General features: G+C 33.9%; 1 protein-coding gene across 3 annotated transcripts; it reads right to left on the bottom strand.

Annotated features, from left to right (window-relative positions):
- Positions 1-11,215: 11,215 nt before the first annotated feature.
- On the bottom strand, positions 11,216-125,581 carry PHF20L1 (PHD finger protein 20 like 1). 3 transcript variants are annotated; one of them, XM_044669213.1, is made up of 21 exons: positions 125,343-125,581; positions 122,774-122,892; positions 95,395-95,566; positions 95,166-95,250; positions 92,917-93,005; positions 92,597-92,674; positions 82,884-83,091; positions 81,802-81,927; positions 74,709-74,794; positions 70,884-71,136; positions 68,192-68,377; positions 67,780-67,983; positions 59,292-59,348; positions 57,555-57,662; positions 42,945-43,109; positions 34,185-34,366; positions 29,587-29,686; positions 27,336-27,531; positions 21,252-21,615; positions 13,481-13,643; positions 11,216-12,029 (listed from the first exon to the last, which is right to left on the bottom strand). In XM_044669213.1, exons 2-21 carry the CDS (start codon positions 122,854-122,856, stop codon positions 11,887-11,889), a joined length of 3,048 nt encoding a protein of 1,015 aa, XP_044525148.1. In that variant the 5' UTR covers positions 122,857-122,892; positions 125,343-125,581; the 3' UTR covers positions 11,216-11,886. The 3 variants fall into 3 exon arrangements, with proteins under 3 accessions (XP_044525148.1, XP_044525151.1, XP_044525156.1); XM_044669216.1 differs by lacking the exon at positions 92,597-92,674; XM_044669221.1 differs by lacking the exons at positions 11,216-12,029; positions 13,481-13,643; positions 21,252-21,615; ... (8 more) ...; positions 70,884-71,136; positions 92,597-92,674 and having other exon boundaries at positions 74,703-74,794.
- Positions 125,582-130,195: the final 4,614 nt, after the last annotated feature.

Genomic DNA, 130,195 nt, shown 5'->3' with positions numbered 1-130,195 from the left:
GAGAGAGAGGGGGAGAGAGAGAGAGAGAGAGAGAGAGAGAGAGAGAGAGAGAGAGAGAGAGAGAGAGAGAGTCAGAGACAGAGCAGAGAGATCTGTATCTTTTGGAGAAGAGACTTTGGGAATCCTACAGCAAATTATTCCCAGCTATCCAGGCAAGTTCCTTTACCAGAAAATGTAGTGAGAAGTTGTAGTGAGAAGTAAAAATCTGATGGCCTAAATAAAAAAATTTAAAAAATTAAAAAAATTCCATACTCAGATAGTTAAGTAGTCAGAAATAATAATACACCACTTGCATTTTTCTAATGGTTGAGGATCCTGAAATTATTCATTTAAATTATTAATTCTTATGTTAGAAATAGAGATGAACAGGTGGTATATGAAGTCCCCAATAGCATAACAAAAAGGTGTCACAATGAGAAATACTTTAAAATTTGACTTTTCATAAGTGCCTATTAAGTTCTGTACCTACTGATTTCCTTCAAAAACAGAATAACGGAAGGTATCTTCCTGCAATTTTTGAAGCCGGAAGTTCTTCATTTTGGGGAGGTGTATTAAATTCCTCTGTCAGTCCAGTGAAGTCCATGGATCCCTTGTCAAAATAATGTTCTCAAAGACATAAAATAAAATGTAGAGAATTCCCAAAGAAACCAATTACATTGAAATCCAGTTATCAAAATACTTTTTAAAAACAAGTTCCTGGACTCTAGCTTAAGAACCCCAAGTGTGAGGCTGGGATAGAATAGTACTTCTACTGTATGGGAATTCAGATTTCTCAAGAGGTAAAACCGTGTTCATACATTCACTGTGGGAGGCAGTAATTCTCAAACTTTGCCCTTGACTCTTTGAGAAGGACTCCTGTGCCAATATCGGCACACTATTGAACCAGATATACAATGAGTGCCACAGATTCAAAGATCTCACTGCTCCAATGCACTTGCTAACCCCCAAAGGGTATAAGATTAAAACAACATAATTGGACAGCCTGGCTGACTCAAGAGTTCTTTAACATGCCCCACAGAACTCCAGACTCTTGACCACATAGAAATGTACCACCCCAAAGATTTGGAAGACAAACAATGGGATTCATGTGTATGTGATGGAAAGAGCCTCTCATTATGAAAACCACTGTTTCAAGATGATTCAGCACATTTCTGGTGACACCCTCCCTAAATTCCTCTCTCAGAATTTCACATCTCAAATGACAGAATGGCAAGAGACCCAGAGGCCATCTTGTCCAACCTGGATAAGAATTTCCTCCACAGAGAGCCAGACAACTCATTACCCAGTCTTTGCTTGAATACCACTAGGGATGGGGAACTCATCTTCATCTAAGGCAGAAGTATCTCCAGGATTTGAGGCTTTCTTAAAAACAATAGCAAGGCCATTCCTGATTTTCAAAGTTATTAAGAGTACTCTTGGGGCAGCTAGGTGGCTCATTGGACACTGTGGGCAAGTCACTTGACCCCAGTTGCCTGGCCCTTACTGCTCTTCTGCTTTGGAACCAATATTTTCTAAGACAAAAGATAAGGTGTTTGTTTTGTTTTGTTTTGTTTTTTTGAAAGAACAGTCCTTTTCCTCTGAAAATTATACTTTTAACTATTTTATATGTTCTTATCTGTGTACATCCCATAGCTTTCTAGTAGATTATGATTCTTTTTGGAGGACAGGACCAGTTTTGTCTTTTTTTTTTTTACATCATCATCTTTGAGCATTGAGTTTTTTACATAGTATTGTGATCAGAAAAGACTAGTAGTTCTGGCGTGAGGGCTTCCAAACACCTTTTTCAAGGTTGCTCACTCACTTTGGTGGTCTACCTGCCATCCAACTGTCACCTGTAATTCCAAGAAGCTATAGAATGAGCAGCAGCACCCCCATAAAACCAAGCTGAGAGTAATGGACAGTCTTTGAACCCATCAGTGAGTTGAGTGGAGGGGGGTGTCTACTAGAAGCACGTGAAGACTTTCTTGGCAGAATGGGCAGATAAGAAGAATTTGTTCCAATGGGCCATGAAGGCAGGTATTGTGGAACATGGAGAGCTTATTCAGACATCAAGGATGCTAAGATCATCTAGTGCATCCCAGGCCAGCCCCAGTCATTCTGACTTCTGTCCTGCCTCTGGACTTTAATGAACCTAGAAGGGAGAATAAGATCAATACCTTTGCACAACTCTGCCTCACTTAAATCCAATTTTTTTACAAGTCCAAAAGCATCATCCATACCTTATTGCTCAGATTTCTTCTGTATGTACCCTGGTGGTTTCAGTCATTTTTTCCCCCTCCAACTTCTTTTCTTTCATATATACAACAGGTACCAAGTCAAAATGGAGTAGTTCAGCCCAGCTTAATTCAAATCAGTTAAAACTCCCCAGTGCCTATTCTGTGCTCAGGAGCTGAGTCATGGAGACAGAGACAACTCCACTCTGCATGTGCTACTCTGCCAGGTTTCAAGTCCATGTACCAACATACCCCTCCACTTTCTTATATCTTTTTAGGTGTTGTCTCCCTCCATCAGACTGGAAGGTCAAGGACTGTCTTTTGTTTTTGTTCATTTCATCTCCAGCACTTAGCAGAATGCCTGGTAGATGCTTAATAAATGTTAATGTTGGATTGGATTAAACTCTTGATCTCGAGGAATTTCCATTTGCATGGAATAGGAGAATTTACAACATATATACTGTCCTCATTTCATGGATTGGATGTAAAAGTCTTATATAAAATAATCCCATATGAAATTTTCAATGTGATTTGTACAAAATGCATATATTAGGAACTTTGCTAATTCTGTTATCTAATGAGAAGTTATCTCATATTTCCAATATATATGATGGATAAAATGAATGCCTGCTATAAATTTGATAAGTATCTGTACTGGAGCTAATATTTAAGTCATAAATTCTTTTTTAACCCTAGACTCTTGGGTTTGGATTATAACTTTAAAGGAATTATGTAAATTGTTGAAACTTTCTATTTGGAAATGCAATGGATAATACTGTTTTTACTGTGAAATTGCTTGAGATCTTAGAGGTCTCTGTCCGGATGTTGTCTAATTGGGCATACTTTAAAAGTAATAATAATACTTAGTGGTGTGATGTTCATTCTGAAATATGATTCATGAAACCAAGTAGAAGGAGGTGAGAAAAGTGCAGGATCAGAATATGGAGAAAACAAGTTGTTAAGGGACTTTATTCAAAGCCCATTTGAAAGTGAAGGAGCTTTTAATTAAAACCTGATGGTGTAAATATAAGGCCTAATATCTAAGCAAGTAAAAATGTGAGGAATGGATTATGAAAGAAAGTGGTAATCTGTTTGTATTAACAGTGTAAGCACTACATTTGAGGATAAAAAAATTTGAATGTCTTACAAATGCTAATAAATTTTGATCTATCATTAGTTTGTAAACCCCTGCCACTACTAAGTCTGCATTCCAAAGAGATCAAAGGAAAAGGAAAAGAATCTAAATGTACAAACATTTTTATATCAGTACTTTTTGTGATGACAAAGAATTGGAATTTGAGGATGTTTATTGATTAGAGATGGCTGAACAAGTAGTGGCCTATGATCGTGCTATAATAAATGAAGAGGAGGTGGTTAAGAAAAAACATGGTAAGATCTAGATGAACTGATGACCTAGAAGAACTAGAGGAATCCCAGAGAGCCAACTAATAAACTTTGTGTGTAAATTGAAGTATAATTTTCTGTCTTAATTTTTAAAAAATATTTTTGCAATATGGCTAATCTGGGATATGTTTTGTATAATTTCACAAGTAAAATTAATATCATTTTGCTTGCCTTCTCATTGGGTGAGGAAGGTGTTGGACTTAAGAATAGAATTTAGGATTCACTTTAAAGAGACAAGAATGTTAAATGATAAATATTTAAAAAATTTAAAAAATTTATTGTGAGATTCAACTGAGCTATGTCTTTCTAAGAGCAAAGATGAAACTAAAAAGCATAACACGGCATCTATGTGTCTTTTTTTCTGTAATCATCTATTTCTTTTATTAATGATGTTTAAAAACACAACATTCTAATCCTAATTCAATTCATTAAAAGCCTATTTTCCAGGCACTATACTAAATGCTGAGGATAAAGACAATACCAAAACAGTCCTTGCTCTCAAAAAGCAGAGGTCTTCACATTTTAACACTTTGGTTCCCAGCATACTATATGACACTTAATTTCAAGTGGAGAATCACTTCATGTACAAGTACATACCAAAGAAAATCATGGTGGAGGCAATACAATCTTGAAAGCACTGAAGGATCATTTTACAAGATATCTGGGGGAGAGGAAGATATTTAAAGGATGGAAAAGATCATGGAAACCACACACATATAAATATATGTATTTATATATTATTTTGATCTGCACATTGATTTCCTTAGCACAGGGCACTTTCAATGTGGAACTTTTCTCCATTGATTTAGATTACTAATTCATTTAAACTATATTTAAGAAGTTCCCTGACTACAAGAAGAAAAAAAAAGATATATTTTAAAAGCAAATGCTTTCCCGATTGTCCTCTATGGTTACTCATTTTGGCATACCATGTTGTTGTTGTTCAGTCATAGCTTGACTTTTCATGAGCCCATGGACCATCGCTATCCATGGGGTTTTCTTGGCAAGGATACTGGAGCAGTTTGCCATTTTTTTTTCTACAATGGATTCAATGGATCCTTTTGTCAGGCAATCATAAGTGACTTTCCCAAAGTCTCACAGTTAGGAAGTGTTTGAGGTCATATCTGAACTCAGGTTTATCTGACTCTAGTCCCAGCCCTTGATCCTTTGAGTCCCCTAGTTGTCTCCTATTATTAGCTGACCACAGTCTTCAGAAAATCAAAATTGGGTATGATTTGAAAAACAACAGAGAAATGCTGTGGGTTCAAATAGACTGCAACATATTCTTAAGGATTACTTACTCCCTAGGAGTGACAAAAGGGACATTGTTGAAGGCACGATGGGAAAACGTGGACTGGCCATGCAGCCATAGCAAGGAATAATAAGTGACACTTTATATATCTTCAAGTGCTATTTAAGTGGTGGTTATTATACCTTCATTGAATACTGCCTGTAGGAATTCTTTCCAGGCTTCAAAGCATGGTTCCATCGAAACTGTGTTATTGGAAATTTTATGGTCTTTGAACTACATGTCCCATGAACCCACTGACTTCCTGTCATTACGTGATGACGTAGACAGGAGGATAAAATTAAGGGGCTGGTGTTCCTCTTCCTCTTTGCTTCCTGTTTAAGCATGGTGGCGGCAAGGAATGGTGGGCTTTTTGATCAGCCTAAGCTAGCATGGCACATGGCTTTATTTTCTAGAGATATATAAATCTTATAAAAACTATGATATTTTTAAAGTTATCTTTATCTGTTCATTTTAATTTTTACAACTTGGCAACCACCAAAATTGGAGAAAGAATTCTCATTTTTAAGATAGCCTAGGTAAGAGAAATTTAGCAAAGCTGATAGCTCCAGCTACTGTTTTCTGCTACTTCTGTTCCTGATCCTTCAACCACCAGATGCCCACACCCTGGAATCTGAGCTGTAGCTGCTGATGCTGCCAATCCCAGATTCTGGCCCTTCCTGATGCCCCTGCCACTGCTGATTAAAGTTGATCTATGGAGGCTGGACAGTATAACCCCCCTTCTTTTTCATTGTGAACAGCTAAGAGTTTGCTCACTGCTTGCCTTGGAAGCTTGGCTATGTTTCCTCTTAGACTATAATTAGCCTCCTAAAGGGGTTTTTACCTGAAGAGAATTTCTCACTCTAACTCCCTGTCCATGTGACTTAGATAGCACATGGCTCCTAGTGTTTTACCCCAAAGGGGAAGGAGAAAGAAGGTTATTCTTCCAAACAGGAAGTAAAATTGTGAGCATGGCTTACTCTATGGAAGAGCAGTGCATTACTTACTTCAAACAGCTACGCATTTTCTTCCTACCATTCCTGAGTGCACTGGTCCTTGTGATTATCTTGCCTGAGATTCAGGGGAGAAAGTCATCTCCCTACAACCCACTGCCATTTGGGCCTGCCCAGACTGTAAAATATATCCAATTTGGGATTCCTTTACACTATGCTCAGTGCAGAATTCTCCCTCACTAAGATGAAATTCGTAGCTGTGACAAACAAAATTCATATGGATGATAAATACTGGGGAAGGGAATGAATCTTAAAGATATATGGGAGTTTGCTTATTAACTATTTTGAGTTTTGTTTCCCCTCCACAATACTGAAGTCTATTGGAATTGGTAAAAAGGGTTTTGACTGCACTGCTGCTTGTACCCTGACACTGCTTATATTATTGTATTTGCTGATTTAAGGTTTAAATTTTTTTAAAGTTTATCTGTATTAATCTAATTAATATGTTACTCTGAAGCATTTTAATCTACTGTGTTTTGAGCTATTAGATAAATTCTGTTACATGATATTATTTATACCTCCCCATGCTTGTACTAGAGCAAATATCATTGTTGAAGTTTATAATCAACTTACACAAACCCTTTTATGAGATCACATGTTGCCTTAATAGCTTTTTATTCTATTTTAACAATTGTATACAACTTTTAGAAAATTTAATGATTTAAGAATTTAAAGTAATTTTAAGGAGTCTTTAGAAACCATTTTAGATATCTAGTATCATTTGCCTGCCTCTGAAGGCAGAGGATTTGTAATAAGAAATAAGGGTCCACTGGTATTTGAAGAGATGTGCTATGGCACTATTTTATTTTATTTCCCCACTTCCACATTTGTAAAAATGTAATGGATGAGAAATCTGAAGTGATTTTTCACTATTTAGTCCTCTGCTCTACATGAAATGGGTGGGACATTTTGGAGACAGGTCTGTAAACTGTTATTGGCCCAAACAGAGGGAGTGAGATGCCCAAGAGGCTTAGTTACCTTGTAATGGGTTATAATCTCATCCAGGAGGTGTGAAGGATTTTCTCTGAAGTATAGTAGCTTTGAAATGACTTTTTAATATTTGTAACTCTTCAATTTACTCTACTCCACCAGAATGATCTAAATTCTTGCTGATATTTTAAATCCCAAAAGTTTTTTTCATCAGCTTTGTGTTTTTTTCTGGGCTCCCTGCCACATTTGGATGATAGCAGTAATAGATTTTGTTAAAAATACCTCAGCCAAGGTTGAAAGATTTGCTACATCTGTATAACTTGTGACAAGTGTCCATCAGTTCATAGATTTTTTAAATATCACACAGCAAATGGCTATAGAGAAAGTAATGTGAATCTTATATAATGATGGGTTTGTTTGCTATTGTCATTAAATGTGTTGTAATTTTGGGGAATTTTGGTACTTCTTTGAATGTGTATTATCTACTATATTATTGTTTTAATAAAACTGTTATTTTGTGAAAATCATTTGCACTCACACAGTGGATCATGGCCAAATTTAAAAAGCAAACGGATCTCATTGTTTGGATGAGAAACCTTTCACTGATTCTAAGCTATTTATTTTTGATTTTCTAAAACATTCTTTTTATTATGCTTGTCCCTTGTATGTGCAATACAGTTTTGAGTTTCTTTTTTCTCTCATTTTTGTACTTGACTTGAAACATATTATCAATATTAATCTTTTTTTATTTTACAGTAAAAAGTTTAATATAAATATATATTTGCTATATTAATGCACACCCAAAAATTTTAGACTATGGAAACCTGTCATTTATTGATAAACGTTATGGGACTATGATTAATGATTATGTCTGATTCTAGGAGAAGGGAACAAAAGAGCCACTATACAGTGCAAAGAAACACAAGGTCAAGGAGAACAACCAATCCTGCTGGGATTGATGAGAATCTGCACAGTGCTTGGGAGCACAAGGTCAAAAAAGACCAAGCTAATTCAGTTAGGATTGATGAACTTCAACACCCATACTAAAGGACTTGAACCTAGTATTTGGGGTTCAAGATTGCGGCTGTTCTGACATATGTTAGAGGAAAGCCTTCCCTGAGCTTCATCCTAGTCAAGTACCTATCATCCTGGCTCCCCCTATCACCAAGTGAAGGTAAATCAGACCAGGGAATGACACTTCCTTTTCACACAGTAATCTAGTCCTTTTTCTCACTTATAATGGGCAGACGTTCTGTAGTCCTGGCTTCTGAATGGGTAAGTGCATAATTACATAAATCAATTTAATTGGGCCCTGATTGAAGGACCTGTTATGTTTATTTTTCCTTTCCTTACTTTTTTGCACATAAGACTATGACATTTTGTATTTCATTCCACAAGTTATTTTTTCTCTTTTATTTGGATTTTTTTATGTTTTTGGATTTCTTTTACCAATTGATTCATACACCTCCATAACTCAGCCATGTATGCTTAGCTGATCTGAGTGTTTGTTACTATCTTCCTCAGGGGGGGAATGTGTTATTCTCCTTAGGGAGGTATGTATTATCCTATAATGCAAAGTTTAATTAATTTCAGGATAAGAAACTTGCTACCTCCCCAAATCCAGAAAGTGAACTGGTCTGAAAAGGCACCATGAAGATGTCTGCAGAAACTTGCATGACATCAAGAAGATCCAGAATGATCTTTGGGGTGCAGCTGAAGTGTGGGTGGTTGAATGTATTTGTTTCAAATGTATACTCTTATGCCAAAGGAGACTGCCCCCTAATTGGCTTTTTGTCATGCACCTAGTAATCATTGGATCATTGATTTTTGTTCTTTACTCTTTTTATCCCCAAATTACTGTAAATTAAAAGTTGGTTTGGTTTACAAGAGCCTTTTTGGAGAGACCAGTCTTCCTTGGCTCTCAGGGAGGAATGTGTTATTGGAAATTTTGGGGTCTTTGAACTACATTTCCTATGAACCCACTGGCTTCCTGTCTTTATGATGATGCAGAAAGAAGGATAAAATTGAGGGGCTAGCATTCCTCTTCCTCTTTGCTTCCTATTTTAGCACAGTGGTGGCAGGGAACGCCAGGCTTTTTGAACAGCCTAAGCTAGCATGGCATGAGGCCTTATTTTCTAGAGATTACTAATAAATCTTATAAAAACCATATTTTAAAAGTTATCATATATTAATTCTTACAAAACCCTTTCTATTGTCTTCCTAGATACCCATCACAAAGGGAATCCTCTCCTGATCTCTCATTACTAACTACTTGTACCTCTTATTACATAATTTTATACTATTGCTATATGGATAGCTTAATTCACCAACATACTACATTAGAAGTCTCTTCAGAAGAAATGTCATATATCATTTACCTGTTTTTTTCCATAAACACTTAACTTACTGCCTCACATATTGCAGGCACTCAATAAATGTTTGTTCAGTGAATGGTTTTACAGACTGACTCACAGATAAATTTCAAAAGCCCAACTTGGAATTTTGAAAATTTTCAGCAAAAAAATGTTCTTACTTATAAATGGGATTTTTGTTTCCCTAATTGCTAGGCCAGATGGCTACATAACTGTGGTAGGATTTTAACTTGCAGGTGAAGATGAGCATCACTATTTGTATAAGAGTCTTGTGTCTATGTGTGAGGAAAGAATTGGGAAGAGGATAATCACACTTTGGGTTTCATTGGAGAAAGGGGAAGATTTAATTTGAAAGACAATTAGGTCTTCTCAGCTGTCCAGGGCAACCAGTATTGATTTGATAATGCAGTAAAATGCATGTTATCAGCAATATAGCCCCTGAAGGAAGAAGATGGGAGCCATTACTTTTTAAACACAAACTATTAGTCTTAAAATGCTAATACTAGCAATTTACTCCAGACATAGAAGATAGGCACTAATATGTTACTTTAATAGAAACACTTTTTTTTTTCCAGCAGTTACCTGGCAATGCCATCTCTGATAAAGCTATTAATTACTCAGTTAACAGCTTTATGACAAAGTTAATGCATCATACTGAAACACATATTCTATGATTGATTATCTTTGGCACATTTTTCAAACTGAAGAATCTCAAAAGGCAACAAAAACATTTTGTGACTGTCTGCACATCATTTTAGTCACCTTTTTACATCAGAATATGAGAGCAAAACGAAAAGTGGAAAATAGAGAATATGTGGAATAGTTTTAATAAAGAGTTTTACATACAGTACCTTACATATAGAACAGTGTGTTTGCAAATTTAAATATATTTTGAATGTACAGTGGTGTGTACTCTTTTCAAAGGTAAATTCAAGTTGACCATCTATCGGTTCTAAAATGCATTTATACAGATCACTAGAACTGATAAACAGTAGTGAGGCATGAAATGTTCAAGTATCTTAATAGCATTAGTTAAACAGCCTCCCCTTAACAGTCTTTTAAATTTTTTTTTTTACAAATTTCAAAACCTGTACATACATTTTTAATTTTTAGAAACTTTCTGTTAAAAGGCAACATTTAATGTTAACCATCAATTCTTATAGTCTATGGTAATAAAACTAGACATGTGTAGATATAAATATGTATATGTTATGTACATATGCATGTGAGTGTATGTTTAAAAACAAGCATACACAGGTACACATACATGTATATGTAGCACTGGGTGCAGCAAACAATGTGTATGAGCACTGGCACACAGTGGACCTAGGCTCAAAATCCAGCAAGAGCTAAATGACAACTAAGTTGCCTTTGGTTTCTGAAGTTTGTCCATTCATGACCAAAACTTAAAAGATTTTAAATAAAAATAACCTTCAACAACCAAGTTGCCCCATATTTAATCTAGCAGTTTAGTAAACCACAGCCACAAACTGGTTTAATGCTCTCATTGTTCCTCATCCCAGCTGAGGTCATTCAGTTTTTGTTTCTAAGGATTAACACCAAGCACACTGACTCAGGACCAAAACAATAGTTTGAACCCTGAATACTGCAACAGAAATAGGTGTGAATGCACGTATGTAGGCATGTACATACTCATATGCTCATATACACATGTGAACACAATGAAATGTGCACACATATGCATGTTTCCATGCACGTGTATATATGTATACATATATAAAGCATAGATGTGTGTGAGTGTGTGTGTGTGTGTGTGTGTGTGTGTGTGTGTGTGTGTGTGTGTGTGTGCGAATGCAGAAGCATTTTGGATGGACTGCAAGCACTGTCAGATTTTAGGGAAACAAAATTTCCAAGTCTTAAATTCTCATTCCAGTGGTATCATCATTATTTGGCACATTTTACCACTATAGGCCTCTCACTTTTTTTAAAGAATGACTACAATGAGGATTTCCTTTTTTTTTTTTTTTTTAAATATATCATTTGGAAAAATAAGTACTCCACAATTTCTTGACATTTCCCTAGCACCACCCCTCTATATCCTGCCCAGAAGTAAAGCTTGTGTGGTCTTAACTGATTGTGATTCGTCACTCAGGAAAACAGTTCATGATCCTGTATGAATTTATAGACCCAAAGCATTTGTGTCACTGAATAAATCACATATTACACACAGTTCTTTTTAGATCTGTGTTATATTAGAAATCCAGTAGAACTCTTTATAGAATTCTGATTTTTTTTCTAGAATTCTGTTGTGGGTAAAATGTTGGTTTGTAAATTTGTATCTTTCTACTAAAACCTTAGAAAAATATTTTTATCGATATCTTGAGGTTCAGGCAAATGAATTCTGAAAGATCCAGTTGACTAGTTTTACTTTGTATTGATCATATTCCCATATCATCAATCCTCAGGACGTATAATTACCATTTGAAGGTTTCGCACAGGAAATACTTTGATAATTTTAGATATTGACCTTTTTGAGTGGACTAGTAACCATTTTTCTCTCTGAGGCTCCATTATATTAATATTATAAATTCTAGTTAGAAAACTTAGTAAAAAGTTACTAAGCTTTCAACTATTCATTGTCAGTCTGGCAGATAATATATTTTGCTGTACACAATCATGTTCTTTTCCTTATTTCTTCCTTTTTGTCATACAGAACAAAGAGTTGCTATTTGCTGTACTTTTCCCATATCAATCAGAAGCTGTTTTATGTGGCGCTTAAGCTGTGGTAATCTTGTAAGAGGATCTGGTGGTTCCAACTCTCCTGTGAAGTCAAGCCAGCTTTCCAGAACTAAAGGAAGAAGAAAAAAGGAAAACTAAATGACACCGGGAAGAATTCATCAGAGAATTGAAATGTTAGGTCAGTTAGTTACATAGCTAACACCCTTGTAGTAAAGATAGGTTTACTATTTTTCAAATGGTGCCCAGCCCTAAATGAATGCAATTTCCCTTGGTATCTTAGTATTTGAAAAAAGTCACATAAGCATCTTAACTTTTTCCTTTGTTACAGCTGAAATGGAAAATCACCACCCTCCTCAACACCTTTCATGAATTTGAAAACTTGCATTATATTTAATTAATGTAGTATCAAGGCAAATCCTTTAATCTCCTCACCCCTCAAAAAATTTCATAATGGAAGAAAGGTGAACTTAAAAATGTCCTAAGAGTCTTCTTTAGCTGCTTTACTTATGATCTCTTTTCTAAACTATTAAAAAATGAATAAAAATCCATGTTCTCATTAATAGCAGTTTGTCCAAAAAAATTCACGTTTTCTCCAAAGTTAAATAGATTAAGGGTTACATTGAAAAATAAATGGAAAATCCCTCATAGAATCAGATCACAGCTGTTATATTGGGAATATCTTTAATCTTCTCTAACTTATTATAAAATCCAGTTTAGTACTGTCTGTCTCCACGCTTTTAGTTACACTACCTTAAAGTCTCCTTTGTGAGTGAATATAATTATAGTAAAGCAAGGGAAAAATAGCAGAGGTGACTTTTTGAAATGCCAGAAGTATACTTTTCCAAACATAGTAACACCACCTACAGGGTGTTGCATTACAAGTAAAGCATTGTAGAAAGAATACTGAATTAGGAATCACAATATTCCAATTCTATTCAAAGCTCTATTTCCTTATCTACAAAACATGGTTAATTAATAATAACTGTCTTGTGGGTTGTGTAAGGATCAAATAAAATGCATGTTAAAGTGCCTGAGAAACTAAAAAGAGCCATTAAAATGTCATGGGTTAGTATTATCACTATATTATTTCTTAGCTATAATAAGACCCTTCCTCCATTCATTTCCCTGTAATAGTAGTTGCAACATTACTGCAATAAAAAGAAAAAAAACAAAATATCCTTTTGTTATTTATTTCTGGTATAGTTCTCTTCTTTCTAAAAATAAACCATTGATAATAATAATACAAAGATGAAAGCTCTTATAGACAAAAAATGTAAAATATTTGCAAATGCTAACTTTTGAAAGATATTAATAAAAACAATGATAAAAGTTGTGATGTTTCATCATTATATTCAGACCTGTAAGATTCATCCTGCTAAAAGAACTGCTATTTTGGTTCAAATCAATAAAGACTACCTACTATGTACAATGTGTGACAATGGTGCTTATAAAAGAAATCATGCAAAAATCTACTCTCTGATGACATTGAAAAATAACTACTTAGTAATAACACAAATAACTGGAGAAAAATTTGTTGTATTTAGATTTTTCTCAAATTACCATCAACTTCTTTTTCAATCAGATCCATCCTGCTGGTGACTTCATTTTGGACATTCTCTATGTGTGTGAGAAGGTTGAGCTGCCACTGAAGATGAGAGTCTCCTTTTTCTTCTGTATTTCTTTTTTCATTATAGACGAATAATGTATTCCCTTCTGCTGAATTCTTTTCCACAGGATCATTAAGAAGAAATAAAAATGACTTTTTTAAAAATAGCTTCCATTTTATTATTTTAATTCTAGCTCTGATTCAAATACCTAACATGTCATTCTAAGTCACAAAAATACCTCAGCAATGTGCATTTTAGTGCATTTTAATGCATATCTTGAAACTATTGGGCATCGTGGTCTCTGTACAAAAATTGGAGAAGAAATTCAACTCATTTTAAGTAACACTGCAATATAGAGAGGAAAAAAAAAACTACCCTACCAAAATGTTTTCTCAAGCCTGGCCTCCCAAACTTGATAAAAAAAAAATGGTAGTTAAATTACAGCTTCATTTTAGAAGCTGAAAGAAACACTAAATCTTCCCTATTCACTTGGTATAAGCACTCATTATGTTCCAATGGATGAATACATGACTTGAGAATTCGTTGAGAAAATTACTAAATAAAAGATACATATTAAATTAGCCAGCTTTTATCTACTTATAGTTTAAGCAGTTTTTCTTTTTTGATTTTACTTTGCTATATGAAGTATCACTTAAATCAGACTAATTAATCTTCCTCAAAAGTTTCACTAATTTTTTCTTCCCTCCAAGTTATGCAGCATGATCACCATAATGGTCTAAAATATAGGCCACACACCCTCTACAAAAATAGGAGATTTCTTTCAAAGGAAAGGAGAGTGAGATACAGAGAATGAGAGATATATAGAAAGACAGAGAGATAAGACACTAGCCCTGAATAGAATGAGCTCAAATAGAATATATATATGGCAAAAAATGCTATAATTTGAGGTTATACTCTCACCACTAATACTCTAATCTAAAGCTTCATTATGTTGTGAGCATGACATGATCTCAAAGACTGGGTACAGTATAAACTTTTCTCTGTCCCACACTGAGCTGAAATGGCTTAGAGTTGAGGCTCAACAATGTCTCCTATTGACCGAAGACCACACAAGCTAAGTTCATACTCATTACCAAAATGTTACCTACCTCCCAATTTGCAAAACCATTAAAAAAAAAGTATAAAGCCATTCAAATTTGCAGTGGAGGTGGCATCCACCCTGATGAAATCATAGATCATGGGAAGCACGAATTTATTATGTAAGCTAGATTGTAGGAAGTGCCCCATATTTGAACCAATATCATAACAAACAGCACAAGAAATAATATGAAGTTGAAATACCTGGAGTGGAAGTGTGCCATGGTAGAGTGTAGATAGTATTTAACTAAGAGTCAGAAGATCTGGCTTCTAAAATTTTCTTGACTATGGTAAATCATATAAGCAATCACTTCAGTTTACTCATTTATAAAATGTGGATGAGAATACTTATATTGGATCCCTCATGGACAGTATGTGCACTGCCTATCACATATGGTGGTTGTGAGAAACAAAATAATATGAAAGCACTCTGAAAAGCATAAATCACATAATAATCAAGTATTATTATTATTTGCTAAAAACTCATTCAAAATATTTTGAGAAACTCTGATTAAATGTAGGTTTATTATTTTGTAATACAAGGTATTCCAAGTTGTGGTACAGTTCTGATCTTTAGTTAACTTATTAAAGCTTAGAATAGCACTAAAACTTTTCAAACTTAAGACATGTGTCTGTGTGTCTAAGATCAAACTAGATTGTAAGGTTCTCAAAGCTAAGATAGTTATCAGACATTTGATATTCCCCCATTCCCATAGTGTCTAGCCACAGAAAGCATTCTTTAACAAATTTTCTGAATTAAATGACTAATTCTAGTTATAATTTACATTTCTCATTAATTCAGACAAACATTCTTCCTCAGCAGGTAAGACTATAAAACTATTTGGGCAATGTGAATGAATATAAAGAATACAAAGAGGAGAAAAATTATTATGCTCTTCCTCCCTTTCCCAAGACAATATAAGCTCCATTAGAACAGAGAGAGGTTTTTAATTTTTTCTCTCTATCTCCAGCACCAGGAAGCATTCTGAGAGCTAGGAATAAGGAAGAATTAGACCTCTGAACTCTTCTCACATCAGGACCAAGCCACAAATCCCCTAGCTTCTTAGCCCCTCTAAGCCTCTCTAGGACCATAAAAACTGCTGGAGGGAATTCCCTAACCAAGGGTTCCTTAAATTAATGAAATCTCAGGCTTTGGGGGGGGGGGGGGAGGAGAGAGAGACTCATCCCCTTGCATAATGTATTAACCAATGTACATCATAAACAGATGCCTTATATGCTATATTAAACTTTACTATTAAATATCATATGTTTATACAAATAAAATCAGAATTATGAAATCCTTTCTGAATTTGTGAAAACCCTGAAGTGTAAGATATTATACTGTAGATACCACAAGTGTAAGATATCAAGACATTTAGGTGGCATAATTTAGAGTGTAGCACTTAGAGACAGGAAGATATGAGTCTGAATTCTATCTTAGACAACTACAGCACTGACCGACACAGGACAAGTCATTTGGCTTCTCATGATTTCTTCACCTTTAAAATAGGGATAATAATTGTAGCTATTTCACAGAGTTGTTGTGAAGATGAAATGAGACAAGATAAAAGTCAGGTATCACCACTAGAAGTTTGCATGTGTTTGACATTACTAAAAGGCACTTTATACGATTCACTATTCTAGAAATAATGACTCTTCACCTATTCATTGTCAAAAGGATGAGGAGACACCATTTATTAAAAGTAATCAAAACTGAAGGAAATTTTTCTTTTTTTTTAAAGTCAGTGAAAAAAATGCATCAATTTATTTAAATCTGATTGACATACAATTTGCCTAGCATGGTAATCTTATGGAGTAGATCTTCGAAGGCTGTTTATGAATTGAATCTTTCTATCTGTTGTATAAAGAGTAACTGCTACATCTACAGTTCTAAGTATTACTAGTTTTAGAAAAAGGAAGATTTGAGCACCACCTTCTGTCTAAAATAGTCAACTAGATTACATGCCCATATTAGCAAGATGCCTCCACATACATGGCAATCCTTTGTAAGCTTCATGTACAAAATGTTCAACTTGGTGGTAAATGCAAGTGACTGTAGTTTTTTGAAGACGAGGGGTGGGAGGATCGGTGCTAGTGGGCCTATGTCTATCTGCTCAAGTAAACCTTGTTCATTTGTATTCTGAAGTCTCCATTGATTCAAACAGTACAATTCAGAATTTGTACTACTTTACATAGATATGTCATGCCCTAATTATGTAGTCAAGATACTATACAAGCTGTATTTCCTTCTTGTGTTTATTTTAAGAATTTCCCACTGACTCCTTCCTGACTGCCTAAAAACATGCTTAGATTTCTCTTATCCTTAAACAATCTTCTCTTAAAATTGTCATCCTATCATGTATCTCTCATCCCTTTCTTTTTAAACTACTAAAAAAGTTTTCTAAATATATTTTCATTTTCTTACTACTTTACTTTTCAAGACCTTGTAGCTTGGATTCTCTCTAAGAAAAACTGCCTTCCAAGAAAATCATTAAAAGGGAACTGCTAGATGATTAAGTGGATAGAGCATCATGCCTAGAGACCATTAGGTCCTGGGTTCAAATCTAGCCTCAAATGATTCCCCACTGTGTGACACAGGGCAAGTCACTTAATGCTGTTTGCCTCAGATTCCCCATCTGTAAAATGAGCTGGAGAAGGCAAACCACTCCAGTATCATTGCCAAGAAAACCCTAAACTGCAAAGTTTAGACCAATCCTTGCTATTCTTTTTTTTTTTTAAACTTTCACCTTTCATCTTAAAATTAATGCTGTATATTAGTTCCAAGACAAAGGAGTGGTACAAGCTAGGCAATAGGGATTAAGTGACTTGCTAAGGGTCACACAGCCAGGAAGGGTCTGAGGACAGATTGAAACACAGAACCTCCCATCTCCAAGCCTGGCTCTCTATCCACTGGGCAATCTGGCCACCCCCTAACTTTTGCTGTTCTTTTGGAAAATATAGAGAGATAATAGTACTTATTCTATGGCTCGGGAAGCATTTGAGTGGCCAGATCCAAAGAAGAAATTAATAGACTGATATTAACTAGAAAAGAGGTATCTACTGGACAGCCTCAAAGATCTGTGTTTGGCACTGTGTTATTTAATAATTTCATCAGTGCCTTGGGAAAAACTAGAGATGAAAAGCTTATTAATTTGCAGATGACACAAAACTAAAAGTGATGAATAGAACACATGATGAAATAGTCAACACCCAAAAAGATCTTGACACAAGTAAAAATGTTGGACTGACCCTAATAAGACAAAAACTTAATAGGAATTATTATTAAGTCTTACCTATGGGTTCAAAAAATCATCTGCATCGGAGAGAGCTGGGTGGTTTAGTGGATTGAGAGCCAGACCTAGAGATGGGAAGTCCTGGGTTCAAATCTGACCTCAGGCACTTCCCAGCTGTGTGACCCTGAGCAAGTTACTTAACCCCCACTGTCTATCCGTTACCACTCTTCTCTCTGGCAACTAACACATAGTGTTGATTCTAATATGGAAGGTAAAGGTTTAAAAAAAAATCAACTACACCTACTAGATAAAAGAAGTACTGCCTTGTGTTAATTTTCAAACACCATATTTTAGGAGGGCATTGGTACAACTGGAAAGAAATCTAAGGAAGTCACAAGATTATAGATCTAAATCCAGAAGGGACTTTAGAAGCTATCTAGTCCAACCTTCTCACTTTACATATTAGAAATCTGAGGTCTAAGGAACTAACAGCAAGTGCAGAAGGACACTTTAGTAGTGAACATGCAAGTCAGGATTAGAACCCCAGTCCTCTGGCTCCAGAGGCTCTTTCTACTGAACCAGGATGCTCCTTTATACTAGGATAGGGAAGGGCTTCAGTATCACACTAGATGGGAATGAGTTGAAGCAATTACAGATGATAGTCTCCAGAAAAGAAGTTAGTGCAGATAAGATAGCTGTCTTAACATTTTTAAATGACTATCACATAGAAATGGGATTAGATTTATTCTACTTGGCCCTAGAAAGAACAAGAAGTTGGAAGTTGCAGAAAATTGCAGAGCTGATGAAAGGAAAAATTTCCTTATAATTACTGTGATCCAGATCCTAAAGTAGATACTAATTCACTTGATTTTTTAAAGGCTAAATAATCACTAATCCAGGAAAAAGTATATATTCTTGTTTGTATATAGACTGGGTTATGTGGTCTGCAAAATCACTTCTTTTAGTATATACCAAAACCTATGTCTTCACTTCTCATTAACTGTCAGCAATTCCCTACCTCAGCAGCATCTACCTACCACCTCACATTAACTTAGTTTGAGATTTCAAGAAAGAGAAAGGCAGCCACATCTACTTCTAATGTAACAACAGTGATTATTAATAACTTACATATTAGGAGTAGAAAACCAGCAAATCTATTTTACCTGATGAAATATTTCTTATGCCCCAAGGAACAAAAACATATAATTCTGTTTACTTCCATCCTTGCGGGCCTGGTTTGGTCTGATTCAAGGAAAATAAGCTATACACACAAACCACAACCCAGAACCCTCCCTGCCCAACCTAAGAAACAATTTGGGGTGGCCTGAAGTGGGGAAAGTCTGTGCCGGTATATACTGAGTATATACAGAGGGAGCCAGAGCTTGTCATGAATTCTAGGGGAAGCAGACATTAAGCAGCTTTAAATTCATGGATCATGAGGAGCTATGACAAAGATAAACACAGATCTTGGTACTATTTCTTTGGTTATCAGGGCTTATCTTCATAGATTCATCATATATTCTAGGCATTTCTATCAAAGTTTTTTCTCTTCTAGGGGAACTACTTTGCATCACTGTTTATTAATATTTACCTACCTATTGCCATGAACCTATTTTTCAACCAATCCATCCTATCAACATCTATCTACTTATCTGTTAACATCTACCTACCTAACAAACATCAACTGGTACCTACCTCTCTCTATCAATACATTTATTTAAATCTGGCTAATGATTGTTTTCTATCTATAATTGTCTTTTGCCAATACCACTGATTGATAGAATAGCAACATTAAGGTTTTGGAAAAGGCTCAAACTATGCCCTAGAGCAATGATGGACAAACTACGGCCTGCAGGCCATATGCGGTCCCCTGAAATGTTCTATCCAGCCTCGTGACATTATTCCTAATCTGAAAAATACAAGAGTAGGATACAATACAATGAAATTTCAAAAGAGTTGCCTTAGAAACAGACTGACAGATGAGCATTTCCTTTCCTTTGGCCCCCTCTTTAAAAAGTTTGCCCATCATTGCTCTAGGCAATTATAAGTAGTCTGAAATAATAACAAAAAGTATATTATTTCAATGAATATAAACATTTTTGTTTCTAATCATCAAAGGCCTTATTTTAAGAGCAAGGTGATTTCTTTTTTTTGTAAGTAAAATCATAAAGTACTAAAGTTTGGGGCTTTAAATTATGACTTTTATTTCACTTACCATAAGAATCTTAATATTAAACCTAACATATAAATATGAGTTGCAGACTGGCATTCCAGATTTGCCTATTCTTTATAAGGTTATACTACACCAACCTCTGCCAAAAACATCTAAATGTATCTTTATAGTAAAATCCCACTATAAAATTATGAATTCTCACTACAATAATGGTCAGTCATTTGCTATTCCATCAAATTTTTCTGGAAAACCAACTGTCCCTAGTAAAACTGACAAATTATTTCTGAGGCTAAAAAGACAAAAATAAAAAGTCTCTGCCCCAAAGGACTTTACCTTCTATTAATCATTAGATGTCAGAAGTATCTGATAAAGTCAGATGATACAGTTTCAAATCCAAGTTCTACCACCTGGTATGAAACCTTGGGTGAGTTATTTAAATTCTGACAAGTCTCAAGTTTCTTATCTATAAAATGAGGAGGTTAGACTAGATGGTCTCTCTCTAACATCTCTTTCAGCTCTACATCTACATTCCTATGATTAAGCCATCATCCTTGTTCTGATTGCTGATTAGGCTTAATAATGTCTGAATTTCTATAAATCCAACTTACAGGATATGAAAGAAAGGCCTACTCTGTTAAATTATACCACCAAAGTGATTTTGCGACATTAATACAGGATAAGCAAGTGTCACCTATCATCTCAGAACCCTTGCTGTATAGCTATTTGGCCAATCATCCATTGCTAAATTTGCTTCTACATAATTAATTTATCTCTTTAACATTTCCAAGGAAATCAATAAAGTTTGTTAGGTAGGGCATTCTTATAGTAGGTACCTCAGTATTTGCATGAAAAGAATTCTCATACAAAAATAATACAATTAGTGTTCTCCTCCTGGTAAGATGTTCAAGAATTGGTATGCTATTATAAATTTAATGTGCAATGTACCTTTAAAGGAAACTAATGAAACTCTATGTAAAAAATACAATTGAGTGGTTCTTTCAGATTTCCAGGATCAGAACCAATATTTTTCCTTACTATTCTTCTAATCAAATTACCATCAATTTAATTTTGGTAAGTAAATTCTATTCTGTATATTCTCTACGTGTATAAGAGAGCCATGTAAAGATAATCCAAATTTCTCCATTTCATTAAGTTCGAATTCTCATAGAATTTTTCTAATGTTGATTTTTTCAAAGTCATAGTTAAATGAAAAAAATTACCTGTTCACTCATACCATCTTCTTTTATGGAAAATTGTAAACAGTTTTTATCTTCTGTGTGAAAGTCCTGTTCCTCTTCAAAACTACTAACGTCTTCATCATCAGAGCTCACAGGATCAGATGATTTACAATCCTGAACAAAATTTTGTGGTTTCTGGTAGCTGTGCTCACTTGTAATATATGTTCCTTCCATTTTTCTTGGCAAGCTAGGAGTCTCTTTATGATTCTGAGCAGGACATGTCCGTTCTTCTAGATTAACAGTGTCTTGCACTGTCATTTTTTTCTCTATCCCAACAGCTATTTGATCTTGGTCTTTCCGCTTTCCTGAACAGGCCCAGAGATGAAGGTCAGGATGATGCTTATTCCTTGAAAGAAGGTAGGAAGAGAAACTGTGATATTAGAATAATGGGCTTTTTAAGTGTGGTCTGAAGATTCCTAGGGGTCTCTGAGACCTTTACAGAGGATTTATGAGATCTAAACTATTTTTAAAATAATACTAAGATGTTTTCATTTCTAATATGATAAATATTGATAGATATTACCCACATAAGAAACAACTCATTAGGAACCTCAAAATTTTTTAAGAATGTAAAGAGACCAAAAAGTTTGTGAACCACTGTATTGAGAAATTTTGATTAATTTTAAGATAATTTTCTCTACCTGTAATCCATTAAAATATTATAATGAAATTTATAATTGTATTGCATTAGTTATTCATCATTGGATTAATGAAATTGGCAAGGGCTTCTTTTATGTACCTAACACATTCTCAGTCGGCCTGATCACAAACTGAGCCAAAGTTAAGGCTTCCATCATTAGGAGAGGGAGAGGCCTCAGGAATTGAAAGAGAGAGAATGTACAACTAGAGTTTGCCTTTTTATCTATGGTTCAGTAGTGATGGCACTTCTCTAACCATGTGTCTTCATTAAAATCCATTCATCAATCTATTTGCTGTAATAGCAGAATCTAGAAAATATTCTGTTGGGCATCAGGTTTTCAATTTAATTTCAATTTCAGTCTAATTTATCTAACAATTGTTAAGTCCCTACTACTACTGGGCACTATTCTAGGCAGTGGGTAAAAACAACAAACAAACAAAAAGAACTCTTAAGGAATGTACATTTCACTGGAGAAATACAATATATGCAGAAGTAAATACAAATTATATACAAACAAATTTCAAAACATAATTTCAAGAGGGAAAGTCATTCACTAAATTAGTAGTTAAGTTTCTACCATGTACCAGGCATTGTGGTTAAGTACTAGGGATACCAAAAAAGCCACAAAACAAAAGCAATTTCCTGTTTTCAAGGAACTCACAGGTGAAGGAAGGAGACAACATATAACTATGTAGAATCAAGATATATGCAGGATAAACTGAGAGAAGTCTCAGAGGGAAGGCTCTATGATTAAGAAGGACTATGCAAGACTTCTGGCAGAAGATGGGACTTTAGCTGAGACTTGAAGGAAGCCAGGGAAGTCTGGAGGCAGAGATGAGGAGGAAGAGTTCCAGGCATAGGGGACAGTCAGAGAAAATGCTCAGAGCTGGGAGAAAGAATGCCTTCTTTAAGGAGGCCAGGGTTACTGATCACAGAGTAGAGAGGGAGGGGAAGTATCATGTAAGAAAACTGGAAAGGTAGGCAAGAGTCATATTATGAAGGTCTTTTAAAAACCAAGTCGTAGATTTTATATTTGATCCTGAAAGTAACAGGGAACACCAGAGTTGAGGAAATTAAGAAAGGATTTGTAAAGGAAGTGTCAACTGAGCTATGCCTTGAAGGAAGACCAGGACTCAATGGAGCATTGGTCTATGTCTAATTTCTGCCATACTGTTTTCCAGTTTTCCCAGCAGTTTTTGTCAAATAGTGAGTTCTTCCAAAAAGCCTGAATCTTTGAGTTTCTCAAACTCTAGGTTACTATGGTCATTTACCATTGCATGCTGAAGTGTCTCATCTATTACACTGGTCCTCCACTTAGTTTCTTAGCCAGTACCAGATCATTTTGATAGCTGCTACTTTATAATACAATTTGAGACCTGGTACAGTTAGATATTCTAGGTCTTTGGTTCTTCTAATGAAGCTTGGGATTCTGTGATGTGGAGGTGAAAAGAGAATGGGTTGGACCACTTGGACAAAAGGAGAGGCAGGAGAAAGAACTTCTTGTATCTCTTAAGAGCTCTCATGTCAATTTGGTTGAAGTGTATAACATATAAAGGGAAATAATATGAAATAAGACCACAAAATTAGGCTGGAATAGATTATAGAATACAGAAAGTTTTCAATAACATGATGTGAGAAGTTTATATTTTATTCAAGAGGCCATTACATATTTTGCGTATATGTAAGTGGAATGAAATTATTAAATCTGTTTGAGGGCCTGAACTAGTGCAGATATTTTAGGTCTAAAGAAGGAAGCAGATATGAAAGATTTTATGGAAATAGAAGAAAATTAGATTTGTCATCTAATTAGATATAGTGGTCAAGGGAGACAGAAGATTCAAGGTTGACGCTAAGATTATTTAATGGAAGATTTTGAGGCCAATTTCCAGTTCATAAGAGAAGGAGGAGTCAATTTTATCACAGCTGGGCTTTCTGGAGAAAGAAGACAATAAAACAATTTTACTTATTTTCTGATTTTGATATAATAATTAATTGAAATAACTTTTCTTTAATGATAAATTACTTCTGAAGTTATTCCCTTAACAACTTCCTTTTGATCTCTACTGAATTTTATCATAGTCTGGAACAACATTGAAAATATTATTTAAAAGGCAGCTATCTGGTTACAGACATCCTTTAATGCAGGAATAATCCACAAAAATCTCAGAAATGGAAAGGATCACTAATGATGTTAGTGAGAATATGAATATAGAAGATGACATGACAGTGAGAAAGAAACTAAATTAAAGGCAACAAGAAAAGCAATATAATCCCTACTTTTCTATTTTATATTAAGGTATTTGTCAAAGGATCTTTGTTCAGGTCAGGGCATAAAAAAAGCAGAAAGATAAAGGATCGAGGGGATAAAATAAAACAATCATAAACTTAAGTGAATGAGACACTAAGGAAGAAAAGAACTGAATGTATTTATCCTGGGGGAAAAAAAAAGAGTTAAGTTGAAATTAACTAATAGATGATAGATTCAAAAGGAAACTAAGATGGAGGTGGTGGTAGTAAGCAACTTAGATAAAATAGAATAAAAGGAAACAGTATTAACAAACAATAAAAAGAAATTTAGGTTAGGCATTAGTAAGAACTTTCTTACTGGTATGGGATTCAAACACTAGAATGTGTTGTTTTAAGGAATCCAAGAATTTTTTAAAAGGCTGTCCCTCTAGAATGATACAGAAGCTAAAAGGGATACATATAAAATTCTACACTTGAGATTTTCTATGTTAAAAAGAGGTGACCATTTTGGTGGACTGTAAGTTTTCTGAGAAACAGAATGACAGTGGACAGATAATCACCCTCACTGACCCAAAGCTCTCAGTGCTCAAGGAAATTATTTAGGAAAAATAGTCACAGTAAAGTCTCACATCGGTAGAGAGTTTCCTCATTAGGAATTTCTCGTAACAATTAAATTAAAGGCCTAGTCCAAAAATAAAGTTCAGTATAAACACTGTGACATGACAGTCTTAAAAAAAAAAAGAATGAAATCCTACATTGCAACAACGAAGGAACGGTTCTGAGAATGAGTCAGTTAATCATCTAATAGTAATTTCTCTTTATCAGACCCTACCTAGAATATCAATTAGTATTTGGTAGGTGCTTACTAAAGGTCTCCCATGGGCTACTGTACTAAGTTCTAGGGAAACAAAGACAAAAAGAGAGAGAAAACCTATGAGCAACATCTGGAAGTTACAAGGATGTATGAAGTTTAAAGCAAGGTAGATTTCAGAGACTGGCATAAAGAAAACCTTTCCAACAATTAGAACTGTCTAATCATGGAATAGATTACCTCTCAGGATACTGTGGTTTTTAAACCAAAAATCAAAAGATTTAAGTTCATATCTCAGCTCTTATATTTACAACTTTATAAACATGGGCAAATCACTTAATGTCTTTAAATCTCTAATCTCTAAATCAGTTTTAACACTGATAAAAAAGGGGGAATAATAAAATCTGCATTACCTACCCAATGGGGAGATTACCAGTAAACATTTATCAAATTAATAAATATTTTTCAAGCACAAGGTATTGTGCCAAGCCAGGAAACAAGGATGAGGAAGGAGAGCATTCTAGGCATGGGGGACACCCAGAGAAAATGCCCAGAGCCAAAGGATGGTGTATCTTGTTCATGGAATAGCCACATCAGTATCACTGTATCAAATAGTAAAGGGCTGGGAGTAAGGTGTGAGTAGAAGGCAAAAGTAGGAGGGAGTGAGGTTATTAAGGTCTTTGAACTCCAGAGGATTTTGTATCTGATCCTAGAGGTGACAGGGGAGTTGCTAGAGTCTATTGTGGGGGAGGGAGGAGAAGGGAAGTGTGACCTGGTTAGAACTATAATTTAGGAAAATTACTTCAGTGGCTAGAAGGAGGAGTCCTCGGAAATCTAGAAAGGGATGAAAAGGTTTGGAAGGGTTACTGTGGAGAGTGTGGGATATTGAATTGATGAGAAAGTTATAATAAGATTGCCTAGCAGCAGTGAGGGCCCAGTTGTGGTTGGTAACATTAATTTGCAATGGATGCAATCAGAAGAATTGCATGATTTAATATCTTTTTATTCAGCAGCAAGTGCAATGAAGCAAAGTGGATAGCAGATGAGAACCAAGGTTGAGGCTTTGGTAATATGAAAAAGGGCTTAGGGGCTCAAGGGAACAGGACAGCCAAGAGCTCAAGTGGTCAGGATAGGGGGAAAATAGTAGCATGATCACTAAAGAGAGAGCCTTGGAGAGAAGTGAGAGGTCAAGGGACTGAAGTCTCAGTATGGACAAAAAATAGGGCTTAATAAGGGAAAGCAGAGGGAGAAACTGAAAATCAACTTAGTCAGGTAAGGAAATTTTGGAAATCTTGAGTATATAAGTGATGCAATTGTGAATGATGGCAAGAAAAAGGGTATGAATATATTTGTGTGTGGTTAAGGTAAGGTGGAGGAATAGACAGGAAGTGAAAAAGGTATTATATAAATGTATGAGCTATTGACCAAATTAGATATCAAGGTATACTTATTTACATATGTATTCCCTTTTAATTGGGCCATTTCATTTTTCCTCTTAGTTTCTTTTGACAATCAAAGGTAGCACGGCTTAATGGATAGAGTGCTATGACTGAAGTCAGGAAGGCCTTGGCTCAAATCCCTCCTCTGACCCTGGGATAATCACATAATCTCTATGTGCCCAAGCAACTTTGTCTAGGACTCAATATATGGTTTGTGATTTGTGCTGGTGGAGGGAATTTCTACAGTAGTTTACCAGACTGACAAAATCAGATTTTTCCTGTATTCATCAAAGTAAAGTGCTATTTACTTTGTATTTTCCTCATAGAATGCATAAATTACTTATAACATTGACTTAGGAAGAGAGGAGAGAGGAATGAGGGGATAAGGTTTCTTAGCCTAGCACTTGAACAATCTACCACTTTCAGAGAATTTCTGAAGGAGAAGAATGTCCAAAAATACAGAACAACAGTTGTATAGGTAACTTTGCTACTTCTGTAATGTCTAATGGCATGTGAGATAAAATGGACAACTGGAGACCCAAAGAAACCTAGTTACCTTACTCAGTATTTTGTTATTCTAAGCCAGTGATGGGCAAACTACAGCCCAAGGGCCAGAGGGCGGGGCCCTGAAATGTTCTATCCAGTAGGATACAATACAATGAAACTTTGGAAGAGTTGTCTTAGAAACAGACTGACAGATGAGCATTTCCTTTCCTTCGGCCCCCTCTTTAAAAAAGTTTGCCCATGAGTGTTCTAAGCTATTACAAGGTAATGCTAACCTGCACTTCAAAAAATTATTCGGTACCATTCAAACCCTCTTATATCAGAATGTATAACAAAAAAAAAGGGCATTACTTCATATATTTTTCATTTTTCTTTGGTTCAAATCAGTATTAAAATCTGATCCTTTTCTATGAATTTCCACTTACTTTAGAATACCAATTTTTAGTTGTAACCCATGGAGCACTTCTGTTACACCATATACATCAGCAAGTAGATGATGTGTTGAAACTATCTTTTTGGCATTGAGATGAGAGTAATTTTCCTTTAAAAATGATAATCCACACATTCGTCCATTGTTCAACCATTCCTTATCATAAAGGTATTTTGCACTCCATCTCTGACCTGTAAATAATGAAATCATCCATGTTACAAATGACTAACTTAGATTACCTTTCAAATCTTCCACTGCCACTAGTGCTTGTACATGAAAGTAGCTTCAAAGGGGTAGAATTCTGACACCTTGAAAGCAAGTTCCCTTTTTGAGAAATTACAGCAGGTTACATAAGAATATAGTTATTACCAACAGTCAATGAACTTGGATCCAGTGTCTGCTTCTAAATGCCATTATTTATCTGCCAACAAAACCTTTGAATGAGAGAAGTCACATTGATTTACTTTTTTCTCATTTCTCTGATTTAAAAACTGTCACACAGTTCTAGCTTAAAATTCTATAGCCTTACATTTCTGAGTGATAATTCTGATATACACTGTGTGCACTGCTTTTGTTGCTTATTCTTTTCAAATAAGAAAAAGGACAGTATTCTATAGCTTAGCAGGTAGGACTACCCCTAATCAAAGAGTCATAGCATGTTGTAATGAAAAAAAAGCATAGGACAGGCCAATAATAAATTAGGATTCCACCCTAGGTCTGCTATGTGGTACTGAATAAGTGAGTCTATTTCTTTTTGGCCTCACTTGAGTTATCTATAAAATATGGAGTTGTACTACAGTGCTAAAGTCCCTTACAACTTTAAAATTCTTTAATTTTATGTTTCTGCATCTACCTATTACTTGTAGTTGTCCAGAAATAGGTGTAGTATGTCTTTGAATAGCTCCAGTAACTGTAAGGTAAGCTCCAAATAAGTAGGAAATAATGCCTGTATGGGTTCAGTTCAAGTGTATTAGCACAATGGGCATCTTCCTAGTTGTTGAGACACTAAAAACATGGGTATAAAACACTGAATCATGAAACTGCATAGGATGAAATACACGGAAATGGGAACAGAGAGGGCTCTTTTTTCATTCCATAACCATTGATACAAATCTATTTTTCCAGTATATTGATAATTATATTGTTACATTTACATTTATTTTATTATTTAAGCATCATAAAATAAAGAAAACAGTTTTGAAAGCACTTTAAAAACCATAAATTTATAAATGTAAAGTATTATTATTTAGCATAAAATAACATGACAAAAGAAATATTAAAATATTTTATAAGAATTTATAGTTAAGAAATTTTGTATTAATATTTATATCATAGAATTACATATTGAACATTTAGTTACAAATAGTGAATATGTACATTTGCTCAAATACTGTTGCTTCTACCAAGGTAATTTTGAAATATTTTATCCATAAAATTCACCCTAAGCCACCCTACTTTAACATCTTTCAGAACAGTACTTTTTCTCCAGCTATGCTAAGGAAATCCTATCCATATACTTATTGGAGGAGAATGAAAATGGGAATTAGAAAAATGATTGTTGAGCAAATCAGGGACCATGACAGCAAATTAAAAGGAGTGTACCTAAGAGAACAGTGTCTCATCATCATGGCAGGCCTCTTTCCTAAAGTTTCTAAGTAGGCAGAATTCATTGGCACTTAGGGGGTGGAATAGGGAGATACTGTAGACACTAAAAATTATCGTCTTCTAGGAGAGGCTGGGCAAGGAGAATTAGACATGGAATTGCATGGCAGAGGTGTGGAAAGCCTGGATTTTAGGCTGAGAGATATTGACAGAGTTAGTGCAAAATTCTGATGATGTAGGAGAGAAGCAATGTGGCTTAAAGATTAGCCTTCATTACTGGCCTAACAGCTTAACATCTGTTCCCCAAAGCCCCTCTGCAGCTCAGAGAGCAAGTGGGGAAACAACTTCTCCTTTGCCATTGTCAATGTCAAAGTCTACAGGAGAAGCTCTGGGGAAAAGATGGAGGAGAAGAATCTGCTATTATCATGATAACAATTATGTAGTCTCAGTACTCTATAAAGACCTAATTTAACCTTTTGCAAGTAAGAATTTTGACTGTATGGGAAGGAGTTACCTGTTTTTAACATAGCTCCTACTGAATTAATTTTATTGTTCTGCAAACATTATATCTTCACAAAATCAGTTAATGAAATCTGGTAGGTTATATCTGTATTAAAAAACAAACAAAACAACAAAATTCCTACCTGGTGGATCTCTGCAAATATAACAGATATACTGCTCAGGGATGCTATCCTCCAGCAGCCCCATACAAACACTGTGCTGCCAACACAGACACTCTTCACACTGTCGGGAAAAAAAAAAAAGGTATTTGTAGCTACAGACCACTCTTTGGAAATAAACAGACAAAAAATTATTCTCTTCCACTTAGGGTGGAAGGTTCAGGTTCTACCGCTCCAAGAATTCAATTTATTCTTCATGTAGCCAAAACAAAACATGACTTAAGGTTCATTTTAGTTTTGAAAGAGTTGCCTACTTGACAATTTTTCTATGTAAAAGTTATGTAAGTGGTTTATTAAATATTAGCTCAACTAAAAAATAAATCTTTTTTTTTTCCATTTAAATCACATTGACTTTTTAGGATTCATTCCTTAACTGAAGCTTTTTTTAAATATACATATTAGAAACGAAAAATAAGTATTCAGTAGAACACTGAAGTACCATCTGTGCAAAAACTTTGATTAATCTGTGATTTCCTTCATGTGGCTATAATGTGGAAGGGATTCTTTTGAAGCATAAAGGTATAGTAGATAAGCCACTGAAATCTTTTGAATTCTGAAATTCTGCCAATTACCACATTTATCTCATGAAGAAAAGAAAATCTGTGAGGGATCTTTCCATTTGGCAATTGGTTCTTTATGTTTCCTAGTTATCTATATTTATAGGAAAAAAGTAAAAACACTGATGTGGTTCACTTTCTTCTATTATGTATAAATTTATTTGTTACTTATCAAAAACATCGTATTTAGCAGCTTAAATATTTAATGTTTGTAGTGGTCTGAAAACTGTCATTCTTAGTACCTTCTACTATTTTTTCTAAGATTCCACTGCCATCACTTGTATAAGTAGAGGGGGAGCCTCAAAGGTGTCATGGCCATTTTCTATTTTTATCTGTTTTATGGATCACTGTGGCCAATTAATTAATCACCTAATAGCCACATGGCAGAAGTTGATAATTTTTATATTTAGTTAATAAGACTGCTTTGAATTTTTTCCCTCCGAAAATGTTTTAATTTTCTTATTTGAGAAACTAAAGTAAGGTAACTAAAACCAGATATATCTATTATTGAAAAGTGGGGGGGGGAAGGGAATAATTCTTTTTTTTTTTAATTATGTTTGTACTTTACCTTTTTAAAAAGACTTTCTACTATCTCTCTGTCTCTCTGTCTCTCTCTTTCTCTCTCTATCTCTCCTATACCCCGCCCCCAAGCCTCAGTGGAAAAAAGAAAATCACTTCAACAAATATGAGTAGTCAAGAAAAAGATATTTCTACTGTGGCCATATCCAAAAATCCACATCTCACTCCACATATCTAATCAATTGCCTCTCTGTCAGCCTATGGGATATACTCCAAATTACTGGTCTTTGAAATCATGGCTGATCACTGCATTAAACAGAGTTCTAGTCTTTCAAAACAGTTTGTTTTTATAATTTTTAGTTAAAATATAGTAATATATAATTTGTTCTCCTACTTCTCTGCTCACTTTACTCTGTAAATGTGGTTCAAATGACACCCACTCCTCCCACTCTTTTCCTATTTGTAAATATCTACTTGTATCTTTTTGTATATATATACTTATACTCTTTAATTATGTGAATTAAGTTTTTATATTAAGTTACTAAATGTCTTCATTTCTCCTCTTTTCTTTCTTAGTATAATCTTTTTCCCCCCCTCTCTCTTTCCTTTATTTACCAATTATGTTGAGAAATGTTTTGTTGAGTTTTGCCCAATGAAGGATAAAAGTATCTACTTATCACATGATAATGTGAGCAAATAGTCAAGAGAAAGGTTCTTCACAGAAATTTATCTGCCTTACCAAACTTTGAAAAGTATGGAATTAATTTTAGCATTAGACTCCCAGAGTATATTAGAGTTGGAAGGGATTACAAAAGCCATTCAGTTTAACCAATATCTTAAAAAAAGAAAGAAAGAAAGAACATCCTCTATTCCAAACCTAACAAGGGATTATTCACTTGAAAAACTTCACCAAAGGCAAACACACTATCCTTTAAAGCAGTTTGTTCCTCTTTTGGGTAACTCTAATTGGTATGATTTCCCCCTCCTCATATCATAGCCAGTATGTGATATTTTTTCCTACTTCTACACACTGCATATGATCCTGGCCTTTGGGTTCAAGTCTAACAAATCTAATCTCTCTTCTACATAAAAGTCTTTCAAATATAGCTATTATGTTCTCACCAAGTCTTCACCTAATTTTCATATGGCATGATCTAGATGCCTTCCATTTTCCTGTGTGCTCTCCTTTTTATGCTTTCTAAAGACACTTCCTACAATGTGGCCTCTAGAACCCTACACTCTAGATCTTGACAGAATATAAAAAGACTAACATCTAATCCTAGACATGCTTTTTAACCCTGCTTTGGAAGTCTGATTTGTGGAATCCAGGCATAAGCCTTTGTATTTATCTTTTTTTAATTCACTATATTAAGATTCAGTCAATATTCTATTTTACCAAGATCTTTATGGATCCTGTCTCTATCACCTAATATGTTGGATATCTCTTCCTAGCCTTATGCCATCAAAAAACTTGACCTTATGCCTGTAAGCAAGTCAAAATTAAAGATGTTTAATAGGATAGGGTCAAGTACAGATTGAATACAAACTGAGTCAAGTACAGTTGAACCTCACAACAAGTTGATATTAAAATGCTTATTTTACAGATGAAGAGGCACGTTTAGGAAAGTTAACTTACTCACCCATGATCAAATTGCTAGTAAGTTTTAGAGGTGTAATGGTTAGAAAGGGCGGGTGCCAAAAATTTTGATTAACCCTTAAGGCACAAGACTGTTAATAGCTAGATTTATTAGTAAGAAAAAGAAAATGAGAAATATAGAAAGGAGGTGCAGAATTTCCTAGCCTAATAATACAGAGCAGCATCCCACAAGGTATTTTTCTATAGATAGCACAGAACCACAAATGAATTTGGCCATTTAATCAGTACTTAGTTCATGTAACTATACTATTATCTAGCCCACATCTCTTTATCTTAACCATGAGAATAGCAAGAAGAAGCTTTGTCAAAAATTTTACTAAAACCAACCAATAAGATAAATGATGTCTTCCACAATTCCCCTGATCTAGCAAGTAACCTTGTCAAATTGTATCACAGAATTTTGCCAGGAATTCAAGCTTATTGGTTCAGAATTTTTGATTCCATTCTCTTCCCATTTTTACATAGCAGGTTATTATTCTTTTCCAATCTGTCATGTCTCTCTGATTCCCCATGATCTTTCAAAGATAGTGACAATAGCTCATCAATCACATCTGTCAGGTCTATAAATATTTGAAGATACAATTCCTTTGGTCTGGTAACTTGACCTCATCAAATGCAGCTAGGATCTTTCTTACTATTGTGTTCTTTTCTTAATCACGAACTCCCAATTAGTCATTCTTGTTCTATTCTTTCTGGTCCCAAAGATCATTCTCCTTTGCAGAGAAAATAGAAGCAAATTAAGTACTAAACATTTATGTCTAGCCTCTGTCCCATGTTATTTAGTATCATGTCATTCACCTTGGGCAGTTATCACATCCTTTTTTTGATCCTCTTTTCCCTAAACTATATCTTTTTTAAAGGCCTTTGTGATATCCTTAGCTCTTTAGCACTTGAGAGCAATTTTACAGGAATAGGGCATGCTGTTGTATTTACCTTCAGTGTAACCTTCCATAAAAATGTAGATTTAAAATGCTAACTAATAACAAAAGCAACAACTGACTTCTATGTAGGCCTTCAAAGTCAGCAAACTGCTGCATGCACATTCTCAGTTGAACCTCACAACAAGTTGATATTAAAATTATTTTACAGATAAAGAGGCACGTTTAGAAAAGTTGACTTACTCATCCATGATCAAATTGCTAGTAAGTTTTAGAGGTGTAATGGTTAGAAAGGGTGGGTGCCAAAAATTTTAATTAACCCTTAAGGCATAAGACTGTTAGTAGCTAGATGTATTAGTAAGAAAAAGAAAATAAGAGAGAAATATAGAAAGGAGGTAAAGAATTTCCTAGCCTAGTAATTGAGAGCCTAACAACTCAGTGTCTGTCTCCAAATCTCAGACTCAGAAAATAGCACCCCCCTGCTTCTTGCTGGGTCTCACTTTATATGCCAATCCCTTCACCCACCCCCCACCCCACCTCCAACCAATTTCCTGGTTGCTGATTGACCCAGATTCAAAACAAATGGAAAGAAAATCTAAATCCCTGACTGATCAAATCAAAATACAAATTCCCTTCTCACCTAGACAATATTTGAACTTAGGTCTTTCTGCCTTCAAGTTTGGCTCTCTATTTATTACCCCATACTGTGGGACTGTGGCTATGAAATAAGGGACTTTTCTACTTACCTGATGGAAGAAATTTCTTTGATTTCTATTGTTTTTCTTTTGTATAATAATTAATTGGAAATATATACATACATACACATATGTACACACACATACATATATACATACACAAAATAGTAGTTAGCAAAAGATGACTGCAATAAACTTGTAAACAAACATCTGAAAGAATATTCAGGATTTTAAAAATATATAATCAACTGATTACCTGAATCATAAAGCCATTCTCCTCATCCATTTCACAAATACATCTGACAATTTCATTAAGGGCATCATCTTCATCTTGAGACTCTTCAAAATTGGTAGAATCAAAGTCCTGATTGTACTCATCCCCACTTAGAAGCAAACTTTCAGTTGAAGAGTCATCCAAGAACTCAACATCTGATAAGTCTAAAAAACATAGGAAAGGTCTATGAGCATATTTTCCATTTTTATAGAAGTGTTCTTTCCAGGAACACCTAAATATTTCACAGAATAATGGTTTTAAGGGAATATGGAAGAATAGAAAGTGAATAAACTAATAAATATATAAGTATGTAAGGAAAACAATGAGAGAGAAAGGAGCACATAGGAAGTATCTGATCACATTGGTTATGAATGGTTTGATTTTCTTTACCAGGGCTTCAGATACCAAAATGATGGTACTGCTACAAAATGACCATCTATTTCTATAAAAGACTAATTATATTCAAAACAATAATGTAAGAAGAAATAGATCCATTTTCTGGAGTTGACAGTATGAAAGATGACAGCCAGAAAGAAGAACTTGATTTTTCACTTCTATCTTTTCTAGCAAGAACCATAATTTTCAAAAGGTTAACTGTAAAATAAAGATTATTAAGAAGGATATGAAACCTGAGACAGCTGAAATAAGGAGTACTAACATGCTTTAGGTAGATTCAAATATCCAGAATTATTTCCCAGAATATCAAAATAATTTACAGATGTAATCAAAGAACCCAAAAATGGGAAAGGTATAAAAACAGGAAATGAACAAGTGTTGCCATGATTGATTTTCAAAAGTCTATGTATGTTTTTAGAATGATGGTTTCATCCCTTAGAGAAGGATGTGGCATATATACCAGAGGCCAGCATTGTATCAGTGAAAACTAATATCATTTCTTTTTTTTTTCTTTTCTTTTTTTTTTTTGTTAGGATTATTAGGCTGGTGGTCCTTTAAGTCCTACTCTAATGTCTCGTTGTGGAAATGATCTAGTGTTTTAGAAAACTAGGCTGGCAGAGCACAAGGTCTTATAAAGCCTATTTAGAAAGGACTGAAGAATGAGCCTAGTGACAGACTATTGAAGGATCAGTCTATCTACAATGAGAGAGTCTCACCACCAGTTTAACTACAAATAAACAAACTTTGGCAGTAGTAATTCCTAAAAACCAGGTACTAAGTTATAGAAGAGCAGGTGGAGGGGATAATCACACTGAAGTAATCACAGAGCTTTAGAATTACTAAATTGGCAAATTCTGAATTCTGGATGTTTTAGGATTACCATTATAATGCTAGTGGTAACCCTAAGGCATACAGAATTCAGCAAGGATTTTTTTTTGACAAAATATTTCACAATATTTTTGTGGAAAAAAAAAGTGAAAGATGAGCTGGATATCAGTGTTTTAGCTAAACAACAACCTAAAGAATACTAAGTAATCATTCTGATAGAAACCTTGAAGGGAGAAAAGGAATCTCTGGTGTTGTTCAATAGAACGCTTTACTAATTTGTTCAATATTCTTATTTGTAACTTTTAGACTTTGAAAATATCAATCTTGAGGGCATGAGCATGAGATAACTAAAAAATTGGATAAAACACTACCCATTCAAAAAGGCTGCTCTGTCAATGAAGACGCCCAAGTCTTTTTTTCAAAAAATTACTATTAAGATAAGTCTCCATTCTTGTGCAACTGACTTAATGAAGCATATGGTTCCACAGTACTGCTGTGCCATCAGAGCCTATCTGGTTTGTTGTGTTCAGTTCTTGGGTTTACAATTTTAATGCTGACCTTAACAAACTGAAACATATCAAAGAGGATGGCAATGAAGCTCAAAACCATGTCACAAGAGGATCAAAAAAGAATGGGATTAGGGGGCAGCTGGGTAGCTCAGTGGATTGAGAGCCAGGCCTAGAGACAGGAGGTCCTAGGTTCAAATCCGGCCTCAGACACTTCCCAGCTGTGTGACCCTGGGCAAGTCACTTGACCCCCATTGCCTACCCTTACCAATCTTCCACCTATAAGTCAATATACAGAAATTAAGGGTTTAAAAAAAATTAAAAAAAAAAAAGAATGGGATTGTTTACCTTAAAGAAGAAATTAATTGGGGAAGGGACAAGAACACACACTCACATAGCTACACAATATACATCATTATATTTTATGCCTTTTACTTCTAATTTACTATATTACCTGATATAATCACTAAAGCACTGATTTCCTCTATATAAGAACAGACTTTTGAAATTGGAATTAGATTTCTGTCTTTCTAGAGAGCAATGGATGGAGACAAATTTCATAGCAATTATAGGTGTAGAGTTAGAAGAACCTTTGGAGATTACTGAATATAGTCTTCTCATTTTGAAGATGAAGAAAAAGATAGCCTGGTTAAGTGACTTGCCCAGGGTCACACAACTAGTGATTGAAGTGGGGTACAAACCCAAGTCTTCCAACTCCAAATCAAACACAAATCAGAACTCTAACAATCAGTTATCTATAATGGAAATGTGCTGACTGATATAGCATATTGATTCCTTATTGCTAGAAGGTTATATGTTAGAGGGAATTACTATGTGGAATGGAGTGTTAGGCCCTTAAAATGCAATATTTCTAATTTTTAAAAAAAGTCATTTCCTTAAAAATTGCCTAATATTATTTTCTCTAAACAAGAAAGGATACCCCTCCCTCCTCCTTCTCTTCTTTATTTAGGGACTGGATCTGTTATTTCACTGGTATAGGGAACTTCATATTCTCTCCAAGTTATGATCACAGAGAGTTGTCTATCTCTGAGAGTTAAGTGATTTGTTTAGGGGTCATAGAGCCAGTATGTGTCAGAGGGGAAGACCTGAAGAAGGGCTTCCTGGTTTCAAGACTGGCTTTTAATCCACAAAATCATACCACTTCTCGTTGTTTTCATATAACATAGCATTGCTATCTCCCCTTTATCTTTCTGTGGAGTTTAACTCACTTTCTTTCCATGATATAGTCCTTCAAATTAGGATTTACCCAAGGTATAAATAAAATTCTCATCCCATCATTAAGAAGATAAAATGGAAATTGAAGTGAAACTAATCAACAGTCATGTTGCCAACATTTCAAATATATCACTTTCTTTATCTACAATATCCTAAGGTCATAATTTTTGTTTTCGTGGTCTCAATTTTTTATAGTATTTCATATTTCATTTTAGGAAGCTGAAAGTTATGTATTTTAAGAATTAACACATGCTTTACTTTGTGCCTCTGTTGATCCTTTTAAAAAAATTAGTACATAATTGAGATATTTGGAGAAAACAAAATGACGGTAACTTACCAAAATACTAAACTAAAGGCATATACATTTATAAAATTACAGATAAATGTAACTTTAAAACAGCGAAATGTATTAACAGCTAATAGCATGACTAGTTTGAGTTTCTGACAGAACACCAATAAGTCCTTATTTGATCGGCAAAAACTTGGAATCAATACATATAATCACCAATTTATACACTTTGTAAACTGTTTAGAATTAAGAATGTGCTTTTCCATAAAAACAGTATTATACCTACTAACAAAGTTCCAAAGGCTAATCCACAAAAGTACCATACTTTTATACTACAGAACCATTTGATCCACCCTAGGACAGATCTTCTCATCCTTCTTTCCTTTCTATTGTTGGAAACAGGACTCTGCTCCCTGTCAATGTCTGTAGTTCCTGTGCCCTGGTACAACAGGATTGAGGGACTGAGGTGATAAATAGAAACTCAAAAATGTAAGGTCTAGATCAGCACTGCCACTGTGTTGGGAATAATCTGGGAATTGTTTATTCTTTGGCTAAACTATCTCTTTCCACTCTGGTTCGTGGGCAGAAGACAAAAGTTCAGTTTCTCCCCTAAATAGAGATGTGAAACAAATCCTGAAAGTAATATTGTCAAATAATAAAGGACAAAAAGCTTCCTCCTATAATCCAGTACATTTTTGTTTTTCTCATTCATCTATACAAAAGATGGCTCAATGCACATAGATACTTTTATCTTTGGTAATACAAAGGAATGTAGAAAGAGTTATGGGGAAAACAAGAAAGTCAAGTGCTTTCCCAAAAAAAACTGTGAGGGTAGGAGAAGAAGCCCTAAGAGTAGAGGAGGGAAGGGGCAGGGAAGATGGGACAGACAGGCCTTGGGGATTATCACTTGAGCAAAAGTGCCAATAAAGGGGGTAATAAGGGAGGATCTATTTACCAGTCTTACCCCCCCTCAATGGGCACTGATAGCAGAGATCAGGGAATTGCTACAACAATCACAGCAAAAAAGGAGTAAGAAAAGAAAGAAATCAAAACAATGGGAAAAGAAAGAAAAGTGGCCACTGAGCTGCTCTGAGTTGCTGAGCTACCAAGCTCAGTATTACTATGTGCCATTCTAGATAAAGGATTGAAATAAATCTGCTATACTTAAGTCATAAACTTCCTCTGATTTATGTACCCTTATTACCTGCACTGGCCAGGCTAAATACACAGGTTATTTTAAAATAGATCATGGTTAGGCTATGAATCATCACTGCATACAAAAAAACATTTATTGGGGGCAGCTGGGTAGCTCAGTGGAGTGAGAGCCAGGCCTAGAGACAGGAGGTCCTAGGTTCAAACCCGGCCTCAGCCACTTCCCAGCTGTGTGACCCTGGGAAAGTCACTTGACCCCCATTGCCCACCCTTACCAATCTTCCACCTATGAGACAATACACCGAAGTACAAGGGTTAAAAAAAAAAAAAACATTTATTACATAACATTAAAGGGAAGAATATTAAAACAGAGTCAATAGTCAATAATGAATTGTTTGTTTCTCATCTCCCTTTAAAACATATTTTGGGTAATATTTCCCCCAAGAGGGTTGAAAGAACCAACAATCTTAACAATTATATGTGATTTTAAAATTACTGTCAGGAATATCAATTGGGACCTCCAAACTAAATTTTTTTGAAGTAATGTGGCATATAAAGAAGAGTACTGAATTTGGAGTCGATTCTTTGGTATCATTGAGCCTTGTAATCTCAAAAGAGTTGCAACTTCTCTGGGTCTGTTTGTTCACCAAAATTAATTGGATCATCTGATTGTGAATGTCCCTTCCATCTATAAAACCATTGATGGTATAAAATTACATAATATTGTGAATTCTACTAGATAAGCAAACTACACCCTAGGTTGTAAGCTAGGCAAGAATTAAGTCTGACTTAGCTACTATCAGTTTGCATGTACCCCTTATGCACAACTATATAATCTATAATGTCTCTGAAAGCCAACTTTCATGGGTTATCATAGGACTCTTCTTCTTTCCTATCTCCTATTGCTTGGAATTTCTTTTCCCTCTTCCTTTCCTTATCATGTTTCCTTGACACTATAGAACCCTTTGTTACTAGGAACCTCAACTCTGAAATTTGGTCTCACTTATCACTTATCATGGCAATGTAAAAATCCTATATTACAATACCAATATTGGTTCAAGACACTTCTGTGGCAAGATTTCTGGTAGCAAAGAGTAAGATGCCTCAATAACTTAAAAAAAAAAAAAAACCTAGACTCAATGCATTTCTTATCATTCCCCCTTCCTACCAAGAGTATCCACTTCATTTTTTGTAGACAATAAATAGCTCAAGAGAAGCATCAAGTATGGTGAGGCTTCTGTGCACTATAATTATCTAGGCCTTGCTTTTTTCCAAAGACTAAATGAAAAAAAATATGGGCAATAAAACCTTTTAAACAGTCTAGTTTGTCATTATTAATAGTAAAAAACAAAAAACTTGACAAGACTTCAAAGACCTATATTCTTGTTCCATGGGCATAGGAGAGGGTAACCATGAGAATATTCTATTTATTGAGCTAAGGAAGGAATCATTAGAAAATACCTTGAACTGAAGTGTTTGATAAAAGTTCATTAAATTAAACTGAATTGATCAGAAGCAAGTAGAGGCAGTGGAACAAGAAAGCAGGTCAACTTCTGGGGTTTTAAGAAAAAAGGTAGCAGTATATCAACATGCACTATGGATGCCTTGGTCCTTCCTTAGTTCATCACCAACTTATCTCTGGAACTTCCAACCCTACCTTCACCTCTCCAAGTCACTCATAGGGAAGCACAGTGTGGTTCTCACCACATCACACTCCTTTGCTAAATAAATTCCCAGTAGCTCTCTATTATTTCGTGTATCAAATATAACATCTTCTGTTTGACTTTTAAAGGCCTTTATAACTTGGATCCTGCCTACTTTTCCAGTCCTTTTCCATTCTACTCCTTTCCACATATTATGCCACCCAATGATGCTGGTCTTCCAGCTATTCCTTGAACTGCATCTCCCAACCAACTTCATGCATTTTCACAGAAGGCATTCAGGCGTAGAATTCTCCTCTTCATCTTTTCCTCAAGTCTTAGCTCTAAAACCTACCTTCTACAAGAAGTCTTTCCCAATGTTAGTACCTTCTCTCTAAGATCATCTCTAATATTTTAAGTATATATTATACTAGTACATAGTTGTGTTTATCCTCTGTTAGACTGTGAGTTCCTTGAAAGCAGGGACTGTTTTATGCATTTTGTTTCCTTGGTGCTTAGCATACTGCCTGGCATACAGTGAGCATTAATAAACGTTTACTAACTTGACTTCTGGTAAATGTTATAATTCCTTTACCCATGAAAACCTTGGTACATGTAATGATTGGGTTGTATAGAATGATTAATAAAATGTTATCATTTGGCTATAATAGGGATTAAAATGGATTTTTTTGGACAGTGAACATAATCACTACATCTATCATTGAGTTTCAATTGAGAATCATTTTGAGTTCCAAAATGTCAACTTAAAAATGAAATTCTGTACTCTGACCCATTTTTAAGTAGGTTCAGGACTGCCTGTAATCTAAATGACACAGTAGCCTGGAAGTTTTAAAATATTTACCTTAACTCAGATAGTGATTTACTTGTCTATGAGACAGAATTGTGGTGAGCTAATGAATGCAGCATAAGTTGAGTTTCCTGCATTTTAACTTATTTGTTAATAATAATTTTGAGTGATTCATTTGATAATAAATAAAATAATAAAAGTATAACCTTTCCAACTTTTTTCAAATCCCTGAGGCCTGACTGCCTGGAAGTATAATTATAACCCAATAGCCTAAAAGATCTCCAAAAATTCTGTACCCAGGAAAGAGTTTACTCATACTGCAGAATATGCCCTATATGAGATAATGGAAATATGTAATAATCTGAATTAACTATATTAATTTATATGATTTAGACAAGATACCTACTTCTATGTTTTCTGATTCTTTTCTTTTATTCATTCAACAAATATTTATTGAGCACCTACTAGGAAGCACTAATTTTAGAATGATACATGGAATACTGTGTTCAGTTGGTTCACATTGCAATAATGACATTTCTATAGCACTTTAAAGTTGGCAAAGTGCTTTACACTTATGTAACATCATTTGATTCTCATAATAAACATGAATCAGGTGCTATTATTATCATCCCTATTTTACAGATAAGGAAACTGAAGTTGAAAGCAGTTAAATGACTTGCGGAGGGTTATAAAACTAATAAACGATGAGACAGGATCTAAACTCAGCACTGACTACAAGTCCAGTGCTCTGTCCACTGCACCACCTAGCCACCAGACAAGTTGAAGGCTATGTTGAAACAAAGAATAACTGAAGGAACATGAAACATATGGCCTGGAGAAAAGATTATAGAAGGGTAAAATTAAAGGACTCCATGTGAATGAGATAAGAATTTTTTTCTACGTGATACCAAAAGGCAAAACAAGAGCCAATGGCTGGCAGTTGAAGTGAGGCTGACTTCAATTCAATGAAAGTTAGAATTTCCAAACATTTGGAACTGCCCTAAAGTGAAATGGACTGCCTGAAGAAGTAGCAAATTCCCTGACAACTGGCAGGCATTCAAGCAGAGGTTAACATTTCTGAGGCTCCTGTAGAGGAGATGCAAGGTTTAGATATGAGCTGAGATAGACTACATTTCTGAGTTCAAGTTTTAGAGTCTCCTAATCTTTTCTCCTCTGAATTTGAAATTCTGGTAATTATTTTAGGCTTTCCTGACTCTTGTTTTGTATCTGATTTGATCACATATCCATATTATGTCACAACAAAACATCAACAGTTTTAGAGCCCATGGTCAGGTTTCTATATACTTCATAACATCAAAAAAAGCTAGTTTTATCAGTGTGGGTACAACTTCTATTCACCAGGGATTAAAATCCTTTCATACTTTATACTAGAGTCATGATGAAAAGCTCTGGCCAAAAAGAATTATCACCATTAGAAGTTGGTCAGCCTTCAAAGTGAGGGTCTTTCTATAAATTTAATTAAGCTTTTCCTCAGACAACAGTATGAAAGAATTTTACAGACTTAATCTATTTTGGAATCCAGGATCACAATCTTGCCATAATGAGGTGCTGAAATAGGGACCTTAGTGGAGATTATTATATGCATTATAAAATTTGAAAATAAATTTTATTCCAATTAGTACAAATTAAATTATGCAGACAACAATTCCTTTGCAAACCTTGAAGTACTAATATAAATGTGACCTATTATTGTCATATAATTAGATCCTCACTTCTTAAATTATGTGCTTTACACACAATAGGAACTCAGAAAATATTTGCTGAATTCATTAAATGAATAGACTCTTATTTATTTTAGTCCCAATTCTACATATAGTAATTTTAAAGCTTTAAAATAAAAAGCAGCCTACAATTAAATGAACATACTTTCTCCACTAAGATCAACAGATAAAATAGCTCTTGGATATTGATATGACGTATTTTTCTCCGTGAACATGCTTCGCAGAGCCAGAGAACTCCCAGAGGACCGAGTGAGTGGAGAGGAGCACCTTTCCAAAAATTCTAGAGAACTGTCTTCATAGTCTGAATAGTCTGCAACATAAGACATCAAAAAATAATTTAATAAACTCTCAGGCAACCGAGAAGAGTCATCATAATGATGTTATGAAGTAGGTGCTCAAGTCATTGTCACATACAATCGAAATATAATCATTGTGTAATTTTCTCTAGTTAATGATGAGCAATCAGATCATCACTTACCAAATGATCAGGCATGAAATAAGGGCTTCTGAAGCATTCTGTCCAAAGATATAATAAATTTTAATAGGGATCCAAATTTCTTGTCATTAGCAACTGCCTTTAAGCAAAGCAGACTAAGAGGATATGTGGCTCCAGACCACCTAGAAATTTACTCTAAGGAATGCTACTATTAATTTCTCCATAATTTGGGGTTAGATCAGAGAATATTCTAATAGAATGAAGAAAATGGAAACCATTAACTGTTTAGTACTCATGAAAAAAAGTTCTGTATCATGAAATTTTTGGTAATTAGGGTAAATGCCACTAGAGTAACTAGCAAGTTGTCTAGGAACAAAAAATGACCTGAGCTCAGAGAAATCTCTGTCTTAAAGGAACTCATATTCTAATTGGGGGAATAATATGCAAACAATTACATGCACACAAGAAACATATAGTGTAAATAGGAGGTAATCTCAGAGGAAAGGCATAAGCAGAGCAAAGTCTTTTTGAAGGAGGTGGAATTTGAGCTGTCTTGAAGGAAGTCAAGGAATCCAGGAAGCAAAGGGGAGGGGAAGAGGGGGAAGAACATTTCAAACACAGGGGACAATTGGCAAAAACTGAGAAGACAGAGTGTTGTATGCTAAGAATCAGAAGATCAGTGTTTCTAGATTGTACAATATGTAGAGGGGAATAAAATGTAAGACTAAAAACAAAGTGAAAGGCTTAAAAAGCCAAAAGCATGGTATTATATTTGATCCTAGAAGCAATAAAGTGGAATTTATTGAGCAAGGTAGTGATATAGTCTGCACTTTAAATAGATAACTTTTACAACTAAGAAGAGAATAAACTGGAATGTAAAAAGACTTAAGGCAAGGAAAGCAAACAGTAAATTACTCTACTATCCAAAGCATGAGGTAATATGATAGGGTGGTGGCTATTTGAGTGGAGAGGTGAGGAAAATAAGAGATGTTGTTAAGTTAGGACACTTAATTACTGACTGGATACGAGGTGAGAGTGAGAAGTTGCAATTCGGAGTGACTAGAATGATGGTGGTACCCTCAATAGTAATAAGGCAGTTAGGAAGAGAGAAATATTTGAGGGGAAATATGAGTTCAATTTTGAATATGTTAAGTTTAAACTGTCTGTAAGAAATCCAGCCCAAGTTTTCCAGTAGGTAGTTAGAGATGAGAGTCCAGAAGTAAGCAGGAAGTAAGGACTAGATAAACAGATATGAGAATCTGTTATAGAGATGATAACTGAGTTCATGGGAACTAATAAGATCACCAATTAAAAGTGAAAAGAGAGAATTCAGGAGAAATAGTTTTAATGGGTGACTTGGATAAAGACCCAGCAAAGAAAACTGAGAAGCAGTTAGATGGGTAGGAAAACCAGGAATGTGCAGTATCATGAAAATCTGGAGAGGAAAGAATATCCAGGAAAAGAGGGTGATCAACAGTGTCAGACTACAGAGACAAGGAAGGATGAGGACTGAGAAAAGATCATTAAATATGCAAGTAAAAGGCCACTGGTAACTTTGAAAAGAGTAGTTTCTGTTAAAGGATGAGGTTAGAAGTAAGGCTGTAGAGCATTTAGAGGTGAGAGGAAAAGAAGCAAAAGCAGGGTTTAAAGGCAATCTCCTCAAGGAGTTTCAACAAAAACAGGAGAAGAGTTATAGGATGATAGCAAATGGGGTTAGACCAAGTGAAGGATTTTTAGGAACAAAGGAAACATGGGGGCAGCTGGGTAGCTCAGTAGACTGAGAGCCAGGTGTAGAGACAGGAGGTTCTAGGTTCAAATCTGGCCTCAGACACTTCCTAGCTGTGTGACCCTGGGCAAGTCACTTAACCCCCATTGCTTAGCCCTTACCATTCTTCTGCCTTGGAATCAACCAATACATAGTATTGATTCTAAGGTGGAAGAAAAAAAAAAAAGAATAGCGGAAACATGAGTGTTTATAGATATAGCAGGGAAACAGCCAGTAGACAGGAGAGACTGAAGATTATTGTGAGTGAGATGATATAGGGAGCAATCTGCTCTAGAAATGGGTTAGAATGGGATAAAAGGTATATAGAGTAAAACTTTCCTCTATAAGAAGGGTCACTCTTTATGTAAGGAGGGTGAAAGAGAAGAAATATTGGAAGAAATCTGAATAATCTGAAATGAGGAGGAGGGGAGAAGAGGCAACCCTCAGAAAATGGTTGTAATATTTTGAGGAAATAAAAGGCAAGTTCCCCAGGAGAAAGAGTAGAGGTGGATGGCAGGTAGTGCCACAGGAAACTTGAAGGGGAATGAAAAAAATCTGGAAAAGCTGCTATAGTCAGTGGGAGAGTGAATCAATAAGGGAGGTATAAAACAACTGCCTTGCTTTAATGAGCAATCAGTTGAGATTATGTAACATAAATTTGAAATCAATAGTTTTAATATGGTTTCATGACTTTTTTTCAGCTCCACACAGGAGTACCAAAATAGAAGCAAAAGCCAAAGGTGGGAATAACATAAATTTGTAGCTTGGTCAGGGCATTTTGGGGGATATGATAATAGGGCAAGGAATTCAAGTAAAGAAGACAGTATTGAGTAGAATTAGTTCAACAGGGGGTTAAAATGGGGGAGGAGTGTGTATATTCAAACTGAGATACCCATGGGGCAAACAGATATAGATATCCAGCAAGCAGCTAGGATTGGAACTGATGATAAATGATAGCTAAATATACAGATTTGGAATCATCTTTATAGAAATTAGTATGGGAGCTAATGAGATCACAAAGAGAGAAAAGGAAATAAAATGAAAAAAAAACGGGGTTCCAGGAAGAGGTGACATGGTATAATGGATGGGTCACTGGACTTAGAAGTCAGGAAGATCAGGGTTCAAATCCCAGCTCAGATACTTGGTAACTGTGTGACCAACAAAAAGTCCTCTAATTTCATGTCTCAATTTCCTCAATTGTAAAATAAATGGGGGTGGACTTGATGTCCTCTAAAATCTCTTACAACTATTAAGTCTATGATCTAATTGTACTTTAACAAATCCTTGGAGGACTTCTATATGTACGCATAGGAAAATAGATCCCAATCCAGCAAAGGAAACTGACAAGTGGTCAGACAAGAAGGACAACCAAGAAAGAGGAATGTCAGGGATGATGAGGAAAGAAGGAACATTTAGGATCACTCCTGCCATCCATTGCTTCCAAGCCTACACCAATTTTGCTGAACATATGTGGAAATAATAATGCAATCATTCTGGCTGGGTTCACTAAGATTTATAATACTGGGCCCTCAATGTTGCCAGGAAATCCTTTTATTCCTCACAATTTAACTCACTATTCCACTAAACATAGTAGCACTTCCAAATCTTTTTCATCCCACTTCAAACCCGAGTCTCTGCCCCACACCTTCCATTATCTCAGCTGAGAACCTCACCTTTTAGTAAAAAAACTGAGGTCATTTGCATAGGACTCTCTCTTTCACCTCCTCCTCATCATTCCATCCCCTCAATCTTCTCATATTTCTCCTGCCTTTTGGGGCTAAAGTCCTTGAGAAGGACTTTTATAATTGGTGCCTCCACTACTTCTTCTTCTTCTGACTCTTTTCTTAACTCTATACAGTCTGGTTTGTGAACTCATTATTCAACCAAAACTTCTTCCTTGGAAAGTTACAATGATTTCTTAACTGTCAAGTTGAAGTGTTTTTTTTTTTTTTTTTCAATTCTAATCCTTCATTAACTCTCTGCAGCCTGTGACACACAGTTGATCTCTTTCCTGATACTCTCTTTTCTTTGGGTTTTCATGTTTCTCAAAACTACTTATCCAGGCCTAACCTCCTTGTTAACCTCCAAAGTACCTATTAGACATCTTAACTTAGCAGTCCTGTAAAAATCATAAGCTGAATATGTCTACAATTGAACTCATCATTTTTCTGCCTAAACTTTTCCCCCATCCAAACCATCCTCCCAGTCCCCAAGTGTGCAACCTAAGTGTACCTTCAGCTTCTTGCTATCTCTTAACCCACATACTCATTTTTTTTTTGTTGAGGAATGTTGATTTTCAATTTGTAATATCTCTCACATATGCTCCTCTTCTCTGATACTGCCATCCCACCCTAGACTACTGTAATATGCTGCTATTTGGTCTGCCAGTCATAAGTCTCTCCCCACTCCAGACTATCCTCCATTAAGCCATATAAAAGTGACTTTGTTAACGCAGCCTCATCCTCTCTCCCCAACCTATAAGCTTTCTGTGGCTCCCTATGACTTCCAGTAGTAAACAGAAATCCTTTGGTTGGCATTCAAAGCACCTTATAATATTTACCCTGAACCCTCTGATCTTTCCAGTCTTCTTACAACTTATAGTACCCTTTCCCTCAAGTATTCTTCTACTGACATTAGTATTTCCCTACCAGTGACACTATTATCTCTCTTTCAGTGATACTAGCCTCCTTGCTATTCTTAATATAAGACATTCTATCTCCTATTTTGGGGTAATTTAACTGGCTGTACCCACTGCCTGGAATGCTCTGGATCCTCATTTCTACCTCCTGCTTCCTTTAAGTCCCAGCTAAAATTTCACTTTCCACAGAAACCCTTTCCTAATTGCTTTTAATTCCAGTGCCTTCTCTCTGTTGATTATTCCTATTCATCATGGATAAGTTGTTTTTTTTTTTTTTTAAAATACATAGCTTTTTTCATCCTGTATCTCCCATTAGATCAAGTTCCTTGAGAAAAAATACTATCTTTTTACCTTTCTTTTTGTCCACAGTACTGAAAATAGTGTCTGGCAATAGTAGGCATTTAATAAGCATTTACTGATTGAGAAAGAGACTCATGGTGACAAATGCTATAGTGAAATTGAAGATAATGAAGACTGAAAAAAATCTCATCAAAGAGAGCATTTAAAAAAATCAATAATAACCTTTAAGAAAGCACTTTAGGATGGAGAGTCAAAAGTCAAACTACAAGAGATAATCAGATAATCCAACAGTCAATTAATCAATCAAGAAATATTTATAAATTGCCCTCTAGTACCAATCAGAGGTAGTTGCTAGGGATACAAGTACAAAGAATAGAGCAATTCCTATTAGCACTGTGATTTGAATTCATTAGAGAGTCAAGTACATATAAAAATGTATACACAGCACAAATATAAAATTAATAAATACATGTATACACATAAAGTAGTCAAATACAAAGTAGTTTGGTAGAGATGACACTAGCAGTTCAGGGGCTCAGGAAATACAAAAGATGATGCCTGAGCTGTACATGAAGCACAGATTAAAGTGAGGTAAGGCTGAGGTAAGGAAGGAATGCTTTCCAAGTATAGGGAACAGACAGTGCTTTAAAGAGAATGGATAGGAGATGGATTGCTGTCTGAGGAACACAGAGAAGAACTGTTTGACTAGAGTGAAGAGTATTAGAAGAAGTAATGTCCAGTGAGGCTGGAAAGATGGGCTTAAGCTCAAGTGGGGTTCAGAAGCTAAAGGAAAATGCATATTTTATTCTAAAAGCAATGGAAAGCCACTAGAGGGTTTTGAATATTCTATTACTTGTCAACAATTAGGAGTCTTGGAAAAATCTAAGGAAGGAATAATGAGGACCTGAACTAAGCTGGCAGCTCTATGAATGTAGATAAGAGCTCATTTGAGTGAGAAGATATCACTGTAGAAATGGTAAGATTTTGCATTTGGATGCAGGGAGTGTGAGAGCGGATCAGTTTTAGAAATACAGAATTTCAGCATTATCCAGTTTGAAATGTCTTAATAGGTAACTGGTGATGAGGGGAAAAAATAGATTTAGAAATATAGATCAGAAAAATGAACTGCATAAAGATAATAAACACATGGAAGTTTATGAGGTTGCAAAGAGAGAGAATATAGACCTAAAAGAGAAGAGGTCTAAGTATAGAACATTAGGTAACACCCATAATTTGGAGGCATGATGTTTTTGATAAGCTAGCAAAGGAGGCCTGGTTAGACAGGTAGGAAGAATAGCATTAAGAAAACCCAGAAAATAGACTATCCACAAGGCAATGAAAAGTGGCAAATGAAGCAGAGGAACATTAGAACTGAGAAAAGACAATCAGTTTTAACAATTAAGAGATCACTGGTTGCATTTACAACAAAGAAGGCTTCTGAATGGGAGGCAGACTGTCCAGCATATCTACTCAAGCATACCCTGAAATTCAGATAAGATTGAATATTTAAATATTTAATAACTAAAAAACTAAAAAAAGTAATTTTTTCCACCCCAGTACTATATGAAAAGTACACTGCTATACACACCAGTACTGCTCAAAAGCCTTTGAGGGGAAATAAAGAAAACCCCAGCAGTGAGTGCCAGAGCAACCAGAGATGAGACAGGTAGAGCCCACAAAGCTATTTTGAAAGGCTACAACAGTCAAGGGATCCCTTGAGAAAGTACAAAGGTGGTCAGAAAGCAGAAGTGGGCAACCTTGAAAGTAACTACTGACTATGGAGGTATAAAATAGCATAGAGCTGCAGTGCCTAGATTAGGAAAATCCAGGCCAATGGACTCAGAAGTTCATAACACTAAGCCCTTAAGACTCAAAACTCTGAACTTCAAAGATTCAGGAGGACCTAGAAAGGCTAGAGGAACCAAGAAAGGTAAATTTATTTTAACTGAAAGGAGTTGTATAATGATACAGTATTAACATTCTAGGATAGAGAGAACAAACAAGTGTGTCTTGAAAATTTTAATGCCTTCACTTAAAAAAGAAAACTTGAGGTCCTGAAGGTAGAATCGTTTTGTTGTGAGAATTAAAATATGCTTTTGAGACATAGAATAAGGAAGACTAAGGCAGTCATAAGAACAGTTTTTGATTGTGTTAGTTAAGTCAGAAGGACCTGCTATTCCCGTTGACCTTTTTGTTTCTTTTAAAAATATTTCTATTTCTATATAGAGCACACTGAGGGCTGTATGGTTAAAGTCTAAATATGATGGCCAACTGTCACTAATGGGTAAAAATGTTTTTAAAATATTAATAGGTCTTTATGTTTTTAACCTATTTATTACCCTTTTATCTTCATTCTGAATGCTCTCTGGCTGATACGGTTTGAATAAGTCTCTTGCCAAGCATTCTATAAAGCAGAGTATCAAACTTGTAGCCCACAAAATAAAAATGCAACCTGAAATAGATAATGTTAATTTGTGGTTTTCTAAGACAGTATATAGCCAGCAGGAATCCACTTCTATTTAAGTTTGACGCTACTGTTGTAAACTATTTTTGCTTCCATTGTTTTTTGCAGTTTTAAGAAGAAAGTACTGTTTATATTCTTTTGGCTTTAAACTAATTTTATATGATAAAACTAAAGACCGCATTTATATTTAAAATCCTCGATGCCACTGGCTGTTCTGTCTCTCTATTTGGCAAAATTCTGGTGTTTTGCTAGCTAAGGAGTTTCTAGGTTCCTCGGGGTGATTGAATCCTGTTGCTTTAAATTCCCTTAAGAAACAGGGATAACCTGTTCTTTCATCTATTTCAAAAATTTCAGAATTCATAGTTTAAATAGGTCAGTTGGAGACTTTTAATTTCATATTGCATTCACACATATTTATTATTCTAGTTATGTATTGTTCAGAAAATGATTTTATCTAAATATCTCTTATACATATACAAGTACTTCTGTCTGAGAAAGAAGCTTTAGAGTAACAATTGGGTCCAAAATTTAATAAGAATAATAAAAAAAAAAGAACACACTAAATTTGAACAATGAAGGCCTTTTAAGAAAGCTAATCTTCTCCTGTAAACGAAGTTTCATATTTTAAACCAATATATTCTCATGAGTTGGGTTGCAAGAGCCAGCCATGTATGGTCCATGTGCTCTACTGGTATCCTTGCAAAATCAAGAAAAGGCAAGAAGACCTCTGGCACATTAGGTAGCCTTCCCTTTGTGGAAGCTATAGGAAGATATGGGCAAAAGAAGCAAAAGTAGTGGACTTTGGAGGTGAGCAGGATGGATAGCAGTGATCTACATTAGTGGATGGACATTCTTAATACTGAGATTTTAGTACTCTTAGGTGAATCATGAAAAACAACAATCTCTGAAATATTAATATTGTGGCACACACAAAAGGCAAATGAAAGGATATATGATAGATATAAATAAGTTGCACAACATATGGCATAAAATGTCATCAAAGAGAAGCAGGATCAGAAGAGAGTTGGTCATACAGCAAAAGTGAAAGATAAAAACATGGCTAGCTTGTATACTCCTTTAGTATTTGTTATGTCAAGAGGTCTAGAGCATCACCTCCAGCATGTTAAGTGGAGGATTTATGGGAGAACATGCCAGAGTTACATAAGATGAGAAGTTATGTGGGCTCATTTGTTCATTTTGTTTGTTCCTTCCTCCCATCATTTAAACTTTCTTTTTAATATTTATTTTCTTTTTTAAAGATTCAATTATCTTATTTTCAGGTTAAAATTCTCTCCCTCTCACCTCCCCTTCAATCATTATTTTCAATCCATCAGCCAAGATCCATCCTATTCCACACCCCAACTCCCACCCTAGGTGAGAAAGGAAAAAAAAATACAAACATGTCTAGTCAAACAAAACAAATCCCCACACTGGCCATGTCCAAAAAAAGATGCTCCAATCTTCATGCACTATGAGTCTATCACCTCTCTAGCTGGAAGTGGAGAACATGCTTCATCATGAATCCTCTGGAATTGTGGTGGGTCATTGTACTGATCAGAGTTCCTTAGTCTTTCAAAGTTGTTTATCATTACAGATTATTAGTACTGTATAATTTATCCTCCTGGTTCTCTTTACTTTGCATCAGTTCAAATAAGTCTTCAGAGATTTCTCTAAAACCATCATGATCATTTCTTGTAGCAGAATAGTATTCCATCACATTCATACTCCATAACTTGTTCAGTAATTTCCCAAATGATGGGCACCTTCCTCAGTTTCCAATTCTTTGTCTCCACAAAAAGAACTATTATAAATATTTTTGTACTTATTGGTCCTCTTTCTCTGATCTCTTTGTGTAAGTTTTGGTAGTGTTATTGTTGGATCAAAGTGTATCAGTTGGTTTTAATTTGTACCTCTGGAGGAAATAATTTCATCAACAAGATCATTGTGAATATTAAATATGAAATAAGAATATAGTGAAGTTATTTTAGTAAGGGGAGAATATTAACATATGAAACAACGAAAGAATACATCAATTTATCAAGGATCTTTGTTCTGGTCAAGTATTTGTGATTTCAAGGATGTGAGAACTCTTCAATCAATGAAGACTACAATGAAAATTGCAGTTATTCCTGAGGCTCAGCAAGATTAAGTCATTTGATCCATGGTAACAGAGTTAACATAGGAAGCTTGGTGTTGTAATGGGCAGAGTATTGAATTTGGAATTAGGAAGATATGAGTTCTAATCCCGCCTCAGACACTTACTTGATGTATAACCCTGAGTTATTTAACCTCTCTGCTTCAGTTTCTTTACTTATAAAATTGAGAAAATAATAGCACCTGCCTCATAGGGTTATTGATAGGATTAAATGAGATAACATGTAAAGGACTTTGGAAACTTTAAAATGCTATATAAATGCTAGCTCTTTTGAGGGCAGATAGGTAGCACAGGGGATAGTGTGGAACTTGGCATCAGTAAGACCAGAGTTCAAGTTCAGCCTCAGACACTTACTAGCTGTATCATCTGGGTAAGTCACTAAACATTTCTTTGATGCAGTTCCCTTATCTTCAGAATGTGGATACTACCTCAAAGGGTTGTAGAAAGGATCAAATGACATAACATATAAAGCACTCTGCAAACCTTAAATTGTTCTATAAACATGAGCTGTTATTATATAAGTATTAGAGAAAGAATCTGAAGTCAAGTCTTTCTTATTCCAAGTGTACTAGTCTATCTATTATATATTATGATGCATCTCCAAGGTGATATAAAAAGGAGTCAATTAATAGAAGGAAATAAGAAAATGAGAAAAGAGAACCCTAAAATATATGTTTCTACTAATAAATAAGTGTCTTTAAGGATAAAAAGAGGGAAATCTGAGTATAAAATATAGAACAAAAAAAATGCAAGAAATTACTTTCTTATGAGATGCAAATTTACTTCACTAAGAGTACATTTTAAACTTATGTGTTGAAACAAGTCATAGCTACATTACAACACTAAAGCCAAAGGAAGTGAGTCAGTTTATATCAATATCCAACCAATGAATATCGTGTTCTTTCTTGGGAAAAAATCTGAAAACTCTCTGACCAATTCTTCAATCTCACGTGAATTTTGGAAAACCATCATAAATGGAAACATATTATGGTCCCACAAAATGAAAAAAATTATAAATATCTCTACATAGTATTTTCACTAAATTTCTACTCCAAATCCTTATTTTGCTTTGGAAGAACCTGTCTTTGAGAATTCTCTATAGTTATAGCAACGAAACACAAGCTTTGGAAGGTCCTACAAGGCTAAAAAGTTTAGGTCTTGATCTGTGTTTTGAGGACCTGTCTAGCTAATTGCTCTAGCAATGCCTCTAGCCAGCTGAGCTGGATGGTTCAGTGAAAAGAGCACTAGACCTAGAATCAGGAAGACTCGAGTTCAAATGTGAGCTTAGACATTAACTAGAGATGAGACCCTTGGCAAGTCACTTAATTCCAATTTGCCTTAATCCACTAAAGCAAGAAAATGGCAAATCACTCCAGTATCTCTGCATAGATAACTCATGGATAGTAAAGGCTTGCTAAGGTCCATGGAGTAACAGAAAGTTAGACAGGACTGAACAACAACTAGCTAACTGCACAAAGGTACCTCATCAAGAATTTGATTAATAGGTGGTTTCTTTTGAAATGGTGAAGTAGAAAGTAAATACTTCTCTTTTATAACTTGTTGTATCTTAGGAATCAAAGTAGTTTTCTACTGTTGTGTGATGGTAATATTTATTTCAAGTAAATTATTGCTTCATTAAAGATATTAAATAGGAGTTAATAAAGCAAAGGAAAAGCATATAATGCCTAATTCCTTCCTGGAAAGAACTTACACACTAGAAAAATATGGCTTATTTTATAATCTGTACATTTGAAAGTAAAGTCCTATTTGTTATTTTACTGTGAAGACAATTTATCTGTACATTTGAAAGTCAGGTCCTTTTTGTTATTTTACCAAAAACAGGACCAGAGACTAATGTAGAGATATCAGAAATGCTATGAAGAGAAGTAGAGACAATATCATAGCGACGTTAAGAGAAAAAAAAAAGTTTTGTATTTTTCTTTACATATTTCAGTTATCTAAATACCCTAAAATATGATTACATCCTCAAATTCTGTGCTATTCTCTCATGAACCTCTAAACCTTTTTTTAAATAGAGTTTCACTGATTGGTTTCATGTTAATAATCCCTGAATCTCTACTCTTCAAGGTGTAGAACCACACTTCCAGTTATTTAAATATTTGCTAGCACCTCAAATTCAACATATCCAAAGCCAAACTCATCTCTCAAACTCTGATTTCCTAATTTTTTTTTTTATTAATGACATTATTCTTTCATTCAGACTAGCTTGAAAACTCAGACTACTTTCTCTTACTTTATCCCACATTCAATTAGCTGCAAAGTCTTTTGATTCTCCTTCTACAAGTTTTTCTTATATCTGACTTCTACTTCTAGACTGATTCAGGTTCTTATTACCATTTGTTCTGGATTATTAGAATAGTCTTGAAACTTACTTCCCTCTAGTCTCCAATCTATTTTATCTACAATTCCCATAGTAATGTTTTCAATTCATAGTTCTGATCACATTGCTTTCCCACCTGAAAAAAAAATATACACCAATGGCAACTTACTGTCTATTAAATAAAGTTCAAATGTCTTAGTCTAACATGGTCTGGGTCCATTCTATTTCTCTATTCTCATTCTACTCTCCTTTAAGAACCTGCAACTTGGACCAAAATGAATTATTCATTATTCCTAAAATTGACCTCCTTTTCCTGTCCTTGTGCTCTTATACATGCTATACTTCAAGCCTGGATTCATTCACATTTCCTCCTTTCCCCATTTAGGTCTGCCTGCTGAAATTTCCATCCCCTTCAAAGGTAAGCTCAGTCAACACAAGTTATTAAGCACTTACTATATGTCAAGATACTACCATTTACTGCCTGTTGTTAGTAGTATTAATAATAGTAATAACAGACTACTTCACAAACCTATGAATTGATCACAGAGGATCATTTCCCACCTCCAGGATAAAAATAGTGTCTTCTTCCTTGATGTTTCACAGCATTCAATGTCTATACTATGCACTTTTTATATTCTATTATCTATTAAGTTACTTGGATTACTTCCTTATAATCTTTATTTGACTGGTTTTTCTTTGAGTAACAGACAATATCTTTTCATCTTGAAATCTTGGTATCCAGCACAGGTATCTCAGAAAGTGTAGGTGCTTTGTACTATTTGCTAAAACCTTTAGATTATTAGGAACTTCATATGTTAAAAATATTTTTTAAATTAATATTTACTGAGAAATTTTAAAGTATCATTTGAAAGTTTTCATTTCAAGATCACTCTTATACATTTATCATCTGGGAAGGTCACTTCTAAGGTGACTAAGAAAAGAAAAGAAAGGTAATGGATCAGAACTGCTTCAGTTTAATAATTACAAAGGCTCTTAGTAATAACCACAAAACACAATTTTAACACTTAGAATATTTATAAAAAGTATGTCCATATATTCCATATTTATTGTTATTAGTACCTTGTTAAATAACTCAAAATTTCATTTATAGTTCTTTTCAGAAGAAGGGTTATGAATACAAAGATGCTATCCTTTGTCACTTAATTGAAAGGGGTGACCCAAAATTGTTCACAATTCTTTAGCATAAGTTCCTTTCTGAGCAGGTCAATAATATCAGTACTCATCTCCTTTCTTATTTGTCAACACCAGTCTCTCTAAGGAATGTCCTATCCCAAGTAACACATTAAACAAATGTAGGCAACTACTACAAACAAAAGAGTATGGGAGATATAAAAATGAATGTAACCATCTCTATCCTCAAAAAAATCACAATCTGCTAAGGGAAATAAGCCATGTACCCAAATAACCACAATAATAAAAGACGATACTCTGAGTACCAAAGACAGAGGGCTATAAGGGTTCAGAGAAAGAAGTCACTTTTGATGTATTGAGAGATCAGAGAAATCTTCCTAGAGCATTTAAAGGGGGCTTGAAGTATGCTGAGGATTCCAAAAAACATCAATTACATTTTATTTATAAATGGTCTTTGGTAATTTGTTCTTTCCAAATTTCTATCATTTTCCTCCCCTTTAAGACACTAAAATTTAAGAAAGCATTTTTCTAAACTAATTTGGCATCAGAACACTTTTGGGCTCAAAATATATGGACAAAATCCATAAAATAGTATTGTAGGCTACTTGGGGAGACTGCCCCGGTCAAAAAGCCATGGAAATGTTGAAGGGAAACAGAAAAACATCAAGCCTATATTCAAAATGAGAAAATTGACATGTAATACGATACCTTCACACGTTCATATTTAAAATTTTAGAAAGGATAATGTTATCAGAACTGAAAATTTCTCACAGAACTTCTACTCACACTGTAAATCCCACCAGGTTTCCATAGAATGCATATTTTTAAATACTAGTAGATACTTTGTGTTTTCTTGGGAACATTGGAAAATAAGTCATTTGGCAACTACATGACAGAGGATGTACAAATTGACTTCTTTCTGCTGTGGAAACATGTCTAAGTAAAGCCTCCATAACCCTATGTTAGTTTAAGAATAACTACAATAGGGATACTCAGACCATGTACTTAAGCTCCAACTATTTTTGTATAAGCAACTTGAACAACCTGAAGAACTTCAAAAATCTTATTTCTGTATTATCATACACTAATCTAAATAGTGTAAAGTAGTTGTGTGAATTTTAATTACTGATGAATCTAACAGTTTCTCCAATGTGTCATTGATCTAGAATCTTTACGAGATAATGAAAGGATTAGAAAAAAGAAGTAACAAAGGAAGAATGCAGCCACCTCAGAGAGAATGCAGCCACCCCAAAGGGCTCCTTTCCAGTCAGTCTCCTTGAAGGTATTCTTCTTTGGATGTTTGGGAGCCCTCGATAGAGAAAGGACCAAGAGAAATTTCCAAATGACTTTAATGACGCTGTAGGTGAGACGACTGATTTTCAAATGAGTTAAATAAATGAAAATATATGTATCAGATGTTTACCTTTAAAACAACAGGAATTTAAAAATGTGATACATTAGGAAATTACTAGATTTTTTTTAATGCCCATTTTATATAACTTACCATGCTGCTTGGATTTCTTTTTTTTCTTTTTCTTCTTTTTTTGTTTTGGCCTGAAATGATCTTTATCTCTTTTCTCCTTTCTCTCTTTATCCTTTTCTTTCTTCTTACCTGAATGATATAATAGAACATTTTAATAGTCATCAGTCCCAGAAATTTTCCTTTATGATTAATCTAAATGTAGCTTATAAGTTTAAATCAGCTATTCCAGTCACCTGCCCAGAAAAGAAGAATTAAATTAATATGTTGGTGCCATAAGTCTAGACCTCTTAATTAACTTATTGAAATATAAGAGGGGATCTTCATTAGCAATACTGAGAATTACCAACTCCTAAAACCTTGAAGTCAACAAAGATATTAGTGTAAATCTTTGAGAATAATAACTTGATATCAAGATAAATTAAGACTCCCAATTTAAGAGAACATATTGAGTAGGCTCCATATTTCTAAATTTAATTTTGAATTAGAAAATTCTTAAAAAGATATTCTTTGAAAACCCAACATAATATATCAACACAAAGGGTTAGCATTTCTCTTTTTAAGAAAAACAAAATTAGGTCACTTTCTAGACAATCTTTGAACATTTTCTAGAACAAGGGAAAAATATACATTCCCCTTAATGACTTTCATAGGAAATTAACAGGATTCTTCTGATACAATATACTAAATCTAATTGATTTATGAGAATTATGACTAATGAGAATGCTTAAAGAGAAAGATGTTCTGGTAAGATTCTGCTCAGTTTTTCTACATGAAAGCGATTTTTTAAATTTGCAACTGAGTTGTCACTGGTTTTTAGCTTATATTTAAGTTCAAAATAGCCAGCAACCTTCATTCAGAGGTTATCTACTTTGCATTTTATTTAGTTGCCTTCTCATTTTATATTTGATTCCCTGTTTTGGGCTTATTGTATTTTCTATTACAAAGCAAAAAAAAAAAAAAAAAAGGTAGAAAAAGATGTTAGATCTCAAAGCAGTCAACTCTTATCTGAAAAAATTTAGTGTAGGCAAAGGCTAGGGGAAGTGACTAAAATGAGGTTTTGGAAATATCTGTGGATCTCATTATCTCTACTCTTTCAGCCACCCGAAATTCCAGTGCTATTAATATAGCAGTATCTTTCATAGTTCACAATCATAGTTAAACCTGGAAATGACTGTGTTTTATCTGCAGAAAAAGCTTTAGATTTGTTATTTAATAAGTACATATACAATATTTATTTAAAAACAAATACTATATTTGGAGTAGAAGTTATTCTTTTTCTCTAAAACACTGAGCTACTTGCTTTTCCTTCTAATTTCATTTTTCTTTCCATCTCTATGCACATCATTAGAAGTAAAAGCTAAAGTACTCTTAGCTCCCAATCTTAACTATCTCTAATACTTCATGGGGAGTATCGAAATGCCATTTTATTACCTCAAATGTCCTCAAAAATGAACAGGTTTGGTTAAGTATAAGAGGTGCATGGAGAAGATTCATATTGACATACTACATGATTAGTTGATACCACCTTTTATAAATTGTTCAATGATATCTACTCATTTCCAATGTTGGAGGCCCATATCCAGATAGATAAAATTCCCCATCCCCACTGTTTAAACTTTTTTTTCTCTTTAAAAAATACTAAAACAGATGAGAACTTACACCTAAAAGAGCATAACACGTAAAAAGTAAGGGGCAGGCTATGCTCTCCCTTTCTCTCAAGCTTTAGCCTTTTGCTTAAATATTATTTTCTGTTCATACCAAATGTCGTTGAACTTTTCTCTTCCAATTTCACTTTTTTTTCTGTTTTCAATACTCCTGTGGGTTTGGGGTAGGGGGGAAAAACAACATACAAGTTTAGAGGGACAGAATAATGTAGAGTTCTTTCTTCGTAATGTTTCACAGTATTATCAACAGAGAACTTTTAAAAAGTGCTACCTTATTTTACTGGCATAAGCACTAACAACCAATACCTTTTCAGTTTACTCAAAAACAAATATGGGTATGCTTTAAAAATTAGAGAATTATTAAGCTTTACCAAAAGGATTCATCATAGAATTCCTTTAAACAGAAAATTCCCCTACCAAATTTAAAATTGTTCAATTTAGTGGCATGATTACATACAGAGATGCTTTTAGGGGTTGAAAGAAAAAGACACAAGGAGAATGTGAAGGAAGGAGGGAGAAAGAGAAGTAATGAAGGAAGGAAAGGAGAGAGAAGGAAAGAGAGAAAGGGAGTAGAGAGAGGAGACAGACAACAAGTGAAAGAGAGAGAGCGCAAGTGAACACTGAGACATATTGTCCTTAGGAATTTGGTTCGGGAAACGTAAGATATTTAAATTTATTATTATTTAATGTTTGAGTATGAAATGCATATTGCCTTTTATAACAGATTGAGTATGGATGCTCAGATCATCCAAACTAAGTATTAACTTTAGTTTTAATAATTATTAATAGTATTATTATACTTATATTATAATATTGTTATATTACTATATTATAATTATTGTTATAACATTGTTATATATTATGGTATTATTGTATTATAATATTATTATAATGATTATATTTATAATAATAATAGTATTAACAATTATACATATTTTTAAAATCCATTTCAAAACTAAATGAAAATTTAGTCTGTAAACACCTAAAACAAATCTGAATTTTCAATCTCTGTTATGAATGTTTCACTATGTGCCAATTTTTCTTAAGACAGAACTATTCAACAAATAAACTATTTCTGGATTACTTTTCAGACATAAAAGCTGTTAAAACTATTATTGGGGCCTTGAGAGATGAAGTGACTTGTCCAATATCACAAAGCAAAGTAATGGCATAGGAGAGAGGTCTCTCAAACCACAATTCAAGGATGTTCTTACCATGACATCTATTCATACTACCTCTTTAAAAAAAAATACAAATGACAAAAAAATTCACTTTCAAGTGCCAAAATTACTATCATTCTTGAATCCTGAGCTTTCATTTATTTCAAGTGTATTCTGGTCCCATTTAATGGCAAATACTGAACAATTAGAGACATCTATGGCATAGTGAACACAGCACAACTTAGAACTAGGAAGAACTGGTTTTAAATCCAAGTTATTTTATAGCTCCTCAGTCCCCTCAGTCAACTTCCTTATAATGTGAGTTTGAGCAGAGGCAGATTTGCACTGGCAGTGCAGTTTCTTCACTAGGTGTTCCCTTTACCATTGAAATCTGAAAACAAATGCTATTTCCTCCACCTCTCACCCAAAAAGAAACAGAACCTCAATTACCTAAAACACATTTAACCAAGTGTCTTATGACTTTTTTTGTAGTAATATATGGCCCAAATCTAAAATGTATTTTAAAAAATTATTATATGTTGAGATGAATAACTTTATCAATATGCATTCAGAGCTGCAAAGAAAAATAATTACAAGTTTTAGAGCCCTAAAAGGGAATTTAAAGATCTTTTCAGACTGTCACTTTTAAATCAAATTTGCACAGTCATACAAGTAGTGAGCAAAGGAAGAATTTGAATCCAGCTTCTCCCGAGATCCCTCATTTACTCTTCCTTTTTTTTTTTTTTTTTTAAAAACCCTTACCTTCCATCTTGGAGTCAATACTGTGTATTGGCACCAAGGCAGAAGAGTAGTAAGGGCTAGGCAATGGGGGTTAAGTGACTTGCCCAGAGTCACACAGCTGGGAAGTGTCTGAGGCCAAATTTGAACCTAGGACCTCCCATCTCTAGGCCTGGCTCTCAATCCACTGAGCCACCTAGCTGCCCCACTCCCCTCTTATTTACTCTAAGCTCACTACTCACTTCATACAACTGCTTAGAAATCTTGCTGAGATTGAACCCAGAATTTTTTAATTGTATATTAAGACAGTTGTTTATAAGATAAATATGTCTAAAAGTATATTATTTTTAAAAACTCATGATTTAAAAGCAATGGGTATATAACTTCACATACTTAGAAAGCATAAAACGTGATGTTTCTTTAATCTTACCTCGAACTTCATTAGCTATGCTAAAAATAGAAGTAACACAAAAACAGAGTAAGACCAAATTAATTGTCCAAAAATGGTTAAGAATTTAAGGGAAAATGAGTTCAGGTAATCTAATCTCTGGGAAAAATATACATGGGAAATCAAAGCAAAGACAAATTATCTGTCAAGACTCCCTACTAAGATGAGAAAATAACAAACAAATTGCTGCAGCCTCTGCCTCTCCCTTCCTTTCCTTCCCATAAGGTTTACTTCAGTACCTCAAGGATACAGGAAGACTTCCTTCATGTGGGGGCTCACTACACTGACACTGATAACAGCCCCTCTGTAGCTTATGTTATCTACAAGAGTTGCTGTAGTCAAAAATTTCAGTAACCTGTAGATATCCTGGTGATTGAATATTTGAACTTTATTAGCCTAGTCTTTGGCGCATCATTATAATATAAATATTTAGAACTTATTTTGCAGTCTGTGGAGATTGAATATAAAAAAGGTAAAGAAGAATGTTACTAATTCTTTTTTTAACTTTAAACTGCCTTTTGAAAACTTCAGATTATAAGACTCCTTGTTGTTTAGGACAACCATATTCATGGGCAGAATTTAATATGACTGGTTACTTTTTGGTTTCCTAGTCATCATCACTTAACAAACATCTATTAATCACTTATTATATGCCATATACTGTGTGGGCATAATAGTGTAAAGTTTTAAGTTGATGTTATACTTTTGGATAAGACAGTACTGGGTTAAATTTCTTTATTTGGCCTAGGCTAACCTTATGAGAAAGTGTTCTGTTTTATGAAATGCTTTGAATAGCAGAAGACTTGGTAATTTAAGTCTACATCAGTTGAGGAGACTACAGGGTGGTAGGACAGATTCTGATTTTTTTCTTTTATTATTTAACAAGGTTATTAAAATGAAGTTCTATGAGGTTTCCTGTTTTAATGAAAAGAAACAACATTAAGGAATAAGAGGAAAGAAATAAGTACTTGAAATCCCTGTGCTAAGCACTTTACAACTGTTATCTTATTTGAGCCTCAAGCAACACCTCTAAAAGGCAGGTACTATCATTATTCCCATTTTATAGTTGAGTAAACTGAGGCAAACAGTTTGCATGATATGCCATTTGAGTCTAGATTTGAACTTAGGTCTTGCCAATTCCAGGTCCAGCATTCTATCCACTATGCCAGTGATGAGCAAACTTTTTAAAGAGGGGGCCAAAGGAAAGGAAATGCTTATCTGTCAGTCTGTTTCTAAGGCAACTCTTTTGAAATTTCATTTTATCCTACTCATTGTAATCCTCAGATTAGGAAACATGTGGAGCTGCTGGATAGAACATTTCAGGGGGCCGCATCTGGCCCACGGGCCTTAGTTTGCCCATCACTGTACTATGCCATCTAGCTGTCTCAGCTTCTTCAAAAACAATGCTTTAGTTAAAGACATGAAATCTTTTAATATCAGATACATAGTAGCCTACCTAGGCTGTAAGAACAATTTCTGCCCCCAAGATCTTTGGTGCTGCACTATTCTATTTTAGTTCTGGAAGGGCTAAAATTCACAGGCTTCATAAAATTATCAGTCTCTCTCTTTGGGGAGTTTCACTGAGAAGATTCCTAAGGCACTAATTAATTAAAGCAATGACTTTATGATTTTGGTCAACAAACATTTAGAGTGATCAATTCACTAAAAATGAAAAATACCTCAAAAGCAGCTGAACATTTTTAATCTATCAATATCCTATGACCTCAGAAATTTCCTAATCAAAGACATTTAAAATAGTCTAATAAAAGTAAAATGAGTCAACATTTCCTTATCAACTGCAATATTCTGAAACTGAATAAAGGTAACTAGTTTCTGACATTTCAATAACAATTTCTATTTGAAATGAAGTAATAAAAGACCTGAAAAGAAATTATTCATATTAAGAAATATACTATGATTCTATGATATGAAAAACAAAAGCTTTTCAAACAACATTATTAATTTTATCTTTACAACAGTTACTAATAATAGATGGCTATTTCCAACAGGATTATTTGAAATTTTTAAATATTAATTTCATTAATATAAATTAAAAAGTTTATCTCTGGAAAAAAATTTCAGGTTTTAACCAAAGTATATAGCTGATAATTAATCAACCACCTACTTTCTAATACCCAGTAGAGAAAGAAGCATATATTACTGTATCCATTTTGTAAGTAGAAAAGGAAACAAGTTAATTAATATATAAGGTCATAAAGTTAATAAAAGAAAGAGTTATAACTAGTATTTAGGAGACATGCCTATTATTTCAAGACCTGTATTAATTCACAAAGAACTCAAGAGGAGAGTTAGAAACCCATGAAAACTGGTTACAGAAGAACACATAAAAAAATGACCTTTATGCAGTAGTAAAATTAACAAAGTGTTTTACATGCATTATCTCACTTTGATCCTCACAATAACCTTTGTTAAACCCATTTTGGAGAAAACCATAGATTAAAATTTCACCCAGGTGACTGCCTTTTCCACAATGGGCCAAAAGACCATATGCCAAACCTTACCTAGTCATTTTGCCACAAAAGGAAATTAGGTGAGAAAAGTGGGTGGACTAGTACATATCCATCACCACTACTAAAAAGAAAAATTTCCAAAGAAGTATCTATAAAAGGATTTCACTTTTTTTTTTCTCCTATCTCAATTGTTATAGAAAGATATATGATACCTAAATAGGGGACAAATAAGGGGGAAACAATAAAGCCATAATCAATAACAAAATGAGGTACAGTATAAGATTTTTTTTAAACCCTTACCTTCCATCTTGGAGTCAATACTGAGTATTGGCACCAAGGCGGAAGAGTGGTAAGGGCTAGGCAATGGGGGTCAAGTGACTTGCCCAGGGTCACACAGCTGGGAAGTGTCTGAGGCCAGATTTGAACCTAGGACCTCCCGTCTCTAGGCCTGGCTCTCAATCCACTGAGCTACTTGGCTACCCCTTGTAGCATAAGATTTTAACAGTTAAGAAAAAAGTATCCTCCTTTTAGAGAAATGTTTTCAAATGATTTTTAAACCAGAAATATCTGTTATAAAACTTTTATTTTTATTTTTTAATCAATTGAGAAAGTATACCATATATTTAATTTTAAGATTTTGCACAGTATTCTAGGATATCAAGCCCAAACTGGTTTCAGTTTTTAAGTATACAAGTCGTATTATTGGCATTTGTAAGGACATAATTTGAAAAAGTTAAAGAAAATTTAAGTTTACTTTCCTAGAACTTTACTAGGTATTTTGAAATAGCAGCTGGGCTGATACCCAGATAATAAGTAATTCTAACACAATTATATTTTAAAAAAGGAGTGGGGGAGAATGGTGAATCATAAAGTTAAGATTTATAATCAATAATACGAACATATACTACTGAACAAAAGTTAACAGATACAATTGCATTACCTATTTATTTATAGCTTTATTATTTGTTTTATTACAATATAAAATTCTTTGAGAAGAAAGTATAAAGTAAAAGAAAAAGCCTTAGAATCAGGTCAACCTAGGATCAAGCCTTGGCTCTGACACCCTGGGCAAGTAATTAAGCTTTTAGTGAGCCAGGCAGCTTTCTAAGCCTCTAAGTCAGGGGTCGGCAACGTATGGCTCTCAAGCCATATCTGGCTCTTTTGAAGGCCAGATATGGCTCTTTCTGCAGGAGCCATGAAGTTAATTTTTTTTCAGGCGCTGTTACAGGAGCTCGCACTGTCAGCACTGTACGGCTCTCATGAAATTATATTTTAAAAAATGTGGCTTTTATGGCTCTCATGGCCAAGAAGGTTGCCGACCCCTGCTCTAAGTTATTGATGAGCTTCTCCATTGGAGGAAATTTCCATTTTGGGAGATCTCATGAACTCATAGGTCTGAGTTAAAAAAGAAAAAAGTTATTAAGTGAAAATAAATCCTAAAAGTGTTAATATTAACACTTTAAGGCAAATTATAATTTTATTACATTTAAAATATTAAATGCTATTAAATTTAAAATGTAATCCTAGAAGAGACATATTTTACATATTAGAAAATTAAAGGTGGGGGAAGTTAAGTGACTTGGTAGAATATATCTGGATGGGATCTGAACATGGGTCTTATGGCTTGAAACCATGTCTAACATGCCACATTCCTTCCAAGTAGAAGTCTTCAAAATTTTAATATATTTTATGAATTTAGGAAACTTCCTGACAAAATTTTTTGAGTAGGGAGGGAACAGAGTATTATTTAATTTCTAAAAAGAAAAGATGCAGTGGTAATTTAATGCACAAATTAACTTTTACAGATGAAAGTGAAATTTAAGCAAATTTAATGTTAACAATAACGTTAAAACTAATTTCAAATTAACAAAAGAGATACTGAGGGAAATGGATAAGATGCCCTTTATAATGTCTATTATTATTTTTTTCTTTAAACTTTACCTTCTGTCTTAAAATTAATTCTAAGGCAGAAGAGTAGCAAGGGCTAGGCAATGGCGTTTAAGTGACTTGCCCGAACTCACTCAGTTAAGAAATATCTGAGGCCAGTTTTAAACGTAGGACTTTCCATCTCTAAGACTGTCTCTCAATCCATGGAGCTACCTAATTGCCCTCAATATCTATTATCATTAAAGCTGATTATCAGGAACATGGCTTTATGACATTTCTTTTCAGTTTTTATAGATGAAAGAAAAGTTCAGGTATATGCTTTCCCTAAAACAGGTAACAGAGTGAATAATTTTAGAGAATTTATTATATTAAAGTTCCCTCAAATACTCATGTCTAAAAACCAAGAAACTACTTTTTTATTTGTTATTGAACTGACTGAATATAGTCAGAAACTGCCTATCCAATTTCACACCAATCATTTATTGGCATTACACTACTTTAACCTGATTTAATTGCTTTATTCCTAGCAGATGAAGTTACTTTGAGTAATAAGAGTTCCAAATTTCAAACCATGGTTAATACTAATATACAAAAGAATAGTGAGCAATATCCAAAAGACTTTAAAAATATAAAAAACTTCTAATATAACTCACAATTTTAAATTAGACTAAGTATTTTTATATGATGAACTAGAAAAAAATCATCTTCGTTTAATTTTATATCCCCACATTATTAAGACAACTACATTTAAGATTTTTTTAAGTTTTCATGACCTTGATAAAATGTAAAATGTTTTAAAAATATAGTTGATCATTCTAAATCCACATTATGTACATTTGAATCAATGCTTCTTAAAAGCTCACCTATGCTAAAAAATGCTTTTCATGATTTAAAATTCCTAAAAATTAAAATAGTAATTTTTCTCCTGATTTAAAAATAAATTAAAAATATTTTTTCTAATTTATGACTGCTGTAGAGACCAATTATCTAATGTTTATTATGGAATAAACTTAAAAATATTTTTGTTTAAAAAAAAACCTAATCATCTGGGATAAAGGGAAAGGAATTGAAGTCTCAATGGGTAACATGATTTGAATTACTGATATTTCACTTAAACTTGAGTTTGGCCCTCAATGATTTGCTAAAATTTGAAATTCTCAATAATTTATTTACATCTTCAATCTAAAGTTTCAACTCCTTTACAAACAAGGATTAGCTTTATTTAATAGGAACACAAAGCAGACAGGAAGTAGATTGTTATAGAAAGTAAGGCTCATGCTCAGGAATATCAAGTTTAGACAATAAAGAAGCCTTACAAAAAACAACTTTTAAGAGACAAAGGGACCCTATCTCCCCTTAAAAAATAACTTCTAAGTTTTACATAAATATGAATACATAATGAATTGTTTTGTAAAATGAACTGGTTTTGGGGGCAGGGGGATGACTTGCATTTGCCCCTGAAATAAGGAACACTGATAAAAATGTTTTAAATAAAATGTTACCTGTCTCAAAATTGTTAAAAATTAGATAACAAAATGCATCATTCTTCTGATAGCAAGAACCATAATAATGGAGCTGCACTGATGAATTTTTTTTTTAAATCATACACAGTTGCTGCATCTTCCAATATGGTTTACTCTGAGCAGAAGTTATGGCATTTGGAAATTGGCCTTGTGGAAATAACTACTTGAAGGATAAATGAAAATCCAGAAAGACCCCAGAAAATTCAAGGGGGAGAGGGGGAAGTGGGAGAAATCCCATGTTATTCCACAAATACAAACCTATTATTATTTTAAAGTCAACAATTCAAAACTGATAATGCAGTTTTCTACACCCTATAACTATAAACCTAACTATTTATAAACTGAATCTTTTTACCTGACACTGTTGAAGCTACTCTTCCATCAGTTACTGCTTTGGAAGAATGATATGAAATCATCTGTATATCTTCCTTTTCTGTACTGGGGTACTCATTAAAAGAGGATTCTGTGGTTACGGGTGCTGTAACCTCCGAACTACGGCTTAAGTCAAGAGGGAGAGAGGGTCCAAGCTTCTCAAGTGACACATGAGCAACATCAGGTACTACATAAAAGAAAGAATGTAATAAAATATTAATAGAGAAAAACCGATCCAATGAATATCAATTTGGATTAAAGTGTTATACAAGTAAGTGTTTATGAGTCCAAAAGATGTCAGTAGAAAAAAGCAGAAATGTCTTAGTTTTCAACTCTTTATGATTCAGATTTTTTTCTTTGTTGTCTGTGTTCTATATTAAATTAGAATACATTACCCTCAGGTACTGATGGCTCTTGATTTTGAGAACTGATGGAGAACACTTTTCCATCAGTGATTGGAGAGGGAGAAGAAACCTTTTCTACAGAATCATCAGGCAACGGCAAAGTGGCTAAACGTTGTGATCTTCTTCTCCGCTCACTATGTTTGGAAGGTCTAGGGGGATTCACAGGTTGTGATGGACCTAAAAAAAGATCTTTCAATGTTCATGAAGCAGAGATATGCCAGGCTCATCTTATAATATTTTAGTGACTAAAGAAGGGATATGCTTGAAAAGTATGCTCAAATTCTATCTGATGTTCCAAAAGCCACAGGAACTGGAACCCTCCAAATGAGAATGATTTAAGGGTAAAATTTGAACCCTCATTGGCAAAAAGTAAATTAACAAGTACTCATTTCTAAAATGTAGTATTATCAAGAGTTTAAACCATTGGGGGTTGTCTATTTCAAGTAATATGAATACACTGACTTGAGTGTATCTTCTTTATTCACAAAGAAGATTAATATAGTTAACTCAGTATCAAGAGTTAGCTGAGTGAATATCTACATTCCCCACTTTGGGGAAAATAGTTCCTTTGTATTAGAAGAATTTTAAAAAAATATTCAATATGACAAAAAGAATAATATTTATAATTTCTGGTTAAGAAAAGTAATAATAAGATATTAAAATACTTTGTGCTTTGCTTTAGTTATCAATTTAAAGCTAATGCAAATTAGCTTTAAAGAACTACTCTTCCACTTTTTACATTAATTTTTGTGAACATTTTGGGTCTGATTTATTTAAAAATGACAAAGTACAATTGATTAAGCATCTATTCAAGATACAAGGCATACAAATATACACCATCTTTCATGTTTTGTAAATGTGATTTGGTAATCTCTGCAACTTTCCTATTCAAGTATAATACAATTTTAATAAAAATTTCTTTATTCCCTTTATCTTAAACTGGCTCTTTTGGGTGTATAAACAGGTTTGTCTATTTAGAAAAGATAGGATCATATAAACTTACAATATTAATAGTGTGAGTTATAAGGGAGGTGTAAAAAGTGTTTAAAATGTTGGAGCTATGGCTGCTTTAAAAGTACTCTCTTGTACTCCAACAATGCCCCACCACAAATTCAAATTTAAAAAACATTATTTATTAGGTACCTACTATATGCAAGGCATTGTACAAGGCATAGTGCATCATGGCAATCAATTTATAAATCAAATTGCAGATATAAAATTAAATTACTACAATATTATGTAGTTAGAAGTCCAAGATATGAATAATCCTCAAAAGAAAAATACTTACCAATGTTATGTGACATTGTAGTGGATACTGGTGATATTGTTTTTATGAGAAATGTCACAAAATGAAGAATATGTAGAAAACAGTTGAATTCTTGGCCCATTCTCACCCCCCCTCTCTTTCTACCCATTCACCCTCCAAAAAAAAAAAAGTCACTGACCCAAATGTGACTTTAAAAAAAAAATTATACATATTAAGTTTTTAAATACCCCTTTTTAAAACTATTTGGCAACTGTGAATGGAAGAAAAGATAAATATCTGTTTAACACAGTAGACCTCTTAAAATCTAAATTTTACAATTATGAGATATGTAAGACATGGGGTATTTCAAAGAGACATGTCATTTTCATTTAGTAATTATGATTACTAATCAGTCTGTGAGCAAAAGGCAAAAATATTTTTCATAGTGTTGCTCAGGTAGTATTATAATTATTTTGCCTAGAAAATATGTGGATCTTAAAATTTTTAAGAAAACACATGAAATCCATTAGGGGCACAATTGCTCTTGATTTTAAAAACTATGCTATAAAGCAGAGGTGTCAAACCACATGTGGCCTGCAAAACTCCAGAGCACAGCCCCAACAAGATCAAAATATAACTGAGAAAGGTTTAACAAAGTAAATATAAAACATAGATAATGTTAATCTGTGGTTTTCTATGGCCCAAAAGGATCCATTTTTGACACCATCACCCTAAGATACTCTTTTTAAAAATCCTGTTCTAACTCATTAAAGGATTGGGAATAGCCCACTAATATGTTTTTTCAATTCTATCCAGGAGGCTCCTTCCTTTTTTCTACCAGTGAGGTAAGTGGAAGTTCATGGATACAGAAAAAATAGCATAGAGTTTTTTGATGCTTTTTTCTTTTTATTTTGGAGGGCAAAGGAGAACTAAAGAAGGTGTGTGTATGTGTGTGTGTATGTGTGGGGTGTGTGTGTGTGGGGTGTGTGTGTGTGTATCTGTCTGTCTTGTCTTGTCTGTCTTTTGGTGGGGAAGAGGCTGTTGTACATTAATACATCCAAGGTAAAATTTCTGGATAAAATATAAAAAAAGATTCACCATAAACTTCACTGATGAGTCTGTCTCTGTCTCTGTCTCTCATTTAAATGAATCAGGCATTTCAGAATGTTTACATTATTAGCTGTGGAGATTCAAATTAGAATGAAATTTGTGTCACTGAATGACATGATTTCTCAACCAACATAATAGTCTCTGTACCATAAATAAGTCAGAAACATAAGCAGTTTTACATCTAAAATAAATTTAAAACTTCTCTATCATTCCCCTTAAGACTGAATTTTTTTAAGAGCAACCTCATAAAAAGCAATATTAAAAACTACAATCAAAATTATGTTGCTTATAGGATAAGTAACTATTTTTTAAAAAATCTGTGCTCACTAGTTTTATTAATCACTGAAGAAGGAAGCTGAGATACAATCGTCAAATCCTCGACTTGTATTAACTCTGGGGAAAGTGGCGATTTAGGGGGTTTTATACACCCAGAAGAATCTCCAGATTCATGTTTGCATTTCTTGCTGCGAGCCTTCCCTGAAGACAAAGTTGAGGATAACAGTGCAGGTTTCTGAGTGTTGGCAGAACTGCTAATGTCAGCTTCATTTTTTTTCTGACTTTGAGGTTTAGGTGAAATCTCCTGAATAAATAATAAAAAATTGATATTTTTATTTCGTTTTCTTCACTGTTGTTCTTGTTTTCTACTTTGATTGTTAAGCAACTTTAGTATCCAAAAAAAACATTGTTAAGCAACACATAACATCTCTCTAGTACAAATGAAAAACCAAAAAGAACCCCACAATTTTTTTTTAAGTTGAAAAGGCCGTCTTTAAAGGGACACTGTCAATTCTGGATCTACATTTTTTCCCATCAAATTACTATTTTGTATAATACCCTCAAAATTTTAAAATGTTACCCTATAGTTCAATGAGATTTTTCTTTTAAATTTGGTAAAATCTTTCTATTCACTTGTATAAGTGTAACTACTAATGCTCTTGAGAATATGATTAAATAGTAGGATTTATTTTTGTTTCATTGCAAAAATAGTGAATTTTGATTTTTAATTAGAGGAAGTATCATTGCAAAAATCACGTAATCTAGGCTGAATTTTGGTGTCTGAAGTGTCTGACAGGTTCCCTTTAAGGAAAGATCTCAACACAGAAAACGATGACCAAATTAATAGACTGAGCACACTATCTTTAACCCATTTTAGTGTTGGAAGCCAGTTTCACAAGCAAAAGGCATTATGAAATCAGAGCTACCAGCAATGTAGAGTTAATAGACTAAAAAAAAAAAAGACAAAAAAAAAAAACCAAACAAACACACAAAAAAGGATATAAAATGTAAGTTTAAAATTTCGTATCTGAAAATAAAATACATCACATTTTGTAGAACACAGTTTTCCCCTTCACCCTACTATATGTTTGTGGTAAATAAAAACAAATGGTTTCTGATTTTTCAGAGATAGTATTTAATTATATTTTGTCTGCAAAATGTCCTCCATGCTGGATAATCTGCATCCATGTTGAAATAGTATAGACCCTATAGGATCTGGGTGGACTCTATTTTGTATTAGAATGGATTTACTATTTTTAGATGTCTGATGTGCCTATATTTCTATTGTGATTTATAATTATAGTGCTATGCATTTATTTACTTTTTTTTTTTTTTTACCAGCACAGGCTTCTGTAACAGCCCAACTATTAGGATTATGAACCACAGCTTCTTCCCAATCGGTCTCTCACTCCCATGACTAGTTGTAAGGGATGATCATCAGGTCTGCAGACCTCGGAACTTTGGAAGGTCACGATTTGAGGATAGAATAATTTTCCTTTTCTAGTGAAACACAAGAGCTCCAAGTTTCAGTGTAAATATATGAAGGCAAGTATTCTATGTATTAAGAGGGGCATCTTTGAATGTTCTAATGGCATGCTGGATATAACACATTAAAAGTCCGTTGTAAAGTGTCCCACTCAGTTGTCACCAATTTTATCATTGATTCAGGTCATTATAGATGTGAGTTATAAGTGCAAGCTAGTCATTTAAATGAATAGTCCATAAATTGGAAAGAATCCCTATGCTGATTATAGAAGGCATTGTCAGAAAATTAATTAGAGCCATAGCTTGTAAATAAACAATTTTATTGTTCATCTTCACATATGTGAAAGACATTACTACAGCATCCAGTACTCTCAAGTTACAAAGTTATTTAAAACAAGATTTAAAAACTTAAATTAATATTTTGATAAGGTGCTTAAGCTCTAACAAGGACAAATTAACATTATAAAACCTTACTGAATTATTATTCATCTAATGCAGATTTTGTTCAAAAGTAAATATAACATGACATATCCCTAGTACAGTTAAATAAATTATAATATCTGTAACTAATAATTTGCGGTTTAGGGTTCAAGACAATGGATTGTAAAAAAAATTAATATAAATAAGATAGAATTCATTAAAACACTATTTTTCAGCTGTTGGCCTATGAATCTCTACTGCAACTTGATTCACATAATTTGAAGAACTCTTCATTACACCTTAGCCACTTATACAAGAGAGGTAGCTGATAATGCCTATTTACTTTAGGCCTATCAGCTATTTTGATAAAAAATTCATATTTAAGGATTTTATAACTCGGCTATTTTAATTTCCACTAAGGGTGGCACTTGGGATAAAAGTTATGAGCTTAGCTATGAAACATTTTCCCATTTAAATCAGTCTGGATAAGGAAAGGGGGAAAATAGCTTGACCACTTTTTTTAGATGCTTTTAAAGAAACTAATCTAACTTATATTTTTGTTAAATTAAGTGAGCATCCTTGTTACAAAACTTGCAAGGCCTCCCAGATTACTTTGTAAACAATAAAAATGTAAACAGCCGAGTTAGTCTAAAAGCCACTTTATGTAGCTCATCTATGGAATGTGCACTGCTTTCAGCACTATTATCTTAAACATAAACAGTGTAGGTAATCTGTACAATCACATTCACCTCAATAGGGTTCTGCATAATAAAAGATTGACATTGTAATGAATCCTCCAGAAATGTTTTACTAACCATGTCCCTGATTTATTGCATACTGAGAATAGTATAAACAGTGATAAAAAATACACAGTAATTTAAAATCTGGGATGTTAAATATCATAACACAGTAAAAATATCACACAAAATTTGGTTGATATACTGACATCAGAACGGCAAAGAATTGACCGTTGTGGTAGATATAGAAAATTAGGAAGAGACCATAAAATAACAATCAGTTTGAAAGACCACTGATTCAATACGGTATCAACGGAGGCACCAAAACAATGCAACCTCATCAAATTATGTTTAAAAACCCTGAAAAACCCAATAGGATATCAATTTAAGTTGGGTTGTGTTTTAAAGTATGTATCTAATAAGGGAAATTGCTACTCCTTTTAAAATTTTCCTTATTAAGTTACTAATAAAGAAAATTAAATGAATACAAATAAGCTATATTAAAATTACATTAAGGCTCAGATTTTAAAACAGCAGAACCAAGGAAATTCAGAGTTATGGCTATTACTGTGTCCTGGTAATCATACTGTGCCTAGGAAATTAAGCCCTTAAGAGTATGTAAAAGCATGCACAGTTCATTATGTACAGGAATTGTGGGAGTTTGAAGGAAACCAAGGCAAAATCTAGCAACCTTAATTTTAAAATTCTCAATGGGGCAGCGTTAAGTCAAAACCTTAATACTATCTTAACTTTTTTTCTGTATTTACTAAAATATACATCCTAGCAAAATTGTATGGCTCATTGAACAGTTCATAAAACATACACAGTCTAACATCAATTCTTACAATAGAAAAGAAACTTCTTACAAAAGAAGTTTTATTAGTTGTCCACAACCCTGTTTTAATTCACAAATTAAAAGTATTTGTGTAAGGGTCCTTTTCTAAGCCGGTGAGAAGTATGGTTCCAGCTATAAAGTTATACCCTGGGACGCCTGACTCCTGGGCCTTCAATTCTTTGGAGACAGTGATTTTTAAAGTCAGTCTAATGACAATTGAAATTACTTATGGAGTTTACTTTCATACCCTGGGTAAGGCAGAGAAAAAAAATGTCTTCAAACAATGTTTCCTATTCCTGTTTCTGAACGAAAGGGCAATTTCAATTACGTGGACACTATTATCTCCATGCCTCACTCCAGTGGGAACCTGGCAAAAAATCAAAGGCTACCATTTCATACCTGCTCCAGCATTGGAGCCGTTTCGCTGCAGCAGTCTTCTTTTTTTTCAGCACCGTCCACCCCAACAGCTTTGGATGCCAAAAGACCTTAAGAAAAATTGCACAGAAATGGCTTATCAGAAAAGTGTTAACTTTCATCCAATTTAATTTATTTTAAAGTACAAAAACTGTCTTTTCCTTTTCCCAAACTTTATGCCAGGTATGAAGAAGTAGATTTTGACAGCTTTGAAGCGGGAACAATCTAAAAGGTTTAATTATCACCACCAGAGACCTTTGACAGTTGGTCAGGAGAAATATTGTAGAAAGAACTTGAAGAATTATATGCTATTTGCTCTAGTTTTTTTCTCCTTTTTTGTCCCTTTGATCAAACCTTCTACACATGAAAAAAAATGTTCTTTAAGAAAATTTTCTAAATGTCCAGAAACAATGGAGAATTTCCCACCCAGAATTTTTGGTTTTGTAATCTCATCACAAGCTGTATAAAAACAAAACAAAATGAAGAACTGACAGCAATAGGATCAAACTCAATCACATAACTAAGAAATGCTATGGCGTTTTGAAGATCACCAATAGCTGCATTATTAAGTTAATGGGGGGGGGTCCCTTGAAATATGCATATAAAGTTAGCAGCCTTTCTATTTGGCAGAAAACGGGTCTTGATTCTCCAATTTACTTTGTTTATCTAGACATAGCCCTTTTCCTACCCTCCCTTTGTATGTATTGCCTAATACAATTCTAACTTCCCACATATATTTTACTTCTTCCAAGATGAATCCAACTCTCTTATTTTACATTTAAGTAAATTGAGGAACAAAGTAGCTGAATGACTTGCCCAGGATCACACAGATGATGGTAAGAGTCAGGGCTTCCTTATTCCGAGTCTAGTAGTTAAACACTAACATCACACCAATTCTCTATATCCTTTCCAGAAGCCTTCAATCTTTACCAACTTATAAATGGCAACTAAGATCTACAACTCATTATTATCATTTCTAAATCAAATGATAAAAACTATATAAAGATATGATACTTTTCACCCTATGCATGCCACCAGTTTTCATCTCTGGATCCAAATTGTGCCATCTAAGAGAAGACCCTGAAGTTTTACTAAACATTAAAAACCTGTCTTTAATTGCTAATTGAAAGTATAGTTCAAAGTCTTTTTTTGAGGCAGACACTTTTTGTGCTGTCTAGTGCCATCAAAGAATAGCCTAGATACTGGCTAAAACCATACTGCATCTGTAAATATTATCAAAAGTTTGGGTTACAGTTTCAGAATTATAACCCTTTCTAAGAAATACAAAGGAAACCATTGAAAACAGAAAAATAACTCCAGCCATGCAACAATTACTGCCGTCATTCTTCAGAACTGAGTAGCTAGAAATATTCACAATATGCTATAAAGAAGATATACCAGAAACAAAACATGGATTAGATAATTGAACAATATTTGGTTCTTTTATATAAATGTCACTTTTATTCCCAATGACTATGCTATCAAAGTTACATTTCAAGTATCAGCTCTCAGAAAAATCAAATAGTATCAAGCATTAGCTTGATCTCAATGGCACTAAAAAATGCTAGAGATAGCAATATCTAGCTGAATGTCTAGCAACTTGCAGCTACAACAAACTTAGAAGGCTCAAGAAAACAGAATTCTTAAACAGCAATGGCTCTCTGAAATGAAAATATTATTTGACACACCATCCTTTTCATTTAATACTAAAAATATTCTATAGAAAAATCTATTTAATTTTATTATGCCTAAGATTGTGTTTTAAGTAACCTATTTAATTTTTTTTATGTTTTGCAATTAGTTTTAAAACTACACTGTGCAATAGACATTTTTCATCTCAAATCCAATCCTAATGTTATATTTTTGATATCTCTAGTATGTCATACTATCATCACTCACTTTTATTTCACTATTTGGTATTAATGAAAATCAATAAATAATTGAAAATTAATCATAAATATTTAAACTATGTAAGCAAATCCTAAGAAATTCCAAAATAAAAAACCAATATGTACTGCAACAGTTTTCAATGGAAATCTAGATAATTTCTATGATACAATGTGAAGTTACATCATTCAGATACAGTAACACTTAAAAGAGTGATTTCATTTAATGATCTGTGAAGGAAAAATAAAATCACATAATACAAAGAAAAATCAGGTAATTTATTCAAAAGCTGCTTAAAAATTAAACATTATCAACCTTTGGTGTCTGAAGTTAACTGTAGCTAGAAACCCCTATATCTCAACAATTTCATTTTTAGAGTACATGACACTACATATTCCAGGATAAGTTCACATAAACTGGGTGACAAAAGAAGAATCAGAAAATAAATGGATACTTAAAGAAAGAACAGTTACTACTTTTGCATTGAAAAATATTTCAAGGTCTATCTGTGGCTCTTGTCTAAATTAAGTCATTATTCTTAAAAAATTATTTCAATAACCATAGTACATTCCCTTGAAAAACAAGTTTATAAGTATTGAGAAGAAATAAATTAATTTTGGAATGAGTATTATCATTATTAATTAAATTAATGTCAATGTCTGTTCCTCCAACAAGGTAGAGTATAGAGGCAATTATACTAGAGGTTAGCACTAATAATTTTCTGAAATTTATTTCACAGTTAAATGTATGTATATAACATACATATACACACATGCATACACAACATACATATATATGACCCAGATTACATATATTGGTGTTGCTGTATTTGTATGCTTTGTGTCTGTTTACTTATATGTAAAATGAGAGGATTGGATTCAGTGGCCTGTCCTTTTCCAGCTCTAAATCTATCACCCTCTGTTGGAAAAAGATATGTATATTTTTGTGTATATATAAATATATACATATAAATAAATATACATATATAAATCCTGCTTCTCTCATTCCCATCTCAATCTACAAATTTTCCAAGCTAAAATACTTGCATCTATACTTACGAACACTAAAAATTAGAGAGGAGGGAAATGAAATAATTTTCAAATTGCACCATCATTTTTCATCCAGAGATTTCAAAGCATTTAATCTCTTCTATAATCTTAAGTCTTTTCACCTTTTCAGGGGAATGGAGAAAATTTTTCAACATGTTGTTGGTGGATTTGTAGTCTAGCACCTGCTTTCAAGATCTGGTTCTGTTGCTTGTTCCCTGTGTCATGTAGGGCAGTTTCTTCTTCTTCTTTTGCAAAATGTAGAGTTCAACTAGATGGCCTTTAAGATCTCTTCCACTTCTAAATCAATGATTATATGTTCTTTAAAGTGAACTTGTTAGATAAGTCTCATTTGTCATAAGGTAACAACAAAGAGCTGGCAATTCTAAACCTTGAGTATTTAAAAACATATACAATATTGAGGTATTTTACCATAGTCTTAAACAATTGGTTTGGAGAAGGTACATGACAATCATTGCTGTCTTTTCTTATTTCTTTGGCTATTCAATTTGCATTTTATTTTGTTTTCTTTTTAAATTTCAATCTAAATTTTTTAATTTTTCAAAATTATTAAATTTTATTTTTATTATTTTATATTTATACTTATCTATTATCTAATACTTCTTAAAATACATTAAATACTAATATTTATGTTCTATTTTAAAAAATAAAAATACAATTTATGAATTACTTGACCTTAGAGAATGGACTGCAGACTTTTTATGTCTTTAAGTTGACTCTATGATTAACCTTTAAAAACTAAACCTTAAAGCAGGTATTTTGACTTTATAACAAGTTGTGATCTATACTGAACAATAAAGAATGGGGTCAAAAGAGTGTAAAAAAATGTAGTTACTTACAGGTTCATGCCTATTAGTTGAATTAAAATATGGAACTATTTTTTAAACTTTTGCTTGCTCAATTCACCAAATACTATGTCCTAAACCCTATAAAGCAGGTTTTTAACTTGGGGTACACAAATTCATTTTGTAAAATACTTTGGCAACTGTTTTTCAGCATAATTGGTTTCTTTTGCAATCCATGTACATCATTTTACTCATTAAAAAACATTATTCTGGAAAGGAGTACATAAGCATCACCACTGTCAAAAGGGCCCATAATATAAAAAAGCTTAAGAACCTCTAATGGAAAGAAGGAAGTTAGAGACAAAAAGTGTAAAAATCATGGTAATGAGTAAGTTATACAAATTAATATTGCTCTGAGAATGATCCACATGGATGCTTCTGGTTTCAAAGAAGTATAAATAGGAAATGATTCAGAAAAATAATTCAGAGTAGAGTAGCTGCTATGAATATATACATATTCCTAGAGAAACAATGGACATGGTATAATTCAAATATACCATATTCAAAGACAAAAAACAGTGTTGCAATGTTAGTTGTATTTTTCCCTATTTCCCTTTATAAATAAAACTTACATGAGTATAAGCAATTTAGTGATTCAACCAAGGCCACGAACTTTAAGTATTTGTTTCTTTTATACACAGGAGGATATGAATATATGCATCTACGTGAGAACTGGCAAAGAAATAAATCTTCTGAGTAAAGAAAGGAGTATGGCCAAGTGTTCATATTATTTTGATAGTGTATTATGTTTCATGCTTTTTTGTTACTGCTGTTGCTACCGCTTCTAAAGGTTGACTGAATCACTTGAGTTTCCCAAGAGACACTGAAAAAGTTGCACCACAGAGGCTCCCACAATAAGCAGAGTCTATTACTTAGCAACCATCAATGGCCCTCCCAGAAGGCACAATGCAAAAGCCCTCTGTTTTATCCCACTACTGCACTCTCAAAGTCAGTTATGATTAATATATCCTCATGATTTCGGCTAATATTACATTGTCATCCCAATCCATTTCTCCATCTTCTTTGAAGAGTCATATGAATTTCCCAGTAAAGTACCAGAAAAGTGTGTACTGACTGATATCAAAACCATATAAATCAAATGAAAAAACATGGTATAGGAAAAGTGGGGTCTATATCTCAAGAGTGCAGCAATTCCATCTTCTCCAATTCCTGCTCCTGCAATAGAACTATTTTAGTCTTTAAATCACAAGGTAGAACAATTCTGTTCCACTCTTGCCATAAGATACAATACTATTTTATCAATTCTAACAAATGATAGAGTCTGAAAATAGCACCATAATTCCTAACAGGTAAGAATATAGCTCTCTCCAAATCCACTAGTGTTTCTACTCTTAAGAAATAAGAAAATGGATTGAGAGTCAGGTGCTAGGTTCAAATCTGACCTCAGATACTTCCTAGCTGTGTGACCCAAACCCTTCCCCCTAATTGCCTAGTCCTTACCACTTGTCTGCCTTGGAACCAATACACAGCTGATTCTAATAGAAAAGTTAAGAAGAGGGAGGGGGAGAGACTGAGAGAGGAGGGAAAGGAAAGAGAGGGGAGGGAAGGGGAGGAGAGGGGACAGGAGGAGAGAAGAGATAAGTGAAGAGGATAGTTCTTTTTAAAAAAAAAGAGGAAGAATAAAAAGCATGTCCTTCCTAAGTATTAAATATGTATGTAAAATTTAAAGGGGGAGAACAAGAGATTATAAAATTAAAGAAAAGTTTTAAAAATTTCCATTTTATGAATCTTTTGAAGAATCACAAAATGGATGTTACAATGAGGTGTACTACAGAGTACTTTTCATTTCATTACTCTCAGTGGCTCAGTGGATATAGCATTAGACTTAGACTCAAGAAGACCTGACTCGGATCCTGACTCAATTATTAGCTGTGAGGCCTTAACAAGTCATTTAATCTCTATTTGCCTCAGTTTCCACATCTATTAAAGGACATTGGAGAAAAAATTTGTAAATATGTTAGTAAACCCAAAAGCACTGTATATATGCTAGTTATTCTATAAAGAATAATTTCAACTACAACACAGCACATTGTCCAATAAAGTTAACATCTTCATGAAAAACTTGGTAATATTCAACTATATTCAACAATTCAAATCATGTGATATTTAGCTTAAATCACTCAATAAGCATTTATTAAGAACTTACTCTATGGCAAGCAGTGTTCTAAGTGTTAAAGATACAAATTAAAGAATAAAACAATTTGTTATTTCAAAGAGCTTATTCTTCCTAAAAATACTTTGATAAAATGGCATTATTAGGGATGATTACCTTCACAGAAATATTTTATGAGTTGGCAAAGGGCTGAATAGGGTCAGTGGAATGTTACAACTTTATATGAGTATGTTTATAATAATTCATTAAAACATTAATGAGAATCATTGATTAGTGTAATCTTATAAAGAATATGACCATATACAACAGTTTCATCCTCCAATGGCAAGTCTAGAACTTTATTAAGTGAAATTAAAATTTTAATTTAAAACAAAGATTAGTAATTTTAAATTTTAAATAACAAAAACTTATTTAGCCTTTAAAATAAGATTGGTAGCCTCTATTAAAAACAAAAAAATTTTGTATACAGTGAAATTACTTTTCATTGTTGTTTTCTAAGAGTACTAAAACAGATTTAGACTCTTCAAAATAATAATGTTGTTATTCCATTAATTAACTGGAAATGGTAATGAAATACACTTCTTACACTGAGGTGAATTACTATGTATCATTCTGTTAAGTAAAGAATAGATATTAACAAAGCTAGGTTATCTGAGGTGCTGACAAAATATTAATTAGAAACAAAATTTTATCTTTCCAATGATAGCATTTTTACTAGATTGAGGAAAGAACAATTTCATTAAAATACCCACATCTCTCAAAAAAACACAAATAAGTGCACAAAGGTCTACAAAAAAAGTAATATTACTTGAAATTACATGAAATTTATTCTTATTTCTTAGCTTATTAAAGAATATTACAGTAGCATTTTATAAAATTTAACTTCAAATCCCTCACAACATCCCTGTGAGGTAGGTGGTAGTTTACCAAATTTACAAAAGAAAAATATGGCAGACAAACATTTGTGAGGGAACCTCAGAACTGGATTTCATGAATTACAGAAATGTCATGTTCAGACAAATTATGCAAAATAGTTTTAAAATGTTATATGAATTATGGCTGAAAAAATAAATTTTGGATACAAGAAAACCTTAATTCCCACCCCATCCCCAGTAACCCCAGGAAAAAAAATCATCACAGTTTACCAGTAATCTTGTTTAGACGAGCTCTCTTTGCCTGAAATGAGTTGCCTTGATTACTTTTCCTCTTGTGTGATAATGTGCTGTCTGGCTGTGGAAAGACCATCTTTGGAACATTCTCTACGTGGAGTCCTACTTTTAATGAAATACACATATATGAGTTTATTTATAAATTTAAAAATCAAAGCACACAAACATGTCATTTCTTTAATGAAAATATAATAAGAACATTTTGTACATAAATTTCATATTTCTTGAGGAGGTAAAAAAAAGGCATTGGGATTTTCTGATAGTATACCCAATCCTATACCAACTGACCAGAACCTGGCACATGCCTGAATCCAGTATTCATTCCTCATATTCTAAAAGCAGGAAAAAAGAGAATCCTAATTTTAGATCATTATAGTTATCTGAATTACTTTGACTAGCCCAAATGTGTATAAAAAAACTGTCATGAAAAAGCATAATACACTTCAAAAATTATGGTAAAAATAATTAATAGTAGGCTATATATTGATAATAAAATGTTAATAAGAAATTTATTCTTTGGTCAAGAAAATCATGGAGATAATTCCTTTCCACATCAGATAGCCACCCAAATAATTATTTTGATATCTTCTTTTACAACAATTGCTATGTATTTACCAAGAACATTACAGTCTATAATGGAGGTGGCATACACACAATCTCAAAGTAATTAGTAATATGCCTGATTAAAATATAATTGGGAAAAATCAAACAAAATAGATACTCTAGAACATAGATAATGTTAATATGTGATTTACTATGTCAACCTGGGGCCATAGGGATCCTTATGTAGTTTAGTGGCTCTACTTCTATTTCAGTTTGATATCTATCACCAATCTGCAAATTACTAAGAATATTTATGTAGTAAGAAACAAAGGAGATATCTCCCAACCAAGAAATCAATAAATATTACCTTGCAATAGGACATATAAGTTGATAATTATTGTGTCTAGGGAAAAAATGGCCAAATATAATACCTTGATATATACAATTCTTGGTGACTAGAGTACACAATATGAATTTACCACCAAGGACAGAGTAACATGAGAATTCTTTTGTACCAAATGTTTCACTAGATGTTGGCAGTTCTTCCTTTTTCTCAATTTCTTGTATGGCTGTAGAGGTTGATGTTTCTTCCTTCTTTGAAGGTATTTTAAACCATTTTCTTTCATCTTTATCTTTATTGCTGTTTGCACTGGTTCGTGGCTTACTCCCTGTTTTGTTCTTGGCTGCTGCAGCAGCAGCTGCTTTGACTAAAGCTATCCAATCCTCCAAAAAAGAAAAACAAAGAATATGTAAAATATTTAAAATTATTCAAGAAAAATCAAACATTTTTATGAATTCAAACAATTTTAAAAGAAAAATTTAAAAAATATTTGTTGAAATATATTTTGACATATTACCAAAGTCAGGAATTGTGCAGGTCTTTCTTTTAATTCCCTATTAAGCTGAATGCATAATCATTCATAAAGTGGAAAAATATCAGGTCCCAAATTACACTGAGCCGTCAGATCACTATAAAATTTCAACAAGAATATAATCTGACATAAAAATCCAAGAAATCTAAATAGAAGTATTATAAATTTCATGACAAACTGGAAAAGTACTGAGGTTTTTAAGTGCTGGATTTCATTTCCACTAGGTAGAAGGAAGCTCAGTAAAGAAAGAATAATAGATTTGTAGTCAAATAATCTGTGACTGTAGCCTTATCCTACCTCTTATTACTTATGTGATCATGTATCTACTCTGAGTCTCAGTTTTCTCATATGTAAAGAGAGAGAAATGGGTCTAGATGGCTTTGAAGGTACCTGAGAACTATAAAAATGCTCTGAGTCTATCTTGTGATGCTAATTCAGTTCATGAAAAGAAGAAAAAAGGAAGCAACACATGTTTTTATTCCAAAGTAGAAAAATGAAATACATTCCTGAAGAATTCTATCCCTCTTCCCAGGAGAATAAAATTTTTAAAAATTGCAGTAGCTATATATTATGCCATGATTATTGTTACATTATTTTTTAATTAACATAATTTTCTATTAAAAACTACAGAATATCAGTATTCTATAAGCTGATATTTTTTAGAATGATAGTAAGTCCCTAGTGGATAAATGGTCAAAAGATATGAGCAAAGAGTTCTCAAATGAATTGCAAACTACTAGTAAACATATAAAGGATTGTTGCAAATCCCTACAAATAAGAGAAACAAAATTCATAAAAACCTCTCAGGGTTCTCCTAACACCAAGCAAATTGGTAAAGATGACAAAGTGTTAATGTTGTTGGAATTGTTGGGGTAAACAATTGAGAATTATATTAAGAAAGCTACTAAAATATCTATGTCTTTTGACTCAGAGGTTAAAGACAGAAATGTCCTATATATAAGAATTGCAGCACTAGAAAGATGCTCATCGATTGAAAATGGCTAAACAACTTTTGTTACACAAATGTAATAAATAGTATTACATTGCAAAAATTATGAATATAATCACAAAAGCAAAAGAAGACATAAAGCTGATGCAAAATAAAATAAACAGAACCAAGAAAACCATACAATGATTTCAGTAAAACATGAAAAAACAAACAAACAAAAAAAAAGGACCAAAATCTCCCCTGAAATTGACTTTTATACACTGTATACAGTTTTATAATGAGCATATCATTAGCCAGAGGATATGAAATGTACTTCCTTCCTTTCCTTTAGGAATGGAACACTCCATGCAATGTTGAATTTGGTTGATATGCTGGTTACTTTTCCTAAACTGCCTTTTCTTCCTTTTTATATACTTATGATTGCTAGCTCTCTAGGTGAGGAAAGGATTCAAAATGAAAGTGATACCAAAACCCATAAGCATTCTAAGAAGAAAAAGTGTGACATTTGAGAAATGATGGAGGGTATAATAGGATGAGATATCTTTTGCTCAAGGGTCAAAAGTACTACAGAAAACCCATGACAAATTAGTTTGAAGATACAATTGACCAACACCAAATACTTCATGAATGTGAGATAGTTATACAGGTATTTTTCACTAAATAATATTAATCCACTCCCTTCACTCCAGATGACCAATTTTTGCTGCTAAGCAGATACTGCCCGTATTCATTAAGGAGGTTTAATAAAGGGCAGGTGGAGGTGAAAAGGAAAGAGTTTTAAGGTAATACGGAGTTTTCTTAAAGGCAAAGAAGTGAAACCAGAAATAGAAATAGAGGAGTTTTAAACTCAGATCCTTCACAAAACACCTATTCGGAAATTTCTTTTTTCCTTCCTTGCTTGCTTGCTTGCTTGCTTGCTTCCTTCCTTCCTTCCTTCCAAACCCTCCCTTCCATGTTAGAATCAATACTGTATATTGATTCTAAGGCAGAAGAGTGGTAAGGGCTAGGCAATGGGGGTCAAGTGACTTGCCAGGGTCACACAACTGGGAAGTATCTGAGGTCAGATTTGAATCTAGGACCTCCCATCTTTAGGCCTGGCTTTCAATCCACTGAGCCACTCAGCTGCTCCCTCTGATATTTCATTGTAGTATGAAGATAGCCCTGAATTCTCAAAGGCTAGTCAAGTAAAGTATAAGCTCTAGTAGCATCTATGTTGGAAGGAGAAAAATGTTCTCTAGTTGGTTAAGTATGGAGAGACTCATCAACAGTAGGTTGGCCACTAGATGAAATGTTCTTCATGCAATGCATCTAATGGAGGGAAAAAATACAAAAGGGACATTGTGCTTAGGCATTATATATTTAGATAGACCTCTTATATTCTTCACCGATTATCACAGAGTGATAAAAAAAAAAAAAAGACAGTAGAGGATGTTAAGAAAAACACAATTTTTAGTCTCTCTATAAACAATGAACTGATGGTTCTCTAAATGTGGGAGAGACCTTGTGATATAGGGGGAACAGAACCATCTCTGAATTTGGGAAGACCAGTATTAAGTTTTGTCTCTGAAGTATACTAGCTGTATGACACTGGGCAAATTATGATTTTACTTCTCAATGGCCCAGGCAAGTACTAGTTGGTAGACAAAATTTCCACACCAAGTGTTCCCCACACTAATGAAATCATCAGACAAGGTAAAAAGGGAGGGGAAAAAATGTATATGTGATGTGAAATCCTTGTCCAAGAAAACACTAAGTCAACAGAATAACAAAGGAACTAAACCATATCCCTGTTGCAAATTCCACTATAAATGAAACCAAAGACATGATGAACTTGCAACTAACAGAGGTATGGCTCACAGATTCTTCTTGGAGAGATTTTTTTAAAAAATCATTTCAAAGGACAATGATCATTTTGTTTTGCCACAGCATAAGCAAAAAATCTTCCATGAATTAATTGTAGCTTATGAATGAGTATGTCACCATATATAAAAGATGCACTGGTGTTAAATAACTTTAATATGAAAGTGGATAAACTTCCTAACTATGTGGTCCTAGGAAATCACTTAACCCCAATTGCTTAGCCCTTACCACTTTTCTGCCTTAGAATTGATAAGGTAAAGTTTTTTTTTTTTTTTTTTTGTTTTTTGTTTTTAAACCCTTGTACTTCAATGTATTGTCTCATAGGTGAAAGAGTGGTAAGGGTGGGCAATGGGGGTCAAGTGACTTGCCCAGGGTCACACAGCTGGGAAGTGGCTGAGGCCAGGTTTGAACCTAGGACCTCCTGTCTCTAGGCCTGACTCTCACTCCACTGAGCTACCCAGCTGCCCCCTGTTTTTGTTTTTAAATGAAGGCTAACATAGGAAGAGGCCAAAAATATTTGATAATATATTTCAGAGTAAAAATTTAAATATATCAAAAGCTATAGACTAAGTTTACTTAGAATGGCTGATACCATGATTTTCTTTCAAGAATCAGAAATGGACAGACATCAAAATAATATATACTGGGAAAATACCCTCCTCCCCAAAATGAAAATTATAATAGCAATTTAAAAAGAAATGACTAGCTACTGATAAATATCAATCATAAATAATTAGATGATCAGACCATTGAATAATTAATATAAAAATCAAGGTTGAGCATAAGCTTGAAGAAAAGGTAAAGATGATAAGACAATACAGCAGGTAATTAGAAAAGCTCCAAATTGATCTAATAAAACAAGATACTAATGCCAAAAAAAAAAAGAAAGAAAGAAAAATGTTTTAAAGAAGCAACAGGATTGATCATTATTTCCTTTAGAAGTCTATCTAATGTAATTACTACACTATCTAGGCCAAAAATCCTTGAAAATACCTCAGCTAAAAAACGTGGCCTTTTTGTCAACCTGAAAGACAGCAGCCAAAGGCAACCATAATTTAGAATAACAAATCATCTGGAAAACATTATAGAAGAGGATGGTAGAAAACTATAAGCAGTAACTCCTTTTAAAACCTGGAAAAGTGGTAGAGGTGAAAATGAATTTGCACAAGGCTTGGAATAAGTTGTAACTAAACCAAATAATCCCAAGGCCACTTACAGATGAAAATGAGGAGAGAACAATAAAGAGTCTCCATATTAAATCTGCCAGAATATTTATTTTATTAACAACAGTAGTAGCCACAGAATAATACTGTCCTCATCAAAGTGGGATATAAACATAGGTTATTGCTTCAAATCTAGCATTCTTTCTATGGCACTTGTATCAAGTGAAGAATAAAAAAAAAGATGTTCTTTTTTAAGTTCATGAAAGCTCTGTTTGCCTTTGTCATGAAGAATGTCCTACAGTTTATGCAATTAGAAGAAGGACTTCCTCTACCAGATAAAAGTCCTTTATTTGTTATTGGTTTGCATATAACACTGAGCTGACTACACTAAGCTTTGGAATAAGATAAGAGCCTTCCATAACATTAATGACCACTTAAGAGAGATATCAGTCTAACAATCCAAACCAAATAGATGAAAGAAAAGGAGGGAACTTGAACATGGGTTTTTACATGTTAATTCAGCACCTTTTCTTAAAAGCATTGCATCATTGCTCAATGCTGGAACTGTAGGCTTTAAGAAATAATAGTACATACAGAGCAAATATAACTATAACTCTTGCTTATTAAACAAGTGGATAAACTAAAGGAGTAGGCTATTTAACACCTGTTTGAGGAAGTTGGCTTCCAAGAGATTAATTAGTAGAAAAAGAAGCAGAAAGGCAAATTGTAAAGAAAAAGGTATCAGATAATTGTTTATCCATTTGATAGGCAGGGAATGGCCAAATTGTGCCCAGGAGCATGAACAATACATAAAATGAGTTATTCAGTCCATTAGCTAGCAGTTGACAGACTGCTATGTGTCAGGCACTATGCTAGATACAGCAATGCAATATGCTAGTTTAAAAGCTCAATGCAAAAATAGGATACATAATTAGAAAAATGTTATTGTTGTTCAGTCCTTTCAGTTGTGGTTTTCTTAACAATGATACTGAATGTTTTGCCATTTCCTTCTCTGTCTCATTTACTGATGATGAAATTGAGGCAAACAGGGTTAAATGACTTGCCCAGTGTCTTAGGCCAAATTTTAACTCGGGGCATTCTGACTCCAGACCTGATGCTCTATTTATTTTTTTATATTTTTGTATTATTTTTGTAATATTATTATATTATAATATTATTATATTATTTTATATTATTTTATTTATATTTTATTGTGCCACCTAGTCACCCCTAAAAATAGAAATAAAGTGAATGTTAACTGAAATAATACTCTAATCATAGTTAGAATTATCTGGAATAAAGTCTGGTTCTGGTTTACATTACTGAGGAGAATGAAAAGACTACCTTGAAGAACACCTAAACTGTTTATCTATCTTGTCTGTCTATCTGCATGTCTATCTACTTAGAGACAGAAAATGTTTAGATACCAAATGTCATGATAAGGAACCCTAAATTTTTGGCCACTGAAATAGAAATGAACTCAGACAGTAAACAAAAGTGGAAGTGCAAGATTAAAAAATAGTTAGCATATAGGATTTTTTGGTAAATGGTTTGGAGAGATAAGGGAAAGAATGGTGAGGTGATAGTACATTCTAAGATGACAAACATAATAGAGACAGACCTTCCTCAACACTAATACCCAGTGCTAGGGAAGTGCTAACTTCCAGAAACTCAGTAGATAAACTAATAAAATCAAAAATATTTGGTGCAAGGCAGAAAGGTAGACTAGAAGAGACTTTGCCAGTCTTCTCAAGAATTCCCTAAATCTAGATTCAGAAAAAAAGTCATTAATTTGGGCATTGTTTCTTCAAAATAAATGACCTAAAAAAGGAAGTACAGGGACTCAGATTCATCATCTATCAAACAAGAGGGTTGGACTACATTTTATTTCTAAAGTCCCTTCTAACTTTAAATGATTTATTTAACTCTATGAAAAACTGATCAAGACACGTGGTCTTTCGGGGTAAAAAAAAATCCTTTCCAACTACCCCATTCTTTAAGAAATGGGAAGAAAAGGACAATTAATGAGAGAGTGAGAAATCAGGTGGTTAAGAAGAATCTGTATACTCTTTAAAATCTTGAAGACTATCAGTATTATTATTACTTTTTCTTTTCACATAGCATATTCATGTAGAAGAAATGGGCATATAAATATGAGCACCTAGGTGGCATAGTAGAACAGAATGCTGGGCCTTAAGTCAGAAAGTTTCATCTTTCTGAATTCAAATCTACCCTTAGACACTTACTAGTTGTGAGACCCTGGACAAGTCACTTAACTCTGTTTACCTCAGTTTCCTCATCTGTCAAATGAGCTGGAGAAGGAAATGGAAAATTACTCCAGTATCTTTGCCAAGAAAAGCCTAAATAGGGTCACAAAGAGTCAGACACGACTTAGCAACAAAAATCATAAAAAAAGAAAAAGCATTGCAATTGAAGAAGTCATGGGTTTGAATCCCACCTGATACCTATTTTATCATAGGCAAATTACTTAAATTCTCTTAGCTTTATTGTCTTATATATAAAAGTGGGATTAATCAACAACTATTTCTGAGCTAAGCACTGTGGTTGACACGGGGCAATTAAGTATAAAAAATAAAATTTCCCACTTCCAGAGAACTTGCAAGATAACAACTGTACTCCTTACTTCACAGAGTACTTATCAGAATCAAACGGGACATATGTAAAGTGCTATATAAATACCAAGTATTAGTATTATGATTTTCCTTCAGGTATCTGAAGCAACTAGGTGAATTAGCTTCATTTGTCTTTGTTGTGAATATAGTTTAATTCTGTGAAAGCACTGACCTTATCATTGATTTATAAGTGTTTATTAATTGTTTAATATGAACATCCTTTTGGTTATAGTTTTCTTTACTTATCTTCAGAAATACAGCTTGTTCAATACCTTTCTCTGAAGAGCGCTGTGTTTTCACTTACTAGTAATTTGAAAGAACACAGAAAAGCCTTCCTAAGGGAAGATCTAGCAAAATACAATTGGGTTTGAGGAGTGAAGTTCAAAGAACTAGGTATGAGAAATGAATTGGTCTGGACTCAGGAGATTAGTCAGATTTATCTATGTAGTAACAAGAACTCTCAATCAAGAAAGGAGGTTCGGTAATAATACATTCACAGTATTCTAAATCGGTTGAAGGGTTTGTCTATGATATGCTGAGTCATCTAGATTGTAAGTGGTGCTATTAAGAAAGGTAACATTTAAAAGTCCTCCATAGTCTAGCTTCCACATACCTTTCCATGTTCATTTCATATTATAGTATTCCTCTGCATGTTCTTACTGTTCCAGTTAAAATGGTCTACTAGCTCTTCTCTGAATACATTCCTCCTCCTCCTCCTCTCCCGCTTCTGGGCTTTTGCACGGCTGGGTCCCGAGGTCAGGAACGTCCTCTTATCTTCTCAGTCTCTTAGGATCCTGAGCTTCCTTCCCAACACAATTTGGGCACTATCTCCTGATCCTCCAGTTAGTTACAGTTCTCTCCTTCTTAATATCACTCCATATTATTGTTTACCTATTTTGTACATACTTTCTCCCCCACCCCCACCCTAGCAGAATACAAACTGTTGGAGGGCAGGGATTATTTTTTTGTTTTGTTATGTCTGGTATCAAGTAATTTGTGAAATGGGCACTTAATATTTCTATTTAACTGAAATAGAAGTAGTTACATTCTTACAAGGAACACAAGAAGAAAAAAAGAAATATAAGGACTCCCCTAATACCTTCCTGTAAAGACAGACCCACAGAGCCCAAAGATAAAAAACATTATGGTTCAAATTTATCTCCTCTAATTAATGACAATGATGACAGTTAACATTCACATAGCATCTACTATGTGTCAGGCCCTACACTATGCACTTTACAAAGCGCTTCTTGTTTGATCTTATGTGATGCTATTTTCTAGTGCAGGTTCAAAGTGATAACAAACAAGAGAGGCACTGTGCCACACTACATAAAATCTGTAAACAACCAGGGTTTCCTAATCTCAAAATGGGCATGCCTCACCCCTCACTGAGTCATAAGCACTTCAAAAAAAGGCATGCATGAAATCAAAATACTAAACACAACATTCATCCAGAAGTATTTCCCTGCATATGTAATAAAAAGTCACCGAAGAAATTTAGAACTGAAGAAAGAAATACCCAAATTCCTTCCAAACAACTTGTCCTAAGAATTCCTATAGTTTTATCTTTAACACACAATTTATGATGCAAATATAAAAAGTGGTAGTCAATTTTAAAACTAATTTTTAAATACAGTAATATTTACAACCAGTAATTCTATAAATACTTGACTTGTTTTTTTGGGTCACTATCTCAATTTGTCTAAAATAATCCACTTGATATTATTGTCTCTTGGGAGCATATGAATAAGCAGGATAATAAAATTCTAATTTTAGGGGTTAAATCAATAATGAACATTGTTTTACAAATTAAATATACAAGTGTTAAAGTATTTTTGCAATCTTACATTACATTTTTCCATGCAAAAATCAAAGAATTCACAACACTTCAAAAATACTGAATTTCTAAATGAGTTTTGAAAAAATATTTTGTGTACACTTGCAAATGTACCAATAGTTCTGCTTCAAAAGTACTTTTAAGTCTCCCTTTAAATGAAAAGATTTTACATTCTCTCAAATTAGTAAGGGAAGATCTGCTACTGGGAACTGTCTATGCTTATTCCATTTCACAAATCTTGAAGAAATAAAAAATATCTAGTTGCTCAAAAAATAATTTTCATAATTTTCTTGCCCAAGAAAAGATTTTAAGAGAAAATCTTTAGCTGACTGGAATTTACTATGTTATGTCAATAAACTGACACACAATTATTGTTCATTGTCCTTGCAGATAGTCTGTTACAAAAACTATTACTTTCCACAAAGTACAAAGAAACATTAAACCACTAGACAATCTCTGAACCCCCAAAATAATATTTTAACGAATTTTCAAGTTTAACACTTTTAAAAATTACTTTCTAATGCTTAAAATTAATTGTAGGTCCAGGTGCTGAAAATCCCAAATAACAGCAGAATATAAAAAGTATTTTAAACTTCTACTGGCACCTTTTCTTTCCAGGATTTCAAGAAGTATATTTTACAAATGGATAAGTGATTTTAAATCTTGTCTTATAGATGTTTAATATTCATTCTTGTTCTGAATTGTGACAAAGCATTAATTAAATTGATTATATCATATACTACTAGTAACCTATCAGAAAACAGCCTACAGAGGGTCAGGTAAGCGCCTTTTAAGAAAACTACATTAGTATGACTTGGGGTAGGGAGAGAGGATAAAAAGAAAATTCAATATAAAATTTTATAGTAAAATTAACTTTCTAAGCCACACTATATACTGTAAAAAGAGGCACTTACCTGACTTCCCACAGACTGGTTCCACGCTCCAGCTGGGTCGATAGGACAACACCAGCTTAGTGGATGCTGGGATTTCACCTGGAACAGAAACTAGTGACCTATAACTTTAGCAGGTCTAAAACCAAAGAAGCAAATATCATGTGTATAATTTCTGTGACATTCAAGGCCTCACTTACGTGCTGCTATTTGGGGTTATCAGCACATAACCCTACAATTAGTTCATTCTTTAAAATTAAATAACTATAGGTCACCATTCATGAATGCCTTTTTGGTCCTCAATAGACAAAACTGATTTAACTAGAAATACTGAACATTCTTACCTGCCCTTTGGCATCCTCTGGCATGGCTTTAATGTGCATTCTTTTTAAACATCGAATAACTCCATCATAGAATTGTACTGTAAATGTTCCTGAAACATGATTAATTTCATTAATTACAAATTTTAACCTTCAAGTACAACCACCCTTAAGTACAGCTAGTTATATATTGAAATTACAAAACCTAAAAGTTGGAAGAAACCTTAAAGGTTATCTAATCCAACTTAAACAACAACACCCAGAGTAGTGTGGCTTAATAAGTCTGCATTCTCATGCCCACTAAAGACAACACTATAAATTTACTCTTAGGACAAATATAAGTCAAGACCAGGTAGTTAATTTTTTCTAAAGAGGTATTGTGACATGGAGTATCTAGGTGGCTTAGTGAATAGAGTCAGTCCTGGAGATGGGAGATCCTAGGTTCAAATTGTAAAAGTGAAATTTGGGAAATGCATCTAAAAGTGTATATATTTCTATAGACATGGGAAATGTATCAAAACTACATTTCCCGTGATCCAACATGGTCCAACTGGTTTCCGTTTCCGGGTTTTTGGGCTTGGGAAGGCCTACGTCTGGACCCAGGGAAGAGCTTAAATCTCCTGGGTTAGGAGGGAGTGCTTTTTTTTTTTGCCAATAGGCTCTTGGCCAGCAAACTCGAGACAGTAATGGAAGCAGCAGTTTTGAATGCTTACAAGCGTGTGGTCTAATAATTTATCTATCAACATGGCTTTAATTAAATTACTAATATATATATTTATACCAGCCTTTATCATTTTTCATATTTATAAAATTTGGACACGAACATTTCCTAGCTATAGAAAGTCAATTAACCTCAACTGCCTAGCCCTTAACCACACTTCTACCCTGGAACCAATACTTAATATCAATTCTAAGAAAGAAAGTAAAGGTTTTAAAAAGAAAAAAGTATTATGTCCTGCTTTAAGTATAATTAAAGCATGTCATTTTGATAATAATTATGAAATTATGATAATATATATGCATGCATGCATCTATAGGTATATGTATAAAATGTGCCTGATAATATTTCCTCAAGCATTACTCTGTATTTTGAAAGTTAATTGCCATTAAAATATTAAAAGTATATATCTATGAAATATTATACAGAAAATATACGGAACATATCTATAATCAGAAGTTTCACTGTATTTGAAAATGAACTTCTACTCTCTCAATCTCTATTCTAGTGACTATGTTGGAATTTTTATACTTTTCTAGAAAAGGTTTTAATTAATTTGTACATGGCTTTATATTTATCATTAGAAGTTCCTAATGACAAATATTGTTCTTTCCAGTTTATTTTGTAAATGACAGTTTCCTTTGAATAATTAAATTTCTTAATATTTTATACCATTTCTCATATTCTAACAATATGACAAGAGGTCATCTCAGTCCTAAGAAATGAAAAACAGGATGGTAAGAAAAAATTGGTAGACTGAAATCAGGACTCAAATTCTGCCTTAGATATTAACTAGTCATGTGATCATGCCACTGACACAAGTCATTGAATCTTCTAGTATACTCATTTGTAAAATAAGGATAATTCTTGAACTACTTGATTGCAGGGCTAGTGTGAGAAAAGCATTTTGCCAGCACTAAATAACTGAGATATTAAATCTCTCTAACCATTCCATTATATTTTCCCTTCTCTTAAAATCTTGTCAAATATCAAAAATAATTTGAAAAATACATTTTATTCTCAATTATCTACGTAAATAAAAGAGAGTAGGCTGCAAAAAGTGAAAGATATAAGTGGCTAAAAAAGAGATTTGAAACTCATTCCCCAAAAATCTTATTTAAAAGACTAAAATGAATAATAACTTTTTTCTTTACCCTTTTCTATTCCCTGCTGCAAACCTAAGACCTAAGCCTGCACAATAACATATGGTTAACGTTTCTTTAATTGAAATAATGCTTGTTCCAATGTAAAATGGCCCAAAAGCTATTAAAGAGAAGAGGTACAAAAAAAGAAGTCAAAATGAAGCACTATACAATCCATTAGCAACTAAAAGTAATTGCAATCACTCATTCCATCATTCATTCATTCTGCTTATCTGCAACAAATCAGATAGTTTTATTACCCCCAAGTACTCAAACAAAAAAGATTTCAAAAAATGAAATAATGGTAAGTAATGTGCCAGTAAAAGTAGAAACTACATGGAGATACTACATAAATTAGAAATAAAAGTGAAGTTGACTTTTGGCAGAAGTCCTTGTACTTTCCAAATACATACCTTCTTTGTTAATTGCTTCAATCTTGGCGGGGTAATATCGACAGTCTGTCCAACGCGCTAGAACTTCTTCTCCAGCTTTAAAGTCCTATTTTAGACAACTTTAATGATCAATAACTTAAGCAAAAAAATAAGACATTTATTTTAAAGCCTAATTTTTGTGAAATCTAAATAATTTTTTTTAATTACATAGCTAACAAAGAGAAAGAATATATCAAAATTTGTTACTTACAAAGAATTCCTCCTCATCTTTCAGGCCTTCTTTTCTTAGTGCTGGTCTTTCCAAAGGTCTCAATCGATTGCTATCCCAATAAATCCACTCATCATAACGGTGACTCCAGCGTTCAAAATGGACCAACATCTTACCCTCCTCATAGTCTATTTTTTCAATTCGTGATGGGTACCTAAAAGAGCAAAAGGGAAGCTCAATACTACCAGATTTCTGAAAATTGTTCCTTCAAATCATGAAGCAGAGTACTGTAACTAAGAATTCTTTAACATTAAAAACAGAAACATGGCATAACAATCTCAGTATTGGGTTGATTAGTTTTTGTCTTGCACTAAAATCCAAAATCCAAGTTTCCCACATAAAAACTATTGACACTACCTCATCTCTTCCTCACTATATAGTTGCCATACCAAACATATTATTAGACCATTCAAATTAATGTATAAAGCAATATCTAAAAAGATCAATTAAAGCAGTGATTCCCAAAGTGGGTGCTACTGCCCTGTAGTGGGTGCTACAGCGATCTAGGGGGTGGTGATGGCCACAGGCGCATTTATCTTTCCTATTATTTGCTACTAAAAATTTTAAAAAATTAATTTCCAGGGGGCTGGGTAATATTTTTTCTGGAAAGGGGGTGTTAGGCCAAAAAAGTTTGGGAACCACTGAATTAAAGCAATGAGTAGCTGGCTCTAGCTGATCTCAAAGTATGGCTAGTTTCTGATAAAGAGAATCTTTTTTTCTCATATGGAGTGGTAGTTTTTTAAAGAGACTTAAAAAAAAATCACCAAGACAGGCAAAACATGGTTCTGAATTTTAATAGGTTATAGGGAATACTTAGGTGGCTCAGTGGATAGAACCAGGCCTAGACATGAGAAGTTCTGGGTTCAAATCTGGCCTCAGACACTTCCTAGCTGTATGACCCTGGGCAGGTCACTTAACCTCCCGTGCCTAGCCCTTACCACACTTTTGTCTTAAAACCAGTAGACTGTATTGATTCTAAGATGGTATGTAAAGTTTTAAAAAAAAGCTTATAGAGGCAATTCACAATTGTATTTGGTTGTTTTTAGAACAAAATTTACTTCAGTGAAGAGCTATGGTCTGAATTAATTCAGTTAATTCCACAGAAGATACACATATACTCCTATATACAAGTATATGTAGCATACATTCACACTGAGGTAACCTAAAGGTGTTAAAAAATTCAGTTACCCATGAAACTAACAAATTAAAATCAATATTTACATAACTTTTGATTTATGGTAATCTAAAATATATTGCATGAATTATAGATAAATGCATAACTGTTAATAATAGAAGCTTATGTGGTATGATGGGGGAAAAAAGAACTGGTCTTGGACTTGAAAGATCAGTGTTTGAATCATTGTTTTGACAATTGTTAGTTGCATGATGCTGCATAAGTAATTTAATCATTTTGGGATTCAGTGTGTTTATTTGTAATATTTGTAATATAGACATATTAATTACTACATCAGATTGCTAAAAAAGCATGTTGTCAATCTTACCTATGACAAAATACAAACTATTATTATAGAGCAGGGCATTTTATACACATATGCATATATACAGATAGAAGATAAGATGGATAGATATCTTTTGATATAATAATCTCTTGTAACAAGAAAAGCAAGTACCTTTAAAATTTATAAAAGATAACTAAGGTTTAAATTAAGCAACACTATAGAGCTCCTAAGAAGGATCTTCACTTCCTTTAGCATGCTTAATATTTAGCAGTAACTGAGATATTTATATATAGCTTTAGCCAACATGCCCACCCATCCCCATTACCCACAAGTTTTGACAGCGATACTTAACCTTTTTTTTTTTTCCCTGCAAAGGAAAATTACCTTTTTACTGCAAATGACAGAACAAAAATAGTTAAGAGGTAGCTGATACCAGTGATAAAGATTTGCAATCTGACATCTTGGAAGAACCAGCAGATATAATTACTAAGCTTGTCAGTGATATCTGAAAGATCATGGAAAACAAGCAAGGTACCACAGGTTTAGAGAAGGGCATTTTTTAAAGTATTTTTTTTAATACAACAGAATCTACAAACTATAGACCGGTGAGCTTTACTTTGCTTCCTGGGAAAATTTTACAGTGGACCATTAAAGAGGTTGGTGAAACAGTATTCACGAAGAGTAATCATGGATCCATTAGGAAGATATTATGCTGGGTAATATAATTTATTTTCTAATATGTATACTAAACTAGTAGATCACTGTCAGAACAAAACTATTCTACCTGTAAGACCTCTTTTTTCCCTAATTTAACTCAATCCTTTAAGAACATTAAAGACTTGAAATATTAGTTTCTTCTTTTCTAAATGGAATGTTCACATTACATCATCACTCAGCTCCTAGTTGTTCAAATAAATTTATCTATATTTCTCTGGACTCATATTTAAGGTGTAGTCTTTTCATCAGGAAATCCTGAAAGTCCTCTATTCTATGAGATACATTTTCTCCCTGTAGAATCCTACCTGAGGACTACCTTTTGTAAGGTACATTATTATTCTTGATTGTAAGCCTATCCTTTGCTTTTTGGAATATTGTATTCCAAGATCTCCTTTATGAAGAATAAAACCAACTAAGTCTTGCATGATATTGACTAGTTCCTTGTTAACTTGAACTGTTTCTTTCTGAATACTTGCAGTATTTTCTTCCTTTCTTTCTTTTTGGAAGGAGTTTTTATTTTGCCTGGACATTCTTTGGATTCCTTCTGTTTTTTGTTTGTCCTGGTTCTAATACATTTGGTAAGTTTTATATAATTTCTTTAAATGTTATAAGTCCAATAAATCTTAAATTCTTTGCTTAATCTATTTCCCAAATCTGTTATTTTTTATATTAGATATCTTATATTTTCTTCTATTTTTAAAATCTTTTGATTTTGTTCTAATATATTTTGCTAACTCATAGAATCAATGATTTGTTTTGTATATTCTGGTTTATGGGGTGCCTGATTCTTAGATAAGGCTATCACATCTACTAATTTTTCATTTCCTTCTAATTCTTTCCTTGAAAGCTTTTAATTTTTTATCATTTGCTTCATTGTCCTTTACATGTTCATATAGCTCATTTTGATTTCTTTGAGCCACTGCTTGCTCTTGTTACAAAATTGCTTCTTCTCTTGGAGGAGATCTCTAGATTTGCAGTAATTTTTCATACTAGTTATTTTCTTTTATTTATTTACCTTTTCTGTTTAAATTCTTGGATTATTATTTTATGTCAGATGGCTTTATATTTGATCAGCCTTGCTTGATCTTACCCTGGATATCCTGAGTTCATATGCTTATCTCCAACTTCTAATTTTAAGCCTCTCACCCCTTGATCTTTCAGATTCAGAACACTACATTTTCAAGGCCCCCTGTAATATCTTAAAGAAGGGACCTCAGAGACTCTGGGTGTCATAGACTATGTGTTATCTTCTTTGAATGGATTGGTATTAGTTTTTCTGGGTGGCCTCTTCCCTCCTACAGGCTTCTGGTTGATTTTACATGTAGCCCCAGGGTGAAAATATTGTTTATTATAGTTTCTCAACGGATTTCTTAAGCTATTATTCAACCTGATATAAATGCCCAGGTTTTTGTGAAGTAAGTATATGGGGGCTGAGCTGCCTGCCTCCTGCTCATGTGACCATTTTGGTTTCATCAAATTCTCAAATGGAAAAAAAAAAAAACCTTGTAGAATAGAATGTCCCTGCTTATTAATTCATTCATCTTCAATAAAATGGTGTTTAGAGGGAATTGTTCATATTTCCTTCTTTTACTACATACAAATACAGTATAAAAATTTCTTTATAAAATTATATGGTAGATGGAAAAATGGACTTACTCTTACCTAATAAGAACTTTTTGGATACTGTATATAGTTTGGATAAAACAGGGACCTGTATAAGGAAAAGTTAAAATTGCAAACATGAATCTGTTTTAACAGGGGCATTAACATCCCTAAAGTATATATGGAGGTGATATATGTGAAGGACAGGGTTTCTGTCAAGAAAAAAAATCTTTTGACAAGGTTTATGTCTCCAAAATATATGGTTCACAAAAGACTCCCTTACTATTTGCTAAATATAAAATGCTATCAAATACCCAGAGCTCCTGCACATCTCTGCCTAATGCAAGAGTTGCTTAAGTACTCTCAGCTCCTTTGATCATAGAAAATGAAGTAGAAGTTACTTCAAGTTTATCTTGCTGTTTTTTCACCTTATTTACCAGCAACTCCACATTGAACACTTTTATATTAACACTTTAGTGAATATTTTGATCAAGTTAGAAGATTTAACAAAAAAAGGTTATTATATACACTATTATATTCATTTACACTTTTCTCACATATAAAACTATAAAGCATCCTTTAGATTAAGAGAACTAAGTATGTAACAATAATTGCCATTTTATAGCACTTTTAAAGTTGAAAATTGAGGTTGGAAGAAGTTATGTGATATGCCCATACTCATATAGCTCGTCAGGGGCAGGATTTGAACCATGGTATTTTTTTTTATTCAAATCTAATTTAATTTGTTTTAGAAAAAATTTTTCCATGGTCACATGATTCATGTTCTTACTCTCCTCCCTCCAATCCCTCCCCAAATCCTGCCCCCAACCGACATGCATTTCCACTGGTTTCTTCATATGTCATTGATCGAGACCCATTTCCATATTATTGATAGTTGCACTAGGGTGGTCGTTTAGAGTTTACATTCCAAATCGTATCCGCATCAAGCCGTTGTTTTTCTTCTGTGTTTCCACTCCTATAGTTCTTCCTCTGAATGTGGGTAGCGTTCTTTTCCATAAATCCCTCAGAATTGTCCCAGGTCATTGCAATGCTGCTAGTACAGAAGTCCATTACATTCGATTTTACCACAGTGTATCAGTCTCTGTGTACAATGTTCTCCTGGTTCTGCTCCTTTCACTCTGCATCAATTCCTGGAGGTCATTCCAGTTCACATGGAATTCCTCCAGTTTATTATTCCTTTGAACACAGTAGTATTCCATCACGAACAGATACCACAATTTGTTCAGCCATTCCCCAGCTGAAGGGCATGCCCTCATTTTCCAGTTTTTTGCCACCACAAAGAGTGAGACTATAAATATTTTTGTGCATGTCTTTTTCCCTATGATCTCTTTGTGGTACAAACCCAGCAATGGTATGAACTCTGGTATTCTTGATTCCAATTCCAGCTCTTTAAACTATGTCCCAATACATCTCAAAGATAGCCCTATGTGATTTCTTCTAGTCCTTTCAGTCAATTGACCCAAACCTTAAAAGTTACTTAAGTAATAAGTAACATCTTACAGAGATTTAAGATGGTTAACAGTCACATAGAGATGAGCAGTCAAGGAATAACTCTTCCTTCTCTACATTCTTATAACATTTATCATATATAAAACTCATTCATATTAATATAAAATCATCTTTCTACTTGAAAGAGCTAAATTCTATAAGTTTCCAGAAAAATTAATAAAAAACTAAAATATAAGCTGAGACAAGTAGAGAAAAGTTAGTTAGGAATCAGACCAGTAGGTGTTATGAAGATAAATAAATCAGTAGTTTTGGCTACGTCATGAATTTTTTATTCAATAAAATGGATGAAAGGTTCCCTGGAGATGAGATCTATAAGATATTATTTGCAAATTATATTGATTACATCAATAGCTCAACAATGCAGAGCTTCCTACATGAGATAAATAATCCCTCAAAGAAGTTCTTTTGAATTAAAAAATACAAGAAAAAAGAAATGAATGAAGAAAAACTTATTGTCCAGGCAAAACACAGTTGGATGAATTACCCAGAGTTGGTTAATTAGTTCATATCTTTTGTACAGATACTGTGCATAGACAATGAGCTGGGCTCAGAACTGAATGGGAGGAAAATAGAATGAATTATCTTTGGGAAACCTGGAAGTACTTCATGATATCGAGCTTTACCTTGAGGGGAAAAAAAAAACCATCTTTTTAAGAATATTTTTATGCTGTTACATGGCTGTGAGACAGGAATACCACAATTCCTAAAAAATTAAAATTGAAGATCACCTAAATTATAGCAGCAAATAAACATTAAATGCAACATTACTGTGACCTACTATATTTGGGCCATTTCAGAAAGAAATTGCCAATTCTGAAATGTAAATAGCATTCAGATAATTATTTGAAATTGTTGATTTATATTTTAAACACTACAAATTGAACATAAAAGAATCACAAAAACTCAAATGCTAGGAACAACCTCAAAGAGGAGTTAGTCCAATCTTTAAGTTAAATTAATTGCCCATGGTCCCACAACTCTTGAGTGATTAGACCTAGTCTATAACTGAGATCTTTTGACTCATTTCCAATTCTCTTTTACTCTACCATAATATTTCATTAAAACCAGGTAAAGGTCATAGGGTCGTATTTTGAGAAACACGAAGAACTTTGGGGAAGAATGAGCCCAACTCCCTCATTTTGCAGCTAAGAATACTAAGATACAGAAACGTTAAATGATTTTCCCAAGGTCACACAGCTTAGTAAGAATCTGAGGCAGGATTTAAAATCAGGGTCTCCTAACTTCAAGTATAGTGCCTTTATCTATCCACTAACCAAACTATTTTGGGGGACAAGGAAAAGGAATGGAAATGATTCAAGAAACGCACAGGCACAAAAATAAAAGATGGGCATTATAAAACAAATGATAGAAAGTAGTTTGCATTGGCTAGAACATCAAGAAAATAGAGTAGAATGCAATAATGAAACGGTAAACAGGAAACACACTGTGAAAACCTTGAACGAGATTTTATGATTTATTAAGGGAAAAGAGAAATCACTAATGCTCTGATTAGAAAATGACATGGAGAGAGTGGTATTTTAGGAAAATTACTCAAGCATTGGAGTGAAGGATAAATTGGAGAGGGAAATTTGAAAGCAATATAACCAGTTAGGAAACTACTCTAACATGTTTAAGAGAGATGAGAACTAAAATTACATTATATTTGACAAGTAAACTATATACAAAGAAAAGAGAGCTAAACCTAAGGGAAATGAATATCCCAAGTAGTTATTATTTGTATAGGGAGTAGGTGTATTGGTATAAGAGACATTAACAAGAGGATTTACTAACAAAGGAATGGGAGAAAAGAGAGCATTCAGGATGAATGGTTTGGGTAATTGAGAGGGGTTGGTTGTACTATCAAAAAAAAATAAAATTAGGAAAGAAATTTCATGGAAACACTCAAGAGCTCAATTTTTTAGATATTTTGGGTTTGAGGTACTGGCTGAATATTGAGATAGCAAGTTGGAAATCTAGGTCTGAAACTTGGTGATGAGACAAAGGATAGAGATACAGATTTACAAGATTTTCAATAGAAGTTAGAAATCAAAAAAGTCAAAAAATGAAAATGGATAAAACTACCAAAGACCAAGTCACAGAAGTCAGAGAAACATCCATGTTTTAAAGGACAGGAAAGTAGAAAGCTAGTAAAGGAAAGAGTATTAAAAGAAAGTTAGGAAGTGAGCCATGAGAATGCAGTTTTACAGAAGGCAAGAGAGCAAAGAATATCAGAATTAAGAACTACTCATCAACAATGTAAAATGCAGATAATTAAAAAGTCATTTGGAATATAAAGAAGGAAACTATAAGTAAATTAGGGGAACATAGAATAGTATACCTGTCAGATCTATGGGAAAGTAAAGATTTTAAGACAAAGCAAGAGATAGAGAATATTACAAAATGTAAAATGAATAATTTTGACTACATTAAATTAAAAAACCAATGCAACCAAAATTAGAAGAGAAGCAACAAATTGGGGGGAAAATCTTTATAACAAAAACCTCTGAAAAAGGTCTAATTACTCAAATTTATAAGGAGCTAAATCAATTGTACAAAAAAATCAAGCCATTCCCCAATTGATAAATGGGCAAGGGACATCAATAGGCAATTTTCCAATAAAGAAATCAAAACTATCAATAAGAGCTTATATATTAGAGAATTCTCTTATAATTAGAGAAATACAAATCAAAACAACTATGAGGTACCATCTCACACCTGGCAGATTGGCTAATATGACAGTAAAGGAAAGTAATAAATGTTGGAGGGGATGTGGAAAAATTGGGACATTAATGCATTATTGGTAGAGTTATGAATTGATCCAACCATTCTGGAAGCCAATTTGGAACCATGCCAAAAAGTCATTAAACGACAGCCATAACACTGCTGGTTATATATCCCAAAGAAATAATACGAAAAAAGACTTGCACAAAAATATTTATAGCTGCGCTCTTTGTGGTGGCAAAAAATTGGAAAATGAGAGGATGCCCTTCGATTGAGGAATGGTTGAACAAATTGTGGTATCTGTTGGTGATGGAATATTATTGTGCTGAAAGGAATAATGAACTGGAGGAAATCCATGTGAACTGGAATGACCTCCAGGAATTAATGCGGAGTGAAAGAAGCAGAACCAGGAGTACCTTATACACAGAGACCAATACACGGTGGCACAACGTAATGTAATGGACTTCTCTATTAGCAGCAATGCAATGAACCAGGACAATTCTGAGGGACTTATGAAAAAGAACGCTATCCATGTCCAGATAAAGAACTGTGGGAGCAGAAACAGAGAAGAAAAACAACTGCTTGATCACATGGTTTGATGGGATATGATTGGGAATTTGAACTCTAAATGATCACCCTCGTGCAAATATCAATAATACGGAAATTAAGTCTTGATCAATGACACATGTAAAACCCAGTGGAATTGCTCGTTGGCTACAGGAGCAGGATGAGAGGAGGGGAGGGAAAGAACATGAATCATGGAACCATTGAAAAATGCTCTTAATTAATTAATTAAATGAAACTTTTATAAAGTCATTTGGTTTTTAAGAATTATAAAGTAATAAAGATAGAAGCTAGAGATAACAAAGGGGAAATAGTTTAAGAATGTGATGGTAGTCTTCATATGTAAACTTATTTTTCTAGAAGTGTGACAGTGGAATAGGGGAAAAGAGTAAGGTAACAAATTGAAGGGAAAAATAAGGTCAACTGAAGGTTATGTTCTCTTTTGAAGGAAAGAGGAACCTTGAGCACAGTCTAATGAGAAGTCAGAAGCAGAATAGAATGAGATTGAACATGCATGAGAATGGTATGGACTGATGGAGCAAGGGCATGGGGAAAAAAAAACAAAATAAAGGAAATTACATAAATGTTATACATGGCAAGGAGGCCCACTTCATCCTCTAATACTTGGAGGGAAGGGAAAGGATAGGTGAGAGCATTGATAGATTTAAGGGAGAGAGGGGAGTCATGTCAGAGAGCCACTTTCTTCTCAATAAAGATAGAAAACCATTCACTTGAGAAAGAAAAGGGGACAGTTGCAGATATGACAAAACTGATTTGGAATTGATCACTTTTCTCCTACAGTATGCTACAAGTTTGTCACAATGACTTTATCTTAACTTTATTTTTAAGTCTTTATGACACTACAGAACTACTAATACTGTGGCCACTCAAATTTTCTGGACTACTAAGTACATCATGGGAAAAAAAAATCTATTTTCTTTTTTAAGCTTGGATTCAATCATATTTCTCAAAATAAAAAAAATCTAGCAAAGGTTATACTTTTGCTTAAATAGGGAATATGGAAGTATTAATTATTAAATTCTATTAATATCCCCTTCAAGAAAATAAAGACAAGCACAGGCAAAAATCTCTTCTTTTTGTCTTATCTTTAATGTTTTCCAAGATTCTTAGATACCTGTAAATTATGTAAATATGAGGGAAAAGATATTTAAATTAAAAAGTAACAGAAGAAAAAACAGCATATACATTGAAAGCACAATTACAGAAAATCAAATCATGAATCAATTTTAAAGGCTTAATGTTACTATATTCTTTCAACCTTTTTATTTTTTCAAAAAGCACGAAATCTAGCATATTATCAGAGAAAATTGTGCATTTTTATAAACCCCAAACTGAAATATTAAATCCTAAATTTCGTTTTCTTTACAAGAACTACAATTGTATTTGCTACAACTAAATGACAATTGTTAGTTTGTAGTATCACCAAATTAACTGGTTTTATTTAACAAGCAATTATTGGAAAGGCAAATTTTGCCAATATTTTTATGTTTTGACTTTCAAGTAACTTTTAAATACTGAATATTTAAGCAAAACCTCATCATTTTCAGATGTAGCCATTTGAGTTTCAGTCAAATCTAGCTTCATTCTAAATCCAAACCCATATTTAGAGAGCTACCTGAATTCATTCTTCATTGATTAAAATATTTCTACACCAACATATCCATCTCATCCCAATAATTATGATCCTCTCCTCCTTCTGCCACTGTTCAAATCCCATTCTCCAACCCCCAATAACCATACCTTTATCCCCACTCAACCCAGCTCCCTAATCCCCAATCTCCTGCTTTAAAGTTACACAACACTGTTCTCTCTGGAATGCCTGCTCCATAGATAACTAGCTTGCATTTTTAAACAACTTTATTATTCCATCTTCTTGCCCTCACTGAGATATGACTCTCTTCTGATAACAAAACTTCCCTGGATACCCTTTCCAGCACTGGTTACACTTTCACTCATATATCCATTGACTCAGTAGTTTTGGTGGGGAGTTGGAATATGCTTTGCTCCCCCTTTGCCATTCTAGGTTCTCCCTACTAGCTCTATCACCTTTCCTACTTTTAGTTTAAAAAGTCCCTATTTATCACCTACCATACATATTAATCATATATCACATTCGTTTTCTAAAGATCTTAGGACACTATCCTTTCTTAAGGAGTTCAGTACCTGGATCATCATCTTTCTCTCCTCCCCAACTTCTCCCCTCCATACTGGTGGAATTCAGCATACATCTTATTACTTCCTTGAACACCCTAACCTCAAAACTCCTCAACTTATCCATTTTCCAAGGAAATTATATTATATCCCTGATATTGCCATCACACTTCAGCGTTTCGAAAACCCATGTTTATGAACTCTAAAATTCTACCTCCCATACTGTCTTGCAATCCCAACCTTGTTCTCTGTATCATTGTATAATCCAATTCCACCACTCCTTAGTTCTTTCCTAAGCCATCAACCCTGTATTCTTCCCTTCCTTATTTGATCCCTAGGTTAATCAGTTCAACTCTACACTATCCTTTTCTATCTAATTTGTTGCCCCCTTTTGTTCCATTGAAGATCCTGCCTGTCTAAATCGCAGCTTTGGATTACTTCCACCATCAACTGTCTTCACTCCTACAAATAGCAGGTGAATGAAGCTGGAGAAAAAAATCACAAAACCATTCTTACCGAGTCCATGACAAATTTATGTTACATAATCTTAACTGGGCCCTCACTGTAGCAGAGCAACCCTTTTATACCTGCTTTATTAAATTTCAATACACACTCACCACGGTAATATTTTTTCCCTTTCCAAAAGCTTCCACAGCAATTCCTTTCCTCACCTTCTCAGCTAAGAAGCTTGCCTCATTTTAGTGTGGAAAAAAAAAAAAAAACCTCCACCAAAAAAACAAACCTGAGGCCATTCACCAAAAAATCTCTTCTCTTTCACCCATTTCAGAAGGAGAAATAACCCATTTCTTTGCAAAGACAAACCCCTTTACCTACACAATTATATTCCACCCAATCTTCTCCAGAAAACTGCCCTATCACCCCTACTCTTAACTCTTCAATATTTTCCTATTTATTAGCTGCTTCCCTAAAAATATGCCTGTGTTCCCTCCCCATCTTCAAAAAACTTGCTTGATTCTCCTCTCACCTAGCCAAAACTCATACCTCCTCCCTTTGTGACTAAATTCCTTATGTAGGGATCAACAATCATTGCCTTCACTCCCCTTCCTCTTAATTTTTCAGTTGCTCTCCAGTTACTAATGATCTAATTGCCAAATCTAATGGTCTTTTCTTAATTCTCATCCTGCTATCTCTCTGCAGTCTTTGACACTATCATTTTCTTCTTGATACTCTCTTCTCTCTAGGTTTTCATGACATTTCTCTTTCCTATTTCTCCTACCTGTCAAAGAGCTCCTTCTCTGTCACCTTAACTGGATCTTCATTAAGTTGGTTATCTCTGATACTTCCAAAATGACATCACTATGTCAGTCAATATATAGTGTGTCCAACTGTGGTTGATCAGACCAATTCAAGCTCAGAAGGCTCTACCAGGAGTGGGGAACAACTAATCCATATGAAGATTTGGGATGAAAATGTCTCTTACATTTTGCATCTCAGGGGGCAGCTGGGTAGCTCAGTGGATTGAGAGTCAGGCCTAGAGACGGGAGGTCCTAGGTTCAAATCTGGCCTCAGACACTTCCCAGCTGTGTGACCCTCGGCAAGTCACTTGACCCCCATGGCCCACCCTTACCACTCTTCCACCTAGGAGCCAATACACAGAAGTTAAGGGTTTAAAAAAAAAAATTGCATCTCACATTTCTTTTGAGCTACTGCAATTCTGCTTTGCTCAGATAGCACAGCACCTTCTTTGATGTAGGCATCTCATCCTGAGGGTTTTTGCAAGTGTCTCACTTCTTACATCAATACCAAAGGTCTTCAGAGGGACTATTATCATCCTTGTCTTATGTCTTGCCTCCATAAAACAGTCTCTTAGGCATTCAGTCTATGTGGCCAGGCCATTGGAGTTGTGCTCTGTGCAGAAAAGTTTGAATGCTTGGCTAGAGAAAGAACCTAAATATCTAGTACCTTCTCTTACCAGATGATCTTCAGAATATCCTAAGACAATTCAAATGCAAGCAATTCAATTTCCTGGCATTGTGGTTTTATAGGCTTACAACAATGAAGTCAGCACAATGTCTCTGTAGAACTTTAGTTTGGCAGGCAGCCTAATACCTCTTCTCTCTCATACTTTCCTTTGGAATTTCCCAAACATTAAGATAGTTCTGGTAATGCATGGGTCAACTTCATCATCTATGTGGACATGCCTAGAAAGTACCCTGCCAAAGCAAGTGAACTGATCCACCACATTCAAAATTTCTCTAACTGCTATAATTGATGGTTCCACATCTGGACTACAGATAGTGTGGTATTACTGCCAAGTGGAGAACCTGTTTTCTTGGTGCTGTCAGGCCCAAATTAGCACAAGCTGCAGAAAATCAATCCATATTCTTCTGTTGCTTCTCAGCCTCAGAAGTTTCGTAATCATCTCTGAACCAAAAATCTATATACCAACTCTATTCTATCTCTACTTTAGTCTTGCTTGTGACTTTCATCCAGGTAACCTGTTATATATGTAGGTCTTCTAAGACTCTGTCCTAGACTTTCTTCTCTTCCTCCTCCACTATTTCTCTTGATCTCATCAATTCCTTTGGATTCAATTATTATCTCTATGCAGATGACTCTCGGATCTTTTTTTGAAGCTCTAACTTCTCTCCTAAGCTAAGATCTAACATCTCTAACTCCTTATTGGACAAATCTGAACCCATTATCTTTCCCTCTAAAGTCTCCCTAATTCCCAACTTCTGTACTACTGTCAAGGATATTCACTTGGGCTCACAACCTGGGTATATATATATATATAATTCTCCACTCTCTCACTCCTCACATCCAATAAATTGGCAAGTTCCATCATTTCTATCTTTGTAACATCCTTCCTATATGTGCCTTCTATTCTTCGACACTGCTGCTTCTATGGAGTCCTTCTCATCTCATACCTCAACTATGGCAATAGTCTGCTAGTTAGTGAGTCTCCTTTCTTCATGCAGTTCCTCACTCCAAACCATCCTCCACTCAGTAACCAAATTGATCTTCCTAAAGTGGATCTGACTAAATCATCCCCCAACTCATTCAATTAGCTTCAATAGTTCCCTATTACCGCCAAGGTCAAACATAAAATAATTTGAGTTTAAAGCCATCTATTGCCAAGCCTCCTGCTACCTTTTCTTTCTTCTTATGCCTGCTCTCTACTAATGTATTCTACAATCCGGTAATCTTGTCGCTGGTATATAATACTCCGTTTCCCGACTCCATTTGGCTGACTGTCCTTCATGTCTGGAATGTTCTCCCTCATTCACAACTTTGCCTCTCAGCTACTCTGGTTTCCTTCCTTTCTCAACTAAAGTCCCACATTCTACAAAAAGGCTTTCCCAGTCCTCCTTATTACTAGTGTTTTCCCTCTGAGACTGACTCTAATTTATCTTCCAAATATCTTGTTAACACATAATTGTTTGCATGTTGTCTCCTCATTAAACTGAAAGTTCCATGGGAACGGACTGTTTATTGCCTTAATTTGTATCCCAAGTAGTTAGCGTGACATCTGGCACATAGTAGGTACATAATAAATTCAGGCTTGTTGACTAGACCTTTGACTGAATCAAGTCATTTAACCTCTGTGGACCTCAATTTGTTCCTCTATAAAATGATGGAGTATTTCCCAGACAAGTTTAACAAAAGTTTCAAATACAATTTCTTAAAATTGTATTTGTCCATGATACTTTGCTTCTGTAAATTCAATATTAGAACAAATGCTTTATACTTTTAAAATATTATTAAAAAATAAAATACTATACTCCTTTTGTAACCAAGAAGTCAAAATAATACTGCTGTTCTATAAAGACATACATTTTGCCTATCTGTCCAAAATAAAATGAAGAATTCCTCTTAATATAGTTGCCGACAACAAAGAGAAAGTATTTTGTTAGTGTGATTCTTCCCCACTAAGAAATTAAATTCTTTATTGTATTATGATCATCCAAAATTTAATGAGAACACTGTGGCATAAAAGCAACCTTGGCTTATAATAGGTTATGGAAAATGAGTGTTGAATTCTGGAAGGTCCTACAAAGCTGAAATGGCTTAAAATGCTGACTGGAGTTACTATCTGAAGCTTAAACTTTGAATGGTTAATGAGTTGATAGTGGAACAAAAGTCTTGAAAGGGTCATAATGAGTTTTGCTATAGAGTAACAAATCTTTTGGCCAAATCAACTCTATAGAAGATTCTGTTATAAAAATCTGCATCTATGAAAGTAGAAGTGATATAAAATAGATTAATTGTATCATGAATTTGTATTAATGACAAAAAAAAGAATTTCAAGAAAAAAAAGGGTTAAAAAATAAGAAACTGTATTGCCACTAGCTAAGATACTATGTCTATAAAAGGTCTAATGTCCATTTGGCAAAAAGAATCCCATTTTTTCTTTTATTCCTGCAAACTGTGACATGGTTACAATTTGGTAAGGATTCTAAGTAGCCAGGCTCTCTCAGATGAACATTTAATTCTAGTACTATCCCAAGGATATCCCTTAAAAGATAACCCTTTCATTCTCTCTGAAGATTTTCTGGTTCCCTAAAACAATAATGACCTGATGTTGCACTGAGGAATGCAGGGCTTTCTAAATCAAAGATAATACATATCTCCTTTAATTACATATGTAAAGGAGACAGGAAAATGACTATTGTTCAACCATCAACTGACCATTCAAAAGTATAAGCATTTGTCTGTGTGAGTGTGTATAAGTACATGTCAGATCATATTCCAAGGGTAAAATATATTCAGACTTCTGAATAATAGTCATTTTCTTCTTTAAATCACTGGAAAAGATAACTGGAAATTGATTTTATATTCAGACAATTCCTATTCCAATGTTGTCTTGCCACTAGTCTTCACTTTAATTATTTTTTCATTTATATAGCTCAAATTGGCATTGTGCCAATAATGGATTATTAAAAAGAAAAAAAAAACTTTTGTTTTTAAATCGCCAAGTCTAACTGCCAAGTTACTGTAGTAAAAAAAATTACTAGAAAAGGCTGAACTTCCAGTGTATTAAGAATCTTACATAAGCCAGTTATAAGCAAACAATTCTATGAACTTGAAATTGTCAATGGCACTGCATCATTCCTAACCACTAGCATTTCTTCTCTTCCTTTTTCTGTTTTTCTTCTCTCTTCAAAGATACTCATTATACATTTATTAACCTTTTTTGCATAAAAGATGATTCTGAGGACATAGTAGGCATTAAATAAATATCTGTATAAATTACTTCTTTTACCCTATCTTTTTCTCTTTCTTCTGCATGCTGATGGGATGGCAAAATTTAAAATGCTGCTAACTTTTGATATAGGTGTTAAAGCAATCTCAGAATGTAGAATTTTGAAACTAAAAGGTTCTTGGGTACTATCTAACCCAAAAGTTCTTACTCTGGGAATCTCAGATCCATAAGTCTACATATATAAATTTCAGGTCAGACACTGTTGGATGGGGGAAAAAAAGTACACCTTTATTTCAAATAACTTATTTCCTTTGTAATTTTATATGTTTTATGCATTTACAATCATTATTATGAGAAGGGGTACATAGGTTCATTCATCAGATTGCCAAGAGTCAGTGTCTGTCTCTCTGTCTCTGTCTCTGTCTCTGTCTCTGTCTCTGTCTCTCTCTCTCTCTCTCACACACACATACACACACACACACACACACACACACACACACACACACACACACACACACACACGGTTTAGAACTGCTGTTCATGCCTTTCATTTTACATTAAAGGAAACTGAGCTTGGATTATAATTTCCTCACTCTCAGTTGCATATGCTTCCACAGCATTCAGTCTTTCATCTTTCAAAAGAAGATAGGACAAGAAGAAATTGGCTTTAACAATGGCAAAATTATTTGAGACTAGCCATCAGGAAAAATCTCTGTCAAACCATGCATCAACAGAATGACACAAAAGTAATATAATAATATAATGTAGGTGAGACAAAATTGTGTTTTATTAACGTCCAAACTAATTCCAACATTATTTTCAGTTATAGAAAAATGTTTAATATGAAAATCAGCCATTTACTCTTTACTGCAAGGATTCTTTCTTTTTAAACTTTTTTCTTTAAAGAGAGAAAACTTACTTCTTGGATAATATAAGAGCCAAGTTTTTGCCAGATAAAGGTATCTGAAAAAAAAAAAAGAATAACTCATCTTTTAGAGCCCTAGTCTATGAATTTCTAAAATGGACTTTCCAGATAGGGAATAATCCAATCCCACATATACCACAATGACTTAATCTAAAACACAAAGGAATTTACTACCCACACTGTTAGGTATGGTTTAAAAGAATTTTAAGTGCAATAGTCTTATTCTGGGAAGGATAATTGCATATACGAATAGAAAGTCTTTATTTTATATATGGCATTCTATGTAGAAGAGGCTTCTTCTATTAGAATATGAGCTTCTTGAGTAAGAATTGTTTTGGCTTTTTCTTTATATCTACAGGGCTTAGCACAGCACCTGGCACAAAGAAAGAACTCACTATTGATCAAATGATTGATACTTGCATTACTTCAACAAGGTGTCTCTTATTCCTACACAGCCTATTATTATTTCCTCAATCCCCAAATCACTTTCATTCCTATGCAAGTAAATTTTTTAAAATGCACATTTTTAAGTACTTCATCAGTTCAAAAACTCCAAATGCACAGATAGAATTTGCTAGTTTAGAATTTACTCTACCAAAAATTTCTGTTAATGTTCAAAAACATCTGCTAGCTTTATATTGCTTTTCATTCTTTTCCTGTTCAGAATTAGAAGGAAATTACATGGAAATATTCATGCAAAAGTGGGAAATAAGTATAAAATCTATGAATTTTATGTAATATGCTTTCTAAAATCCACTTGTATATTTTAAGACGTAAATTTGCTTACAAAAAAGAAGATTCTGAATAAAATAAAAACACAACAAATTTAAATAGCCACTAAAAAAGATTTAACATAATTATTTTCTTTATATAAAAGTTGGATAGAACCATGGAATTCTCCTATAATGTATAGGGTGTATAAGTCATCATTAAAAACAATAACATGCTGAATTATTTTTCTACTCAAAAAATGTTATATGGGTTTTTGCCCTGAGGTTCATTTTTATCATAAAATCATTTCACTCAATCAAAGAATCATAGAATCAAAGATGAAAAACTAGGAGGGACTTTAAATAGCATCTAGTTCAATTCTACATATTAAAAAATATGCTTTATCAGGGCATATAAATTCCATTTAGGACCAGTAATTAAGAATTTTTCTTACACTAAATAGGGGCTTCCAAATCTGTGTTTTCTAACCAATGAATCAGAATGCTTTGTAATGTCCTAATATCAATTTTTTCCAGATTTTCTTTCATAGATTTTTAATGAGTGGCAACAGAGGTGGCAACCAAGATTAAAAGATAGGTGATATATATAAACATGTTTTTATATGTAATTTGTTTCTGTTAAATAACTGAATATTCAACATGTCAAATTAATAGGTGTTTTCAGAACAAATTTATGAATTGAGAAAATATACATTAAAACACTCTAAAGAGGATTTAGTGTTTAGACAGAAGAAAATCTACAATCATCAAAGTTAACTAACCCTGCAAATTGAAGTTAAATCACTTCTCAACCTCAAAAGCAAACCACTATTTGAAATCTTAAAAGTAGCTTCTAGGAGATGAAGCCAGCACCTCTCTTTCTGAATTGTGAAGAAAATATACTAAAGTCAGACTGAGAAATAAGGTAAAAAATTTAAGTTAATCAAGTCTTTCAACTTGGTGTCTCAAACAGATTTGACTTAAAAGTAAATCTACCCTAAAATTAAAAGTTTAAGAACTTGAAAATTTTCTGCTTTTTTTTAATTAAAATTTAACTTATTTATAGAGAACATTTTTCTTCCTTACAATCATAAAAACCTTCTATAAACAATACTAGATAAACTAGATAAACAATACTAGAGCCTTCAGTAACATTGTCACTAGAGGGTTTTGCATCTTTTTTCCCCAAGATGACTATATGAAAGATATATAGAGAAATAATGTTTTTAATACAAGCTAGCACAGTTTATCTACCCTCAACTAAATATAAACACCCTGAAGAGATAGTTAAACTTCTATATCCCCAATATCTAGAAGTGTTGAATACATAGCAAATATTTTAAAATACTTGTTGAGGTGAATTAGCAAATATGAAATAATTACTATACCATAAAGGTCTAAAAAAATAATAAAGAAAAGCATTATTTCTAGATGTTTAAGTAATAAAACTTTTGTTGCTCCTTAGTAGACAGCAAAATACTCAGGGTTCAAATATTTTGTACTTTTATTGCTAATGAAGCAACTACCTACAAAAAACCTTTCTAATATCAAGTAGAACATAGCACATGACACAAATACAGAAAGTACCACAGAACTTCTTTGATGTCTTACATCATGGATAACAAATATTAATGACTAAATGAACACCCAGAAAATGATATTAGACTTTACTATCACTTAAGCATAAGAACTATTTTATTCAATATGGCAAATATCTATTAAGTGCTTTCTGAGTTCAGGGCACTTTATTTGAAATTGCTGATATAAAGTAATAAATCCACAGCAAGAGAAGTGGATTGCCTTTAATTAGATAATTACATATAGAACTCTATTTTTAAAAAATAAGATATCTATAATTTCACAGATGTTACAAATATCAAATATTGAAAAAAATTTTATTTATGAATTGAATAATTATAAAATAGTCTATCCCATAACTGCACAAGGCAAAAACAAGTTAGCCATATGTAATACTGTATTGACTAAAGTTGTTGCTAACAGTAATTAACAAACCATTCATATTAGGTCTCTTTCAATTCTGGAAAGGTTACTTTGTTCAACTCAAACCTAGACTAGAAGAAATTATCATATAGAACTAAAACAATTTGCCTTTCACTATATTATTCTTAGCTATTATGACTCTGACTAAAGCTCCTTATATTTGGTTAAAATAATTGAGCAGATAAGATAATTAAATCAAAATTTCATTAAGGTCATAAATTTTAATGATCCTATATAAAATCTACTAACAATTTTCTTGAAAAGATTATAAAATATTTTGGGTTTAGTTTTTTCATTCTTACTCCATTCAAAATAAAATAGAATATAAAATAGCAACCGGTTTTAAAATACATTATTTTTGGTACTTTTTAAAGTCTTTCCAATATAAATCAATTTTAAACTGTTTATTCAGTAAATATTTGGACACCAAAAGTGAACATACTCTAATGCAAAATTAATGATGATATAAACAGTACTGGAAAGAAAATTACAAATAACACTATATGCTCTCCCAAGACTAGACACTAATTAAGTTGTTAAGTCAGTATAACTTTGTAATAGTGCTGAATGAATGGTAAATCTGTTCCTCTGGGGATTAGAAGGATAATACTAATCAGAATCATCTCATTTTTTACAAGTGGTAGCAGCATATAGTAAAAATAAAAAATCACTGGACTCAGTAGTCAGACAACTCCAGTTCCAGTCCTGATTCTCTAGAACTTCAGTTTTTTCATCTATAAAATAAAATCTAAACACCTGTACTACTTATGTACCAGGAGTAAATATCTGTAAACATGAATTATTAAAAAAGAAAAATTCCTTAAATTCTGACCTTTAAACTAGTCTGCAAATATATCAATGTCATGTAGTGAGTGATATAACCTAAAGTATTCTTATATCATATGTACAGATTTTCTTTCTATCACATGTAATAGCTCCTTCTATGGTAAAAAGTCATTGTCTTGAACAAGAGAGATATCAATGATGGTCAATTATTGATTAACCTAAAATAGGGGAACTTTTATTAACAAATATCAAGAATAAAATTAGCACTCCAGAGAATACAAGTACAGAATATTTCATAATACAATCAAAATTTCATTAACTGCATAAAAAAAATAAAAAGAGAAACACAGACCATTTAAAAGGAAATAACTAAACATCATTTTCATTTGGTTGGAGCATGTTTCTGTATTCATATTCAGCTACAGAAGTACTTACAGACTGAATTAATGTCAAACAAAACATGAACTCAGAAGTAGCTAGGATACCTATTTTTCCTATTCCCCCTGCTCAACAGCTCCCTAAAACCCATTTCTCCAAGGAATATGGCAGTTCTAAGACTGATGCAAGGTTCACCCTCTTTCAAACCTTTCCTGATGCAACCGTGTCCACATGTTTGGCTATCAAAGGGCTTTCCAAAATTAAAAATAAAAAAAAATTGAAATGTTAGTTATATTTAAGCGCTTTTAGGTAATCATTAATAGTATATATCCTAGATGTCAATTAAGATAATAGTTTAATGCAAAAAAAAAAAAAAAAAAAAGATAACCATAGACAAACTACTAAGGAACGGGGTACCAAATGAAGCACTGGCAACACTAAATTCCCATTTCTTCACTCAGCAGAGCTCAACTATTCCTGACTAGCCTACATTCTTTTTCTACCATAAATTTCCCTGACATCTTTTAATCTCATTCTTCTTTTACATTTTTTATTGGTTATTCATTGCAGCCTACTTATTAACATGAACTTTTCTAATGCCTTTAGTGTGATTGCCCATTGTGTTCTAGATCTTGAGGTCATGCAACAACTATTAGTAGAATATTAGTATTTAAAAGATGGATTTTTGTTTTAGGAAGAACTTTGGAATCATTAAAGATCATTAAAAATCCAAAATTTCATGAAGAGAGCCCAGCCCACTCTTCTCATTTAATTCTGTACTTAACTACTTGTCTATTCATATACTGTCTGTAATAGAGAGATAGATAGATAAGATAGATAGATAGATAGATAGATAGATAGATAGATAGATAGATAGACAGACAATTGAACACTATAAATAGTCTATTCAAATGCATGTCATAATCTGAGAAATACATTTTTTTTCCACTTATTTGGTCTTTCCTGTGAGGAAAATAAGGTCAGATTCTTTTGAGTGATTATAGGTGTTTTCAGGAAGCTACTGATGAACACTTTTTTGGTGGAAATACTTCTTGTTTTATACCTCAACTGAATTTTTATTATTTATTATAGAGTTGTAGCACAAGATAATTCTGATCATTCCATTATTCATTCAAGGAACCATCAACATTTTGATCTAGGGGAGATATTTTATTGGAAAGCAAAATCAAAATTTTTCAGAATCAATTAACAATAAGTATAATGGGATCTTGTAATCTCTACATCCTTCAATTAACTACACAATAGTAAACATGTAATCCTTTATAGAATATCATTTGCAAAATCCTGCTTTTCTTCTCTATTTATATACCTTCATCAAGAATGCCCTCAAAATATTTATAAATGAATATCAAAGATTTTATATAAAAAAAGGCATATAGATTAGTAGTTGTTAATTTTGTTAGTCATCTTTTTTCAATCCTACTTTTTTTTTTCTATACCTTTGGGATATATCACTAACTCAGATACCTTGTGAATAGATCCCACCACGCCCAGACAATCATGTTTATCACCTCCAGGATGGATTTCTTCAATGTACAACAATATTCCCATATTTATTCACTTCAATGCCATTTCTACTACCTCTATAAGCTCATTAGGGGACTGTGATGTTAAGAGTCTACGTGTTTTTCATGATGAACAGTATAAAAAAAAAAAAACCAACAACTCTGTACATCTTTTCCAATGTTTTTGTTATTCTTTCATTTTCATCATTAATTGTATTTGGCATGACTTGTTTTGCTGACTAACCAAACGTAAAGCAGTTTTATCCTCTAATGATTCTCTTTGTTTTATGAGGTGTAATAGCTCATAATTATTTTCATACCTTCAGAATAAACTTTTATAAACAAGTTTATGTCCTCAACTGGTGCTGCCTTGGGCCACCATCTCTTTTGTTTGGCACTTTGCTTTCACTGCTCTGTTATATAACAACTAATTTATATCAGGTTAAAAGTTGTATATAATTATGAATGGTGATGTTGCTTTTCCTATCCATCACCCATTTTTCATTATTAATCACTCATTTAAAAACTTCAAGATTGAGTGTTATCAATTATATGCTATATATATATATATATATATATATGTATATATATATATATATTTTTTTTTTTTTGCTACTCTTCAAGATTTTTTGTTTTGTTTTTTTTACCAATTCTGATCTATGATCTACAAGTCATTGTTTAACTACAAAGACTACTAATACTGGGACAACTCCCGAGAGTCCTTTTGTGTCTATTAAAATACTACTTTTTGGTGATGTCATATGGTGCTTGACACACTAATAATTCTTTTTTGAAGTATTCATGATGTAAATGTGTGAGCCTTCTGCTATGAAGATGACAAGCATTTGTACTCTTAATACTTTCTTACTAACCTATACCTTCAGATACATTTTTTCACCACCTCCACTTAAATTGTATGTTTGAATTTAGAAGGTCTTATTGATGTCTGTAGAATTTCTCTACCTCCTAATTCATTTCAATGAATGTCAGTGCACCAACTATATTTATTTTTATAGCTGTCATTTTGCTAATACATATGGTATTATGTATGCACTGTGGTATGAGACAGCCAATGTTCTATGAAATAATGTTGCCTTCAGGCATATGTTATAGTGTAATAAGGAATAAGTCAAGGTAGATAGGCGAAAATTTTAGACAAGTATATTGGAAAATGCAAACTTGAGCTGAACATTCTAAGGGATTTTGGAATGTGGCTGAAAGGTCATAAGGCTTTTGAACTCTGGGACAGTTGGGAGTTTTTGCCACTGGTAGAGGAGCTTGTGCCTTGATCTCACTGGAGAAACCCTACTTGGACTTCATTTTGAGGAACTACAAATAGGTCCTAATCAGTAGCTTTGGAGGGTGGACCTCCAGGCCCGTGAGAGCCTATTGGAGTGATCCAGTGGAGTTTGTGAACTGTACCAACACCCTGGACCCTGGGACAGCTGAGAACATCATTGGAGCAAGCAGTGAGATCCCCAAAACCCTGTCAAGCTTGCATTTATCCTAGTATATAGTGTAGTGTAAGTTTTATCTTCCCTGCCCTGATTTCCTGGACCACCTAAACCCCTGTTTCTTCCCTCCCGTAGCTGTTAAGAATAATTTGTCCCATTTCCCATTTGCCCCACCTTATTTTATTATTAAAATCCTTTAATGTTACTTTCTACTGTCTCAGAGTTCAAAAGCCCTGTGACCTTTCAGCCACATTCCAAAAGCCCTTAGAATGCTCAGCTCAAGCTTGCATTTTCCAATATACTTTTCTAAAATTTTCACCTAGCTATATTGCAAAAGCCAGTGTACTACCTCCTTCCTGCACCTTTTTGGAATAAAGTTTTTTTAAATTATGAACTTGATAGAGCATCCAACAAGAATTTTTCCATAAAATAAAGAATAAAAAAAGGACTGGAAACTATGACTCTCTTTTACCTATAGCTTATTTTTTTTTTTAATATTACATTTAACATGATGTTAAAACTTCCCATTTTGTCTATGTCCGCTTCTGAACTTCATTTTCCTTTCCATGTACTTTTAAATGTTTCTTTCATAGTCTTTTCTTTCTTTTCTAGCACTGTCACTATTCTCTCACCCCACTAACAATTAATTCTCTGCCCCCCTTTCAAACTTAAAAGCTTCCCCTGGAACAAACATAGTCCAGCAAAATGAATTCACACACTAGTGGTATCTCAAAATGCACTTTTCATTCTGTCTATGACCTCTATATGAGGTGGTAGAGGAATACTTCAGCAGACTTAAAGAGTCATGAGTTATCATTTCATTCATCAGTGTTTTTATTAGTCTTTCAAAGTTGTTTTCCTTTTCAGTATAATAATAACTATAAACTGTTCTCTGGATTCTGCTCAATTTACTCATGTTCTCCCAGGTTTCTTTGAATCTATCCCTTTAGTCATTTCTTTCCATTATTTTTACATAGTATAATTTGTTCAGTTATACTTGTTTTTATAGGCAAACACTTAATATTTTAATTCTTTGCTACAAAAAAAGTTCTAAAAACATATTTGCACATTATGAGTTCCTCTCCCTTTAACTCTCTGGGGAGATCTTTTATGCATATTCTTTGACCTAGTTATACCACCTAATAACGTTATTGCTGAGTCAAGGGTACAATTTCGTGACATTTAGGGTAGAGTTCCAAATTGCTTTCAAGACTGTCTAGAACAATTTGTAGCTGTATCAACAGAATCTTAGCCCTCTCACAGTCCCTTCACCTCTAACAACTGCTACTCTTTCTGTCATCTTTGCCAATATGATAGGTGGGAGTAGAACACCACAGTTCTTTTAAACTGCAATTATATTATTAGATATCTGGAGTATTTTTAATATGGATGTTAATGGCATACATTTCATTAATTCAGAATTACCTATTCACAGCCTTTGTCCATTTATCTCCTGGGGAATGGCTCTTATTCTTACATATTAGTATCAACTTTTTATCTATTTAGAAAGGTAGACCATTAATAAAAAGATTTTTTGCAGATTTTTTTTACAGCTAACTTTTCCTGATTCAATTTTAGATAATCAAAATTGTCTATTTTTGTTTGAGTGATTATCTCTTATCCTTTCTTGATAAAGAACTCTTCCCCCATTCACAGTTATGAAAAATACTTTTTCCTTTTCCTCTAATTTATCTATGATCAATAATTTTTATCATTTCTAAATAAAAGGTGTTAAACACATGATTTATGGGCCACATGTGGTCCACAAAACACCCAACTGTGGTCTGAAACAGATTACAATGTAATTGGAGAATTTTTATAAAATAAATACAAATATAATAAAAAACAGATAATATTACATTTCAAAACTATGTCAAAACATGACCACAGGGATCCCTACATATGGTGCAATACTCTCTGTTTTTATCTGAGTTGAATACTACTAAAAATGTATGAGACTTCTATCTAAACCTGATTCCTATTGGCCTGTTTTTCAACTTTCTCTGGAACTTTTGTCAAATAGCAAGGTTTTCCCTCAGCAGTTGGTGCCATTGGGTTTATGGAATACTATGTAACCATGTTAAATAATTTCCAGGTCTTATATACTTGAACTGTATACTCATCAAACAACTTTTCTATTTTTAATCAGTATTAAATAGTCTGGTGATTACTGCTTGTACTATACCTTAAAATCTATTATTGTTATGTACTCGCTTCCTTCTCACTTAAAAAAAAATTATTTTTTTTTAATATTCTTTATAGTTTTTTCCTCTCAATGAATTTTGCCATTATTTTGTCTAGTTCTATATAGAAATCCTTTTGGTAGGTAGGCTGTTCAGTATGGCAGTGAATCAGTAAAATTAATTTAGGCAGCACTGTGATTTTTTTTTTAGCAAAGTCCAGTTATGAACAATTAATGTCTCTCAAATTATTTTTCATCCGTTATTTCCACAAAGGGCTTTATAGTTGTATACACAGAATTCTTGTCTGTAGTTATTTTATGCATTCCATTTTTATTTTAAATGAATTTTTTTTCTACTTCTATTTTTTTATAATATAGAGAAAGTATGGTGATTTTTGTGAGTGTATTTTATATCCTGTTAACTTATTAAAGTTACTGTTTTAATTCTTTTTAGTTAAATCTCTAGAATTTTCTAAATAAATCTGTCACCAAAAAAAAAATATTTTTCTTTGCCTTTTCAAGGAGTACCTTGTTTAGTTGCAACTTCTTTCTTTCTTCTAGTCTTTTACAAAGTCATAGTCTAATGCCTCATCATGATGTGGAGGTAATCCTGGGTTCTCAAAGTCTATGTCCAAAAGAGGATAAGATCTAATAGATTTTACCATGATAGAATAGCTTCAGGTAAGGTCCTGGTAAGCAAATGAAGATGTTTTCCAAGTACCAGCCTAGCTATCAGAGAAATTCAGTACAATTAGGCTGGTCATTTAGTGACAAAATGATTTGGCCACAAGCACCAATTAAACGGAAGAAAAATACATAATGCCATTCAGTCCTGTGTATCCTTTTCCTGTGTCTGCAATGCTAAGAGCACAACAGCAGAAAAGGAAACAGAGGGTAGAAAGAATCACATATTTTTTAGATCATCTAAAAATATTAACCTAAAAGCTGGTAAACTAAAGATAAGACACTTATCCACTTGCCAAGTGGACATACTGCTGGAGGAGGTAAATTATGTTCATTCAGGAAAATAAAATACAAGCAAATTTTAAACACATGACTCCTTTGGAAAAGTAAAATTTTGACCATTGATGGGTTCTATATGACTGAAAACCATCAAATAATATACTCTTAACTGCACATTTAAAATATACAAAGAAAGCAAATTATATATTTATAACAGAACATACTAAAATAGGCTTCATGTGTCCAAAGTTCTAAATCCCTCATATACTATGTGTTTATTTCCATTCCAGATACCTAAATAGGTTTAATAAATAGTTTTATAGCAAAAAACAAATTACATTAAAATTTTAAATCTGCAACTTTTTATTTTCAAGGAAAAAAAGTAAAAGCTGATATGTGTTTTAAAAATAAAAAATAATCTAATAATTGGGGCAGAATTTGTTAAGACATAGAACTGCATGCTACACATACTTTGAGGTGAACAAAATCTATGTTTTTCATACCATTTTTGTAAGTAGTCCAGTGCCTCCAAACGAGCACCAATCTCAAAAGTGATTCCAGGACGATTTGGGGGCTTTTTGCTCATCTTGAGAGTCTGTTCTTCAGTTTTCTCTTTTCACTACTTCAAGAGAAAAAAATTGTTAGATTCCAGCATGACATGCTGGAGGTAGGTGGGAAAAACAAACAAGAAAATTCAAATAGAATATTTTAAAACTAAAACTGAAAATTATATTTGCCCAACTCATCTCAGAAGTGACAATTTAGAGGAAATTTAAAGATACTTCAACACTTAGATTTGTTCAATTTATAGTTAAATGAATGATGAAGGGAAAGTCTACATAATAAATACTATTCAAGTTTATAAAATGTATTCTAATTTTGAAGAGATCTACCAATAGAATTTGCTAAGAAATAAATGAACCACCTGAAATCTTAAATGGAATTTAACAGCCACAGCAAATCCAAATGCTTTATGTGATCCCTAAAGAGGTTTCAATCCATGCAAGAAAAATCTAACCTAAATTTTACATTATCTGATTTAAAAGTATGCCAATTTCAATTACAGTACCAGTACCTCAATAAAAATTTTAAGAATTTTGTATCAAAGTTTCACACCAACTACGATTTAAGTGGCAAATATCAGATAATAACAATATAAAGATTTTTATTTTTTAAATTGAGATGATTTAAGTGTAGCTTTTTGATTTAATTCAGATAAGAAATGTATTGGAAACTGCTTAACTTTTAACTTTGTAAATAGCTGTGTATATTAAATATCAATATAAAAGAATACCACTCTGATAATGAAAACATTTGTATTATTTCAGATCAAGAAAACTACAAAATAACAGCCTGCTTTCGATTATTCATATATAGATTATTCAATTTTAATCTTGCTTCCTTATAACCACCTTTTCCCTATGGCTGGGTATGTGCAATTAGAGACCTATAAACAGATTATATTAGCCTAAGCAAAATGTAATTAGAAAGTTAACCTTCTGCCAAATAGCCAAAACAAACTTCTAAAATCTAATATATAAAATTTTCCAATTATTATTCTGAAGTACAACCTTTTGGATAAATACAAATTTTTTGTACTTTTTTTGGAAAGAGTTCCAAAAATGAGCAAAAATCTCTAATCATCTATCACTCTCATCCTTACTTTCAATAAGTAAAAAGAAAAAATGACCATATATGTGGTAATAAAATTTAATGCCAGAATTAAATGTCCCAAATTCAAAACCCAATAGTCAAAATTAGTGGAGAATGGAAGGGAACAATCAAAGCCAAGTAAGGATACTTTTTTCTTTTTTTTTTTTTTTTTTTAATAAAATAAAGGTAAACTTACATTGCTAGGAAATTGCGGGGGAGGGGCAAAGGCCACAGGAGATTCAGGAATATATGTTGCAATGGCTACATATGTGACAACATTTGAAACGTTTAAGTAGATACATAATTACATTATTTTTAACCTTTTGTCAGGTTCCTCCCAGAGTGAACAGTGTAAATACTCAGCAATGGAAGCATGCTAAGTTTTACAAGGCTCACAAAAGACTATACTGCTGAGTAATAAATAAAAACTCACCTAGTATATGGAAATACTTAGGGATAGAAAAAATTAGGAAGATGTCATGAGAAAGATGAATTAAGGTCAGGGATACAAAAAACAGAGGCAGGAGCCACAAAACAATTACACAAATTTCCATGAGGGAAAAAAGGAAATTATGTACTTGTAGACCCTAAGAGGTGACTGAATATTCAAAAAATATAGATAGGGAAGCAAGGCAAGGGGGAATGTAAGGGTGTGATAATTAAGTGGTGGACACCCACGAGCAAATGAAGGGTGTGTAGGGGAAGAAGGGGGAAAAAATCGTAGAAAATTGACCGCAATGAAGAGGGGGGAGGCAAGGAAAATGGGGGACTATGGAAAAGATGGGGGAGGCCAGCAAGATGGTGTGGGGGAAGGGAGAGCAAGCAAGCAGGACTGGAAAAGGGTAAGCAAGATTGAGTAGGAAGGAAAGCAAACTGGGAGGGAGTCAAAGAAGAAAGGGAGGTTATAAGAAAGACTGGAAGGTAAGGAAAACTGGGGAGCTGAGGGAAGGAAGCCAAGGGGAGAGTCAAGGAAAGCTGGGGGAGGGGAGGAACGAAAGACCAGGGAATGGACTAGGAAAAATGGTCAGAAATGAAAGAAAAGGACAAGACAGAAAAGATGTCAGGGAAGGGAAAAGGTATCATGACGGACGAGGAATTAAGGTATAAGGGATGACAGCTAAAGTTAGGGGGAAAGAGAGGCTGGAAGAAAAGGCAGGGGAAAAAGCGGAGCCAAGACTGCCAGGTTTGACATTCCCTGAGACCTCAGCAGGGGGTAAAGGAAGGAGGGAGGCAAGGGAAGGGAGGGAGCGGCTGAGTCTGGACAAAGGGGGCGGAGAGTTACGAGGCGAGACAGGGGAGGGAGAGAGGGAGAAAAGAAAGCGGAGGAGGGAGGGAGGGAGGGAGAGACAGACAGATACCCGGCGCCGGGGGCCGTCCCAGCCTGGGCCCTGGCCAGGCCCCGCCGCTCCCTCCTCTTACCGACTCGGCCTCCTCAGCTCCTCTCCGTTCCGTTCCGTTCCCAGCGGTTGGGCCTGGCCGGCGCCGGCGCCGGGGCCCGAGCCCAAGCAGGACAGCCTGCCTGGGTCTCCGCCTCAGCCCCGGGGGCGAGGAACCAGGGCGAGCCTGTGTCCACAGCGCCGTGTCCGGTGTGGGGGAGGAGGGGAACGGGCTCAGTCTCCTTCAAAGCCCCACATAGCCCACAGCCGCCTCCGCCTCCAGCTTCAGCCACCGCCTCCCACCCTCCCTCCCTCAGCAGGGAGGCCAACCCTGATGCGACTACGGGCCCGCGTGATGTCACCGGCGTGCGCCGCGCCGGAAGCCAGCCTGGACCCGGTCACGTGACGCTCGGAGGGGTGGGGAGCGGGGGACATTGGCGCAGGCCGTGTGGAGGAGAGGTCTTGCAAGTCTTGGTTTACTGCGTTGGGTGGAGAGGGCGCTGCTTAGGGAGTGGGGAGTTGACAGTTGTCACTGTGACTGTTGGAAGGCTCAAGCTCAGCAAAACACTAATTTTTTTTGTAACCCTCGTCGAATTACAAGATAAGCCCTCGTGTCCATCTTGACTCATACTCACATTAGTGTAACATTGGGGCCCAAAACTGAATCGCTGGGCTTCTTTTAACTAGGGTACTTCTCTCTCTAGGTTCAATTGTAGGGAGCGCCTCTTCCGGATGCCCCCGAGTTTTCGGCCCTCCCCCATCGTTTATATGATCTAGTAAGATATTTATTTGTGGTCCTAGACACCAAAGCAGAGTTGCTTATTAAAAGATACCTTAAACTTGAATTTGAATCAAATCCTACCCCTGATATAATCAAAAGTGGCTCCTAAATCCACAGAAACGTTAAAAGGGTTCTCAGCTTCCCCACAACAGTTACTCAAGGTTAAAGCGTACATAGGACATGATTTATTTCATCCCAAATGAAAAAAAAAAAAAAATAACACAAAAACCAAGGCCATAAAGGGTGAGATTACTCTCTCCCAAGGCCCTCAACTTTTTCTGAAGGTCATACCATCCTCCAGACAAATGATATTATGCTAAGATTTACTCCCCTCCAAATGGGAAAACAGGGTAAATCAAGAATGAACAAACTCATTAAGCAATGTAGGAGGTCCTGTAAATAAAAATATTTAGGACAGCTTTTGAGTTGCTCTTCAAAGAAGAAATATTTAACATATGAAAGGATTACAAATGTGGAATGACAAAGATAGGCAACATCACTTTATGATTGCTTTTATATTCTCCTGGGAGTCTAATATTTAAAATATCTAAACATTAAGATTTTTTAAAAACTCTTACCTTCTGCTTAGAATTAATATTCTATGTATTTGTTCCAAGGTGTGATAATGAGATTGTAGAAGAGCAATAAGGGATAGTCAATGGGGGTTAAGTGACTTGTCCAGGGTCACACAGCTAGGAAGTATCTGAGCCAAATTTGAACCCAGGACTTCCCATCTCTAGGCTTGACTCTCAATCCACTGAGCCAGCTAGCTGCCCCTTAAACGTGAAAATTTTTATAGGACCACTGACATAGTGATGATAGAGGATAGCATGTACATATAAGTAGATGGACATCCCAACAAGCATGTAGGGAAATAGGCCCTGTGACACCTGTATTCTGTTTAAACCATTTTCCATGAATTTCTGAGCTTGTACACTGACCACTTCTCATTTAGGCCTGAAGGACTTAGTCCTTTGGGATAGTAGAGCAAACCCTAAATGGTCCCTTGTTTCCTCTCTTCCCATGATAGTGTCCACTAAACAAGGAAAAGCTGTCTACTCAGTAGAACTTAAAGGAAATGGCTGTCTCCTGTAGACTCTCTCTTTCTTCAGATCACGGATTATTTTAGAACTTTTAAAAATTTCTCCTTGAATTTAGAGAATTGTTGAGGATGCTAACTGAAATGGCAAACCGCTTGCACATGACACACATCACTTGTACTGGCCTAGGGGAGCTTAAGCATGGATGTCACAGCATTCTTTGCCTCTTCAGCTTTTTGTTTCTTTCACTGATCATAGATGGCTGAGTAGCAATCCTAAGACATGCTGATAGGTTGGGAGTGTTCAGGAGTTCCTGGATTCCTCAATTGTTTGCTGTCTAAATTGTATATATTACAGCAATTTTAGAGTACATGTTGGAAGAGAAGATGACTACTGAAAAGAGGAGGAACCCAACTTCTGGCCTAGCTTGCCAAAAAATAGACATGGGCATGAAAGTGATAGTATCAACCTGAGACAAAATTGAAATGCCAGTTCTTCAGTCCTGCAAAATGCTTCAGGTATGGATATTGTAAATATCATCTTCTCAAGAATGTATTTATGATTAATTGCTACTACTTTCCTGTCAGTGTATACTTATAAATCTTTTTTGTGTTAAACACTTTTATATTGAGGAAATAAAAAGCTGCCTTATACCTAACTTACTATGAGTACCTCTCTTCTTTCTCTGGAAAGTTGAGCCTGTTTCTTGGCCTATCCCCACACATGCTCCATTGCCTGTCCACTGTTGCATAGATATGAGTATATACAGATTAATAACAAGGTATTATAGGAAAGGAGGATACTAGCAGTTGGGGGTATCTGAAAAGAGCTGGTATAGAATCAGCCCTTCAAATGGTTAAATAAATTGTGGCACAGTGATGGAATGGAATGCTCTAATGGAATAAGCATAAGAACTATAAAAAAAATCCATAAAAGCTGTTTGAGATGACACAAAGCAAAATAAAACTAAAGCAACAAAACCAGAATCAGAATAGTGGCATAAATACTATGACCTTATAAAGAGAACAGTGAATGAGAATGGTCAAAGAATAGATAGGACTTAGGGAAAGTGACCAACAAATTGTTATGATATTTCATATGTTAAAATTAATTAAAGTATAAATAGTAATTAGGAAATTTTGTTAATTATACTTAGGTTAGACATTAAATGATTAATGTTCCTTTTCAGGTCAGAGGTCCAGGTTTATGATTTCAGTAGTATAGGAAACTCTCTCATGTAAAATCTCCATTAATTCAAATCAACTATTTTGTCATTTATAATCTTAGAAAATTGCCAGTCACTGAAATATTAAGTGGCTTGCCCATGATCACATAGCTAGTGAGAATTAGAAATGGTACTTGAATCTGTCTACCTGACTTCAAAATAATCTATCCTTTTCACCAAACTGCTTCTTGACACATCTCCTGGGTGACTTTCCTCAGCTCTCAATGGAATTAACATGTTAGGTCCTGAGGAATGACTGACTACTTTTCCCCTCAGCATCAGAGTGTTTACACTGAGGAAGTGGAGGAGAGATTTTAGTACTGTCTTGAACCCCAATCTGGTATGTTCCCCAAAACTAATTGACCAGTTGATACCAATTAGATTTTATTAAGGGAGATTTACTAAAGAGGTTTAGCAAGGACAATTGTTAAAGAAATAGCTACCCATCCCCAGCACATAGTACACTATTTCAATATCCCCTTACTTGTAAAAGATACCTAAGCAGAGTGGGCTCAGCTTAATAAATACATGTGACCCAAGTGTAAAGTTCTTGATTTGTAGAATCTTTGTGAATTTCCTGTAAGGCCTAGCTCTGCTGAAATCCTAGAAAGAGTACCCTTCTGCAGTTCAGAACTGCACTTCTCTATTCCTCAAAGAGGTTACAATCTCTGACAATACCTTTCCACTCTATACGTCAAGTTTGAATTCTCTTGGCTCACAAGTAGATGCACTATTTATTGCTGGCTCAGTTTCTCTAAGTTTTTTCTTACATTGAGCTGAAATGTGACTCTCAGAAATTTAGAACTGTTAATCTTAGTTCTTCCCATAGGGAAAACACAGGTGAAATCTTTTCTTTTTTCCACAAAACAATTTCATATATTTAAAGACAACTATCTTCCTACAACTCAGCCCATCTCTTCTCTTCTCCAGACTAAATATACCCAAATTTCTTCATCCAGACCTCAAATGGTTTGATCATGAAGTCTTTTAGGATCATAGTCTCTCCTTTGGATATGCTGACTAGCTTGTCAATATCCTTCCAAAATAGGACACTCGGGCTGAACATAATACCCAAGATTTATTCTGATAAAAGCAAAAAGAAATAACAATCAATCCTACTTCCTTCAGATTGTAATAATAATAATAATAATAATAATAATAATAATAATAATAATAATAATAATAATAATAACTAACAAGACATTATTTACTGGCTAAAATTATACATCGGGTGTTCACAATTTTTCAAGGGCAAATGACAAATCCCCACATTACAAATACAGACTTAGAATATTCTGGAACACTTAGCCAGTAAATTGTTCCATAAGGAAACCAATATCATGGATTAAACTGACTAAACTTTTACCCATAATTATTTGGATATAAAATTGATTCTCAAAATCTTAAAAATATTTTAATAGATGTCATCCCAAATACTTTTGATCTTCAAGTTCTCTGGAGCAAAAAACTTCAGAGGTCTAGTAAAAGGTCGAAATCATGTGAGAATAATTCAAAGTACATATAATCTATTGTACTATATATGTTATTGCAGTTGAACCAAAGATACATCGAGTGTGACTTTTAATGACGATCTAACATCTTAATACTTTGTTTGAGGCAGCTAGTGGAGCAGTGGATAAAATATTGGACCTAGAGTTCAGTTCAAATCCAACTTCAGACACTTACTAAATGTGGGACCCTGAATGTCTTTTTGCCTCAGTTTCCTCAAACGTAAAATGGGGATAGTAATAGCACCTACTTTGCAGAGCTATTGAAAGGATCAAATGAATATTTATAAACAATACTTAGCACAATGCCTGGCACATAATAGACTCTAAAAATATGTTTAT

The sequence above is a fragment of the Gracilinanus agilis genome, chromosome 1, assembly GCF_016433145.1.
Source record: "Gracilinanus agilis isolate LMUSP501 chromosome 1, AgileGrace, whole genome shotgun sequence".
Taxonomy (NCBI): Eukaryota; Metazoa; Chordata; class Mammalia; order Didelphimorphia; family Didelphidae; genus Gracilinanus; species Gracilinanus agilis.
This window is presented reverse-complemented; position numbering and strand designations above follow the sequence as displayed.

Excerpts from the sequence above, each read along its gene's own strand:
- PHF20L1 (XM_044669213.1), bottom strand. The coding sequence starts at position 122,856 with ATGAGCAAAAAGCCCCCAAATCGTCCTGGAATCACTTTTGAGATTGGT. Across the intron at positions 81,928-82,883 it reads AACATCTAGTGAAACATTTG|GACTCCACGTAGAGAATGTT; the intron begins GTACAAAAGAAT and ends CATTAAAAGTAG. Across the intron at positions 21,616-27,335 it reads CTAAAAATTGGTATTCTAAA|GAATAAGCATCATCCTGACC; the intron begins GTAAGTGGAAAT and ends CCTTCTTTCAAG.